Here is a 144,179-nt window from a genome sequence, read left to right as displayed (position 1 = left end):
CTGTTCATTAGAAGTACGTCATTAGCCCGCAGTCAAGGGACAACATAAAGGAATGGATAACTGAAAGTTGAATAATTGCTAACTTCCTAAAGTTGGATTGCTAAAATTGGATTATTGAGAGCCATTTAAAAAGCTGTCTGCCATATAGCCTCACAACAATTTTAAAAAATGAAGTGTAGCTTGTCTTCACACACACCTCGATCCTGAAACTTGCCATCCCATCAAAATCGGTTTCTCTCCCATTACCTTTACTCCTTTAGTTTCATTGTAAGATAAGCTCTCCTTTTAAGCTCTCCTTTTATGGTAGCTCATAATGGCTCCATGTTTTCATTTCACCAGTCTGACAACACAAGGGAAACACTGTTTCCTTCCTATTAGTTCTATCAAAAGTCCTAGGTTTACAATCATTGATCCAGTTGTGGTTGCATGGTGATTCTTAATCAATCATATAACTGGTATTGGCTATTTTGGGTCATATGACCCATGTGGCCATACTTCTAAGGTAGGGGTGGACATCCTGTCTGAATAGGATAGACTGAGAGTGGTGAAGGGATATTGCCTCAAAAAACATAGATGTGCTCTTCCCAAAGAAGAGGCAAAGGATTCTGACATAAAACAACACATGAGTCAGACTGTCCTACTTTAACAGAGAGTAGATTTAAATGGAACATGAAAGGCATAGTGGCATTTGAGTTCTGGTGCTTTAATTATAGTTCAGAGACTCTGGATGTGCCAGCATTGCCACAGAGGAACAATTCAGACACCATCATGCCCTCTGTGTGTTGTTAGACCCTGCTAAGTGCTTTGTGTCTGTGGCCTCATGCAATAATTGTAGCAACCTTAGCATTGTTTCATTTTTATACAGAAGAAAATATGTTTTGACACTTGATTTTGAATCAAAGCCATAATGGCTCTAAAAATCATGCTCACATCATACCATAATATACCTGCCAGAATTTACAAGTATTTTTATCCTGTTGTATTTTACCCTCATAGGAATTAGAAACTTGTTTTATTTGTATCTTTTTTACAAAATATAATTTAGTATCTTGCATAGTTTATAGTCTAGTATCTTGCATATTTCATAGCTTATAATGCCTCAAATCCTTTTAGGTTATGAGGCACTGAAGTATATGTATAAATTTTTTTATGTCTTTATTAATTTTGAGAGACAGGGACAAAGAGTGAGCAGGAGACACAGAGAGAGAGAGAGGAGACACAGAATCTGAAGCAGGATCCAGGCTCCAAGCTGTCAGCACAGAGCGTGATGCAGGGCTCAAAACCATAGACTGTGAGATTATGACCTGAGCTGAAGTCGGAAACTCAACCAACTGAGCCACCCAGGCACCCCTAAAGTATATGTATATACTAAGTTTTAAAAAACTGGACAGTATCCTAGGTGGCTCAGTTGATTAAGCACCTGACTCTTGATTTCATTTCACGGTTTGTGAGTTCAAGCCCCACATTGGGCTTGCACTGGCAGTGTGGAGCCTGCTTGGGATTCTCTGTTTCCCCCTCTCCTGCCACTCCCATGCATTCTTGTGCTCTCTCTCTTTCTCTAAATAAATAAGTAAATAAACTTTAGGAAAACTGGAATAAAAATGGAAAAATAGAGTCAAGAAAATGAAGAAACAAAACTTTAAAACAATTAAATTTGATCTTGGGACGTCTTGGTGGCTCAGTTGGTTTAGTGTCTGACTTTGGCTCAGGTCATGATCTCATGGTTTGTGGGTTCCAGCCCTGCATCGGGCTCTGTGCTGACAGCTCAGTGCCTGGAGCCTGCTTCAATTTCTGTGTTGCCCTCTCTCTCTGTGCCTCCCCCACTCATGCTCTGTTTCTCTCTCTCAATAATAAATAAACATAAAAAACAAAAAAATTGTTTTTAATTTGATCTTACTGACTAATTGCTTTTATTTTTCTCTCTTTCCAGTTACCTTCACACTTTTTGGTGTAGCCCATTGATACGGTAAATAAGGGAGAAATCTGGTGAAGGAGAAAACATGCTTACATTTGATAACACAAAATGAGTTCCAGATAAATGACTAATTGTAGTACAGAAAATACAATTCCATATGACAATTATTTTTATCTCCTCGAACCTTAGTTTTCTTATCCATAAAGCAGAGATAATAAAACCAGAAGGACTGTGAAAAGAATAATGTATATAAAGCAAATATTGGAAAAATTTGTTAGAATCAGTCCCCAATAAGTTTTTCCTGCCATTATCAAAGGAAATTAAACTATTGTCTAATACAGACTCACAAAGTGACCAATTTACTTGAAGGAAGAATTTAAAGATATAGTCTAACTTTATACATATTTTATAAGGACAAACTATTATATGTAGGGAAGGAATCAAAAGAATAAGACTTGAGTTTTGTAAAAGCAACATGATTTCCTGGATGCCAAGAATCTTCCCTTGAAGCTCATGTCTTCCTGGACACTATAAATTCTTCTTATGACTGACTAGAGCAACACCTGGGAAGACAGTAATTTTCAAAATATTTTATCTGATCCTTCTGTTTTATTAAGTTTTTATTATTTTTTTGGTGTCTCCTGATGGACTATTACTCATTTCTTAGAAATTTCCGAATTTGCCCATCATGTTGAGTGGTCATTGAAGATTTTGCAATTTTGCAATTTTCCACCTATAGTGGAAGTTTGTTAATATTCTCTGCTCAAGGACATTCTGCATCTTTCAGATCTTGAAAGGAGGCCAAGCCAGTCTCTCATATGAAAGGTGAAGACACTGGCTACCTACCAGCTTCCCATGGATCTGAGGCATGAGCATGTGGGACTATTAAGCCAAATTTGAAGAAAGAGAGGCAGCTGTCTATATGAAGATTGGGGAAAAAATGTTCCAGGAAATGGGAAGAGCTTTTCCAAAGGCCCCAGGTAGAGGTGCTTATAAGTGTTGTTGAGGAACAGGAAGGAGGTCAGAGTGGCTGGGGCACTGTGCACAAGGAACTGAGTAGCAAGCTTACAGATGTATGTCATACACATTATCCCAAGAACTACTTAAAAGATAAAGAAATTGGGATCAAGAAAGGTTGTGACTTGTCCAAGATTGCACAGTTAAACCAGAACTCAGTAGCTCCTCTTCTGATCTCAAGTCTTGCGTTTTCATCACGATGCCATTTTGCATTTATCTCTATATTGCCATAACATTTTCCTAATACTTTGTTGTGTATTTTTTATCAAAGCTACCAGACGTCAAGAATCACACCTTCTCATGTTGCACTGAAAGCAGTACAAAGTTCAACTAGATGTTTCTAAATACCTCTGGTAAATCATTCTAACAATAGAGTCTTCTTTCCACTTTATTGTAGAAGACAATTATTGGCTGAATTTCTTAGTTTAGCAGGAATATTTTAGAGTAGATTTACCTGATTATTTAGCAGTTTGGCAAATGTATTTTATACTTGCATTATATTATTTATTCCTAAAGCCATTTAAGAATTTTACATGTAACATAAAATTTCACTTATATTAAAATATCCAACTAAGGAAACAAGGGTTAAAATTGTATTCAGTAGTTGAAATCATTCATAGCATACTGTCATACAAATACACCCACATATGTGCATGTATACACACACACACACACACACACACACACGTATACATGTATAACCCATAAATAAATGAGTGTTCAAACCAAAAATATGTTTAAAATCCCTAATGAAGAATTAAATGGGTCTTTATTGATAGTGTAGTATTATAATAGACAGGTGATTTAATTTGTGTTATTTTAAAAAATGTAATTATTAAATATTCATGACATACTATACTTTATGAGACTGAAATACTCATACCAAAATCATATGGTGAAGATAAAATGCAGACAAAGAGTCTGGGTTCCCACAGCCACCGACCCCCAAATGACCTGCTAATAAATGCCAGATCCTCATCTTGTAAAACTCCTACAGGAGAATAATAAAGGATGCACATTTGGCCCAACATTTATTTTTATAAGACAAGCACCTTTAGTTTTCTTTCAAAAGATTCATTTTCCTGTTTTATAGAATTCTGTGGTCCTTTATGAAAATGTGTATCTCATATCACATAGCTACAGCCACAAATTTGGGCAGGTACACATGGAAGTTCAAACATTCAGCCTAGCCAATCTAGATGATTTAAATTAAAGTTGATATTTATGCTTATGTTTCCCTAGTTCCTACTACATTTACCAGCTTATTATGTAATCCTTAATTTTTCTTGTACCATGGCTCAGGTTGTGAAATTTTAGGGAATAAATGTATATAGATTTAAAGCAGAAATACAATGAATATAATTAGTCTTGTGATTAGTAAGTGCTGTTGGCCAGAAATTTCCAAAATTTTTATCTAGGGAAACTACAGAACAGGTGAGTAAACCCACAGTAGTAAAGACGATAATGAGGTTGTAACTAATGCAAATATAAACTAAAACACATGTATGCCAAGTGGTATCTACAAAAGTCTAAGTGTTTGCCACACTCATAGCTTTCCCTTAAGAAAAGCAACTCCTGGAAACTCTGTGGTTAAAAGGTGTTATGGCTCATACCATGTAAGTCTACTCCGTCTTGTCTTTGGTTATTAGAGCAAGAGTTTGTCCAGGAGCCAAAGGCCTAGCCCACTTAGAGATATTTAATCTTCTCTAAGAACATGTGATAAGAAAATCTTGCCTCATAGATTAGATGTTCCATATCTGGTAACAGCAAATCCAGTCAATTACATCCTATTGGGGGGAAATGACTGCTAATTACATTTTAAAAGTCAAATAATTAGCATTCTCACATTTCCCCAGTTTTCAGATTCTCCATGTGGTTTGCTGTGAATCTTAGTTTTGAAGCTTTAGGACACAAATGTGTATGGGCAATGAGAGGTTCCCCAAGCTACTTTGTTTCTAATATAATCTTACCATGAGGTCATCATAGCTACTCAGTAAGAGTCTCTTCCTTATAGAAGAGAAAGCCTAGTTCTTGATGGCAAAAGTAATGGATAGATTAGGGGATGGGAAGGTAGAGAGAAAAAGGGAGTAGGATGAGGGGCGAGGGGAGAGGGAAAGAGGAAGAGAGGGAGGATGAAAAGCAGTTACAAAAGCAAAAATACTTCCCAGGTGATTTTACCGAAAAAACAAAAACTCCAAAACCCATGAAGAAAACTAACCTAAAGAAGAGAGCCAATATCAAGATTAACAATTGGAGGATGAATTCACAGCAGAGAAAAATTTTTAAAAATTGTGGCTCAGTCAGTTAAGCGTCTGACTTCCATTCAGGTCATGATCTCACGGTCTGTGAGATCAAGCCTTGTGTTGGGCTCTATGCTAACAGCTTAGAGCCTGAATCCTGTTTCAGATTCCATGTCTTCCTCTCTCTCTGCCCCTCTCCTGCTCACAGTCTGTCTCTGTCTCTCTCAAAAATAAACAGTAAAAAAAAATTTTTTTTAATCAGAATTACAGAACTTTGAAATTAAGTATAATTGGGACTCTAAGAAATAATAGAAGGAAAAACATCAAATAGGCAGAAGTAATGAAAGGAAAGTTTAAAAAATTACATATAGGATAAACTGTAAAATGAAGCTGGTTTTATATACCTTGTGCTGGAAGGTTTAATGAATGGCAAAGTAAGGAGTGTGGGTACTGCTAATGGAGAGGCTACATTTAAATATGAGCTCTGCATTTTCAGCTGTTTAAGTTTTTGCAAATGACTATCCTATATGTCCTGGTTTCTTCATCTATAAAACGAAAATATAAATATTTTCTTTAAAAATTTTATTTTATTTTATATATAGAGAGGAAGAGTGCTAGCAGAGGAGAGGGGCAAAGAAAGGGAGAGAGAGAATCTGACAGACTCCACACTTGACATGAGGAAATACAGATGTGTTCTATCCCAAAAAATTATCACAAAGTTATTAAGTAAGTTAATTGTTTTCAAGTACTTAGAGTAGTTCCTGGCTCATTATAATAATTACTCAGTAAATGTAAGCTATTATTATATCTTTTCTAAACATTTGAAATTGTACAGAGTAAAGTAGTTTTTAGAAATATATGGATATGGAGGAGTGCCTGGGTGGCTCAATGGGTTGAGCGTCTGACTTCAGCTCAGGTGGTGATCTCAATCCGTGGGTTCAAGCCCTGCATTGGGCTCTATGCTGACAGCTCAGAGCCTGGAGCCTGCTTTGGATTCTGCGTCTCCCTCTCTCTTTGACCCTCCCCTGATCACACTGTCTCTCCCTCTGTCTCTGTCTCTGTCTCTCTCTCTCAGAAATAAACATTAAGGAAATAAAAAAAAAAAGAATAGACATGTGATCTAAATATACATATACATATATATAAGCTAATTAAATGATATTTAAAATTAAAACCTCAAGTGTTGGATTATATAACAATATGCTACTATATGCTATTTAAACTAGAAAACTCAAACTACATTACACACCTGTCTCAAATATAAAATAATGTACGGGCACCTGGGTGGCTCAGTCAGTTAAGCATCTGACTTGATTTTGGCTCACGTCATGATCTCACAGTTTATGAGATGGAGCCCAGTGCCGGAGCCCAGCTCCAGCAGGTCCAGGGTTCCCCTGAAGGATGGACGGTATTGGTGAGAGAGAGTGAGAGAGCCTCAAGTTTCTTTCTGATCACCAGGCATCTCTGGCAGGCGTCTCTACCATTCTGGCAGGCATCTCTGCCCTGTCTGGTTCTCAAGCTTTATTTATGGCAAAAGATACAAGGACCAGAAAGAGCAGTAAATGATTTCTCATGGATAAGTTTTACAATTTTCCAAGACATGAGTTCTGCAGAAGTTACAATTCTAGTAGTAATGACTGTCATAAAAAACTTAGCTATAGGCACTTATGGTGTCATAGGTATTTTTACAAAACCTCAGGTCTAGCCTTAAGGAAGAAACCTTTAACCAAGAGGCAAACAGCATTGTTTAGTAAAGGTCAGTTTTTTATGAGTAAGCGTCATTAGGCTATTTATAACTCTAAGAGAAAGTTCCCAGAAAAACAGGTTCTCAGGAGACATAATGCCTGCTTTCACAGTCCCAAAGATGATTGGTTCATTTTATTGCCGTAGTGACTTTTACAAAGGCGTTCAGGCCCAGAAGGTAGTCAGTCACCAGTTAATTGCTTAGGGGAAAATTATATGTTGCATTAGGGTGTATTTAGTTTACTCATCTTTTCCCTGACCAGGTGCAATCATGCCTCAGGGACAGGGTAGGGGGACAGGCCACTCGTGACACTAATCAGCAAAGCACTCTGAGGTTTGGTGCCCAAGCAGAAATGAAAGTTTCAAGAGGGTAGATTTTGGGAGCTGTGTGGGGGCAAGAGACCGTGCAAACTTGCCGTATCCTCACCAGGAATTTTTACTCTACCGGTGAGTTCCAATAGCTCCCAACAGCCCAGCGTCAACAGTTTGTGAGGTGGAGCTTCATGTCAGGCTCTGTGCTCACAGAGCCTGCTTGGGATTCTTTCTCTCCCTTTCTCACTGCCATTCTCTGCATGCATGCTCTCACAAAATAAGTAAATAAACATTTAAAAATAAATAAATAAATAAAATAAAAATAATGTAGAAGATAGAACAGGCTAATTTATAAAAATACAGTTGTTACAAAAGACATTAACAGTCTTCTCTTACCCTTTTGTAGGTGATGGTATAAATAATAAAGAGAAAGCTTATGTAACCATAAATAAGTTTTGATATACACTTATAACTATATAAATAAAAGAATAATATATATATTGTGCATATTATGTAGCTTACCCTCTTGTAAGCGAATTAAGATTATTTGGCATGTTTATAATGGCTGAACAGAGGCTTTAAAAAATCTTCAATTTGTCTACAAAATAGTATTTATTTAGTCAGTATCTTCTGTTCATAATGTGATACAAATAACCTTTATTAGCAAAAGCTTAAACGACCAAGAAAATAACGTTTTTGTCCATCTGAGCTTTTGCTAATTGATTTCTATTTAAAATCTCTATGAAACTTAAAATCACTTTTCTAAATAACTCTTGGATCAAAGAGAAGATCAAAACTGTGTTCATAGAATATTAAGGAAATATTAGCCATATCAAAAGACAGAAAAAAGGTGGAAAGCTAGCTAATTAATATTATGAGTATGGCAGAACCTTGTTACCAAACCTAAAAAACTGAAGACATCAAAGAAAAAAATTAAAGTAATTTTTCATATTAATGTAGACACAAAAATTCCAAATGGAATATGAGGAAACATTGGCATAATTATTTATCCAGGCCAAACAGGCTTTATTCCAAAAATTCAATTAATTTTTAGCTCTCTTGGGTGTTATAATTTTATCAACAGTATAAGCAAAACAAACCATATAAGAATTTTAATAGATTTCTCTTTAGTAGAGAGTTTAATTATAGTAATAGAATTTTAATAGACACATAACTTCTGTATACTTAGTTTCTTCGTATGTAAAATGTACCTAATAATAGTATGTACCTTAGAGGTTTGTTGTGGGATTAAATAAGTTAATTTAGGTAGAATGTTAATAGTGCTGGAGAGTGTCATATAAATATTAGCTACCTTTTTAAGACTTATCTCCCCTAATATTTAAAAAACTAGAGCTATATTCATCAATGTAATAAAGATTATCTTTTCATTGCTGAAAGCAACACAATAAGTAACTGCAAAATGGAGTAGTTATTGTCATTGAAACAAACAAAAGTGTGGCATACAAATCATTATTCCTTTTTGATATTTTGCATTATTTGGGCCAATATTATTTAAAATATAAATAAAAGATATAATGATAGGCTGAAGAAAACAAATTATTATTATGCAATTTTTATGTAATTTGCTTACATTTGCTGAACACTTTATAACTTAATAACTCATAGAATTCAATAAAATTGCAATATAGTAAATGAAGTTTTTCTAAATGAAAAATAGATGATAATATTTCATGTAAGATTCCTTTTTCATTAATATAAGTGTCATTAAAAAATGGAAGAAAATGTTATGCTTAGTAAGAAGGAGATTTATAAAATTTGTGGTGTCATTATACAATGAAATATTCTGTATATATTAAGATTAAGGTTTGGCAGAATTTTTAATTAGTTGGAAACGCTTCTGTAATAGTTGTATGATACAAGCAGTAATATGCTGCAAATTTGTGGTCTCCATCTAGTAATATGTTGATGCATAAGGAGGAATTATAAAATATTATTAAAGAATGTTCATCCAGTTTTGCTGGAATTCACTTTGCTTCTTGTTTCCTTATTTCTTTTGTATTTTCCAAATTTTCTGCATGATTATTGTATGTCTTCTCTAATTTGAAAAATACATTTAAAAATTGTAATAACTAACATCTAGGTGCAATTTTAAAAAGCTTCGTTGACTCTATTGTAAAACTCCAGCATTTTATATTATATTTAAGGAACAATTTACATATAATCTATACTTTGTGTTCTCAGACTTTAGGACTATGTATTGACATAAATTTTCATGATAGATTTGAATAATATATTTACATTTGAGATGTCATTCAAAGCTGTACCAGAAATTTCTGATTTGAGTAATGTTTAGGAACTATAGTAAACAGGTCTAAGAAATGGCACCCTCATTGTTGGTCCACTGCCAAGAATGAACAGATAGAAGACATTGGCATACTCTTAGAGGGAGGATACTTGCCTATCCTGCAGTCCATGGTAGCGTATGAGAAACTGGCAGTACTCAGAAGGGTTTACTTTGCCTAAGGGCCTTCATATTTGCTATCCCTGATGCATAAAATGCTTCAGCAAAATATTTACAGGACTCTACCTTCTCATCATCCAGCATCCATCCACATTCATCTTTCCTGCTCACTTTGCATAAGGGGCTTCATATTTGCTATCCTTGATGTAGAAGTATATGGTAAATGAAAGAATGAATGAATACATAAATTGGAGTAAACTTGAAACTTGAGATTGTGCCAGAGGTTTTAAATACTGTGTAAGAAATCTTCTTCTTCTTGCAATGATCTATAGCCACATTTTAAAATATATAAATGTTATACACGATGTTTTTATTTTATATTTTGGTTACCTGACCTATAGGAAGGTTGCAGAGAAGATAAAATTGGAGAGGGCTGGGTGTCAGAGTACTAACAGCTTCTACCACTGGCATGCTGTTCAAGAAGCCAACATAGGCAAGAGGAACGAAACATTTTGTTGTTGAAGTTCTTTTTTTAAAACTTTTTAACATTTATTTATTTTTGAGAGACAAAGAGAGACAGAGTGTGAACAGGGGAGGGGCAGAGAGAGAGGGAGACACAGAATCCGAAGCAGGCTCAGAGCTGACAGCCCTGTGCTGGGCTCAAACCCATAAACGGGAAGATCATGACCTGAGCAGAAGTCAGACACTTAACTGATGGAGCCACCCAGGCGCCCTTATTGTTGAAATTCTTTTAGACTTGACATACTATCCACGTGTATATATGAGTCATTGTTTTTTATATTTTGATTTTCCTTTTAACATGTGCAAATTCCATGATAAAATCATAAATTGGGGTGTTTGAATATGTAATTCTGTTATTCTTGTATCCATTTTCTTGTATTACAGCTTGGTAATTAATTTTGAAAGAAGTTGAAGTTGGCATAGTAAGTGTTCTCAGATCAAGTTAGCCATATGTCTACTATTTATAAAAACACATAGTTTGATAGATCTTCTTTGGCCGTATCATGCCATATGTGTGTGTGTGTGTGTGTGTGTGTGTGTGTGTTTGTATGTGTGTGTATGCCATATATATGTATGCTGTTGAGTCTTTAAAGGAGTGAAGATAAATTTAAAAAAATCTGGATGAGTTATTTATGTCACATATTCAATTATTTCTAACATATGATCCATAAAATATTTGGATTTCTTGTCTTATAGTTCATGATACAAATGATTAAACATGATTAAAGCAAGTAATTAAACTTGAATATTAATACTAGTATTTTTTGATCTTTTGGGGTTTTTCGATCAAAGAGCAGAAAGTAGTTTAATTTTTAATTTTGCATTTGCATAATCTGTTTTGTACACAATTTTACTATTAAGAAAAGTACTTATATGAGATTAAGATTTTTTTCCACTTTTAATTCTAGAAGTTACTTCTTTTAGTTAAGGAACAATCAAAGACAAGAAGTTATTTATGCTTTAGTGTTAATTAAATATTTATTATAATCAATCATTTTTATTTAGTGGTTTATAGTATGTGATATATTTGAAATTCCTGTTCAATAAGATAAAAGGATTTTTCTTGTGATCAAAATGTACTTTTGCAGGGTGCCTCGGTGGCTCAGTCAGGACTTCAGCTCAGGTAACGATCTCCCTTCGTGAGTTCAAGCCCCACCTCAGGCTCTCCACTGATAGCACAGAGCCTGCTTCAGATCCTCTCTCTCTCTTTCTCTGCCCCTCCCCTGCTCATGCTCTCTCTCTTTCTCAGAAACAAATGAATATTAATATATGTATATATATATTTTTTTGCATTTGCATTAACCTTTTCAATATATATTACAATCTTTGCATATGTGTATATTACAAAAATAGATAAATATAAGTAAATTAGATTTTACAATATATTGGAGAGTACATGTGCTATTCTAAAATATAAATATTCTTTTTTAAAGAAAATAAGACATTTGTTGCAGAGGAGGAAGGCTGCTTCAGTACATTCCTGATTCTTAAAACCTGTTGGAAGATGGAGCAAAACCAAGGGGAAAGGCCCCGTAGGGCTTATGAAGCCAGTTAGGCTTCATACAGATGTTTGCTGACAGTTGGAAGAATGAACATTTCTCATTCCCCTTTGACTGCATTAAAAAGCAATGGAAAAGCTTGTGGATTCAGGTTTCATGCTCTTTGCAACTGAATTCCTTTCCTTTTCATATTTTAAATTTGTAACATGTTCTATATAGTCCTTAAGTGAACATCCTGTTTTCAGGACTTCTAAAACTCCATTGCTTTGAACAGTGTGCCACATGGCAATACTACAAACATAAAGAGTCCAGCTGTTAGGATGGAAAATACCATATAAATCACTATAAAAGCATCTTGTCTTACTACTTTGGAGAGCTTGCTGAAGTATTTTAAAGGAAAGGGATACCAACTTTAAAAGCCTCCAAAAAGCACTGTCATGATTCTTTGGATTTTTGATTATAATCTCAGGCTGTTTTGTGAAGAGAAGGTTTACATAGCTGTTCCCTGAGTAAAGAAATTATTTTTTTTCCACTAAATTTCTCAAGAGAGCTCTTGTCCCTGACCTCCTCAATGTGGTTTGTGAAATTTGAAACTGTATCATAATTAATTCTATTTAAATGACAATCTTTTAAATAGAAAGTTCTTTGAAATAAAATTCTGGCTAATACCTCATCCTTACAAATAAAAATAAACCCCTGGGCAAGACTTCCAAACTGAAAATGTTTCTAGTGAATGAAGCATCCTCAATTAGGACAGTCTTAGAATTTGGAGCATCTTGGAAAAATTCTGAGACTGTATCTTTATGCCAAGGGTACTTTATGTTCTGGATGTTATACATTTTTAAGTTGAACAGATGTTTGACACACTGACAGAGGGAGTATGGTGAGAAAAGCAAAAAAACGTCTAAATGCTATGAGTGAGGGCTTGGATCTAGAGACACAGATTAGGTTGTTGAATCGTATTAAGTATTGAATTAATATTACTTCCTTCTCCTGTTTCCGTCCAAAATTCTAATATGTTATGCCCATTAAGGTGCTCCTATTCTCTCACTTCAGTTGCCTCTTCCCTTTTTAAAAAAATTCTTATTTATTTTAAGAGAGAGAGAGAGTAGGGAAGGGGCAGAGTGAGAGGGAGAGAGGATCCCAAGCAGGCTCTGCACTGTCAGTACAGAGCCCGGCACTGGATTCGATCTCATGAACCCTGAAACCACCACCTGAGCTGAAACCAAGAGCCCCATGCTCAACTGCCTCCTCACTTTTCGTGTGACCATGGGGTAACCAATCTAGGCAATCTCCAGGTAGGGGAAAAAAAAATCTCTGTTACTATGAAAAACAATTCAAAATAAGTCTTAATCGATCAGTTTGCCCTGATTTTTGTGGAGTCAGTTTTGCTTTCTTGACTTCCAAATAAGACTCTTAATCATTTTGTTTCCAAATGGGACTATTTCAAAGACTTTGGGTGAGCTTTCTCTTCATTGGAAGAATTGTTTTTGTTTTCTATATGATTGAGAGGCAGCACAGAATGGAGTTATTATGGATTACTCTACTGGATTCAACGGTTTGTGGCAAACTATTTAACTTCTGTAACTTTTCTCATCTGTAAAATGGTGGGGAGAATGCTAATAGCTTTCTCATAAAGTGTTTATAAAAATTAAATAAATAAATATTTTGTTAAGAATTTGTCACAGTGCCTGGCACACAATAAGTGTTTGGGCAGGATGGATAATACATAGACCAACCATACTGGGATTTATAATCAGTTGATTATCTTTGTGCTTAACAGCAGCTTAGAAGAGTTTAGAAATATAGAGTGTTAGAGATAGGAAAGCTATAGAGATTAATTACTCAACAGTTTTAAAGATGAAGAGTTGAAGTCTAACTTTAGAATATGACTTGCCCAAGGCCACTGAGAGAAGGGTCTGAAACAAGGTCCTCCGCCTCCATTTTCTAAGTTCCGTATCTGCTTGTCACATCCTATTCTTACTACATGTCTCCCCATTTTTATTTTTGGCAGTTTGTCGCTGGGTGAAACAGATGCTTGATAACTTAGCTGCTATTAAGATACTGGAGAGTTTCTTTTCTCAATGAACCTTTTAGGATATGCTATGTTGATTGAGTAAAATGGGGTGTATGGAGTAAAGTAGGAAGGAGATTGTTTGTGATGTTTCCATTATGTAGACACAACCACGATATATTTCAATAGCCATCTCTTAAGAGAATGGATTCATTGAACTTAATATGCAAGCAGAAAGGTCATCTACTTATTTAACTCATAAGAATGAAACCTAGAAGCAGGACCTGGATGCACATTTGTAACGTCATTTTGCAATGAAATGTAAAGACAGACCGTATGATGCCTTTTAGGGGATCACGTTAATGCTTACTATGCCTGGAGCTTCCTCGTTTGACAAAAAAGAATTTATATTTATCAAATGTTAAACACATGGCTTTAACGGTTCATATTAGGAACATTCCTGAGGGATTTGCACTAGTTGTGAGGTTGTATTCACTTCACTTTATTTCTTTCCTGTGGCTCTCCTATTTCCCTTTGGGATGTGTTTCATGTGTCTGTTATTGCTTTGAAGATTTTTCATTTCTATCTCATGCTTAACACCTGCCATTGACTCCTTGTATAACTTATGAGAAATGAATGGATGGCATTCTTTCCGTGGGTACCAGTCTTTATGAGGTAAAGGCATCGTGTTGATTTAGAACAAAAATCTAAATTTCACCCTTTTTGTACTAAATTGAGATTTTACTTTTTGGTGTTGATAAAGTTTTGTGAAACTTCATATTTTATTTTTTATCTCTGGTATTACTAGTTACATTGTAGAATAAAGCAAAATAATACGTATCTTGTGATTTTGTTTTCAGACAATATCTGCATGAGAACATCCCAAGAAATTCTTTTAGGAAATCATTGTATTTCCAGTTATCTTTAGATTTTTGACCTTTGTTATATGGTGATAAATACCTTGTAGCAGTTTGAACCTGAAAAGAGACTTAAATATTGCTATGTTATCAAAAATTCTATCCAGGGCAGTGTTCAGGACACATTCATGAATGTTTGATTATTAATTATACAGAGAGATCACCTATACTTTAAGTTTATATCTGTCAGTATGTAGGTGTATGTGGCCAGAACAGTATAATTTGAGTATAAATTGATCATCATTGAAATGAATAACAGAAAAATGTATTTGCGAATGTGCTTACAGTGTGAATCATTGGAAAACATTCAGTCTGTATTTATGTGGTTGTATCTGTTACTTTTCTGTTTTTATTAGATTTTAATGATTACATAGAAATCAGGTTTAAAGAAAAAAACATATTGTGGTTTGAGCATAACTTAAATTTAAAGGAATACTTCTTATTTTCTTAAATGAAATCTTTGGTTTGCCTTTCTGACAGAGCTATCTGTTGTTATAATTCTCTAACCTTTTCTCAGCTGGGACCAGTACCATATAATAGTACCATATAATCATGGGAATTATAGTTTCCCTTAAATTTAACCCTTCATAATTTAAGCCTTTTGAGTTTAGAAAGAAAGAAGAACACACATATCTTAATCTAATCAGAACTATGTTTTAATTATAAACAGATAACTTAATAAGTAAGTATAATGTTTTTCAGCGACTTGAGTAGAAATTGTGTCAAGTGGCAACCATATGGGTTTCAGCAGTGATGATTATTTTCAAAAAGTAATTTGAGGCCAGTATTTGAAGCCCTGTTTCTGCTTCTCCTTCAAAATGAATGTATAGCTACATACAATCATATTAAGAGCAAATTTAGGTTTGATTCTTTGGATAAAGACAATTTATATGACTCATTTTTTCCAAGATAGAATGACCACGATGAGATGTGTTAAGATGAGAAAGAAGTCTTGTGCTTTAACAATTTTCATGTATCTTAAGTATTATCTCCTGTCCACACAATGGACTGAAACTAGCCACAGTTCCTACATTCGCAATGACATGAAGGAAATTTTTAAAGTAATTTTTATCATGAGGTTAACATCATTTTAATCACATTTACATCTTCTCCTAGATAAATGGTGAGAGTGTAGGACTTAGACTTGACCAGCTTTCTCTAGTTTGCTTTGACAAATATATCTTGCTATAATATCTCTTTGTATCAGATTGACTTAATGATTTCCCACTGTTATCTAAATTTTGCTTACATCAGTAGAAATGTAAACCAATTTATTGATTCCTTTTCTTCTCTTTGGCCTTGGTCATCCTCTTTCTTTTTTCTCATATATATATATATATATATATATATATATATGTATATATATGCTATATAGTGTAAACATATATGGCATATAGTATATATTTAGTGTATATATCTCTCAGACTTATAACTATAGCCTGAATTTATTTCCTGAAATGTAGATTTAGATATCTAACTGCCTACTCAACACCTTCACTTGACTAATATGAATTTCAAAGACTATATGTCTAAAATTAAATACCTTATCTCCCCCCAACCCCACTCACACCCACCTCTACTAGAAGGCTGATACATTCTAGTTAATAGTAACTCCATTCTTCTAGAGTCAGACCTAAGGTCTTCAAATCATCCCTGACTTCTTTCTTACTCTTGCATTCCATATTCTATTTATCATTAAATTCTATTGACTCTACCTTAAAAACATTTTTTTTACTGTTTTTATTTATTTTAGAGAGAGAGAGACAGCATGAGCAGGGGAGGGTCAGAGAGAGAGGGAGACACAGGATCTGAAGACAGGCTCCAGGCTCTGAGATGGCTGTCAGTACAGAGCCTGATGTGGGGCTCGAACCCACAAACCATGTGATCATGACCTGAGCCAAAGTCGGATGCTTAACTGACTGAGCCACCCAGGTGCCCCTTAAATATATTCCTAATCCAACCAGTCTTACTACCTTCTCTGCTAATCTATTGACTCAAGGCTGTGTCATCTTGGCCCTGGTTATTGCAGGAACTTTCTAACACTGATTTCTCTGCTTTTGCCCTTGTTCCCTTTTCACTTTCCTTCACCCCAAACAGTTCAGCAACAATCATCGTATTGTCATCCTTTTGAAACATAGTCATGTCACGTCACTCTTCTGCATAGAATCCTTTGTTTGGTTTCCAGCTCTATTGGAAAATAACCAAGAGTTTTACAATGACCTACAAGGCCATAAATGATCTAGCTTCCCATTATCTTTGTGATTAATCTCTTACCTCACTCCATCCATGTTTTTACAAATGGCAGAATCTCATTCTTTTTTATGAGTAATATTTCACTGTATATATATATATATATATATATATATATATACACACACACACATACCATATCTCTATCCATTATCTATTAATAGATACTTAGGTTGCTTTAATATCTTGCTTATTGTAAATAAAGCTGCAATAGCACAGGTATCTTTTCAAATTAGTGTTTTTGTTTTCTTTGGGTAAATACCCAGGAGTGGAAATGCTGGATAATATGGTAATTCCATTTTTAATTTTTTGAGGCATCTCCATACTATTTTCAACATTGGCTGCACCAGTTTGCATCCCCACAGTGCATAAGAGTTCCTTTTTCTCCCCATCCTTTTTTGTTGTTGTTATTTCTTGTCCTTTTGATTTTAGTAATTCTGGCAGGTATAAGGTGATATTTCATAGAGGTTTTTATTTCATTTCCCTGATGATTAGTGATGTTGAGCATATTTTCATGTGTCAGCCATCTGTATGTCTTCTTTGGAAAATGTCTATTCAGGCCCTCTGCCTATTTTTAAATCAGATTGTTTTTCTAGTATTGAATTGTATAAGTTCTTTATATATTTTGGATATTAACCCCTCATTGAAAATACCATTTGCAAATATCTTCCCTCATTCAGTAAGTTGCTGATACTTTCCATCACTGTATAAAACTTTTTTATTTTAGTGCACTTATACTAGTTTAATTTTGCTTTTATTTCCCTTGTCTGAAGAGACATATCTAGAAAAATGTTACTATGGCCACTGTCGAAGAAATTACTGCCTATGTTTTCTTCTATAAGTTTTATGATTTTGATTTTACACTTTGGTCTTTAATCTATTTTATTTTTATGTGCGGTATAAGAAAATGACCCAGTTCCATTCTTTTCCATGCAGTTGTTCAGTTTTCCCAGCACCACTTGTTAAAAAGACTATACCTTTCCCCATTGTATATTCCTGCCTCCTTTGTCATAGATTAAGTGATCATATAATGGTGGGGTTTTTCCCCCCCAGGCTCTTTATTCTGTTCTATTGATAGATGTGTCTGTTTCTGTGCCTGTATCATATTGTTTTGATTACTACACTTTTGTAGTAGATCTTGAAATCAGGGATTGTGATACTTCCAGCTTTGTTCTTTTTTCAAGATTACTTGGCCATTGGAAGTCTTTTGTGGTTCCATACAAATTTTATTATTATTTACTCTGCTTCCATGAAAAATCTGTTGGCATTTTGATAGAGATTGCATTAAATCTATAGATTTCTTTGGGTAGTATGGACATTTTAACAATATTTTTTTCCTAATCCATGAGTGTGGAATACCTTACCATTTTTTTGTGTTATCTTCAATTTCTTCTATTAATGTTTTATAGTTTTGGGAGTACAGGTCTTTTACCTCCTTGGTTGCTACAACTTTTAGAAGTCAATATTATTGTCTCCACTTTGCTGCCAAGATACAGATAGGTTAACTTGTTTGAGGTCATAATTTATATTACATGTGTATGTTCATGCATATATATGTTTAAAAAATAACTTTAAGATTAATAATACCATTTAAAATATAAACATGACACTTGCACGCTAAGTGACAAAACTAGATATTGAGAACTCAAGTGTTGGCTGACCTTTACTCATTCATATAATATGGCTATGAATGAGTCAAGCCACTGAACTTAGGATTCTTTCTGATGTATCATTGTATTAGTCCTTAGTACTAATTTTTAAGAGTAGAATATTGTATAATTTCAATAGCCAAGATGATATTGGCTTATAGATACATTTCCACTTCTCATCTATATATCCATAGGATGGTAAAGTGTGATTAATGGTAACAGGCTTTTTGTTTTCAGTCATTTTCCAACCACAGTCTTGGCCTTGTTTCTTCTATGCTTCATCCCCCAAATATATTTTTCCTAGTTAAAAATTTTGACTTGCACTTACAATATGAGACTATTTCTCAAAATTAATCAGAAAAATTTCTTAATCAGATGTCTTCTTTTCACCAAGGTTTTTCAATTCTATATTTGGGTAAGTTTTTATTAAAAGTATTTTGGGATTTTGACATGGGACCCAATCGGAGGCTGACCCAGTCTGGTTTTTAAGTCTGAGCTGGTGGACTCTGACTAGTTTTAGAGACAGTGGGAGGAAAAAGTGATGCTGGAAGTGTGGACTCTCCTGACCAAGAAGCTGAGGAGCCAGGATCCCAGAGGCCTCCCAGCACCTCCAGGGGCAACGGGAGAGCAGTGAGCTCAGGGGCTCAGAAGGGCTACTTCAAAGGACAAATCAAAGCACACCTGGTGGAGGATCCAAAACATCACTATGAGTAGGAAGATAAAGCAACCAGAGTCACAACAGAGAGCAAGTAACACATTCCAAAAAACACCTTCAGAAGGGCCGGGCCCTGGGCTGTGGTGACCCCTCTTTCATATGGTAGTGTTCGCAGATGCAGGATACATAACAAGCTTTTAAAACACATAAGGGACAAAAACTAGCCAAAATGATGAAACAGGAAAATTCTCCTCAAAAGAAATTCCAGAAAGAAATGACAGCTAAAGAATTCACGGAAAGAGATATGAACAATATAACGGAACAAGAATTTAGAATAATAGTCATAAGCTTCATCACTGGGCTTGCAAAAAGCATAGAAGACAGCAGAGAATCTATTGCTACAGAGATCAAGGAACTAAAAATAGTTATGATCAATTTGAAAATGCTGTAAATGAGGTACAAAATAAACTAGAGGTGGTGACACCAAGGATTGAAGAAGCAGAGGGGAGAACAAGTAAAATAGAAGACACAATTATGGAAAAAGATGAAACTGAAAAAAAAAAGAGATAAAAAAATTCTGCACCATGAGGGGAGAATTAGAGAACTAAGTGATTCAATGAAATGTAAAATATTCATATCATAGGAGTTCTAAAAAGCATTTTCAGAGAAATTTGATATATATTCATTTGTCATTATATATGACAGCACAAATGTGATCTGAGAACTTATGTGTGCCAAGAGTTAGCTAAGAAAGGCAAAATCCTCATTCTCAAAATTTTGCTCTGGTGGGAGATATCGGACATTAGATAATGAATTTTCAGTTGGTGTTAAGACTAGGAAGAAAATCAAGAGAAGATGATAGGACAGTGACTGGATGGCTTACGGCATTGGCACTTAGCTGTGCAAGATCTAATCATATTTAAGATCAGAAAACCTAAAGATAAATTGAGAATCAAAGGCAAGAGTCAGATACATTAGTCCTCCCCACACCACAATATAAAGAAGCTGTGTTAACTTTTAGTTTGAATATATTAAGCGAGGAAATAACATGAGTTAAATCATATTTTGAATCTATTACGGCCTCAGTGGGGATAATGGTAAGCGGGGCCAGTGGAAAGAATGTGTGTGCTCCATGGGCCCGCTGAGCTGACCTGTAGCGCATACACACTAGTAAGTCCCTTTACCTGCAGCCACCCCTTCCTGTGAAAGAATAGAACATTTTTTAGAAATCTTTGACACATATACCATGTTAATTACATTTTACAAATATAAAAACTTATTAAAACTTATTTTTGCCAACTTAGATTTAGAAATACTTGGATTTTGGGGTGCCTGGGTGGCTTAGTCAGTTGAGCATTCAACTCTTGATTTCAGCTCAGGTCATAATCCAGGGTCACAAGAGCATTCAACTCTTGATTTCAGCTCAGGTCATAATCCAGGGTCATAATCCAGGTCACAAGAGCCCCATCTTGAGCTCTGTGCAGAGTATGGAGCCTGCTTAAGATTCTCTCTCTCTCTCTCTCTCTCTCTCTGTCTCTCTCTAAATCTCTCTCTGTCTTCCCTCTGCCCCTCTCTCCTGCTCACATGCTCTCTCTCTCTTCCTCTAAAAGAAAAAAGAAAAGGAAAAAGAAGTATTTGGATTTTGACAAATATTTGTTAGATTCATACTGAAATGACACTTTATTCAATACATCTAGTGTTACATGACATAATAGCAAACTATTTTTCAGGGGCATTTTGATATGGGAAATGGTTGAGCCACTTTAATGTAACATGAGATTGAATTGTTACATTGTTCTAATAATAGTATACAGTGGTACCATGGGACAAGGCAATTTCCTGCCATCATATGCAGCATTGTACTGGTGGAATATGAGATCATGTCATGAAATTCAGGAGTTGATTTACAAGACCTTCTGGTCAATTTTGCCTGATGTCATATAGTAGACTTACCTAAAGGACTGTATAGCAAATGAGGTCTGATTTCTCTAATCTCAATTTGTTTCTATTTACTTTAATTAAAATAGAGTAAGAAAAGATTTTTGTCTAATCTGAAAGTGGCCTTCCACTTTACTTGATTTTGTTTTCTTTTAAGAAATCTGTTTTCCTTTAGGGATATTATTACTGACATAACTCTTTAGTTTTATGAAAATGTTTCAGTAACTTTGTGTTTTTTTCCATATCCTTTATTCATAGTAGTCACAGTAAGGAATAAAATAGCCATAGTTTTAAGGTCCAGTAGGAATATATTTACTAATAGGAAAAAGTTGAAAAGGACAGCATGCAGAAATATTTATAAAGTAGTCCCAAGTGATATTGATAGAAATTATTTTTGATATCTTATGTTTCAAAATATGCTATATAAACAGAAAAAAATGATGCTATTGGAATATTTTTACATGCATCACAGATTATCATTTTGGCCTGTTTTGTTCATTACAATGGAAAATAGAGTATTTGTACCACAGAAAGCCAGTCTTCATAATTAAATGACATCTATTTATTTTTTTATACCCATGTTCAAGGGGTAGAAAATTTATTCTGTAAACTTAATTTTTTTAAATTGGTTATGTGAAGGTATCATGTTTTTTTCCTCAACTTATATGTCTGGCTCAGTCAGAAAATGAAAAAAAAGTGTATCTGTATTTAAGTTTCATTCTGCAGAACACTAAGATTCGGTGCAATGACTGGGTATTGTCTAAAGAAGACAGCAGACTTTTTGCGATTGACGTCTGCACCTGGAACTTAGTACAAGGAAGCCTCATGCTGTCCTAGGTCACACACATACAGGCAAGGCCAGGACAGCTGCTGATCTCCTTTCTCACTCTCCTGCCTGGTGACTAACAGGCCTCACTTGCAGTTTTCAACACAAGCAGAAATGATGCCCCTGGAAGCCTGTGTAAAGTCTGTGCATTGGTCCCTTTTGGAAAAATGGCTCATGACTGCCACTGCAGTGTGACTCTGGAACGGCAGCTTTTCACTTACTGATTGGATCTACAGGGCACCACTAGTATTCCCCAATATTTCCCTGTGTACTACAACCATGACAGAGGAACCGGGGTGCCTGAGCCTAGACAACAGGGCTCCCAAATCGTGAGCTTGACAATGGTAATAACACATTGGAATGGAGAGACTCCAGGGAATATTTAGAGCAAATCTTACACATGACAGATGCCACTTGATAAATGTGGTTTAAAAAGAACATACTTAAATTCCATGTGCACGTACAGCTGTTAAACTATTTCTCTGCATTAGACAGGTTGTAAAAGCGATACATTTATATAGAATTTGAGAAAACACAAGACTTCAGAAAAAATAAAAACAAGCCACAATATCAACATTTAGGAAAATTAATTACATGGTACATTTATGACCAGTAGACTCCATAAATGTATGTCTATGAAGAAAATATGTACAGTTTCAAATATAAAATTATACTTATTTATATAATTAAGAAATAACAAAATGGGCAATATTCTAAAAGCTGCACAAATATTTATCCTCATAAAAACCCTGCAAGATGAGGAATAATACCATGTCCAATAAACAAATCAACCTTAATGCCCACCAACAGATAAATGGATAAATAAATTTGATTATATTCATACCATGGAATTTAATTCAGCCATAAAAAGGAATGAAGTACTGTTGTATATTACAACATGGATGGTTGGACGGACCTTTTTTTTAAGTTTATTTATTTTGAAAGAGAGACTGAGAGTGGGGTAAGGGCAGAGAGAGAGAGAGTGAAAGAGAGAGAGAGAAAGAATACCAAGTAGGCTCTATAGTGTCAACAGAGAGCTAGCTCAATGTAGAGCTTAATCTCACAAACTGTGAGATCATAATCTGAGCTGAAATCAAGAGTCGGGAGCTTAACCAGCTGAACTACCCAGGCACCCAAACATGGATGAACTTTAAAATACGATGCTGGGGCACCTGGGTGGCTCAGTCGGTTAAGCGTCCTGCTTCAGTTCAGGTCATGATCTCACAGTTAGTGGGTTCGAGCCCTGCGTTGGGCCCTGTGCTGACAGTTAGTTCAGAGCTTGGAGCCTGCTTCAGATTCTGTGTCTCCCTCTTTCTCTCTGACCTTACTTTGCTCACACTCTCTCTCTCTGTCTCTCAAAATTAAATAGAAAACAAAAAAATTAAAAAATAAAATAAAATAAAATAAAATACTATAAGTAAAACAAGCCAGGCAAAAAAAAGGTCACATATTAGATTCTTTTTATATGAAATGTCTATAATAAACAAAATGAGAAAGAAAGCAGGTACATTATTGCTACAAGTTGAGGGTAGGGGTGAAAGGGGAATGATAACTTGATGGATATCAAGTATTTCTCTAGGGTAATGAAAATGTTTTCAAACTAGAAAGAAGTGATGTTTGCAGAGCACTGTGGATGAACTAAATGCCACTGAATTGAATAACATGGTTAATTTATGTAATATGAATATCACCTAATAAATAATTAATTAAAAAATAAAGAAAGAAAGAATGAATGAAAAGAAAACTGAAGCACAGGGAGATTAAATAATTTGCCTAAAGTCACAAGGCTAGTAAGTTGTAGATCTAGGATTTAAGCTCAGGCAATCTATGTCCATACACTATGTGTTTAATCAGCTTCTGAAAATAGAATTGTGTTTCTTGCTTTTAACTTGATGTTATTAAAAGCAGTCTTCCTTAACATTGAGAAAATATTCTTAAAATTTTCATTTTTAAAATAGAAAATAAATGTAACTGGCAAACACATCTGCATTTAAAACCTGAGTCCTAATATGTAACTACTTTTTACTCACTGTGTTTCTCTCCCTAAAGATCTGGCATGATGATGCCAGGGAAGAGGCAGCCCTTCCTGGACTTGTAACTTCTTACTTTGAGGGAGGAAGACAGGGACAGAGGGAACAATACCTGGCTTCCCCTACGGTTCCTTTCTCTGACAGAAGAGCCCTCCTTGTTAAGAGGGTACAATTAAGCCAGGATCTCTTACATATCAGGTAAGAAGAGTTTGGGGCATGTTGTAGGTGTCTGGTTGACTGTACAAAACTTGGGTTGTTCAAATCAACTATGGCTTTTCTTACCAGAAGAATGGGTGTATCAAGCAATTAGAGAATTCACTTTCCAACCACTATTGTTGACACCATGGTCTTGGCAGTAGGGGTGGGGTTGAGAGGAGAAGGTATAGGAGACCCTATGATGAAGGATTATTTCTTCAGATTCAAAAGTTCTCCAAATTATTTACAGCTAAAATGAGTGATGTGGAAATATCATTAGCTGATGAAAGTGATTTCTTATTTTTTATAAACATTTACCATACTGAAAAAAATTTGTTATCCTGTTAGAAGAAATGGGAACAATGCATAATTGCTTATAATGTGATTTTTTAAATGGGGGATAAAGGCAGGAAAAAATGTAAATATTACAGTTTCCCAAGAGCATATAACAAATGTTAGTCATAATTGTTATTTGCAAGGTAACATTAGGATTGGTTTTCACCACCTTATGCTGCTGCTTTTGTAACTTTTAAGATTTCTGTAAATGAAGTCATATTGTTTGTTCAATAGAAGGACAGCCCAAAAATTAATTACAAAAGAATAAGACCGATTCTCCATTTTGCTAGGTTTTCAAAATTTGGAAAAAAATCCACTGGTTCATTTATAAATACATATTCAGTGTGTGTAAGGTATTGTGTTAGGCTGTAAGTTTTCAATGATGGGAAAAATGGATATGGCCCAGTACTGTACAAACTCACTACTTGGAAAACAAATAGGACACAGATATTTCCTATTTCTCCCTCATATCTTCTCTTACTTAGTGACTCTTCTTCATCTTTCTTTTCATTCTCCTTCTCCTCACCTTCTTCATTTTTTTTTTTCCTTTTTGAGGGACCACCCTTGTCCTCTGCCTCAGGGAGGAATGGGATATAATGAGGTTGAAAGAGAGACAGGGGCCAGCCTATACATACTGTATCCTTTCTAGGATCAAAGAAAGGACATAAGGATAATGGGAGAAGTATTAAAGCTTTTAAATAGATAAAATTTATATTCTGCACAGATAATTGCAATTCTAGGGGAATAATGGATTAGAGGAGGAATAAGTTTGGAGATAAGGAGACAGAGAAGAAACAATTGCTGTGGTCCAGGAATGGATGGGAGGACACACGAGTGACAACAGAGAAGCCGAGAATAGGACAGTTCACTAGAAGTTTTCATGGTTTGGAGTAAGATGGGTTAAGTCTTCCATGACTCTTGACCTTAGAAACAGTACCCTCGTGACATAAAGTCACCCTGAGAAAGAACTGGAACAAAGATTTGGACTTTTTCTGATCCTCATTTTTTCTGACTAGAGATAAAGTTTGTTTCTTATGACATCTTATTGATAGTATAACAATAATGTTATTGTTACTATATTATTGGCCAAATATATTATTTTGCCTTGCTTTTTCTAATACTGCTAAGTCTTGCAATCAATAGGTAAGATACTTATAGACACATACTATTCTTTTCCTTATAATAATATTCCTAAAAGTTAAATAATTGCCAAATTTTTTCTTCTGCTATTGAACTGCAGATATATTAAACATTTCCTGCTCCTTTTTATAACCAGTGAGAATTCCAGCACTTAAATTTTAAAAAATGAGATATTTAAATAATTTCCACCTATATATAAATATATTTGGTATTATCCATGCCTATAATGGACTTGAATTGGTGGAATTCTCAGTGGAAATAGAAGAAAACACTACTTTATACCAGTTAATTCTTTGTGTATTCAGCCATTTTATTTAATTAGAAATATTTTGACAAAACCATGTAATTGACAAGAAATTCTTTTCACATGGATTTCACCCAAGGCTTGACTTTATTTTCTGCCTTGATTACTATGGTCCTGCAGAAGACACAACATCATAGTTCTAAGGTCAGTAATCTATTTTTGTTGAACTCCATAAATTTAATATAAAAGTTTTAAAGTAACAAAGAATTAAAAGAATATGTTTAGTTTTCCTTATTATTAAATAATGAAATATATACTTTTGTCTGCAGAGCTCTCACTTTTTTCTTATTAGTTTCCTTTTAGCTCTGCCCCCCACCCCCACCCCCATCCCATACTACAATAATCTTTGTCTGGTTTTCCCCCCATCAACTCTGGACTGTTTGACACTTGACATTCAACATTTCCCCCTTCCTGCCAGCAGAGGCAGACTTTGGAGATATTTGATTTTTCTACTTGAATTGAGCTGAGCTTTAGAAAAGCTAAAAGGAAATATGTCTTTTTTTTTCACGATATCTCAAAATGCTGAAAAAATGAAATGGGCACATGTCAGCCCAAAGACAGAAAGCAGATGGGAAGCCACTTCATGTGCAGTAGCATGTTTAGAAGACAGCTGCTAATGACAAGTGGAAATTAAAAACAACAACAAAAAAGGGGGAAAAAACCCTTCAAAGCAAATGAAAACAAAACAAAACAAAAAACCAACCAGACAGTTCTTCAAAACAAGAGAGGAAACTGGAAAAAGAATATTTGGGAAGGAAAAAGCGTGTGAATCTAAAAAGAAGCTACAAACCCAACTCCTAGAAGTTAAGAATATAGCAAAGGAGGAGATGGAGTGAGATGAAAATTAATACAGGCATAAGGAACAGCAAGTGCAAAGAGCTAAAGAGAGAAAGTATACTGTGATACAGAAATTGAGGAAGCAAGTGGACCAAGAAAGGGCAGAGAGGAGGCTGGTGCCAGATCATGTACAGAAGAATTTCTTTGGTGCTGTAAAAGCAACTTCATTTAAACATAACCACCCCCACCACCAAAAAAAGAAGAGGGGGGAAAAAAAAAGTAAAGAAAATAATAAGGGAAAAACCTAAGACACACTCCCTAGGGGGAAAAAAACCCAGCATGTAATTTCTGTCCTTGACGGACTTAATCATCCATTTCCTACATAAAAGGTAGCTACTTTTTTGCATGGACCTCAAGTATACTGTAGTATAGAGGTGGAATTTAAGGAAAGGTATTAAGCAGGCTGTGTTTTAGCTTATGGGCAAGCAATAAATTGTATCATGTATCTTGAATGTATCATAGATAAACTGCTATATAACAATTGCACTTCAGATAGCTGTGAAATTAGGTGATTAACTAGTTGGTACCTAACCTTCTAATTTCTGTATAAGTCTAATTACATGAAATAGAAGTGGGGGTTTTGATTTTTTACTTTGCTTTTCTGTTTGGAGTGTCATTGTAACTACTGTATTGTAAATGACGGAAAATAATTGCATATGTTAAAAAAATAAATTGTGTTACATTAAAAAATAAAAATAAATAAACTAAAAAAAACTATGATACGTAAAAAAAAGAAGAATTTCTTTACCTATTCATTTAAAAATATATTTCTGGGTGGCACAGTCGGTTAAGTGTCAGACTTCAGCTCAGGTCATGATCTTGCAGTTAGTGAGTTTGAGCCCCATGTCAGGCTCTATGTGGACAGTTCAAAGCCTGGAGCCTGCTTCAGATTCTGTGTTTCCCTCTCTTTCTCCCCCTCCCCCACTCATGCTCTGTCTCCCTCTCTCTCTTTCTCTCTCTCTCGATTTCTTTCTCTCTCTCAAAAATAAATAAATATTAAAACAAAATTTAAAAAATATATTTCTAATTCATAGTGGATGAACACAGGGTCCTACCGTCTAAAACTCACATGTGCATTGAACCACATACAAGTCACCATTTCTGGCAACATGAACTGGTCTGTACCTTTGCAAAAAAACAAGTTCACTGATCATGTATATAGATGTCACAGCACTGTCAAAAGAGTATAAACATTTCTAAATACTTACTCTTATGTCACAAACTGACATAATACTTTGCACTTATATCACAAACCAGCAGATTTTAAGTCACGCTGATGTAAGGAATTTTGATTTTATTATAGGCCCAATGGGAAGTGACAGAAGATTTTTCAAAAGCTAAATAAGACAAGAAGATTTGCATTTTGAATCACAAACCACAGGCTATAAAGAAAACATTGGACAGGGTAAGGGCAGAAATAGGGAGTATAGGAGACTATTGAAATAATGAGGTATAAATGTTAGGCAGTAACTATGAAGATGGATAGATGGGTTCAAGATACATTTTGGTGTTGGTACCAACAGCATTAATAGGTTAGATGTGAAAACTGAGGTTGAAGAAAGAGTTAAGAATGACAGGGATTCTCTCTGGTGCAACTGGGTGGACATCACACATGGCAATGGAGAAGACAGGAGGAATGGTTTGGAACTGACATGGAAATGGTAGAATCAAGTTTGGCTTAACATAAACTAGTTGCAAGAGAGTCAAATGGATGTAGTCTCAAATGTGTAGTCTCCTCTCCAGTTAGAGGAAAACAAGATGTTTTACTGATCCTAGGACTCTTAGCAATCATCATAGCAATGCTTTTGATGAACTAATGAAGTGGTCTGATAGTAATACTGCTAAACAGTAACTAGGCCTCTGTGCAATCAGCTGTTACCTGTGGGAAGATGACTGGCCTGTAAGCACAGAGCATTCCTAATATTTATATGCCATCTCACAAACATCCTGTTACTCTTTTTATGAATCAGGTTCATTTAGGTTTTAGTTTAGAAAAAATGGATTTGTAGTTGGAGTTGTTAGAAGTATAGATTTACACTTGAATTTAAATGGTAGAAATGAAAAAATAGTCTTGTAAAATACTGCAGCTTATAGGAAAAAGTGCCAAAAGGGAGAAATAGAGACAAGTCAGCAACTTCCTTAGATTTCCAGAGAATAACCTTTGAATTTGTACTAATTAGCTTCAAAGGTCCTGGAAAATTTGACTCCAGCCATTGCCCTGTTGAACTTTGCTAAGCACGAATAGCAATTTAAATCTCTGGTTGGCTGGTGAGGACATGGCAAGCCATTTGAAGAATTTCTCATTTACTAAGAAGTTTCCGTATGGTACAGATGACATTGTTTCTCAATACCTCCAACAAACTCCCTGTTATACTTTAACAATATTTTAAAATATTATCCTTGATATTACCAAAATAAGACCCATGGTGCCGTGTCATTTGGTATATTTCAGGGTGAATTCTTGCTTCTGTAAGGGCTTTACTTTATGAGTTTGTTTGCATTCTGGTAACATGCAAAGTTCATCTTATAAATCTGTCTCTAGCATTATCTTTTCAATCAGACCAGAGGTATAAGCATATTTCTCCAACCTTAAGCTTCAGTGGAAATGAGCACATAATACAAATGGTATATCTAATGCCAAAGACAGTAGAAATAATGCCAAGCAACGGTCATCGATTTTTTTTACTTTTTAGCTCATTTTACTGCAAGAAAAGAAATTTACCTCATTCTCTCTAGTTTCTATTTCCTGCAGAGGTTCTTAGTACATAAAACAAAGATTAGTTGTTTTATTACGAAAAGACCATTGAAATATATCATTTACTCTGCTGCCTATGGATTTTTTCCAGAATGTTCAGTAGCAGAAACACATATCCTTGAGGATTACATTTAGTCATGGTTGAAGAACTGAAATATTACAAATTCTTAATTTTGAAGATTAAGGGTTGATAAAAGGCCAACTACTACTTCGACTTCAAAGATGATAACAGCCGGTATTAATGGCTGCTAAATACATTAGGCATACCCCTTATCCCAAGTGAGCCCTATCTGCCTGGTGGGAGCTTTCTCAGGGGTATTGCCATGAACAATGTTTTGGGTTCTTTATTCTGATTTATCCCAGGGAACACAGTTATAATGATGAGATTTTGATCAGGGCCTGAGCTAGTAGCCTCACTAGCTACTAAGTTCTAATGCCCATGGGTAATCCACTTAACAATCGAGATAGTATTTTTTACTCTTATCCAGTGGAACAAATTCCCTCAATGTATATCGTAGATTCTTTATGACTTTGAAAAACCTTGTATACTAAATATAAATATTTCTCTCTGGGCAAGATTAGATTTGGCTGAACTGTTATCTATAACCATCCAGGGTCTGTACAGCTATTATCCCTAATGCACCAAGTGGTAATAACTCAGTCAGCTCTGTGCTTTCTAAACCAATCCTCAAACCCACTCCATCAATGTGTGTGTGTGACTAGTGTGAGTTCCTAGCGCTTGCTAAAATCCCATGTTTTTCAATGCATGTAGGTCCCAAAGCAGTAGGTACTGTTTGTTAAATCTGCAGAAAGATTTTAAGTATTGGTTATCAATACTCCACAGTTGTTATTGCTAAGGAATGAGATTTTTTTATTGTCAGGCTAGTTCTCCTGAAGATCTCAACTGGCACATTTTGAAGGCGTTGCTGTAGATTTCAGTGCTCTGGGGATTTTTTTTTTTCTCTCTCTCTAATCAACATAACAGTCTACAACCCATCACACCTTCGGAACTCCACCTAATATTTACGATGTGAAAGCGGGCTTTTTCTTTTAAAATAACCCCAGTGGCTTTTTTGATTCTATGATTAACCTGGTCAGTAAATCTCACAGAAATTAGGATAAGCTCTTACCCCTGAAATTTTATTCCTACTTCTTTATCTTCTTCGTAGTAGTAGTTAAGCACATGCAAGGAGCTAAGCAGGTAAATTATTGAATCTTCACTATGTTAAAGGAATTAAAAAGATTTTTAAAAGACAGACGTCTGGGCTTTGTGAGATGGAATAATCCATTTTACTTGTGGAGAGTGGAAGGAGGTGTTTGACTTGGACCTCAAAGAATTGTGCCAGATGCAGAAGATGGAGAAAGACTCGGCCAGAGGTGTAGAGGCCTCTTTTCCGCCAACGGCTTGAGCAATAGAATGCAGAAAGGGCCCATCAGGCAGCCCACCTCAAAATATCCACAGGCCGTACCTAACCAATAGGCTGCTTACAATTAGGCAGTTACCAAACCAGGGAAAATCCCACACTTCGCCATACTTCTCGCCTGCCCCCTTTTAAAAGGTCCCCCACCTACCGCTTCCCTGCAGGCAGCCTCTCCTCTGCTGTCCTGCCCGGAGCAACCTTGTGGCGTATTTCGCACCCACTGCCTCATGGCAGATGGTCTCTGCTCTGCTGTCCTGCCTCCTGGTCCCTTGTGGTCTATTCAGTAAACTTCTGTCTCCTGTGTTCTGCCTCAGGTGAATTCGGTCATCTCTGGGGCCACTGGCTTCCACCAGATCACGAGCCCACTTTCATGGGGGCCCCCATCAGATCGGGAGAGACACCACATTTAGACACCACAAAAGGGCAATCAATTTGAAAAGACACAGAGGCAGGAGAAAGTATGGCCTTTTACCTTCATGTTATACAAAGTTCTCTTTCAGTGTGATTTTAATCTTAGGGCAAAAAAATATTCAGAACTCCCTATGAGGTACATGGGTTCAGTGATAAATGTGAAGGATACCATTTTTGTTCTAAAAAAACTAAAGAGGCATGATGAGATTGGATTTTATGCCTGAATCATAACTTATTCTGAAGAGCATTTGTATGCCAGAAAAGACATAGAATCAATATTTCTGAAGTAAGGATAGATTTTTGGGGAGGATGAAAGGTCACAACTTCTATTAATGCATACATTTAAAAAAATCAAAGTAGTCCTGTTAGTCCAGAAGAAACATTCACTCAACAGTTTTCCCAAATATTATTTTTTATAACCATAATAAGGTAGATCAATAATAAATATCCATTCCCTGAAAAATATAATTGGAGCATGGTCTGGACACCACATTGGTAACATGTTTGAGACGTCCTTTTCTGTCAATATGACAAGTAAAGGAATAACAAAATAATATCAACTGTTTCATTCTTTTTAATATGAACTGGGTAGCTGAAGTGGTTGGTGTGTGGAGAACAATATGGCTATAAGAAAGTAATTTTATTATTCATCCTAATTTCTACACCAATAAGGGAATTGTCATTGCATTGTTGTTATAATTACAGCCTTTTGGAAAAGGCAAGGTATTGAAAAGAAGTGTAGTGTGGTGAATAAATGCCTGCAAAGGAGCCAAAAGACTGGTCTTGTACCCTGGTGATTATTCTGGAGATTTATGTTTAGAAGAGGTACTTTATAATTGTAACATCAACCCAGTAGTTTCTAGTAGGTTCAAATTTTCGGCGAGGTTAATTACTCAACAAAAATTGTTCTTTTCCTGTTTACAAGCTTGTATCTTCATTTGTGTCCACAGCCCTTTTTTATTTCTTCCATGTTGTTAAAACTGATTTTCTTTAACATTCTCCTATGACACAGATCAACAAGGGAATCAGTTCTATTAAAGGAGATCTTTAGAATGAAATCAGCTGTGGAATGTTTTACAAATGTGGTTCAATAAACTCCATATAATTTCAAAAGAAAATGATGCATACAAGAGCATCTTGGGAATTAGCATAAAAACACTGCTTCACTTAGACTCATGCAAGAAGGACCTTTGGGAGAATAGGACTACTTTTAAATAGCCTGATTGGAAAAAAAAAATCTCTTACTGGGGTTCTAAAGAACACAATTTGCATATTAATAGAAGATTAAAGTGCCCATCAAGTATTCTGAAGCAGTTACTTTCTCTTGTCTATTTTGTTCTTCACATAAACATCTTTCATAATAAAAAGAAACTTGTGCCTTTGCTGCTATTTCAATGAGTCTCCAAGGTTTCCTATTACAATAGGACAGATTTTTTAAATGTCTAAAACCTTTGAATAAAGCTCTTTAGATTTTTATTTATTAACACAATGAAAGGGTTACTTTTAGGAAAAAAATAAAACACTGTAGAAGAAAGGACATATCAGAAAATGTTTTTTAAGGAAAACTCCCTCCTCAAAAAAAAAAAATAAAAGAAAGAGCACAGAACTAATAAATGAATAAATAAAAACTCAAAAACTCTTCTAGTAAATAATATATGTTTCAAAAATGAATTTTAGACATAGCTCCACCAAAAAGGGGACAAAAAAGTAAAACAAGACATTTATGTATGGAAAAAAGTCCTGCAGCAATTCTAAGGGAGTTCCATTGTGACCAAAATACAATCCTTGCTACATATTTCCCACACTACTTCCTAATAATGTGGGGATATTCTTGTAATGAAATGTAGGTGTTCTTCCTCATTATACTCCATAAAATTAAAAATTCAGAAATATATTTGAAATAGAAAATGATCAAAATCAACATAAAATTCATAATATAAGAGAATTGATGCATGTGCCAAATTTTAGGCAGGAAACAAACAGAATTTATTTATTTAACAACCAATGTGGGAAGTGAAAATCATATCACCCGCTCCCAACCCCCCAGCCATTTTTGTTTCTTTTGGTTTTATAGCTGCCGTCAAGTTGAAAGACCCGAGAGGAGAGTGCCTTTCTAGTGCTTTATCTAGAGTTTGACAAGGAGCAGTCATACTCAGTCACATGGAACACAGATATTTTTTTCATTGATTTTAATATAAACGACTGCTATTTTTCAGATATAGTCTCTAAGCTGAACAATTTATTTTTTAAAGAATAGCATCTTTCTGTCTCTTCAATTAAGAATGTGTGGGATAAAAGTGAATCATATGTGGATTAGCTTTTCACACTCTCTCAGGGTCTTAAATGTGAAATAACCATTTCCATTATGATTAGGCTGGTATTCCCTCTCTACGAATGTATTATATGCACCCTCGGCTTGAAAATGATACTTTTAACAATGGACTTTTGTATGCCTTTTTGGTCTAGCTTTTCTGCTTTTAGTTCCTAGGCCTCTCTAACCCCAATGACAAAGGAGCGCAGAGAAGTGTGGGGACGACAGTGAAGACAGCTTTGGAAAACTCATCTCACATGACGGGCTCTTTTCTCTTGCTCTAAAGATGCTAGCAAATCTCTCTTGCACACAGTCAGAGCCAGAGCATTCTCTGGCCCCTGCCCCAGCAACTTGCTGCCACCTCACATGGTCTGGGGATATTATGAGCAGTAACTCCAGGTTTAGGCTTAACTTCAATATTCCCCAATATAATTTTTGGTTTTTTTTGTTCCTTTGCTCTTGCTTGTCTAATTTTAGTCCGTGGACTTTCCTATCCTACCTGAAATGTCTTACTGCTTCCTCTGGATTTGTGATGTTTCTCTCACCCAATCACTTTTTTTTTTTTTCCACCCAATCACTTTTTGATGCAAGATGTTTCCAACCATGTGGCCTTAAGAAAAAAATATAAAATCAGAATTAAGACATCCAGAGAAAGAAGTTTCCTGCAGAGACATGTGTTCCTGTCTCTTTCTTTCTCACCATGAGTTGTGTGGGGAGACTGATATTGTAGATGCAATATCTGTATTTTTAAGGGAAGCCTTTTAATAACAAGGGTTCTGAAGACTTTTGGGAACCATTGTTGGGAAGAGGATCTGGCCAGTAAGTGTTAGATGGGCAGGAAACACAACGACACACCAAACGTGACCCCTACTCTTTCATGGTTACTCAGTGGCAGTTTTTATTTATTTTAATATAGTTATAAATATTATTTTGATAAAAATTCCCCACTATTTCTTTAAGAAATAAGAGTAGATAAATTACAAAATGAAATGTCAGGAAATAGTAACTTGAAAGGGGTCCAAAGGCACAAAATTTTAGTTATAAATTAAATACGCCATAGGGAAATAATGTACAGCATGGTGACTATAGTTAATAATAACTGTACTGCATATTTGAAAGTTGCTAAGAAAGGAAACTTAAAAGTTCTCATCACAAGAAAAAAATTTTGTGACTATGTAATGTAACAGATGTTAACTAGATTTCAGGTGGTGATCATTTTGTAATGTACACAAATATGGAATCATGTTGGACACCTGAAACAAACGTAATGTTATATGGCAATTACAACTCAATTCAAAAAGAAAATAGTAGTACCTCTATTTGTTGAGGACACTTTTATTTAAAATTTGTCTTAATGTTTATTTGTTTTTGAGAGAGAGAGGGGCAGAGTATGAGCAGGGGAGGGGCAGAGAGAGAGGGAGACACAGAACTTAAAGTGGGCTCCAGGCTCTGCACTGTCAGCCCAGAGCCCAATGTAGGGCTTGAACTCATTAACTGTGAGATCATGACTGAGCCGAAGTCAGACACTTAAATGGTTGAGCTACCCAGGCTCACCTAGGACACTTGTTTTAAAAAGAAAACCGTGTTCGATATAATTATTTTGGAAAACATCTCAAATGACCTCCAATCACCAAGGTCATTGGATTTGGTTTGCATCTTATTTGGATTTAACTCATGTTAACCACTGCCATTGACTCAAAATTCTCATTCTTTACCTTTCAAGATGTTATTTTGTCCTATGTTCTTCCTTTCTGATTGCTTTTTATTTCTTTTTACTCTGATATCTATTACTAAGAGGACAATGATTACTGCTAATATTGGCTCCTGTTTATTGAGCACTTCCCACCACTGTGAAGATACTCTACAACCTTATGAGGAAAGTATTATATTACTTGAAAAATGACAAAACTGTATTATTGACAATGTGAATAACTTAACAAAGGCCATACGGGTGGTGAGTGACACGTTAGCACTCAGGTCTGTATGACTTTGCAAGTTCACCTTCTTAACCAGCATGCCACAATAAGGTGTCTGCCACTTCAGCGGCAGCCGGCCTGGTAATTAATGGGGTTCTCTGAGGGTCTCGTCTAGCCTTTCTTATTTTCTTAGGCTACATTTTCCCTAGGTAATTTCATGTGTTCAGTGATTTTAACTCTTTCCCAAATATTGCTGGCTTCCATATCTACATTTTTACCAGAATTATCATATGCACTCTGTGCCAGTTTTCTTGCCCACTGGACACATCCATCCAGATGTTCCCAAAACGTAAAAAAACTCTCCAGGAGTTTAAAATCCTGTCTTTAAAATTCACTACTCTTTCTGAATCTCTCAATTAGAAGAGTAGCAATCATGTTTATTTAAGTTGATTCCTTCATTTTCCCCTTCCATTCCCTTGAGTCCAATAGATTACCAAATCCTATAAATGCTTCTTACTCTTTCCTATTATATATTATCTAGCTCTCCCACCCACATTCGCTTTTCTGACTCTGGTTCTCTTTATTGCAAGACTGGTCTTCTTAATAGTTTTTTGTTTGTAAGTGTATTCCACACCCGCCATGAGGTTCGAACTTACCACCCCAAGATCAAGAGTTGCATGCTCTAAAGACTGAGCCAGCCAGGTAGCTTTTCTTAATAGTTTTAGTGCTATGTATGATGCAATGTATAATATTGTAGAAAATCTGGAAAATGAAAAAATCAAAGAGAAAAAATTTGAAATTATTTATAACCTTGTTATACAAAGAAAATTACTATGCATATTCGGTTCTTCTAGCACTTACTGTTGTTGCACATTAAAAATATAGGTTCCTACTTTATATACTAGTATATAATCTTCTTTTACTTAATGTCATTAAGTTTTCCTCAAAATATTTTTCTTCTGTATGATAACTAATGTCTGTTTGAGATTTCAATATAAGGTTGTTACATAATTTTTTTAATGTTTTTATTTATTTTTGATACAGAGAGAGACAGAGCATGAGAGGGGGAGGGGCAGAGAGAGAAGGAGACACAGAACCGGAAGCAGGCTCCAGGCTCTGAGCTAGCTGTCAGCACAGAGCCTGACGCAGGGCTCGAACCCAGGAATGTGAGATCTGACCTGGGCCGAAGTGGGAGGCTTAACCGACTGAGCCACCCAGGTGCCCCAGTTGTTACATAATTTGATTAGTCTTCTATTGTCAGATAGAGAAAATGTTGATGCATGTTTTTTACTGTCTTTTTAGGATATATCTGCTAAGTGATTAGCATGTTTATGCTTTTTAAAAAATATATTCTTCAAATGTTCTTATTTTAATGTTTATTTACTTTGAGAGAGACAGACAGAAAGAGCATGAGCGTGAGTTGGGGAGAGGTAGGGAGATGTGAAGAGAGAGAATCCCTAGCAGGCTCTACACTATCAGTACAGAACCTGATGTTGGGCTTGATCTCACCAACCGTGAGATCTTGACCTGAGCCAAAATCGAGAGTCAGACACTTAACTGACTGAACCACCTAGGATCCCCAAATAAAATATATTCTTATAATAAAAGCAATAGACTTTGATTCTGGATAAATCCGAGAATACATATTAGTAAAAAAAATACAATTTTTTTAATGTTTATTTATTTTGAGTGAGAGTATGTGTGAGAGAGTGGGGGAAGGGTAGAGAGAGAGGGAGACAGAGAATCTCAAGCAGGCTCTGCACTGTCAGCACAGAGTGTGATGTGGGGCTTGAACTCAGTGAGATTATAACCTCACCCAAGCATCCCAAGAATACAATTCTTATTATCACATTGTCCAAGAAAAACAATTTATGTTTGGCACAACTAATTTTATAAATTTTTTATCTGTATATATCACAAATGACATCGTTCTGTATATATTGTTTTTAAAATTCTTTTTTAATTCTCTATATAACTTCATGCAAGAAATATTAGTTTATAGGATGATTTGTAATGACTAAAGAGCATATAATTATGTAGCCTTTCTCTAATAAATTACCTAGTGCTGAACATTAAGGATGTTTGCAAATTCAAATTGCTGTAATAACATTGTTAATACCCAGATCTTTGCAGATATATTTGTGCTAATTCTCTTTATTATTTCTTTAACATAATTTCTGTACTTGGAGTCACTGAGTCAAAAGATTAAAATATTTTTAAGACTTTTGATAAATATTTTCAATTTTACCTCCAAAATACTTTGAATAATTTATCTCAGCAGTATGAGGGAGTATTTTTCTGCTCTGTAACAAAACTGACTTATTTTCTTTCAAATTTTCCTTTTTTAACCAAATGCATTTAAAAAAAATTTCCAGGGGCAGCTGGGTGGCTCAGTTGATTAAGTGTTCAACTTTAGCTCAGGTCATGATCTCACAGTTCATGGGTTCAAGCCCCATGTTGGGCTCTGTGCTGACAGCTCAGAGCCTGGCCTGCCTCAGATTCTGTGTCTCCTCTCTCTGCTCCTCCCCCACTCACACTCTCTCTTTCAAAAATAAATAAATATCAAGAAATTATAAAAACAATTTTGTAATTTAAAATTTGAATTTATTTCTTACTAATTCAGTCAAACATTTTCCACATGGAAATTAGCTAACAGTACTTTTTCTTTTGTTCTAATGGGTTGTATTTATCCTTTAAAAGTTGTGTTTGAAAGTGCTTTTTAAAAATGAAATGAGTGCTATTTAAAATACATATTACATATAATTTTTTCGTGTTTATCTTTCAGGACATGCTACCTCAAAATATGATATATTGGTATGTTGGATATTATAAGCTTAAGGAGTTTGAGAAAATGGCAGAAGCAGGAAGGATGTTCTGACCTTTCCTCATCTCTCTCCCTTGAAACAGGTATTAAACCTCCAAGTGAGAGATGCCTCCTTTTTCCTTGTCTTGGAAGATAAGAGATACCTAGAAGAACCCTAACCAACAGCCTTGCTGTTTCCCTCATATTCCTTAAGCTGTCATGTTTCTATATGACTGCCTATTCTTCATCAAAACTAGCCTAAAATACTCAGGGATAACTGTGTCTTTGGTCTTCATTTTCTTACAAAAAGTCATATGTCATGTAAAACTTATACAGAGTAAATGTGTTTGCCTTTTTGTTAATCTTTCTTTGTCATTTTATCTACCCAGTCATGACCCTTAGAGGGTAGAGAAAACTTTTCCCACCATATAGTCTCAAGTTTCTTAATTTTCTAGATGTCTTTGATAATGTAGATTAATTACAAATATTATCAGTTAAATCAATCTATTTTCAGTTTGCTTTTTCCTTTGTTTATCCATAATGTCTATTTCCTCCAAACCAAATAAATAAATGTTCACATTTCCCCTTTTTACTTTTTACCTTTATGGTTTAAAATGTATAAAATATTCATAAAAGTGTTATAAGAATGCAAAAAATAGTGAAGACCTTGATGTTATACCCTATTTACAAGCTAACAAGTTATCCCATCCTAGTTTCATGGATGTTGGCAGATCTCTGGGTCAGAGATGAAGAACAAGGTATTGCTCAAAGCAACAGTAGTCAGGGTAGCAGCATTGTTTTTGTGCCAGGCAGGTGACCTTTGATGTCCCTAGGGTAACACAGAGGGAGATGATACCTATCTATGCTATTGGTTGTATTGCAGGAAAAGAAATCTGAGTGTAGGGAATATGAGTCTTTTATGATGGGTAGTAAGTGAGCTTGACCCTCACTGTGAATGGAGACATATCTTCCCTGGCAGTAAGCAAAGCTGCCCTCCATAGGGGAGATTCTACTTATAGTCCAAGGCTATTTGTTATACAAACATCTTTGAAAGGATTGTTTGGAACAAAGGTCAGCCAATAACTTGCTTGAAAGATTAGCTGACATATGAGTGACCAAAGGAAGATTGTCTCCGTTTGAAAGAAAATGTGTTAATAATCAACAGCTACATAATGGGTTATAATGAAAAACAAAATCTGTTCTACCACTTTTGTCTCCAGATCCTCATCTTCGAACAGAACCACTGTGGTCATTTCTGTTAACTTTAGTTTTTCTCATAGTTACTTCCATATTGCTGAATAGTATCATTACGTGGTGTATTGTCAGTAACAAACTGACAAATCCTAATTGATTAAAAAATCAATTTTTCCTGTCTAATATTTTCATGCCTTTTGTTTCTTTTCATTGTCTTATTGCAATAACTATGACCTCTACTACAATGTTAAGCAGATGTGGCCTGAATGCATACTTTGTTCTGTCCTCAAATGAAGGATGGAAATATTCAAGATATAAACTTGAATATGAAGCTAACTGCAGCTAATTGGTGTCAAGGTTGTCAAATGTTTTTTCTGCATCTGTAGAGATGATAGTGTGATTGCTTTCCTTTATTATTATTATTATTTTAAAGTGTATTTCTTTATTTTGAAAGAGAGAGGGAGAGCACACATGAGCAGGGGAGGAGCAGAGAGAGAGAGGAAGAGTGAGAAATCCCAGCAGGCTCCATGCTGTCAGTGCGAGCCGGACATGGGGCTTTATCCCACAGACTGTGAGATCCTGACCTGAGCCAAAATCAAGAGTCGGATGCTTAACCAACTGAGGCACCCAGAAACCCCTTTATCATTTTTTAAAATAATGGTGAATTACATTGATTTTCAAATGTTGAACCAATGTTCATTCGAGGGGCAAATCTCACTGTCTTATTATATTATCATTTATCTATTTCTGGATTGATTTTCTAAACCATTGCTGAGCATTTAACTTTCTTGTAATATATACATTAGCTGTTGATATCAGGACTAGAACATGTTGAGAATTATTTATTTTTATAGTTCTTTGATTATTCTTAATAAATTTTTGATAGACATTATCAATAAAATTATTTGGGCTTGAAGTTTTCTTTTAGGAAAGTTTTTTAAATTATTAATTGAATTTCTTTAATTAGTACAAGGATATTCATACTTTTTAATTTTTTTTGATGTCAGTTTGGTAAATTGTTTCTAGCAGAACATAATCTATTTCATCTAAGTTTCTAATTTAATTTGCATGAAACTATAACATCTCATTATTATTCATTCATTTTAGTACTGGCAATTTGGGTTTTTTTCTGTTCTTTTCCTCTTGTTTATGTTTAGCTATATCATGTGGCTTGTTTTTCTCTCTTCATGTGCATGCGAGCTTATTTTCAGAATATTTTCCACCTTTGTTAGTTTTGTCAGATTTAGCAAATGCTGAACCAAATGCCCAGTTAAAGTAGAAGTATGTCACAAATAAATTTGTCTTTTATCTTGGTTTTCTGTTTTAACATGCAATATTTAGAATATATTTACCCATTGTTTATTTAAAATCCACATATAAGTAGGCATGCTGTATTTTTTCTGGTGAACATGTAGAGCTTTCTGGTGAGGCTAGTGTGTAAGGGTGGCCTTACAGAGAAATTTTTTTATTGGATACTGATGGAGATTTATGGGATTTAAAATTCCCAATCAAGTTTTTATCTTAATTTCTTATGTTGGGTCTCCTGGGCCGTGTAAATCCCACAGTCACATTTGGCTTTTCTTTGGGTTATATTTCTTAGAGGTTTTGTTTGTTTTACTTTCCACATATGGCTTTGCCAACTTCCTGAACATTTTCCCTAAGTTGCTCAATACAGTACTATGCTCTGTATATGGTATTTATTTATTTAAAAAATTTTGTTAATGTTTTATTTATTTTTGATACAGAGAGAGACAGAGCATGAGAGGGGGAGGGGCAGAGAGAGAGAGAAGGAGACACAGAACCGGAAGCAGGCTCCAGGCTCTGAGCTAGCTGTGAGCACAGAACCTGACGCGGGGCTCGAACCCAGGAATGTGAGATCTGACCTGAGCCGAAGTGGGAGGCTTAACCGATTGAGCCACCCAGGTGCTCCTATATATGGTATTTAATCACAGCAGCTTGATACACGCTTCTGCAGTCTATTTCTCCTGTCCCTTGATTGGGTGTTGGAGCTCCAGATACCAGTGCTCAGCCTATAGTCTGTGTGGATAGTCTGTGTGGAGACTCACTTAGACTCCTGTGGCATCATCACATAATACATCTTCTACCTTATTTCTCTTTTCATTTTTGACTCCTGGGTATTTACCTTTACTTCTTTCAAAGGTTTCTTTTCTATTAAGCATTTCTTTTCTATAATCTTTTAAATGTTTATTTATTTTTGAGAGAATGAGAGATCAGGGGAGGGGCAGTGAGAGAATGAGACACAGGATCTAAAGCAGGATCCCGGCTCTGAGCTGTCAGCACAGAGTCTGATCTGGGGCTTGAAATCAAGGACTGTGAGATCATGACCTGAGCCAAAGTTGGACCCTTAACCAACTAAGCCACCCACGCGCCTCTTCTATTAAGCTTTTCTATTTATTTAGTAGAGGAAAAACCACATCAATGTCAGACTACTATATGTTCTGGTATTTTTTTTTCTAAGCTTTGGTTTTATCATTATTATTAGATATAATAAAAGTACTTTCCTTATAAAGTTGTGAATATTAACAGGATAATTCATACAGGGGAGTCATACAATATATTGCCTGGCACAAACAATGTTAACTGATATATTAATAGGATTTCTCTTACACTCTTAAATTTCCTTCTATTCAATTCAATTTTATCTTTCAATACCTTTTGCAATTTTTAATTCTGCTTGTCATCATTAGTTTTCTTATCCTATTACCACATTTCATTCAGTTTTGTTCAAAAAATTCCTTTGCCCTTCAGCTAGTTGTTGTTGGGAGCTATCTGAACTTACTAGTAGAGTGAAAATTTCTGGTGAGGGTACGGCAAGTTTGCATGGTCTCTTGCCCCCTGATAGCTCCCAAAATCTACCCTCTTGAAACTTTCATTTCTGCTTGGGCACCAAACCTCAGAGTGCTTTGCTGATTAAGTGTCAGGAGCGGCCTGTCCCCCTGCCCTGTCCCTGAGCGTGATTGCACCTGGTCAGGGAGAACATGAGTAAACTAGATACACCCTAATGCAACATATAATTTTTCCCTAAGCAATTAACTGATAACTGACTACCTTCTGGGCCTGTACGCCTTTGTAAAAGTCACTACTGCTATTAAAATGTATCAATCATCTTTGGGATTGTGAGAGTAGGCATTATGTCTCCTGAGAACCTGTTTTTCTGGGAACTTTCTTTTAGAGTTATAAACAGTCTAATGACCCTTGCTCATATAAAACTGACCTTTACCAAACAATGCTCTTTGCCTCTTGGTTAAAGGTCTCTTCCTTAAGGCTAGCCCTGAGGTTTTGTAAAATTACCGATGACACCATGAGTGCCTGTAGCTAAGTTTTTTATGACAATCATTACTACTAGAATTGTAACTTCTGCAGAACTCATGTCCTGGAAAATTGTAAAACTTATCCATGAGAAATCATTTACTGCTCTTTCTGGTCCTTGTGCCTTTTGCCATAAATCAAGCTTGAGAACCAGACAGGGCAGAGATGCCTGCCAGAAGAGTGGAGATGCCTGCCAGAAGGGCAAAGACACCTACCAGAGATGCCTGGTGACCAGAAAGAAACTTGAGGCTCTCTCACTCTTTCTCACCCACACTGTCCATCCTTTAGGGGAACCCTGGACCTGCTGGAGCTGGACTCCAGCAAGCTGTCTTTTTATATTTTATAGTTTGTCTTTGTTCCAGAGAGCAAATACTTTCTTGAATTCAAAAGAGCATGAGCAGATGCTATCTGAATTTTTCTTCCTTAGTAAATATATTCTAAAAGGGGATTCTCTTTCTTTTTACTGCTATACTTTCTCCTTTTTTCTCTATGATTCTTATTCGTTATAAAATTTTCACTCATCTGTGGGTGGATATAATCTCTCTTTATTTATTCTTGTTTTTGGAAGAGTGCATCCATGGCTGGTAAATGCACCAAAAGAGAATGTCTGGATTCTTTTAGGATCACTGTAGTGTCCCCCAGAACCTTGTTAGAATGACCTCAGATATTCATCGAACTGTTCACCAGTTCTACGACTTAGCAACATCTGGAGAGAATATGGGTTCCCTCAGAAGAATACATTTGCCTCTCTGTTTGAGCTTCTTTCCTAATCATTGAAGGCCTGTAGCTGTATATTCATAGTCAGTTTTCTGTGGGCTTGATTTTCTTTCTAGGCTTCTGTTTTTTGCAACACCAATAAAAAGCTCCACTATGTAGTTGCCTCTACCTATCTGCTTAGGAAAACTTGGCTGCACTGCTTTCCCCTTCAAAAAATGGGAGACATTGTGTGTTCAAAGTTAACAAAGAGAATTTATTAGACTTCCATGAAGAGTAGACCACACAACTAGGCATTAAGTAAAGAAAATACATGTTTTTCTATGTGTTATATGCTTTCATTTCATTAATGTGTTAAGACAAGTTGATTGATGTAAATGTTAACATATGCCACATTTTTTATAGTGTCTACCAACTTGTCTCATCCTATTTGCTTTGACTTTTTATCTATCTAGCTCATAAAACGAAAAGTATCCACAGAACAGGAAAAAAAGGGCTGACAGCATGTTAATCACAATGCTATGACTTCCTACTATCTCACGTCAATTCCCATGTGGGAGTCTTCAGTCTTTAATTTCCCAAGTAACAGTTTAGATAGATAAATACTGTGCTCTTCTTTCGGCACCTTCTTATATATTTCTTGATTTAAATTAAATTTTTCTCCTCTCTGTCACTTTTTCTAGACATATGTTAAATCATTCCATTAAAGGAAACTAATGCCATTATTTAAACATTTTAAAATTACGTTTAAATCAATCCAATATCTGAATTGCATCAATTTTATCTCACTACTTTGATCATGCCAAATAATACTGTTAATGATAGAGCTAGGGAACTAGAGATATAGAAAGGTTTCACTTCTAAAACTGACACATTTTCTTCACTGAAATTTATTTTTAAGATATCTTGATGTCAATTTAACAACTAAAACTATGTAGAATTTTGAAATATACAGAATATCACAAAGAATAAATTTCCATCCATAATTCTAAAACCATAGGTTGTCATCTTCATATAGCAATTTCACCTATTTCCCCATGAACAGGGACAAATTTATATTTTAGCAGAATATTAGAGAATCATATAACATTTTAACATAACTTGGTTATTACACTATAATAAGATACTACCAATATTTTCTATGTCATCGAGTATTTCTTTTTTGATATTATTTTAAATGGAGGCATGGTATTTCATTTAACTAATTCCATATTGAGGATATTTTAGGCTCTCTCCATATTTCCCCCCCCATTTTAATGAAACTGTCATGGACATTGTTTTCTAGACACAGATGTTATTCTTTCTTAGGGTAAATTTCTCAGGATGGAATTGCTGGATCAACGATGTACACATATAAGACTTTTTGTATACACTGTTTCATTTCCCTACTGGAAGGGTACATTGGCCTCTATTCCTACCAGCAGCCTAGTGCTAATTTTTAAAAGTACACTGTGATCTTCTCAATGTAGACAATGATGCTAAAGAATTTAGAGCTGCTCTTTGGTAAATTCACAAAGAAATATCTGAGTTGGATAAGAAGAAATTCCTGTTTCCAACCATATTTTCATTCCTAGTAAGAATGGAGAGCATTGATATAGGGAAGTCATAATATATTGCCTGGCACAAACAATGTAACTGATAGGGTAACTTAATAGGGTTTCTCTTACCCTCTTAAGTTTTCTTCTATTCAATTTTCTCTTTCAATACCTTTTGCAATTTTTAATTCTGCTTGGCATCATTAGTTTTCTTATTCTATTACCACATTTCATTCAGTTTTGTTCAAAAAATTCCTTTGCCCTTCAGCTAGTTGTCTTTTTATATTTTATAGTTTGTCTTTGTTTCATAGAGCAAATATTTTCTTGAATTTAAAAAAGCATGAACAAATGCTATTTTATTTCATTTTTCCTGCTTTGAGTACCTCACAGCACTTGTGTTTGGGAGATATACAGAATCATATGTTATTGCCCCTTCCCTTATAAGCTAAATTAGCCAAATAAATATATACATGCAATATGCTAGACAAAAATGTACCTCAATAATATTTGATTAAAGTCTAATTTCTTTTCTTTTTAATAATGTTTTAAAATGTTTATTTTTTGAGAGAGACAGAGACAGAGAGTGAGCAGGGGAGGGGCAGGGAGAGAGGGAGACATAGAATCCAAAGCAGACGTCAGTCTCTGAGCTCTCAGCACAGAGCTTGACATGGGGCTTACGCCCATGAACTGTGAGATCATGACCTGAACCCAAATCGGATGCTTGAGCCACCCAGGCGCTCCAAAGTCTAATTTATTTTCTAACATTAACATTATATGAATTCTATCAAAGCAAAAGATTCTTGTGGCACCGAGTGAGTTGACAAATATAAAGGGGCTGTGCTGTGGGATTTTAATGGGATCTTGAGGGCTGAATCGATTTGAATAGGCTTGACGGAAGCGAGCTTAGTATAAGCAAATCTTTAAAAATGAGAAATAAGAAAGACATATTCAGGAAATGTAGGAAAAGAAAGAAAAACACTAACAAATACAGATTTCCTAATATGTGTTAATATCTACTCCAAGGATTTTACTCAAAAAGAACCATATTAGTATTATTATTCTCATTTTACTAGATCTCAGGGAGGTTTAATTACTTTCTTGCCCAAGCATATCTGCTAATGACACACAAAGGGTTATCTATTCAAATAAAAGTTTAACCTTAACTTTTGCTCAGTTGGTATGTGATTAGATGTGTGGCTTTAGTAACAGATTTCTTTTTCAGAGCCATCTGGGTTGAGTTTTTCTGTTCATGGGAGAGTTTAGTAATTCCAGTATCGTGATACTTAAATAAGAGGTCACATCAGTTAAAGTACAAAATATTATAGGAGATACGTCATATCCATTACATAAATGTAACATACCAGCTATGGCCTGGGGGATTTTTGGGTTTCTTGGAGCAGTTCATGCTTCTTGTGTCACAGATAAATAGTCATCCTGAGTCTGGCATCCAGACATCTAAATAGTGCCAAGGGTAGGAAATCAGAAATTAGTGCTGTAGTGCTAAGGTGACATGTCTCTGTAGAACTGGGAGATAACAATGAGGTCTTTTCTTTGTACCATATTTGTAATTTCAAGAAAACTAGAAGGTTGTCTCTTAATATGACCATTGGCAAAGTAAGCATTCACCGTTCTACGTGTGTGATATAATTATGCCTCACATCAGGAGGAAGAAATGCAGTGGAGGGACAGTCAGCAGTTGGCTTGACTTCAGGCAGCAGAGCAAGTCTAGATTAGTTGTCTTCATTGCAATAAGAGCCAGGACGTTTTTTCACAGTTAAAGTGTCAAGTGCAGGGTGGATGACCTGGCTATTAATCAGAACCAAGTCCATGTGTATGGAAACAAGTTAGGTTACAAATGATGCCAGAATCACAAAACTATTTCTAGTATAGACCAGGATGTTCAAACCCCAGTATATTTATGGTTATGCCATACTCCTAACCACCAGGCTTTCTGTGAATAGACCAGCCTGACTTTTACAGACTGTCTGAGAATTAAGGGAGATGATGTTGGCATGTTAAGCCAAGACCAAATTATGGAGACCTTAACAATTGAAACTGTCAAGCCAAGAACTTGAAATTTTGCAGAACCCTCTCTTAGGTTTAATTTCACACTGCACTATTTCCAACTTGCTTGATCATAAAGAATCATATAGAGTGCTTTTTAAATGGATTCCTTGGCTCCTTTCTGCAAATTCTGATTCAGACGGTCTGGGGACGACCCTGGAGTCTGAATCATTAATGTGAACTCTGTTATTCCTTGGAGAGTATGTTTGAACAATCTGCTAAGTGTCTCTCTTGCTAGTGAGAATATGTTCCCTCTTCTATTCAGATAAGGACACATTTATTGAACACTTCCTGTGAGGAAGGTGCTATGGGAGATTCAGAGAGGAATAAAGTTAAATCCCCAATTTAAGGAAGTTTCCTTTGGTAATTGAAAGATACTTCTAGCATCTCTCTGAACTACTTGTAATTATACAGCCATCTTATTAAGGGACCTCATTTTGATTTGGTTTTTCTGGTTTTACAAAAGAAATACATTTAAAAGAACTGATTACTATGCACTTGGCTAAAAAAAGATTTAGGGTGTTTCTTTTCTTGGTTTTGTGTGTTTTCTATATTTAATATGGAATTACATTGTATGGAAAATAAATTACTTTTATTAAATACATAATCATAATATTTATGCTTCTATGTTAGTTTTGGATTTGAGATATGTAATTCTCTGAATTATTAAAGAAAGGCTTAATTTCATCCAGAAAGGGAAAGTTTCCATTGTTTATCTGTTCAACCAAGCTACTGGATGTTTAAAACCTTAGTTTGGGAGGCACTGTAGCAAGTCAGAAATATTTGAGTTTTAAAATCAAAATGTTGGCACCTGAGCTCTTAACTCTTGATTACATAGAAAACATAGAATTTGAACCCCTGTGTTTTCATGTTAGCCCAACCCTATAAACACATACAGCCTCGGGTTTCCACAGAGAGTATTCTCTGCAGGCATTCCCACCAAACTAAAGAGTTCCCAAATGCAAAGAAGTCACCATTAAGATTGTGTCCACACATGCAAAGTTAGATTAAAACTTGTGGTAATTATATGAATATTCCAAGCCCCAAATAGATTTGCTTGAAATATTCAGATAATTGAGGCAATAAACATAGATTCTAGTAATTAGAAGGGACTCACAAATCCTCTAATCTGCCTCATTTCATAGAGGAAAAGCTGACAGCTACTTTTTTAAATTATAAGCCAAAAATATGCCTTTGCCTGAATTTATAGCCACCTTATATAAAACTTCTTTTAAACTTGAATTATCTAGATAGTTTTCTCACTTTTTACTTCATTTTGCTTAAGGTCTTGGCCCTAATTCCCACTTTAACATCTGACATCAACAGCTTCTCTTGGGTATCTGCAGCCTGAATTGAGAACACTGATTTTCTATCTTGAGCAACGCTGAAGCTTAGATTAGGCATGACTGAGTGCACTGGGTCATGTGATCCAGATCCCTGGGTGTTAACATCCTACCTTTGAAACTTGTTATGTTCTCAGCATTCACCTTCACTCTCCTGATTTGAGCACCTTCCAGTTTATTCTTCACTATTGGCTTTTCTGTTCAATTTAGTTCAGTCTAATCTTCTGATTTTTTTTTTCTTTCTAAAGGACAATAACTAATGCTCTAATTTAGAGGACTCAAGTACCATTTTTGCCCATTCTTCATCAGCGATTGCACTATTCAAGTACTTTGCTTTTTTTAGATGAATGCCCTAATTTGTTCCTGTTATACAGATGGGAAAAATCTTAGTTCTATATTAAAAGGTCTCATCACCAGCCTCAGACACCTTGAAATATGGAATAGAAAGAAAGCAGCATTGAATGAATAAATGGCCTCTGACTTCAGGAATGAAAATCCACAAAATAGATGTTCGAAATTAATGTTTCTGAGTAGATGATCAAAGAGAACCTAAACCATATTTGTGTATCAAAAGATGGCTAAACTTGAAATTGCAATGTGTTAAAGGAGTATTAAAGGATATGAAAGAGTATTTGAAAGACAAAAGATGTTGATAACTTAATGTAGTCAAGGTTTAAGAAACACTTTGTAAACAGAAAACCAAAGAAGTTTGGAAGTACACAAGTTGTATTCTAAATGATTAAAATCTATTTTCTTGGCATCAAATTTAGCACGAGAATGAAATAAACTTTTGTTTAGCATTAGAATATAATGTGAAAATTTGACCATGTTTGGCTAAGAATAAATTCAAATGTATTTCACCTGATAACTTAGGCTAGGTTTGTTTCATTAAATATACATAGGAAGTAAGAAAATTTAGAGCTTTTCTCAGTAATTTTCAGTCTTAGAGGCAGATCATTCAGTTATAATGAAGAATCAATTATATTTTATACTAGAAGAGGAAAAGAAAATTTACTACTCTTTTTTGTTTGTTTGACATATTTAGAAGATGTAAGCTATTTAAATCATATGCCTCATATTTGGTAGAGATTTTTTTTTCCTTTTTTTAAAATTGAGATATTCTTACCAAAAAAAATGTATAGAACTTAAGTGTATAATACAATAAGTTTTGCAAATACAGACATTGATGTAAGCCACATCTCTATCAAGGTACAGAATATTTTCATCACCCAAGAAAATTCTTATCTTGTCTTACTTTACTAGTCAATCCGCCTCTCCAGCTTAAAGAGGCAATCACTGTTTTGATTTTTATCACCATAGTTTAGTTAGCTCTTCTGTTTTTTATATAAATAAAATCTTATGGTAATGCTCTTTGTATCTGGTTTCATTTATGTGGTTGTGAGTACCAAGTTGCATATTTTTATTGCTGAGTAGCAGTCCTGTGAATACACCACAATTTGTGGATAGTCATTTCAGAAAACAAAACAAACTTGGGATTTTATGAATAAAGTTTCTATGATTATTTATATCTGTCTTGTTGCTTATGAATATTAGGTTTCTTTCTTTGGAGTAAGTTGCTGAGAGTGAAATTACTGAGCCATAGGGTAGATGCGTGTTTAACTTTATAAGAAACTTCGACATAGTTTTCCAACAGGGTCATACCATTTTTTACTGTCTACCAACATTAAAGAGTTCCATTCCTCTTCATTCTTGTCAAATCTCGTGTTGTAAGCGGTTTAATAGCTATTCTAGTGAGTATATAGGGGCATCTGACTATGGTTTAAATTTGCATTTCCCTGATGTCTGGCTTTTTTCATCTTTAATTATTATTAAGTTGTTGAAATTCTATATATATTCTGGATAAGAGTCCTTCTCCAAATACATGTTTTGAAAATCATTTTCCTAACCCGTGACTTGCCATTTATTTTGATGGGAAGTTTTAAATTTTGGTACAGCCCATTTAGCAATTTTATTGTTAGGATTTTCTGTATTTTCTGTAAAAAAACATATAGCCTAGGTCCTAAAGTTATTTTCTTTTGCTTCCTTCCCAGAAGTATGAGAGTTTTAGCTTAGTGTTAGTCTCATTTTACCATTTTCCCAGCACTAATTTGTTTAAAAGCTTCCTTTCCTCACTAAATTGCTTTGACACATTTGGCAAAGATCAAGTAATATCAAAAGTGTAGGTCTATCCCTGGAGTTTGTGTTTGGTTCCTTTTATTTGTTTGTCTATCTTTAGCCTAATGCCACACTGATTTGATATCTATAGCTTTGTTTTTGTAAGCATTGAAATTACATTGTGTAAATCCTCCAATTTGTTCTTTTCTTTTTTAAGATTTTTTTTTTCACTCTCCAGATTCTTTACATTTTCATATGCTTTAGAAACAGCTTGTCAATCATGCAAAAACATCTCCTGGGATACTGACTGAGACGGTAATGTATCTATAGAACAACTGGGGAGAAGTGCCGTCTTAACAATACTCAGTCTCTCAATTCATGGCATAGCTCTTCATTTATTTGATCTTTATTTTTGTCATCGTTGATTTATAAATTTAGTATTGAAGTCTTGCACAACTTTCATTGGATTTATTCCTTCCTGTGTATATGTGTAAATTTGCTGTTAGTTATTACAACCAATGTTTTTTATTTTCCAGTTGTTTGCTACTAAAAATAGAATTAATTTTTTTTCATGTTTATTTATTTCTGACAGAGAGACAGAACGTGAGCAGGGGTGGGTCTGAGAGAGAGGGAGACACAGAATCTGAAGCAGGCTCCAAACTCTGAGCTGTCAGTACAGAGCCCAACACAGGGCTCGAACTCATGAACTGTGAGATCATGACCTGAGTCAGACGCCTAACCAACTGAGTCACCCAGGTGCCCCATAGAATTGATTTTTAAAATATTGACATATTGACGATCTTTTTAAATTTTTTGGTTCTAGCATTTTTTTAAAGAAATGACTTAGAATTTTTGGGGGCACCTGTGTGGCTCAGGTGGTTAAGCATTCAACTCTTGATTTTGGATCAGATCATGATCTCACAGGTTTGTGGATTCGAGCACTGGGCTCGCCCCTGGCAGTGCAGAACCTGCTTGGGATTCTGTCTGTTTCCCTCTCTCTTTGCCCTTCCCCCACTTGTGCTTTTCTATCTCTCCTCAAAAAAATATTACTTAGAATTTTTTATGTCAACAACCTTATTGTCTCTGAGCAAAGAGAATCTTACTTCTTTCTTTTCAAATGTTATGCTTTATAATTGGTCTTTTTTGCATTGTGAGCTCTTTCTAGTAGATTATTACATAGAAGTAGTGTATATGAATATTTTTGCCTTTTCTCTATCTTATGAAGAATATAAGGAATATTTCACCATTAAGTGTGGTGCCAAATGGAGATTTTCACTGATACCTTTCATCTGACCGAGGAGGTTTCCTTCTGTTTCTGGCTTGCTGAGACTTTTAGTCTCATTAACTGTTGCTGTAGTGTTGTATAGTGGTAAGTTATTTTTCTGTACTGGTTGAGATGAGCATTTTTCCCCTTTATTCTGTTAAGGCAACAAATTATTTTAATTGATGGATTTTTTTTATATTGAACTTCGTACTTCTGGAATTAACCCCACTTTGTTGGGTGATGTTTTCCTTTTTATATTCTGCTGAATTTTTGTTTTTCTCATGTTACATCAAGATTTTTTGTGTCTATGTTCATTTTTGTGTAAGTGCATGTCATTTTAAGGCACCAGGATTCTGATTTTGTGAAGCATTTATTCATCTTCTATATTTTGAAATAATTAATGTCTTAGTATTATTTCTTCATTAAATGATTGATAGAATTCACCTGTCAAAGCTTTATGCCCTGGAATTTTCCCTGTAGAAATGCTTTAATTATAAAGATATCTTAAAATTTTTTTTTTACATTTTATTTAGTTTTGAGAGACAGAGAGAGAGCATGAACAGGGGGAGGGGCAGAGAGAGAAAGAGACACAGAATCCGAAGCAGGCTCCAGGTTCTGAGCTAGCGGTCACCACAGAGCCTGACGCGGGGCTTGAACCCACGAACCGTGAGATGATGATCTGAGCCGAAGTCAGATGCTTAACTGACTGAGTCACCCAGGCGCCCCAAAGATATTTTTTAATACAAATGTAGGAATATATAGATTTTCTTTTTTTATGTCAGTTTAGATAATTTGTGTCTTTCAAAGAATATGTCCACTTCCTCTTATCTCTCAAATTTGTTGGCATAAATTTGTTCAAAAATACCTTATTATCTGTTTAATATCTCTATTATTATATTGATAGTTCCTTTATCATTTCTATTATTGATAATTCATGTTTTCTTTTAGTGTCAGTTTAGGCGTATTATCAGTTCTATTAATCAATTCTAAAACAAACTTATTTTTACATATTCTGTCTGCACATCTTCTATTATTTTTATTTCTGCTGTTTTAATTATTTGCTTCATTTCTATTTTTATTTTACCTTTATTACTTTCCTTTTATATTACATTTTTATCTTACTTCATTTTTTCTACTTACTTTGAGTTGCTTTTCCTTTCATATCTTTTTAAGGTAGAAACTTTGATTTAAAGTCTTTATTCTTTTGTAATACATTTTCTATATTTTCCCAAGTTCTGCTGTTTTGCATGCATCTGACAGGTTTTCTTATTCTTTTATTTTTAAATTACTATTTATTTTGAAACATCTTTCAATTTACTTTGGAATTTTTTTCTCTGATCCATAAATTAGTTAGCAGGTTAAAAAAATATCCAAACATTTGAAATTTTCAGATATGTTTTTGTTCTTAATTTCTATTTTAATTCCATTGAGTCAGAGAAAATGCTCAGTAAAAGTGCACTAAAAAGAGTCAATTACTATCAACCCAGATGCTTTTTTTGGAGGAAGAGGAATGGACATGTGTTTTATATAACAACAACAAAAAAATAAAGATTGAAAAGAAAAAAGAGAGTTGATGCATGAAATTGAAGGACTTAGTTTATTTAGTATGAAAATATTTATTAACTTGTATAAGTCATGATAGAGGAACCAAGAATAAGTATGATTTCTGTTAGGTATCTTTTCCATTGAAATTCTACATTTGACATTTGATTTCTACCTGATCCAGGAGATCAGTTACATTTGTGTATCTTCATTGAAGCTACTGATATTTCCGAGTTCCCTAACCACTTGCTCATATCAGGGCTTTCAAGTAAACAGTCTCCATAGAGTACAGGGCGAAGATTTTGGCCTAAGTTGTATATACAGTTATTAATAAGCACAGCCATCTTTTGTTCACCAGAGAAAAACCCTGATTGGTTAGAAGTGGTTAAGTATCACAAATTATTTCATCTTTAATATTTAATCAAGACTTATTGATATCCCAAAGCAGAGGACGCATTTACGTGATAAACTATATGGAATAGTTCAGCTTAGTCCAGTGGAAAACTCTAAGAGATATTCAGGGCTGTTTTTAAGTAAAGTGCCCCTTCCTTTCTCTAAAGTAAGCTTTAACTCCCAAGTCATCAAGTCTTGTTCGATATACCGAGTGGTTGTTTTGTAAGATCAAAAAAAGTCTTTCACATTGCTCCTTGAAATAGCTTAAAAATATATAAAAAGATTTCAAAAGTCATATTGTTGGGATCATTGATCACATTCAACACATAATATGAAATGTGTGTTTACATCTACTAAGGTTCAACAGTTATTTTCCAGGTTTTATGATGAGTCGCTTATATTTTAGAAAATTGTTAAGGCAAATCATAATGAATTTTTTAACAAAAGGAAGCAGAACACTTCATTCTATTCTTACGAATGATCCCTAGACTGTTTCCTTCTTTTCTTTTTCAAATGTTTTATTTATTTTTGAGAGAAAGACAGTGTGAGCAGGGGAGGGGCAGAGAGAGAGGGAGACACAGAATCTGAAGACAGGCTCCAGGCTCTGAGCTAGCTGTCACCACAGAGCCTGATGCGGGGCTCGAACCCAGGAACTGTGAGATCATGACCTGAGCCGAAGTCAGACACTTAACTGACTGAGCCACCCAGGTGCCCTGACTGTTTCCTTCTTAAAAGAACTTAGAAAAGTCAGAATTATTCTGCTTAGTTTTTTTTCCTGCAATGTTTAACAAATGCTCTTATTAAACTTTTCTTGCCCAAAAGGAAAGAAAATTCTAATATCTTTCTACAACTTCCACATATGAAAAAGAGCTCACTTAAACAGCAGTAATTGACTTAAAATTAAAATCTCTTAATAATACATATATTTAGAACCACTGTAGATCCACTTTGCTTTAGATTTAATTTTATCAAAGAAAATGTTTTCCTATTTGCAAGGTTTTAAGTTCAGAAATAATCTTAAACATAACATATTGAGTATTCTTTTTTCAAAAAGAAAATTTCTAAAGGACCATAAATTCAAATGTTGTTAGACATAATGTAACTCTGTACAAACTTTATAAAACAAATTTGAGAAAGCCCATACTTTATTTATTTATTTATTTTTAATGTTTTATTTATTTTTGATACAGAGAGAGACAGAGCATGAGAGGGGGAGGGGCAGAGAGAGAAGGAGACACAGAACAGGAATCAGGCTCCAGGCTCTGAGCTAGCTGTCAGCACCGAGCCTGACGCGGGGCTCGAACCCACGAACGTGAGATCTGACCTGAGCCGAAGCCGGAGGCTTAACCGACTGAGCCACCCAGGCGCCCCGAGAAAGCCCATACTTTAAATTTTGACCGAATTGTCAAAATCATATGATCAAATTTCCTCTGTTGTAGGGCCATGCAGGTTTGCCTGGAAAAGCCTATCTAGGAGGGACTTCGGTGCATATACTTTCAAATCTGATGAACTTTGCTCATTTGTGTTCTCATCTGTAAGAACATGAACTTGTACATAGTATACAGTTATATGAGTATAATCATACTACTACACAGTTATATAATCATTAAAATAGATTTTAGAGATTGTGCTCTCTTTTCACTGCTATTTCTCAGGGCGTCTGACATAATAGGCATGCAGTAAGTAGTTGTGGAATGAATATGTGAAATATCTGTCTTCTCTGTTAATATTTAGAACTTAATTGTGAAATAGTAGTTGGCATATTATTGTTATTACTGCTATTTTGTTAGTGTTGTTTAATCTAGCTTTCACAGCCATCCTGTGCCCTGCAGAAATTTATGGTTCAACCTGGGAGATGAGGCTTTAAAGGGCAGAAAAAGATACAGAAGGGGCTCAGCATGTTCTATCTGGTGCTGGATCCATGCATGACTACGAGCAAATAATTTAACATGTTTGATTCTCTGTTTCTTTACTTTATAATGAAAAATCTGGATGTCTTTGGTCATTTCTATACCTAAAATTTTATGGGTCTATGTTCTGGACCCAATTTTTTATGTGTCTATAAATAATTCTCTGGGATTCCTGGTGTTGACCTCTATAGAACCTACCAACTTTGAGACTTATGATGAATAAAAGTGGAGGTGGACATTGACCATGATCATGCAAACGGATTCCTTTTTAGTTGATCTTAAAATTGGTTCCCTTAGCACTATCTGGTGCAGGTGGGTGTGCATGATAGAACTAATGACATACATTGTCATGCCCGGATTGAACAGCATACCGCTGTCAAGTCTGAAAGTCAGAGAATGTATGTCAGGCCTGCATGTGTTTGCTGAATAACCACTATCCTGGTTGGTGCTGACAGCAGCCCACCCTCTTGGAAGGAACACAGTTGCGCTGCCTGTGAAGTGTGGCAGAGAAACCAGAGCATTTGCCAGAGATCAATGACAAGGAGCAGCGGCTGTGGAATGATTCTTTACGATGGTTTGATGAAAGTGAAGATTTCAATTGGATGAGGTGGTATTCAGCTTTTAGGCACATTCTTTGCTAGTATTATTTCAGAGCTTTATTAAATAACTTAATTAGGGCCACGAGCAATCATGTCATTGTAATAAAAATGCATACCAAAATGCTGATTTCAATTTTGCTGTGTCCTATATTGAGAATTGCTACTAATTTGTCCTTCCCCTTTGTTTTGCAAATTTCCTAGGAATTCCAATTAAAAAAATATTTCTGAGACCCAATATTTTGGGGGATTTTTTCCCACTGGGCTAATTATTTTGCATGAATTAACTCACTGACTTTTCATAACTGAGGAAGTTTAGAAGAAGTAACTTATCCAAAGTCTCACAGAGAAGAACACTGAATTCCTAGCCAAGTTGAATCCCGAACTTGAGTTGTTAATCGTAACTAAGCTGCATATCTCACTGCAGCTTTTTTGATGTAGTATCTGTGTTTGACATGTCTGAGTGTACGTGTGATTATAGCAGTGGCACACGGTGTGACATTCTGGGACCCATGATTGTAGTGCAGCTGTAGTTTTAAAGTGCCAGCGATAGTGCAGCACTTTTCAGTCTGCACTCTGAGTCTCTCTGCTTTGCTGCCCAAGGCTTTCTCTAAGGAGAAGAGGCTGATTAACCGACACACAGGTCTAACTCAGAAGAATGGGGAAGATAACGCCCCTGGAAGCAGCCCTCAACGGGTGTAGAAGTCAGTTGGTTAAGGCTAGCCTCCCAGCTTCTGGTAGAACAATTCTTCTTTTTTTTTTTTTAATTTTTTTAATGTTTTATTTTTTATTTTTGATACAGAGAGAGACAGAGCATGAGAGGGGAAGGGGCAGAGAGAGAAGGAGACATACAACCGGAAGCAGGCTCCAGGCTCTGAGCTAGCTGTCAGCACAGAGCCCGATGCGGGGCTTGAACCCACGAACGTGAGATCTGACCTGAGCCGAAGCCGGAGGCTTAACCGACTGAGCCACCCAGGCGCCCCTGGTAGAACAATTCTAAAACATGCTAGTCCCAGTGTCTTTGAAGGTCCCCATTGGGATTGAATCCTGTAAGTGTTCACATTGCTAACCAGCCCATTAAAGGCACCCTTAAGTGGCTTTTCTCCTTCCCCTGCCTCTCTCTGCACGTCCTCACTTTTCTTTCCTGGGAATTTCTCCCAAATAAGTGATTTGCATCCCTTGCCCTTGTCTCAAGCTGTGCTTTGAGAGGAACACAGACTAAGACAGAGGTTACTATGTTTTATGAGTGCCTGATTGTTAACCCTGGTAGTATATATTCTAAGTTACAATCACTCTCTACTGTTTCCACTTATTTACAAAGACCAATTGGGTTTTTTTTTAATCCAAATGTCACTTTCCTATTTCCAACACCCCCTTCACAGCCCAGGCCTTTATCATTTTGTTTCTGAGGTAATGTGTAGGGCTTCTAGCTGGCATACCTACCCCTATCATCTAAGCGGTCTTGGATACTGATACAAGTCCAAATTCCTCTGCCCGAGTTAAAATGTATTTTCTTCACAAGATTCTCCAACCCTGATAAGTTCTATTGATAATCCATGTCTCTGAATTCTTATAACACCAATAATCTTGCTATAGAATTTAACACATTTATTACTTATATTAGTCTCATATTTTTAGGTGTTATCATGGTCCACTACACCACAGCTTCCTTGATGCCATAAACTGAGCCATGAGGTTATTTTGCATTTTCCGTAATCTAGCACAGTCATAGCCACAAAAGTACTGGTCCAGAAATACTTTCCAACTGAATGATAATTCACTCCTGAAGACTTCCTAAAGGTGGAAATATCGATCTAATTTTGCAGATATATTTTCTGTAAAAGGCAAAATTAGGAAGGTATTTTGATTTGCTCTGATTCTCAAAGCAAACAACAAATAAAACCAGTTCTTTTAACTTGCAGTTCTAGAAAATGATTGTTACTCTTCTAAGTGGCAAAAGTCAGCTTCAAAAGAATGTAAGATTTGCATGTGCTTTTAAATCTAGAGCATTGTTAAATATCTGACCTCAAGGCAATGATAGAAAAGAAAATGAAAGCTTCTTATCGACCCCCTGAGGACTTTTACATCTTGCAGCAAATTATTTTTAGCCAGGATGTCACTATTGTTTTGTCTCATTTTAAGGACATCTCTCAGTAAGTCTGTGGAAACCTATGTTGATTAATATAAGAGGTTCTGGAGAGGGAATGATTTCACATTTTTAAACTACTTCCCCAATATTCCAAAAGATACATTTTCTTGTGGTTTAATATTTTTTCCCCTAAATTTAAGCTGTTAGGGGTTTCTTTCTTTCTAGAAGCATGTAAAATGCACTTGTTTTAAACCAGATAATAATACTAAAGTGTGGAAAATTTAGTATTTAAGATACTAATTTGCAATATTCAAGGGGATGTGTGTGTGTGTGTGTGTGTGTGTGTGTGTGTGTGTGTGTGTTTTCGGAAGGTAGATAGGAACATACTTCCATAAAGTATGCAAAACTTTAAACCAAAGATTTAATTCTCTTGGAATTATGTCCAGGTGTTTTTCCAGGCTGAATTCTTATAATTACTTAAGTATACTCCCTAGCAAAGGACCTAATAGAAGCATCTAAATCTTACTGTACAACCTCAGGAACAAAGACATTCTCTTAAAAACTTGATTGCTTTTCTATGGAAGCAGTTAGCTTTGATTTATGTCACTGCTGAAGGGAGCTTCGCTGAGGCTTTGAGTAATCCAATAAGGATCATATAATATACTCCCCTTTACATCTCGTAGAGTTGCTGTGTATGGAGCTCTTTGTTTATGATTCAGGAAATGGGCTAAAAGCTTCCTAGGTTCATCTCTGTTCACAAAATTTGTTCTTGGGGAAGTAATGGCCTTTTGCATTTTAATAAGCAGTAAATCTCAAGTATTACAATGTTCCAGGAACAAGCTATCTTTGGCAGTCTGGGCCTTTCCCTGCTTTGGGAGCTCACTCTTATTCAGCAGTTTGGATATGAAGATATTTCTTATCTCATCACTATGTTTTATTTGAAGACACTGCACCGAAGGATACCACCCACGTTTCTTTCTGAAAATAGTCTGAGACTCCTTCACAATGCCTAAGAGGGATATGAAAAATTAAGAGAAGTTTTATGAATGGACAGAAGTTTTACTGAAGTTATGTAATTTTTACGAAAAAGGCAATTGCACAATATTTGACTTCCTTTCCTTTAGAAATGTTATTTATATATTTGTAGTTCATCTAATATTTAATGTAATGCTTTAAGTCCTGGGGATGAAACAAAAAGGAATATGATAAAACCCTGGCTTACCTCTGCTCAAGAAAATCTTCATATGAATCAACTGCATGGAGTCTAACCAGAGTGGACCCTTTTTGTGTTTTCTGACATGGTGCCCTTTTAAGTAGGTTCTTTGGAGAATTTATTTCTTTTAATAAATTATCTCCAAAAGCACGACTGTGTTCTTCAAAAATTTTCTAATGTTTATTTATTTTTGAGAGAGAGAGAGTGTGAGCAGGGGGAGGGTAGAGAGGGAGACACAGAATCCAAAACAAGCTCCAGGCTCTGAGCTGTCAGCACAGAGCCCGGCTTGGGGGTGGAACCCACAAACCTAGAGATCATGACCTGAGGCAAAGTCAGCCGCTTAGCCAACTGAGCCGTCCAAGCGCCCTCAACTATGTTCTTCAAACCTATGTTTTCTCAAATGTCTTCTGTTTGAACAATAAGACATCAAACAAGGGTATGGCTTCCACACTTAAAAACTTTTTTTTTTCTGGTAGTGAAAGTTTATAGTTTGGTGACAAATAACAAACTCAAATGATTAGTTTTACTACTAAAAGTAGCATAGGAAGCAGACATAATTATGGCCATTTTTTATCACACTTTTTGTTTGCTGAGCCTCTTACATTATTCTTTAGAGTAAATCTTGAAATTTTAAGAGAAAGAAAATCAAAGTAACTTTTCAATTCAGCAAAATAATAAAAAATACAATCACGAAGAAGGAAAATGGCATTTTGGTATGCTCCATAGCAAACAAAATGCTAGCCTAATTTGTCAAGTAGACTTTTTATAGGACTTTAAAAATCATGCACTACATACATACTTATTTACATTTTGCATATTTTATGGCAAAAGGTGTACTATAGTGTTTAATAAGGCAGATCTTACTTATAAAATCCACACTTAGAAACTTCTAATGGGAGTTTTCATCAGATAGAGTTGTTTTTACCTGGCTCTTTGTCCTTATCCATATGACTTGACATGCCTATAGCAAAATGATGTGAGAGTCTTGATTGTTTTAATTTGATCTGATCAATTGCTTAACAATCAATTAGGTTGTGGTTAAATTGATACCCTTATTCAGATGCGTCCCTAAATTTCAATTTAATAGCTAGCTCATTTCTTTACAGCAAAATTTTCTCTAATATTCTGCATTTAATTTTTTTTAAATTTTACTTTATGAATAACTAGGCAGCTTAAGACCATGCAATATGATGATAATTTAAAGCATAGGTAAAAAAACTCAAAGAAGATATTCACAGAATAAGAAAGGTACCTGAACAGGTATTTTCTAGTCAAATTGGAAAGGACTGAATATTTCTCCTGAGTTCAATATCTGTATAAGAACATAGAATTTAGACCTGTAAGAAATCTTTTAACTCTAGTCTGAATACCTTCTTTTATGGCTATGATAGAGGCTCTTAGATGAAAAATGATATGTCCAAGATAGACGCAGAGCTAGAAAGTGGGCATTGGACTTTAAATTTAGTTCAAAATGAATGTACTGAATTCAATATTGTGTACATTAAGTGCTTACATTTGATTTCTATGACAAGTTTTCTTCTAAATATTAGTATACTAAAATCAATGTGTACTGTGAATAGTAACGTATTTTCTCCTCTACCTCCTTTCTTTCCTCAAGTACAATAAAACCTTGGTTTGTGAGCATAATTCATTCTGGAAACATGCTTGTCATCCAAAGCACTTGTATATCAAAGTGAATTCCCATAAGAAATAATGGAAACCCAGATAATTTGTTCTACAGCCCAAAGAAATTCATATAAAAATGATTATAGTTCTGTAATATGAAACAAAATAATAAAGAAAATATAAAATATAAATAAAAATAAACAAATTAACCTGTAGTTACCCTTGAAAATCTTTGTGGCTGATATGAGAGAGACAAGAGGGAGGGGAGTTGTTATGTAGGACGACTTCCATGATCACTAATAGAATCACTGCTATCTATTGTCTACAGAGAGTCTTTTTCAGCATGGGGGCCATTGTATATGCTCGCACAGATGTTGACTACAATACAGTATTTATAAGCTTTTGTCCTATAATGCATTTAATGTAACTGGCAATAAGGCAGGAGAGAAAAGGGTCTATATCTGTAGGCAGCCTAACCTAGAATGAAGCAAAGCATTCCTAAGCTTACTCTTGTATGGAAAAGCAAAGAACTATCCCATAGGTGCTTTGAAGTGATAAAAAAACACTAGTGCCAGTTGTGGGCACCTTCCAATGTTCTGAAAAATCACCGATTTCTGCCAAATACTGTGGCCTGAGACCAAGCATCTGAACATGGGAGATGATCACCCACAATCCTGCAGCGAGAGAGAGACTGAGAGAGAGAAAAACCACTGACTCAGTTGTGTCATGTGACATTCGGCATCATATACTACTCGTATTGCAAGATATCACCTGTTTATAGGGTTAAAATTTGTTAGAAATGTTTGCTTATCTTGTGGAACACTTGAAGAACAAGTTGGTCACAATCCAAGGTTTTAGTGTATTTACTGAATGCCTATTACTTGCCAGACTCTAGTCTAGATATAAGTGATACAGTCAGACAGATGAAGTCTCAGTGCCAGAAAGCTTACATGCTCATGAGAGAGGAAACAAACGAACAAGAAATGATCAAGAGAAATATGACATAGCCATAAATGCAATCGGAGAAAGTTTAATTGGGTCTTATAAAGGAAGTATCTGGGTGGCGACTATAGACTGAGTGGTCTGGCAAAAAGGGTTTCTTAGTCAGCTTAGCCTCTATAACAAATGGTATAACAAATTACCATGTGGCTTAAAAACACACACATTTATTTCTCGCAATTCTAGATGTTGGGATATCCAAGATCAAGGTACCGGCATATTAGGTATATAATGAGATTCCTCTTTCTGGTTCAGAGATATCTCCTTCCTTTTGTATTCTCCCGTGGTCGAGAAAGAGATCATTTCTCTGGTGTCTCTTTTTATATGGGCACTAATCCCTTTATGAAGGGGCTCTATGCTCCTGACTTAATTACCAAAGGCCAAAAGCCTCACCTTCAAATGCCAGCACACTAGGAATTAGGGCTTTGACATATGAATGTTGAGAGGATACAAATATTTAGTTCACAGGAGTGACATTTACAGTGAGATATAAATGAAATGGAACTATGTACACAGATTGTGTTGGAGCAACTCATGGAGAAAGAAGGGCATGGACAAAGAATTTGTAGTGAGAATAAACCAGGCATATTCAAGAAATGGGGAAAGGAAAACTACTTTGTCTGTTGTTACACTGTGCAATAGAACTGTCTGCCATTTTTACAATCTCTATGCTGTCCAATATGGTAGCCATTAGTCACATGTGTCTGTTAAACATTTGGAATGTAACTTGAGTAAATGTGGAACTGAGCTTTAAAGTTTATTTAAGTTTAATGGTTTTAAATTGAAGCTGAAATAGCCACGTGTAACTAGAGGCTACCATACTGGACAGCACAGGGCTAGAGTAGGCAGTGTGGTGAATCTGAAGGAGAGAGCACCATCAGGCTAGGGAGAGACTAGATTATATAGGTCTTTGTAGAACAAACAGAGAAACTTGGTTGTTTTTCAAGGTGAATTTGGAAATTATTGGGATCTTTTAAGAAGGCAATGGCATGATGTGATTTTTCTTTTTTTTCTTAAAAGTACCATTTCAGCCTCTGGGTAGAGAATGGAACATAAGCAGCAAGAGTGGGTGTGGGGCAGCCATCAGTAGCCCCTGTAATAATCCCAGAGAGAGATGATGGTGACGGGATTAGAATTGGACCTTATTAGGAATATCTTTTTAAATGTGGAATTTTAATACTTGATAGACTAGATGAAGGGGAGAGAAAGGTAACAAAAAAGAATCAAAGAAAATGTCTATATTTTTATTTGAGCAGCTACACAGTTAGTGCTGCCATTTACTAAGTGGGGGCAATTAGGAGAAGAGCAAATCTGAAAGGATAATTAAGTTTTATTTATTTTTGAATTTATGTCTTTTTGGCCATATAAAGAATAAGATGCTTCACACATCTAAGTAGAGATGTTGTATAGAAAGTTGAATATACTATTATCCTAGTCTGGAGTTCTATTGAGGGAATAGGACTAGAGATACAGGGGATCATCATATATGGAACAGTGTATATAAACCATACATACATATGCACTCATAAAATCTGAAAACAAACAAACAGAAAAGTAGTGGAACTTCTCTTTCTGTACAGGTAGATTACTTCAGCCTAGCTGCTAAAGCAATTATTATTTGCAAATCAAAATAGCATTAATTATTAAAATAAATATCTTGACCACATGAATGAGGAAAATTCTCAGTAAGAAAGAGGGTGCTCTGTATACACTAAGAGATTTCTCAGAATTAGCAAAGAAATCTCTCCAAGATACTGTGGTAGCATCTGTTGTCTAGAGGCCGTGAGATTGACCTAGTATCTCATGTTTTTTGCCTTTGTCCCCTACCTTTCAATGTTTCAACCCACTTTCTGCATGTAGTATGTCTGTATGGCACTTAAAATAAAAAGGTTTTCTAGAGATGTTCCAATGGCTCTATGTAGATGATGGCCAGTGAGAGTGTCCAGGGGACTCTGAAAGTAGCCATAATTCTCTCTTTCTCAATCTCTCTCTCTTAAAGCTTATTTACTTATTTTGAGAGTGGGGGCAGAGAGAGAGGATCTCAAGCAGACTTTTCACTGTTAATGCAGAGCTGACGCAGGGCCCAAACTCACAAACTGTGAGATCATGACCTGATCCAAAATCCAGAGTCAAGTGCTCAACCAACTGAACCACCCATGTGCTGCAGCCACCATTATCTTACGGAGACCATTGCTGTGGCATCTTGCTAGTCCCATCCTTCTCAAGATGTAATCTTTTTTTAGGAGAGAAATGGACCAAGCTCTTATATTCTCTACATTAGTCAGTGTTACTAGTCATAATTTGCTAAATACTAGAAACAATTCAGGCACCAACATAAGGCATTAGTGAGACTGAACTTTACTAAACATTTGAAGATGGGTAAAGGAAAGCTACATTTTAGCACTGCATTGCAAATTAGCTTTCCATGTTCTTGCAAAGACTCATAGGCCTTCTCATGGCCATTAGTCCTATGGACTCCTGTGTTGGCGCTACATCGTCTGCTGAATTTCTGTGGGTTTGAGCATGATGCATGTGTGTCAAGGAGATTACTAGAAAGAAATGGACTGGGGCGCCAGGTGGCTCAGTTGCTTAAACATCTGACTTTTGCTTAAACATGATCTCACAGTGTGTGGGCCTGAGCCTGTGTGTGGCTCTGTGCTGACAGTGTGGAGCACGCTTGAAATTCTCTCTCTCCCTCTCTCTATTCCTCCCCAACTTGTGTTCACACACACTCTCTCAAAACAAATAAATAAACTTAAAAAAAAAATAAAAAGAAGGAAATGGACTATAAGAGGAAGAAGAAAGGGAGAAAGTTAGAAAATGAAGGAATATCTGTTTGGGACCTGTTGGAAGGCTTAGGGAGCATTCACATAGAACATTCATTCCAAAATTTCTGGTAGTGAGGTACTCTTTTGCTGGTAAAATGAATAAGAACACATACCACTCTCACATAGATTCTCTTTGGCTTTGGAGCAACTAGCTAAACTTTCAAATAAAGAACTGCTTAATCGTTATGATGGATCAGGTCTAAGAATCTAGGAAAAGCACTATTCACACATTTTCATGCTCATCCTTGCTATTAGCAGTGGTAAAGTTGTGGCTAACTAAATGATGATATATGGCAGGAAAAACAAAACAGCATCCTCTGAATTTCCCTCAGTTAGCATTAGCTAGAACACTCTTTAGTATGGCAACAGAATCAGATACCATTAACATGGGCTATACTTTCAAATTTAACCACTTCCTTTCTCTGCTATCACTCCAGTTCTGGCATTGCCTTCCTCTCTCTCCTTTCCTAGGTTCCTCTCAGGCTCTCTTTCTCTTCCTTTTTCCCTCCCACCCTCTGTGTCAGTCTCTCTCTCTCTCTCTCTCTCTCTCTCTCTCTCTCTCTCTCTCTCAATCTCCTTCTCCCTTTTTCTCTGTCTCATTATGCCTACCATAGCACCAAGTGGGTAATCAATAAAAGATTGCTGAATGAATGCATAAATCATTTTATTTTTTACAAAAGGCTATCATTATTCAGAAGGAGATTGCATTACATCTCAGAAGATAGATGCAGGTGTAGGCACTTCACTGGTATAGTGTTTCTCAAACTTTAGTGAGCACAGAATCCCCTAGAGGGATTGTTGAAACTCGTCCTCTGAGTATCTGATACACTAGGTCAGGACGCAGACTTCCCTGGAAATGCTATGTATCACCCAAAGATGATGTTTGGAGAAGCACTGCACTAGGAAAACTCATTCCCACTTCAGCCTTAATACATATTCAGTTATGATGCACTGTGTCTACAATCCAGAATCTGTGATGTATTTAAGATAGGAATGACTCTAAATCCTTCCTGTAAATGTGTTGGGTATTCTACAACTTTTGTTATCCAGTGTTTTCCTCAAGAATTTCTTGAGTTTTAAGATTATGCAAATATTCTGAAGAAAAATATGTCTAGGAATTATAAAATTTCTTTGTAATGTTGCTCATAATGTGGACTCTTGTATTATTAGGGTGATATCTGTAAGGCAAAACAAACTAAACAGTAATCAATTCTATTCCAGCTGAGGAATGATTTTAAAGCCAGAAATGCCATATCCTTTGGATCTGGCTTTTTCTTTGGGGTGAAATCTATGTAACTTTTTTATTTAGAATATTTAGTGCATGGAGATTAATTTAAATGTAGAAACACTTAATATCTTTGTGGCCCTTTATCTAAAAGAAAAATATAAAAGATTAGATGGGCCAGACACTATTTCTGAATTGAAGCTTTTCCTTTAAGCGGTTTTAAATTATACTTAGTTTATTAGTGGCAGGAGAATCTAACTAGCTACCTAAGACCAAAGGCAAATGAAATAGTGGGGTATTAACCTGTATTCATACCAAAATATTTTACAATCATTAGTAGCTAAGGAAATTCCCAGCTGACATTTATCGGAGGAATGGCGAAGCTTCACGTGAGCTGGCCATTGCCTCACCTAGGCACAGTATTACAACGTGCATTTGCTTTTGAATGGGAAACTACTCTTTTTTCAATGGGTCTCAAACTTCAAGATCATCAGTCCCTGGAAGACTTGTGGAAGCAGAGATTTATGAGTCCCATCTAGATGAGGCTCCAAAGTTGGATTTCTTAAATGTAGCAGGTGGTGGTGGTGCCAACGTCGGGAAAACTGAGATCCTTGTTGTAGGTGTTGTGTGGGTAATTGTAAGGGGTCTGGAAAATCCAAGAAGATCCCATTTATCCTACTTGTCTATGGCTAAGGAGAGAATGAAGGTAATTTTCTGGAAAAACCTGGAAGATTGTTATTCCAAGCAGCTGTTTTATTCTTCCAGAAGCAAACCTAAGAAAGAATTTCTCATATCCTTGTGTCTGTCAAGTATATGTCTGACTTCTTGAAGTTGTGCTTTGGTCAGTATGCATACCTAGGACCTTCCATATAAAGGAGTCTGTTCTCTTTGTATTGTAGCAAAAGGGTAATTGCTCAAATCTCATTAAATTAATTGCTTATAAAATTTCAAGGTATTTCCTCTTGTTATATAAACTTACAGTTTTGTTTTTACGTGTGAGAAAGTATATGTTGACATAGTCAAATCATAAACAGAATTTGGGACTGGGAGATTTATTGTGACAAGGAGAAAATTTCAGTACATTTTCGGTCCCTCGTTCATTGGTAAATGGTCTTAAGACTAGGGGCGCCTGGGTGGCTCAGTCGGTTAAGCCTCTGACTTCAGCTCAGGTCAGAACTCACATTTGTGGGTTCGAGCCCCGCGTCAGGCTCTGTGCTGACAGCTAGCTCAGAGCCTGGAGCCTGCTTCGGGTTCTGCGTCTCCTTCTCTTTCTGCCCCTCCCCCTCTCATGCTCTGTCTCTTCTGTATCAAAAATAAATAAAAACATTAAAAAAAAAAAGACTAAAAAGTTAGTTGACTGAAGTGTATTGAGATGAGTGTAAACTTATCTTAGGACAAAGGCCAAATGGAAAAGCTTATTACAGTTATGAAACAAAGAAGAAAATTAAGAAAACAACATTGAAATTTTCAATGCTTAATTGGTGTCAAAAGCTTTCTAAACTTCAAGTCTGCCTACAGTTTCACTTTGTTGTGATACTCAGCAAGTTAAGTGCCACTTTAATTACTTTCATTATTAGTGGCCTAGATCTCAGGCACTCCTTTCCTAAGTAAAATGTTCCTTGTGGGTGTCTTAAAATTCTCTCGGGCTAATTCTTCTCCTTGACATTATTGAGTGTAAAAAGCATTTAGTGAAATTTTGAGGGTAAATGGGTGTCATTTTTCCTCCCAGCCAGTGGATGGACAGGTAGCTGTCTCCGTACAAGAGAGGACAGAAGAAAATGTGAGTTGGGAGATTGTCCAAAGGACATGTCGATCACCTTCAGGCTTTACCCTCTTAGAGCTTGTGCTGGCTCAGGCATATTCATGAACAACCCATGATTTTTCTTAGTTTATTACAGTACTGCTTTTTAAAGTTACATTTTTGTTACTTTCAGATATCCATATGTCTGCAATAAGATATATTTATATATTTTTTTCTGGAGATAGATAAATAGGTAGATAGACAGATAGATATAGAAAATATGTATCTTTCCTTTTCCTGGATGCCTAAGTATACTCTTGTTCCTTGGAAAGCATAGTGATTGTGATTTGCTGGATTCCTATAGGATTTTTTGTTTTGTTTTCTTTTCTGCAGTTTGGAATCTTTATAAGTACTGATATAGTTGCAGTTTTTACAGAATCTGCAAGTTTATTCCCTGAGGTTAAAAAGTATATTTGGTGGCTGGTTAGTTAAGGAGAGTAAGACAAGGTTGGAACTCTTGTTCCAAAGAAAAGACAGGGTCTTAGGAAATCATGTTTTAGCTTATCTTTCGCTCATTAAAGAAGCATCTGTAATGCTATGCATATATCATTTTTGGTGCCCTACATATGTGAGGTATATGATCAGGTTTATTAATTTCATATAGAAAAATAAACCTTAGTGAAATTATTTCTAGATAAGTCCAACTGAAAAATTACTTATAGATCATTGTGTTTCTAAGATACTGGGCAACTCAGATTTTTTTTTATCTTAACTTAAAAATTTTATTTATTATTATTACTTTTTTATAGGTTTTCATTCAGTCCCACAAAGTCATTAGGCAAAAGAATGTGTTATTTTGACAGCTGAAAAAAAGAGACCTGTAGAGAGCCTGTCTAGACAAAAGACACAGGATTTCTTTGTGCTCTAAGGAAAATGTCTGTCTGTGCTCCGGTTAATCTTTATCAAGGTATATGGTACTGTGGTGACTGAAAGTCATATTGACTAGCTTTGTCTGGGCCAGAGATTTTCCTGAAATTTCCAGAAAGTTGCTCTTCCTCTTCTTTTTCTGTTAACTAACAGCATCGTTTCAAAATATATTTCCATAATTTTTTCCATTACTACCTTATGAAGATTAAGTCAAAGATGTAACTATCTGCCCCTGAAGCTGGTTTGAACCCAAGACATACTTGAGCTTTATGCTACTTATTTCTATTTTCTTCTTTTTTTTTTTAATTTGCAAAACATCCAAGGTAAACTTTTCAAAAATAGTAGCATTGTCAGTCAGAGAAAACGAGTTGAATGTGACAGATCCCTCTTCTATCTCTAAACAAACACACAAAGTTTGGGTGTCAGTCATTAGCCTTATGAAATGCCTGAGGTTAACAGCACAGTGATTTTTGTAAACAAGAGAAAAAAAGATTCTTACTCTTAGCTAGAGGGAGCTGCTTTAAACCTAGCCCGAGAACTTACCCAAGAACCTACCTGGTTAGACTATAGAGAATGCAGTTTAAAAGTAAAGTTTTCTTCTTTCCTGGAAAAAAAAAAAAAAGAAAAAGAAAAACTACTTGTAGAAATTCAGCTAATAAGCTGTTGTAAAGCAATCAGTCGGCTAAACAAGAGCCTCACAATTTTGCTTTTTTTGTTTTTTTGTTTTTGTTTTTTTAGCTAGGATAAGAAAGTAAGTTGTAGAGATATTATAAAAATTTAAATGAATCATATGATTTGTATTGAAATAAAGTGTGGACATTCCTACTTTGTCTGTATATATAATTTTGTCTTATCAGATCATCTTGGATTCTTTTTTTTTTTCAGTGAGTGTAATGATAGGTTGTTCACTGCCATAAAACTGTTGTTTTCAGACTATTTGCCAGTCTAGAACAATCTCTGTTTGGATCCATGGGAGCAATAATAGGAAATTCAAAGAAGACAGATCTTTTGTCTCCAGGGTAATAGCAGGTGCCAGGGCTCAACATATGTTTCAGTGGGAAGTACGCGTAGCTTGTCTATGAAATTGTGAAATTTGCTGCCCGTTCCTCTCGTGTATGGTGACATTCCCTTCATAGAATATCAGTGATCGTTTCTTCACTTTTTTGATTGATTGATTGATTGATGACTCTGAACTGGTTATCATCACACAAAGGAGAGAACAGCTTGTCTTAAGTGCTACTGAAAACTTATTTCTCTTTTAACACTCCTTTGAAAACAGTATGAAGATGAGCACTTGCAAATGACAAATGCTAGCCATGTGGTCATCTGGGATCACTTGTCTTGCTTTTGGGGATCCTCAGCTCACTTTACTTGTTTGCCAGATTTATGGAAATACCTTCCTGAGTACCTCCAGGTTGGATTAGTTTTCATTGTTAAAACTCATTGAGTTGACTTTTTAGAGCAACTTTTGAAAAAATCTGGAAAATTAGAAGTTTTGAAAGGCCATATAATTTAAGTAATGTTATTTTTATAGGCTTACTATTATTGTTATTATTATTTTGACACATATATCTGGAACATCCCAATTGACTGAATTTGGAATGGAAAGCCATCATATCATGGGGAATTTAAGAGTTGAGAATTTTCAACAAGTGGGAAGTAATGATTGAAAAGCAGGAAAAACGAATGAGGTGATGGCAGTGCTAACTGTGACTCTGTACAGAGCAAAGACAAAACCAAACTCTTAGAAGGCCATTGCATTAAAAACGGTAAAAAGGGGGACCTAAGTGGCTCAGCTGGTTAGGCATCCTACTCTTGGTTTTGGCTCAGGACATGATCTCATGGTTAAGTGAGTTTGAGCCCTGCATGGGGCTCCGTGCTGGTGGTGTGGAGCCTGCTTGGGATTCTCTCTCCCCCTCTTTCTTGCCCTCTCTCTTTGTGCCCCTTCCCCCACTCATGTTCTTTCTGTCTCTCTCAAAAATAAATAAACTATAAAAACCCCAGACTTCTTTGGCACAAGATAATTATTAAAATTAGTATATTATATATGAAATAGCATGCTTATTGTACCTTGTTTGTTCACACAAATAATCAGAGCTGTGCTTATTAAAGTTCATGTGTGTGTGTGTGTGTGTGTGTGTAGGACAAAGTGCTCTGAGAACGACCTGCTGAATACCAAATACTAAAGTTTTGCAGCCCAGATCAAAGGAACACAGGCAGATGGTGTAGATGGTGTTCTAACCATTTGGAGTCCTCCTCGCCCCCCCCCCCCAACCCTTTTCTCCTTTTGGTTATGTTTAAATGAATCTATTTACTCACCAGCCATCTACACTAGTGTATAATCACCCCTGAGGCAGTCACTGATCTATTTCACCTGTATGTGCCCTAGTGCCACACAGGTACATACTACCATGCCTTGTCCACAGAAAATGTGAAATAATTATGCAATGAATTAAAGTCATTGTGCCTAATCTATTTATAGAGAACAGAAGTAAGCGATGACAATTCATCAAAGCCAAGAAGCTAGTGAAGAGTTTGATCTTATTCACTTATTTATATTTGATTAATAAATACTTCAAAACACATGTGGTCATCATATGTAGAAACATCTAAATTTGAACTTCAAATTTTAACTTTAACTTCAATCAGGATGAAGCATATTCCTGACAATTCTTCTGCAGCTGTAGAACAGAGAATGTCATGTCATTTATTTTTATAAGGCATAAAAATCTAACTTGTGACCTAAGATTTTCATTATTGCAGTGAAGGAAATTGCTGAAGAGAGTGTAGCCAAGGCCTTCCTAGTAGGCAATAGCTTTTCCCCCTCTTCTATATCTTATGCCACTTACTTTATTATTACTCACATTATACCCATGTATGAATGTACATTTTTTTCAGTAGGCTCCACTCCCAGTGTGAAGTCCAACTCAGGGCTTGAACTCATGACCCTGAGATACAAGACCTGAGCTGAGATCAAGAGTCGGACACTTAACAGACTAAGCCACCCAAACGCCCTTTTTATACATTTTTGATGTCAGGTTTTTGTGATACTTTAGTGCATTACTGGGTTATTAACTCTATCAGGGGATGCAACATAAATTATGCATCATTGTATTTTATGCAGCATGTATTGGAATGCTTCGCATATAGCAGTATCTTGCATATTCATGGACTAAAGGCATATTATCCATTGAAAGATCTGTTCATTAGAAGCAGCACTGGAGAGAAGTTAAGAGTATGGACTCTAGAATTAGATCACTGCCTGGTTGGAATCCTGGTTTCATCATCTTTTATGCTTACAACTTTGAGTCAACCACAAAACCTCTTCTAAGCCTCATGAACTTATAAGGAGTAAAGGGCACAGTGGAGGTAAGTATCAGAACAGTGCCTGGCTTGTAGTTCTCCCTGCATGTTAGTTTTTGTTCTGCATTTCCTACTATAAATCTTGTCTTCTGGCTAAACGAGTTACACTGATGAAATTTTATGAAACCCTGGGATTTTAACTTCCTTCTAGATTTCCATAATAACAATATGAAACTTTGGATACCTTTTATCTTCATGTCAATATTTCAGTAGAACAGGTGCTATTATTTATGTGTTCTCTTTTTTTAAAAGTTTAGTTATTTAGGGGCGCCTGGGTGGCTCAGTCAGTTAGGTGGCCGACTTCAGCTCAGGTCATGATCTCACGGTTTGTGGGTTCGAGCCCCGCGTTGGGCTCAGTGCTGACAGCTAGCTCAGAGCCTGGAGCCTGCTTTGGATTCTGTGTCTCCCCCTTTCTCTTGACCCTCCCTTGCTTACGCCGTCTCTCTCTGTCTCTCAAAAATAAATAAAAAACATAAAAAAATTTTTTTTTAAGTTTATTTATTTATTTATTTATAGAACATGAGAACACAAGGAGGAGAGGGGCAAAGAGACAGGAAGACAAAGAATCGCAAACAGGCTCTGTTATGTCACACAGAGCCTGATGTGGGGCTCTTGAACCTGAGATCATGACCTGAGTCAAAACCAAGAGTCAAACGCTTGACCGACTGAGCCACTCAGGCGCCCTGATGTATATGTTCTTTTGATTCTTCTCTACTTTATGTTACTTTTCATTTGGTGTGGGGTGGAATTTGAGAAGAACTAAATTTTTGTTTATTATTTAGATATTCTCATAGTATTTTAATGTCACTGTTTTTAATTTTAAAAGTGTTAAAATCTTGTCTATAGTGCAAATTGCAAATACTAGAGAAATTTCACTGGTATCAGTGCTATAGCTATGGAATAGAGTATGCCCATGTGAAGCTATGTCAATCATTTCCTTTTTATGTAGGTCTTGAAGAAGGTGTGCACTTAAGGAATAATGACAAACAGAATGTCTGTGGCTGTTCCATGTGTGCTGGCCAGCAGTCTGGTCCTCCCAAGCTGAGCTCTCTGTTCAGCTCTGTCAGAGGATCTGCCTCACATTAATGACCCTACCAGTCTTCTCTTTATCACTTAGCTTGTGTAACTTCTCACTTAGCTACTGAGTCCACATCGGTGAGAAATTCTCAGTGACTAAGCCTCTGAGAAGGAAGAGAATGTGAGATGATATGGCTTGAGGGGCCTTGGCAATGTCTACCAACCCCACTTTTAGGAGACCTGTGGGTTTCTGACCCCCAGTGAATGCAGTGAAACAGTGTCCTAAATGTGACCAACCAGATTTGTTTTTCCTCTTTCGAGGCAGGAGAAGAGAGATGGGAAAAGAAGAAAGACATCTCTGATTAAGAAGTGAAAAGGCAAATTTTTCTTCCTGGTAGAGGCTGAAACATGTGTTCTCTTGAAGAGATCAGTCCTGGCTTTAGATGTGAAATTGTTTAACACGTGGAGGTTTGCGTCATAATGCCAAAACAAGTGCATGCACTTTATAGAAATTGTAAAGAATTGAACTCTTTACTTTTTGATATCTAAATACTCTTAATATTGTCCTTACTCATTTGTACATTTATTTTCTTTGCTGTTAACTTGTATAGTACTGAAGTCCCCTGTCAACAGAAAATATCTTTATAATCTTAGATTATTAAAAATAGTTTTCTATATTTTAAAACACATCTTGCATGTTTCTAAAGTGAGGATTTTTATGTATCTGTACAAACTCTGATAAAGAAACCATTTCTCAAATTTTGGTCATTGCCTTCCTGGTTCAACAGTTTATTTTTAAATTATGTTTATTTTAAGGCACTAGAGAAAATTTATTTCATTGTGCCCCTGAATTCTTTCATTTGTATCTATGGAATCCCTAGCTTTATAGTAGTTGATAATTAGAGAAAATTTTAATATTAACTAAGTAGAGGTAGTTCTAATAAATATTATTTCTTGTTCTTAGTGTAAAAATATGGATTTTATGATTCTGTATATACATTTTAATATATGAATATAACAACTAGTGATTATTAATTCTCAGGTAAGAAATTTGTGATATCTTGGACTTTTTATGTAGCATAATGGAGAGATAGTGATTTTGTTGGTGGTAACAGCAAAAAAAAAAAAGGGTTCAAGAGGGAAGATGATTGGTGAAGGAAAAAAATATTTATTTTACTAACTGCCAGGTGCCAAATTGATCAAATTTTGCATGTTATCTTATTTAACTCTCACACTAACCCTGTATAATTGACATACATTATAGGGAAAAAATATGGCTTATACAGGGGATGAATAGTTTGTTCAAGAGCATTCATTGAATAAGGCAGTACAAAATGATTTTAACTCAAGGTTCTCAGCTTCAAAGATAGATATGGATATAGATATAGAGATAGAGATAATTTTCTCCATGCTTAAAGATGTAACACTAATGTGACTTAGACAGTGGGACTTTTCTTCCTTTGAGATGGGAATCTTTCTACTATCATGTAAAGAAACTTGGACTGGCCAACTGGAAGATGAGACCATGGGGAAGGAAAGGCCTCAGGTGTTCTAACCAAGCTATCACAACTGTTCCAGCTGAGGTCCCAAATATGACAGTGAGATCATTCTGTGCTATTTAAGTTAGACCAAAAGACCAGCCTAGCCAATCTGAAAAGGTATGGGAAATACCGGGAAAGAATTATTCATTATTGCTTAAGGTAATTAAGCTTTAGGATGATTTGTTATGCAGTAGAAACTGACTGATACTCATGAAGTAGTTTTTGAAACAAAAAGCGTGAGATAAGTCACAAAGAATGTTTTAGAATTCTTAATTGGAGAAAATTGGAACAATGTGATACAGCAACCTAAACAGTACATAGTATGTGTCTTGTACTGTGCTAATTTATTTTTTAACAGACATGATCACTTTTAGTTCTTACCACTATCTCATGGGGTGGAAGTTATTTATCTCTATTTTACACATGACTAAACCAAAATTCAGAATAGTTAAGTAACTTATCCAAGGTCTTGACACTTTATGAGTAGCATTTCCAGGGTTTGAAATCTCACGGGGCTGTTTGAAAGTCTTCTATTTAGCTTTCAAGTAGCCTTAAGACAGAAGTCAGGGAAGAGTGAGAGAAGTGATACGAAGAGAGGAAGTTCACAGGCAGATTTGCTTGGCTAAAGCGGCCCACTCAAATTATGAGAACCTGTCACTTTCTGATAGGGCAGCCTTACCTCTTTGTTAAAAATGATGGATTGGTAGGAAATATGCTGTAGTAAAGTTCAAGAAGATTATAGGATTAGGTTAGAAAGGGGAAGAAAGTTAAATGGAGAAGGAAAGTAAATGAGAGAAGAACATTGAAAAAAAATCCATGTGACAATTCTTGGCTGGGTCTAGTAGCCAGCCTACGAAGTAAAGAGGCATGTGAAATATGTTTGTGGCAGTCTGAACCTAGGGTTTAAGAGAGGAGAGAGCTATGGTTGGCAGATAATTTAGAAAATGAAGAATCTCGGCCTTGGTCTTATAGCAGTCTCTTCATCAGCCTGGATACCTTTTCTTGGACCATTTATATTCTCCCTGTGCCTGATAGACTTACACTAATTTTGACTAGCTTATTATGAGCAGATGTTCATGTCATATATTAGCTATGATGAATTCACTTTTTCCCTCCTTCTCTTCTATTTTAGATGAATTGAAAACAGTATTGACAAGGTTTAACATAAGTTTATAGCATACAAACTGCTACAATTTTGCAGAAGGTATTATTTGAATTATGCAATTAGGAGGCATCAGTGGTATAAGTATCTCAAATCAAACCTTGCTCACAGGAGAGAATAAACCCATCAGGAGTAACATCTTTGAATCATGAGTATTTTAATGTGAGTGTAATGGCAGAGACCTTCTCCACTGAACAAAGTATGTGTAGATCTTCTCTTAACCAAAGAGTAATATGGCATAAACAAATTAAAAGCGGTGTCACATGACTTCACAGTCAAGTAACTGGAATATAATTAGTTTGATTTCATGTGGAAAGCAAATTCATTATTGCCAAGACAGTGATTCAGTGCTCTACGCTAAATGAACTAGATGTAAATGTTTAACAGTCAATTTGCACTGTGTGTTTCTGTTAAAAAAATTAAACTATAGTTATAAGGAAACTCTTTAAGATTTCAAAATTGAATGGGAAATATTGATATGAGACCAAATAAATAGAAGTGTTCTGTAGTTATAGCAGGAATTAGCTGAATACTTACTCCATGGAAAGTAATCCCGTCTCTGGAGTAGATTTATGTCTGTCATCCCTGGTTCACAATCTTCCTTGCTACATTTAAGATACTAATGATTTGGATACCATGTGGAATAACTTAATGAACTACACATGTTTAATGGAAACACTTTCATTACCAGTCTTAATCTATTTCAGAATCTCTTATAGAAACTCTCTACTATCAAACCATTTTCCATGAAAATATATTGAAAAATCCAATAAAACTCCAGATATTTATTTTGCCTTCACAGAACATAACTAAAATTTATTAACATTTTGTGACTCTCTACATTGTATTTTTTAAGTAGACTTCATGCCCAATGCAGAACCCAACAAAGGGCTTGAATTCAAGACCCTGAGACCAAGACATGAGCTGAGATCAAGAGTTTGATACTTAACCAATGGAGCCACCCAGGTCCCAGGTGCCCAACTCTTTACATTTTTATTGTGCTTCCATCTGTGTGGTTCATTTGCTCCTCATTATATTGGCATGGCGTAGGTAGGGCAGATGAAATTACACCCATTTCACATATGAGATGACTGATAATCAGAGACATAAAGTCCCATATTTATGGTCACTCTGCCACCAAGAAATGAAAAGAGGAATAGAAGACAAATTCTCTAATTTTGCAAGAAAATCTCTTTATACTATTTGTATACTATTTGTTCTCTGTAGAACTAAATATGTTTTCTACTCAGTTAAGTGAAAGTTACCTAAAGCATTTATGGAAGAGATATCTGAAAGCCTTTCTGAGACTGACAATGACTAAGAGTAGTTTAAAGCAAGAAGTTTATATATTTCCAAAAATGTAGCCAAACCTATAGTTTTAATTCTAAGCATATACTGCAGCATCTTTGGAAAACAATTCCTATGTAAGTTTGATTCTCTTTTTCAAAAATCATAGCTTCTAGGAATTTGGGGGTTTGTTTACTCAGGGTAAAGCCAAATGTATAGCTGTATCTACAAGATAGGACTGTTAATCTTGTGAGAAAAGCCTTTCTAGATTTCACTGCTAGACCATCACATTCCCATAAGTTAGATATTATAGAGAAGACAAACAAAACATAATCTATGATTAACTATAACTTTGAACAGGGAAAGAAGCCATATTTCATGTCAAGTAATTTAGGTGATTTGAATTTGAGGACATAATAAAATAAAAACAACAAATACTGGTGCAGTGTGACTAGCAGGCACGATGTATTAATCTTTTCAGATTTTTCCAAGGCCTCATTGATGTGATTCCCACTGACCTTAAGAGAAGTTCCATGTAGAAGTAAAAATTCTATAAACATTGACAGTGAACAATAATAACACTATAGTTCTGTCAGCTGAATAAAATACACTTTTTGTGTTTGACTTAAGCCCAGAAAAACGTATTCTGAAGAAAACACTAACTGAAATTGTTCTGTGATAGTGTTCCTTTATTTGGTCACTAACTAACTAACTAACTAACTAACTAACTAACTAACTATATATAGTTTGAATAAAAAGTCTAGGAGAGTATTTCAGACAATTACATAGAAGTAGGTATATTTTTGAGAATTCCCCCAGCATTTATAAAAATTCACACAATCTAGATATAATGTGACTTAACTATAAGATATTAACATTCATTTTTCTTTTGTGTTCTATAATAAATTATATGGAGTTTAATTTAAATCTAGAAAAAAATTTCAAAATACAAATTACTGGGTCACAACCCAGACATGCTGAATTAGAATTTCCAGAGGTGACATTGGGAGATTTTTCTTTTAAAGATTTGCTGTGAAAAAAGAATTGGGATTCTCATAATTAGCTTGTTTTGGGGGTTCATTGAAGCTAATTTACTGGTAATTTTCTATTCTTGCTCTGGGCTCCCTATTTTTCTCTCCTACACTTTTCAGAAATTACCATCTTAATACCCCATTTTCACTGATAATTCTTGATCCTCTAGGTTCCCTTATGTTTTGCTAAGAGCCTCCAGGTTCTTAAGTTTTCTTTAAATATCCACCTCCTGCTTGACCATTCTCACTTTCATTCTGTCTCTTTCTCATCTCATTTTCATTAGCAACATTGAGTTTTCCAAGTGGCCTTATAAGAACCAGTCAGACTTCCTACATTGTACTCATACTACTAGAGACAAAAAAAATAGCAATGCCCAAGGTCAAATTTTTAGAAACTATTCCTAAGTGAATAGAAATATGTATAATGATTCATTTACTCACCCATGTGTCCCACAAATATTTCTGAGCTTATATGCTATATCTTGGTGTTGTGCTACATTCTGAGGATTTACTGATGAACTTAATTCCTGCTCTCAGGAGAATGCTATTCTAATGTGAAAGACAACAATAATTAATTAAGCAAACAAATAATTTGAGATAGTGATGAGTGCTTTGAAAACATATGTAGAATGTAAGATGTTTATCTCAGCACAATTAAAATGGCTAATAATTTTTAAAAGCTGGGCTAAAATTAAATCAATCTGAGGAATACCACTTAGTCATTTATAATATGCTATTTTCAGGACTTCACCACCAAATGTAGGTAATACTTATGATGTAATTATTTAGTGAAAAACATAGGATAAAGGTGTATCATTATGTCTCTGTAAAGCATGTAGAGAAGAAATCAACATTGGAAGAAAATCCATTTTTGAGATGATATCATTTTTATGATTACAATGTTACTTTGTATTTATTTATTAAAATGCATGAAATGTGAAAAAATAGATGTTATTTGATGTCCTGTTAAGCAAAGAGTTCTATTACCTGGCTTACGTCTTCACTACTTCACGATTTCTTTCTCTTTCTTTCTCTCTTTCTTTCTGTCTGTCTGTCTGTCTTTCCTCTTCATTTTTCTTAATGGTAAAATTGAGGCTTTAGAGTACATTTTGAATCATCAAAGAAAATATGATCTTTACATCCCTAATTTCCGTGCTAAGTATATTTTATTGTGGTTTAATTTTTCATAATCAGCGGTATATCTGGTTGAATATTTGATCAACCAGAACACGTCATATTCTGATACCCTAGATAAGAGTTATTTATAGCAAAACAAATAAATTAAACCTCAACTCCAAACTGCTCCTTGCTACTTTTCAATTTCTTAGAAGATGTTGGTTACCAAATTAGAATCCTGCAAAGTTATCCTGAGAGCATAGAAATTTGTTTCTTAATTTCACTTCTGAGTTATTGAGTACCTCCTCTTTCTCTGAGTTTCTGGATATTGGGGGTTGGGAATTGTTAAATATATATTTTGTGTGTGTGTGACTGATGCCAGTCATTCAATACATACAAAATTCATTTTAAAAAAGCATTAAAAAAACAAAAAGGGCACCTGGGTGGCTCAGGTCATGATCTCCCAGTTCATGAGTTCAAGCCCCATGTTGGGTTCTGTGCTGGCAGCTCAGAGCCTGGAGCCTGCTTTGGGTTCTGTGTCTCCCTCTTTCTCTGCCTCTCCCCCACGCATGCTCTGTTTCTCTTTCTCAAAAATAAATAAATATTAAAAATATTCAAAACAAAAGGTATTTGTGCAAGACCATCACGTCAATGATTATAAGCTGCATTGTTAAATTAAATATAGGTACAATGTGGAAGAAATAATGATATTAAATATGGATAATGAAATTTTTAGTTACATCTCTATTAAAAAATTAAAATGTTAACTATGTCTCAGGATCAAAGGTATATGGTACATCTCCTGGAGATGGTTTAAACATTTACCTTCAGGTGACTCAACTATAATAAAATTCCAGCACAGATCCTGGACTGATACTGGCAGGCAGCTAAGACAAAGAGCAGGTTGTTAAATGGGGATGTATTTGATTAGGATGCAGATTTTTTCATCAATGTGATGAAATGAAAGAAAAAAATAGTAAACTCTTCTCAATAAGAAATGATTATAATTTAGAGTAAAAATGTCCTTTATGAACTGATGATTATTGTTATGTAGACTTTCTGTATTTGCTTTAATGTGCTTGGCAAAGTAAAATATTAAAAATTTTATGGTAGCCTCCCAAATATTTTTGCAAAGTTCTTGAATTTGTGGAATTCAATTAGTGTAAGTGCTCTAATGGGAATAAAGGTAGACTTATTGTCAAAAGGACTGGAACTGATTTTGGTCTGTCAATAGCTCTGTGTTCTTGAACATGTCTGAGTCTCCATTCCTTCATTTATAAAATAGCTTCAGTCCAAAGTGCACAAGCAATAACTGCATCAGTGACATAGTATTTGTCTCTTAACCTATGTTCATGTTCTGCAACTGGCACTGTTTAGGTGATTGTGTTTGGTCAGCTATATTGTTTAATTCCAGTTAATTAGTTACTCTGGGCTAACTTCCCTTGAAACCTCAAAGTTCCATTTGTATCCTGATAGAATCCTCAGGACACTTTCATAATCCTTTTGTAACAATCGTATACCATATGATACTATCTTATCATTTCCTTATGTCATCTGAACCTCTCTAAACAATCCTTATTCGAGAATTAAAAACATTTCCTGAGCACATGATCCTTGAACTTTTTCTCTCCTCCTAGCGTGTATACATGGAGGCTTTTTCATAAGAGATATCAGCCACCCTAACTGTCTGGGAAGATACACTTTGACTTGGGAATAGGGTTTATGCTATCCAGTTTAGATTGATTTCATATGGTATCTCATGTTGTTCAGTGTTGTAATGATTTACTTTGTTTGGAAATTGATGCTATCTGTCCTTCAAATCTTTGAGTGACACATCAACTTGGGATCTTTGAATGCCAATGAGAATGGATTACAGAGTAAAACTAAAGTACAGAAACCATAAGTTTTGAAGCTTGCAAATAATAATTAGGTCATTAAGAATCCAGAACCCTGAGGAAACATGGAGAGAAACAACGCTTCAAAACTGAAGAAGGAGCAGTAATTACCTCTATATATTAAGTATCACACGGTTCTCACTCTAGGAAATGTTAGAATGGAAGATAAAAAATGGTGAGTTGAATATTATTTTTATTAGAATAAATTTGCAGGTGGAATGCCAATTTATTTTTGAATATGCAATCTTGCCAAATCTAAATCTCTCATATATAGTACTTTTAAATTTGATCTCTTGGCTTGTCAAGCATTTTCATACTACTCTTCTAAAATAAGATATCTACCTAATAATGGAAGCATTTATCTCAAAATACAGCATTTAAATTACTAGTTTGAATGACTGCTAAAATTAATCTAACCTCAAGTTTATATGCCTTTAGAATTTTTTTTTTATTTTGACAACATGGTTTCATAAGCTATGATTAGTTCAGGGATTTTGTTGGTGTAATGTACAAGATAAGCAGGTTGAAAAGTTTTTTTGACTTATCAAAGCCACATTTTGAGAAGTAAGGAAATGCAGCTTTCTTGACTGGCATCTCCATTATTATTTGCACAATTTTTAGAGCTATTTGACAATTTCCCACTTGTTTTTAAAATAAAAGATCTATATGAAGAACAATCCCAGACCTTTAAGGCATTTTTAGAATGCCTTAGAACAAACACCATATAAGGCCAGAGGGGAAAAATTGACACCTTTTGGATTTTTAGGCCATATCATAATTCTACTATTCCAGATCTACTGAAATTTTGGCTCTAAGGGACATTTTGACATCATTCTTACTCTCTTTGAATGAACATTTAAATATTTATGCAATTTTTCAGTCTAGAAGACGAACTGTAAGACTTCCCTGAATGAGAGGTTAAGCAAAGGTTATGATGTTACAAATTAGAACTAAATAGGACACTGAAACTGAGAAACTGGAATCCTGTTAGTTAGACTAATAATGAATCAAGTCAATGAGACAAAGGGTCCCTCAAGGTGAGGTTTGCTAGAGTCTGAATATAAATGGCCATATTATTATTAATGCATCCATTCATGAAAATACTGTAATACTAGTTTATGCCATAGAGAAGACAAAGTATGAGGTAGTGTGAAGGTACAGATAAAGGAGAAGTATTCTTCTTAATTTAAAGAAAGCTTAATAAAGAAGCAAATTAAGTTTGCCAGATTTGTAATATATTGCCTCATACTTTTTCCATACTGAAAAAGAGTTTTGCATTTTTTTTTAACTTCCAACAGGGCCTTCTTATTGGTTCATTTTAAAACACAGCATTAAAACAAGCTTAATAATTTCTAGGATCCATTTAAAGCATTCAATCATTAACATTCTCTTTCATAAACCGTTTTTTACCCTCCTGGTCCTTTTCTGCTTATATACTTTGAGGGATTGAAATAATGTAAGAATTACAATGATATTTTTGTCCTTCTACCCAAAGTTTTTATCCCTGCTTCTAAGTATAAGTGAAAACAGATTTTTTTCTAACCTATAATTTTGAAGACACTTCAGAATTATACACAATAAAACGTGAACATTTCACAAATTTAAATCTGTCTCAATCATTTTGCTTCATCTCTATATTTGAAAGATTATTTCTGTGTAATTAGTTTTTGTAGAAATGACATCCTCTGATCAAAGAATTTGGGAGTTAAAGGTCTACTAAGCTTGGAGCTGAAGGAAAGAGCTGGCAGTTGAAAAGACCAACTTCACCTTAAGTGTATTGAGTGAAATGATTTTATATGAGGCTGAAAATAAAAACAAACCTGCTTTGCCCCCAAATTTGGTTATCTCTCTCTGCAAGGCTATAAGGAGTCATACTGTGCTGAGAATGATATTGTTGCAGTAACATTTAATGTTGTTTATTGAAACTTGAAGTTTAAAAATTGAATTAGATTCACATTGTTCTGCTTTAGCAAACTTTATCTGGAAGGTGATGCCAATAAAATATCTACAAATACTCATTTATGTTTTCTGATGTTTTAGTAGATAAGCCTGGACACACACTAATTTTAATATAGTACATGTCAACTTGTCTGTCTCACTCTTTCCAAAACAGAAGAATTTAGACATATTTAGGCCCAAGGAGAAGGTACATATGAACGAACATTGTAGCTGAGTTAAGCATTATAAATAACCATCTATTTATTTTGTACTATTTTTGAACCTGGTTCTGTATCAAGTTATGGGAATATAACATGTGCTAAGCAGATAAAGTTTCTGCCTTCATGCAACATACTGTCTAATATTATTGGAAACTTTATTAGTAATAAATAATTTGTTCTGAAGTCAGTCAAAAATGCTACAAAATCTTCTATAATCAAGGACCTTATTAATTTTGCCTCTCCAATGTCCTGCTCAAAGTCCTCATATTTTGAAAGACTTTGCTATAAGTCAGACTCTACATGTAAAGAAATAACATTTCCCATTTGACAACTTGCAAAATATAGATGCTGGTAACCATCAAATTTCCAATCACATTATCATAACGATTTTCATATAGTGAATTAAAATTGACGAAGCATTTTCTTGAGTAAATGTGCTTTAAGCACTCTGGAATCTTTCATAAATTCTGGGGAATCCCAGATTGAACACTATGCAATAACAAAGTGTACGTTCTTAGGCTCTTTCTTGCATTGGCTCTAGGCTTTATTAGTCAATGTGCTCAAAACTGTCAGAACCTTATGGTTTCTCAATCCCTTCACTCATTGGTCTCCCCGTGCTAGTTTTTGATTCAAACACCCTACATGTAATTCAAGGGCATAATCCAATCTCAAAGAATATTTACTGGCTCACTTTTTTCATAACCCCACTTCAGAATGTGATCCACTTGACAATCCCTAACCCTCTGAAAACCCCTCTTCATTTGAATCTTATAGAATCATTTTCTTCTATTTTTTTCTCCTCTTTCTTGTTTTTTAATTGATCCATTTTTTTAAACGTTTATTTTTAGAGAGAGAGACAGAGCACAAGCAAGGGTAGGGCAGAGAGAGAGGGAGGCACAGAACCTGAAGCAGGCTATAGGTTCTGAGCTTTCAGCACAGGGCTCCAACTCACTAGCCTTGAGATCATGACCTGAGCTGAAGTCAGAGGCTTAACCAATTGAGCCACCCTTTATCCGGTCTTCTTATCCATAAACGATTTGTCCCCCAAAAGACTCACCTTTGATCTACTACTATTCACAACTTGCATATTCTTATTAGTAACTTTCATTTGCACTTATAAAATCAAATGTAATTTACAATTTCAGAGAACTCTGATATCTACATTTGTCTTCCTCCTGGTTCCAGATCCATATCTTCCATTGTTTGTTGGATATGTTCATCTGGATATTTTGTAGGTGTTTATATCTCCTGCATTTAACCTCCCTATGACCCCGAAACATATCCAAACACATACATAGACAATCAAAATGTTTCTCTTCTTTACTCTAAATCTTTCCTATGGGAATTAGTATTAAATTGTATTGATCTGAACTCTTGCTGACTTCCCAGACAAGTTCATCACAAAATCCAGTCTGAGCTATCTTTTGTATCTTCCATTTCTTCTATTTCCTCTAATTTAGTTAATCTCAATCCATCCTATAGTTCACAAACATATCGTGAACTCTGTATTAGTTTTCTAGGGCTGACATAACAGTGTTCTACAAACTGTTGGCTTAAATAACAGAAACCTATTGTCTCACAATACTGGAGGTTGGAAATCTGAAATCAAGGAATTAGAAAAGGTGCTTTTTCTAGGAGCTATGAGGACCTTTCTCCTTGTGTTTCTCTTCACATCATTTCCTGTGTGTCTGTTGCTGTATTGAAATATCTTCTTTCTATAAGGACAATATTCATATTGGATTAAAAAGTTAGATTGTCATTAGGCTCACCCTAATGACTTTATTTTAGCTTTATCACCTCTGTAAAGACTCTTTCTCCAAATCAGGTCATATTCTGAGGTTTGAGAGTTAGAACTCCATGTACTTTTTGGGATGATATCGTTTAACACATGACAAACTCCTACTATGTGCCAGGCATTGTTCTAAACACCGAGAACACCATGCAGAGGGAGAGGTCTCTATCTCATGGACCTTAAAATATAAGGTTGGGAAACAAATGAAAATTGACCTTATAAGTGGACAAAATAATCTAAGCTAGTGCTAAGTACTGTGGTTAAAATAAACCAGAGTTATGTTTTTTGGGGGGGAATTTTCCTATTTCCCTTTGTCATCCTCTACTCTACCTATTGATTCCACAACATTGCCTTTATAGTTCAGTATCAGCAATTAGAACCCTACATTATAAATTATCTGTGTATACATCTATCTCTAAAACCAGGGAGCTCTGCAAGGGCTCATATCTCCATCCCCACCACATGCATAAGCCCGGCACATGGTGGGTTTTCATTAAATATTTGTTCAATGAGTTCATTTTCTAGTCTCTACTTTGCCCCATGCAGAAAATTCAAATAGGAATGAAAATCATGAAAGTAATGCTCTCTAAGGAGTAATACTTTTCTGGCTTGTCTACTGTATATAAAAGAATGGTTAATAAGGAGGAGTTCATCTTATACAGATAGCTACTGAAAACACAACTTAAAGGATTCAAAAGTTCAGGGCTTTTGATGATAAGAGAAGCATTAAATAGCATGGTTGAACTCACATTCTAGAATAAAAACAACATAGTAATGCTAATCATATGTGGAGTTAATATACTCTTAAGCTCTGATAGAATTGTCTGTTTTTCTCATTAGGGATTGGTGGAAAATCTTTAGCCACATTTGGCTTAGTCAAACATTGTCTTTCCTATGGTCTAGCTCTTAGTTTTCTTCTTGGGTAACTCAGTACTGGTGATCATCTTCAATACGTCATATACAATTTGACCCTGCTGTATTAATTGTAAAACATTCTCAGAATTTGCTTGTATATTTGCTACAAGTTCATTCTTGTGCATACTTTATATCAATGGTATTTCCAAGTAGTCCTGTTTCTTTCTAGTAAGAACAGTTTTTTGAACAGAATTGGCTTTGGTGCCTTTTTGCTCTGTCCTAACATGACTTCTTAATGATGGGTGGGACATAATTAACCTGGCAGAAAAAGTAACTAAAGGAATTTCCACATAAGGATCAAGCTGAAAGGGACAACCCCATTGGGTAGAACTATGAACTCCATGGTAATGTCTGCAACTGCTAGAAGTCACAGAACCTCTGTGTAAGTGTTACCTGGCCTCTCACAGGTGACATCTGGTTTTTCTCCACACAAGATTACTGAATGATAGAGGAGAAAATACTTGCCAAAGTGAAAAGTGGCATGTAAAGGTCTATGGCATTACAATTATGATGACTTGTTGAGGACCAAATGGCTAATATGTAAAGAATGAGTTTGAAGACAGGACTCAAATTGAATTTCTGCCCCAAGAGACTGTCTCTTTGCACCATGTTTGTGCATTTTAAGAGCAGATGGAAGGGACATAATTTTTTTTCTTCTTCAAGTCGTGAGCCTTACACCCTCTGGCAACCTTGTTTCTGAATATTTTTTTGATGCACAATCAGGAGAAGGAATAGCTTGACACCTGAGCAGAGATGTGCATGGCAGTTGGGGCACTAAGCTGGGTAAGAGAAGTTGATATAATGGACAGCTTGGAGAGAGGAGAATTGTGAGAAAGCAGAAGAAAAGTTGTATAAAAACCCTGGAGGTTTGGGGTATGATTTGGATGGAGACGGCTGTGGTTTACAAAGGAAATGGGTCTTGGAAAAAGAGATTTGACAAAGTGTTTTGGAAAACTAAACATTTGATCCCCCTTAACACTCTTTTAAGACCTGAAATAAATTTTGAATTTCCTTTTTAATTATTTGACAGCTGGATCTTGCTTCCTAGAATTCTACTTCATGCATTGACTGGATGATGCAAGGGGTCACATTTCAGGGCTCAGTTAACAATATAAAGGTAAGTTAAGAAGAAGTCCAGACAGAGGATCTGGATAGAATTTAGCATTTGAATTTTTCAGTTTCAAATTTGCCTTCATTATTGAGTTTGAAGAGTTGGTAGCCAAAATTTTGGATAATGACTGAAGTAAAAGAGCAAATATTGATATTAGGTTTTAAGAGTAACTGGTACTCTCATGCTCCTTTTAACCAGAGGTACTAAGTGAAGAAACTGAGATGTAAATCTGGGGCTTTGGGAGAAACATTTCTGCTTCTAGGCCATTGGGACATAATTTAATAAACTGCTTCTCCAGCACTCTGACTGGAGCTGCCAAATTTCTATGAATTTAGGATTAGAGTCAGAAAAGGAGTTCAATCTATTTCAATTATTAGCTGAAACGGTGTGTCTGGCTGAGTTCTTATGAAGAATGAATTCATTAACAGTGAATGCCACCTATAAAAATCAGCCTTCTTTTACTATCCATGTCTGCATGACCAATATCTGGTGGGGAGAAGTCCTCCAATCTGGCTTTTGATCTAAAGATCAATCACTGGCTGTGATTTTTAAGTCGCAGTGCCTCTCCTGAGCTGGAAATATGGATGTGTGGATTATGTGTGTGTCTACATAATGCAAACTGAAGAGTGCTGAAGAGTCTTTCAATTTTCCATCACTTCCCTCTCAGACTTTTGGACGACTCCAAATTCCCACCATCTTTCCCTCTCCGTTGAGAGCCAAATTTGGCCACTGAGAAATGTAATTAAATATTGTTGGAGCAGTGACATATTTTGGCATTTTCATTAGGGTTGCTTCAATTTGAATGTTGACCAAATTGGCTGGCATAAACCCAGGGCCCTCAGGAAATGAGGAGGGAACAATGTCTGAGAAAGAGGGGATGAGCAGAAGGGTTAGAAGAACATGAAGGAGAGGGAAGGAAAGTCATGGAGTGAATGGTGTGGGGAGTTATTCAGGAGGCCATAGCAAAACAAGAAGCTCCTTCAACGTCTGATGTAATCAATCTTCTCCTGAACAAGTGTGAGAAAAATAATCCAGCTATTTTTTTCTTATAAATTCATTATATGGGAATTTTCTTTATTACATTACTGCAAGAAGTTTAAGCCTAAACTTTTCTGTTGATGATAATTAGGTTATTGCGAGAACACAACAAACACAAACAAACAAAATTCTTGGATCTCATATCTAGTACATTTAGAGGTTAATTTTAAAAAATTCATTCCAGTAATTCTTTACATTTGCAAAATGTATCTGAAACTAGATTCTGATGTTTGGGTAGGATGAGTGGTAAAACAAAATGTTTACTATCTGCTTTATTCATATGGAGTTCATTTTATTCATACAGAAATGCAATGTTAAGCTCCTGTATTCTTATTGAAAATAGCATCTTAGAATGCATGGGAAGAAGGCCCTAAGCATTTTATTTAATTTGATCTGAAATCCATATGCTGTCATTTAGAGAGATCAAGTACAAGAACCTGGTGGGTATAAAATGTGCTCTGCATGGTCCTATTTAGAAAGATGCCTCAAATGTGAGTTTTCACAAGTTCCACAAAACACATTTTCACACCAAATTTGATACAGACATGTATTACAAAGTATCCCCATTGCCATTTGAATATAAAATGGAAAAGTTTCCCTTGAGTTTGCAAAAGTGTTTTCAAGTAAGGTAGGGAAAGTACAAGCTGTATTAACATCTGCCACTTGAATCTGCATTGTGGCATTTAAACTTTCAAAGAGATTATAGCAAAGAGTATATCTTTCCTTGATGTAAGTCCAGAGGAACGTTACATATACAAAAGAGAGTCTCTAATGGGTTCTCTCATTAACTTCCAAATTAAAAATGACTTCCACTGCATGCAGAGTGCTGTTATCTCTGGCAAACGGGATTGGGAAGGAGCAGGAGGACTGGCCAGGTCCTGTGTCAATGCATGCAATTGTTTAGGTTGTAGAGTTATCAAGGGAGCCAAATCTTTGAGACTATCACTCAGTCACATTGTATGCATGTGTCACTCAGTCACATTGTATGCATGCTTTAACCTACAGGCAAGTGTGCAGGCTGTCTTGGTGACTCTGGGCTTCTTGGTTGAGGGCTGGAGTGTTGGACGAGAGCCTAGGTTGGCACACATGTTCAAACACACATTCAAGAGAGCACACAGAACATGTCTTCACTGACATAGAGAGGGTGGTATGGATAGTCCTTGTCCAAACCATTATCTGGCAAGTTAATGTGCTGTTAAGTCTGTGTGAGAAAGCACTAACATATATGTTTGGTTTGTATCTTGAGAAAAGAATAGCTACTTAAAAATATTTTTTTCATGTTTATTTATTTTTGAGAGAGAGAGAGAGAGAGAGAGAGAGAGAGAGAGAGAGCGAGCGCGGGGAAGGGTCAGAGAGAGACACACACACACAGAATGTGAAGCAGGCTCCAGGCTCTGGGCTATCAGCATGAGCCCGGAGGCAGGGCTTGAACCCATGAACTGTGAGATAATGACCTGAACTGAAGTTGACTGCTTAACTGCCTGAGCCATCCAGGCTCCTCAAGGAATAGCACAAAGTCACCTTACAGGATCATGACAGTCCTGGGTGAATGCCAGGATGTGTCACTCTTTCTTCACTGCTGCATTGCTTCTTTTATTTTTTAAAAAGTAGTTTAATTTTGTATTTTTTATATTTAAAAGACAAAAACATTATATAAGTAAAAAACAAAGTTGATTCTCTAAGAGGTACATCATAACGCCTAATACTGCCACATATTCAGAGCATCTTTCTGGAGATCCTGAAATGAATCTTCTTAGTGTGCTAAAATAGAAGTCTGTTTTGTGCGGAAATGACTTTGAACAAGGTACATATGAATTTTGGTTTAATGCAGCTTGTGTGTGTAAGCAAGACTGTGATGTGGGGTTCTAAAAGATGTGGACATAACTACAGTGCCTCATTGATACCAGACTTAAGTCATTCAGAGTTGAGCACACATAAGGATGCAAAGCATGTGATTGTGTCATGCATGGGCAGGTGTCTGTGAAATCACAAAGCTCTCCAAGGCATACGGGAAGAGAGGTACATCTGTTGCAATGTCTAAGGTTTCTCCAATTACATCTTGGTTAAATAGTCAGTCATTCAGCAAGTATTAATTTAGCATTCACCGGATATCAAGGGAAGAAGAACTCACTGGCCCTGATCCAAATTTTTTCTTGGGCTTACACTCTGTGTGTTTCCCAGCATTGTCACTAACAGCACTTCCCTCAAGATGGCCAGATGAACATACTGTCCAGCCAGCCAGCTGCTACCTTCTCTTGCAAGTCATCTCTTGTTCAGTGGTAGGCTCAAGTCACAGGAATGAGAAACAGAGGAATCTGTATTCAGCATGGTCTTAAACGGATTCTCATGATATTTTCATGCGGCAACAATTAGGCTTCTCATTCTATTGTAAACGTGCTTGCTCTGGGAATTCAAGTTTGCAAAACTCTGCATAGTTTAGGCTGGTCTTTATTATCTGATGTAAAAGTTTGTGGTTTTAACTATATCATAGAAAGACATGTGTATATCATAATTATTATAGAAACAACAGAAAAAAATGAAAGAATCAGATATGCCACTTCTTTTTTTAAAGTTAATTTACTTATTTTGAGAGCAGGGCAGGTGGTGGGTGGGGGAAATCCCAAGCAGGCTCTGTGTTGTTCGTGTAGAGCCCAACTTGGGTCTCCAACCATGAATTCTGAGATCATGACCTGAAGTGAAACCTAAAGTTGGACACTCTTGACTCACATATACCATTAAAAAAAAGTTTATTTATTTATTTTGAGAGAGACAGAGACAGTGAGAGCGGAGGAATGACAGAGAGAAAGGGAGATAGAGAATCCCAAGCAGGCTCTGCACTGTCAGCACACAGCCCCATGCAGGGCTTGAATTCACTAAACTGTGAGATCACGACCTGAGCTGAAACCAAGATTCAGGCACTTAACTGACTGAACCACCCAGGTGCCCCAAGATATGCCATTTTTAATAGAGAATTTCACTCATGCAAATCTATATGAGATGTATTTTTTAAAACAGGTATAAAATGCATGCTTACCTATAATCTGTTTTTATACTTAAAATATAAGGTCAATATAATCCTGAAAGAGCACTTTGCCTCCATTTCAACCTTTAATCTGCACTTTCTAGTTGATTAAATTCTTTCCACCTTATCTCCTAACTCTGGCAAAAGACCCAGTGGGCAAAGCATCTCAGGATAAGAACTGAAACTACCCCTCAAGCAATAAGCAAAACCCCAAATGATTGACCCCAAGAGAATGACGGATCCACCCTTACACCTGCATACATACCAATGGACCTTTGTCTTGCATTTTCCTTAAGTGAACCTAGAAATACTTTCAGCACTTTGGAGACTGTCCTTGAGTCATTCATCTGTTTTCCCAGGGTTGAACTCACAGACATAAATTCCTTTCCAGTTTCACCACCACTGGTCTCTCTGCACCTGGATTTTGTCAGTGTCTAGTGGCTGAACCTAATCTGTTTGGGACTCTTGGAGCCAGGTGATCTTGTAAGCCTGCACCCCAGTTATAATACTGATAAATATAACATCTGCATCATCTTATCACTTGTATAATATGACATCTATGTTTGTCTTTTGAAGTCTTTAAAGCTTCCATTTCTCTACCACTGAAGTTTACTCTTTAGATTAACAGGAATCAGTTGTACTTAGCTATTGGCAATCTATAATCTCAGCTCCTATATTAATACGAAGTGCCAAATTGCACTTGTCAGATTGTTCATGAGGCTAACCTCTTCTGTGAACCTCTGAGATGAAATGCTCTAGAATTCTACTCGGTATGCTGGAAAGACTCCACACAATTTTTATATTAAAATTTTGTATGTGCATTTTTTTAAAGTACTGCCACCCAGGGCTACCTCTTCTTTCTGAACTTCACAAGCTCAGTAGTGTAAGGAACAAGGGGCTCTGTCTACTATCCGTGGGGGTGTGTCCTGTGCCCACAGTCCCCAGCGTGGTGAAGGCTCCTCTCACGTGTGGGGAGATGCCAATTCTGGAGCCCTGTGGTCCTTTCAGAGCACTTGCCTCTGTGAAATTGGTGTACAGCAGGTTCAGATCGCCCTGGGCTCACTATTTCCTTTAAATCAGTAGCTGGCATAGCTCTAAATAGCCATTCTTTTGCTTTTTCATAAGGCACATTTATGTTAAATGGGAATGTAATTTAACTTTTCAGAAGCAGTAACAGCAGTCTATTCCCAAGGCACTTTGTCCTAGAGGGTTGAGTAGAAAGAGAGAACACTTTTTCTTTGATCCTGTGGAGCTGTTCACATTATGGAATTTACCTTTGCTTGTACTAGGATTGCCAAAACCTTACGTAAATAGGCAAGTTTCCTGAACCCAACCTCTGAATCTTCAGATAAACGACTACTCTATGTCTTACTTCTGTTAGAAAATAATCAGTCATTCCAGAGGAGTATTATGGGACTCAGAGTCCACCAGCTGACTTTCTCTTGGGTCTGGAGGTTTCTGGCCTCAGAAGACTCGGCCGTAATTATCTTCTGGCCAGACTACTTGGTGTCAGATATATAAGTATCTCTCAATATACTGAATGCTAAGCATATAATTAAGACCATCTACTTTTAATGTGTTAGACATTATACTGGGTACCTTGCATATGTGATCTAATTTAACCCCACAATCTGCCATGGATTCACCTCACACCTAGAAAAAAAATCCAAAATTCATAGCAGAGCCTAGAAAGCCCTATATGATCTGGCCCCTGCCTATCTCAATGGCCTAAATTCTTACTATTCTCCCCTTTGCTCTCTCTAATAGTTAATTTGTTCTAAATGCTTGCTTTAGTTTAGGCAATGCTTCAGGTGTTCTATATCCTAACAATAACCTACAAAGTAAGTTCTATTCTTAGTTTTGTGTTACAGATAAGGAAGTTGAGGCATAGAAAGTCCTCTAGCCAGTAAATTGTGTGGCCGGGATTCAAACCTAGGCAGATGGGCTCCAAAGAATGAATTCTTAATCACAGAACTATGTAACATTATGTTACTTCTAGGTAGCATTACTAAAAGATGACAAAAGCTGGGGGATCTCCAGGGCTCCCAGGCTTGAAATGGTGGATGTCTGTGGAACCCTACAGATCCCTTTGAGGGTAGCTGGTTGGCACAGAAGTGACTGCCCTTGCCGTGGCTAAATGAATGCTGACTTTGGCAAAGTAAGGGAAGATATGGCTTTAAATCTTTCCTTCCTCCATGACCATTCTTCCATTCACAGTCCATTTCACATTTCAACACTTAGACGAATGGCCCCTTGAATAACATGTTTCATGATATGGGAGATTTCTCCTCTTACCATCCCCCAAATACCTAGCCATAAATGAATATAATCATGTATTCATTATTTACTTATTATTCGGGCTGCTCAGGGCAGGATTTATGCAATATAGTAAGCATATTACCATAGCATTTAGCAACATTTAGCGCATTAATAAGGCAGGGTTAATAAAGGAAAATAAGAAAGATAAGAAAAAAGAATAGGAAATATAATTTAAAAATTCTTTCAAAGAAAAGTTAATTTCAAATGGAACATTAAATGAGTTGTCTTTGTGAAGAAACTTAAATCTTTTTGACTATCAATACACTTATTCTTGTCATGTGTGCACGCATATGTGTGTGTGTGTGTGTGTGTGTGTGTGTGTGTGTGTGTACGTACATATGAGATACTACGACTTTTTAAGTGGTTAGGCCTCCAAAGCTTTAATCCCTCTCTCCTCCTGGGGGATTATGCCTCAATTAGAGAGGTTCAGGGAATGCAAAAGATCATCTGCAATCACTGGTAAAGAAGTGGCACCTAGAAGTGGTAGTCGTGTCCCTGATGAAAAAAAGATTTTGTCAATAAATGTATCTGTTTTGTGATGTAACAAGGGATGGAAGTGTTGATATTACACAAAACCCTCCAAAATAGGAAACTATTACAGTGAAACATATGACTTATAACTTGTTCATCATCTTCTCAAATATCCTACTTAGGTTAACATTAAACTTTGATTAAATAATATAACAGGAGTGTCTAAATTTAAATGAGTTTAAGATAGAGGTTAGAACAAATGTGTGAAGTTCAAGACACCTAGAAGTTCTTTTCATGAAAGAAAAGGATTTATTAAATTTGCCAAGAAAATCTATTTTATGTGGAGTGACAACATATGTGACAATAGAATTCATCTACCATTATTAGTAATGAGCTAGATTCAGAACTGTTGCTCAAGGTTTGGAGTAATATAATTTGGGGAGCTGAATAAACCAATATCCTTCTTTCAGTGACCTGTCTGAAAATCTCTCTGCTAGGTTCACATTGACTAGGGCTTTCTGGAGAACTTGCATATTTAACAATTTCACTATTTTGAGGTTTTTTAAAAATCTTACAAACTAGAGAAAGAGATCTAGCACTTGAAAAAAATAACCTTCAACCAGGTAAATCTTGTTCTGCGCTAAGTGTATTTGTACACATATTATTTTATTTTACCAAATTGGGATCAGAGTATATGTCCCACTTTGTTATTTACTGGTTGATTATCTTTCTATGTCACTAAATATATTTTCTATGTCATTTTAATGACTACCCAACATGCCATTGTATGTGTTTCATATTTATGGTAGCAAATATTATTGGACATTTAGTTGTTTTCCATAGCTTTCTTACTATAAACATGCTTAAATAAACATTTCTACAGGAAATCTTTATAGACTCCATGCTTATTTCCTAAAAGTGAATTTGCTGAATCCAAAGTTATATACAGTTTTGAAGACTTTGATCCTGACTTCTAAATAGCCCAATATAACAATTTAGCATATTCTTTGATTACCAGGTATACTTTTTTATCTTTTTCTATTTTGGGAAAAATGGTATAAAATCATAGGCCAGAATTAAAGTTAAAGGGAGTGTAAAGAAATCAGTCTTTTTAATGTCATTGGCCTACTTCTTACAAGCTGTAATATTCAAACTTGTTACCGTTCATCAAGTATTCACTATGTACCAAGCACTATGCTAAGTACTTTTCATATATTTTTCCACTTCAGCATTATCTCAACTCTCTGAAACATAATTATTCCTTTGAACAGCTGCAATATTGAGGTGCACACAGGTTAACTGACTTACTCAATGTCACACAGCATTGCTTAGCCAGGATTTGAACTCAGTTATATTTGGCTGGAAGGTATATGCTCCTAACCAATATACAGATTATTCTCTTGGCTATTGTAGAGGGACTTGGGCAGTATAGACAGATTATAATACTGGTAGTCAGTTAGATTTGTGAATGTAAAAAGGGGCAAATGAGATATTGGGATCTGTGCTACAAAAAAACATAGTTTCATCTAGGACAACGTAAGAGCTAATCTTCAAAAACTGAAATGGGGTGCCTGAGTGGCTCAGTCAGCTGAGTGTCCAACTTCAGCTCGGGTCATGATCTCACTCTTTGTGAGGTCAAGCCGCACATTGGGCTTGCTGCTGTCAGCACAGAGCCTGCTTTGGATAATCTGTTCTGCTCTCTCTCTGCCCATCCTCCACTTGCGCTTTCTCTCACTCTCTCTTTCAAAAATAAAAACATTAAAAAACTGAATTAATAATCCACTAATTGGATTGCTCACTACTGACCATTATCCCTATGCTGAATGTGAAAGTTTTAAAATCAATGAGCAAATAACAGACTATATACTGATGCAGTGTTCACATTTCATTGATTTCATTGTAAATGGAATATTTTGGAGGCCAAGAAGAGATACTTAAGCTTGTATCTCTGTTCTGCAACTCTTTTCCTAGGTGATGATTAGGATATGTCGCTTAACAAAAGGAGTGTTGGTTCCAGCTGGTGTGTTAGGATTACTGGCAATGGAAATGAATTCTTATCACAGTTAGAGTCATTATTAAGGTTGCTGATAAGTGACATTTCATGTAACTTGCTAATAAGTATATGAGATTGGGAATTCCACTATGGTTTCCCTAGGTTAGAGTTTCTTTCTCCTCCATCTTTGCCCACTCTCTGTCTCCACTTTCACCTCTTTCCTTTAATTATATATTAGATTCTTTGGCAAATGGCTTATGCTGCTTATTATAAATGACAAAACTTGAATTTAAGTACAGTAAAATAAATATCCAGCTGTAAGCACACACCTTTCTGAAAATCACTTAGATCAAGCAGAACCTTGGCATGTAACAAATATTTTACCCAAAGAACATGTCTTGTCTCCTTATCTACTGCTACTTGATAGGCTTTAAAAATATAAACCAGACACAGAAAATGAAAAATTGCGTGTCTTAAAATGCTTTTGGACACACCACTCTCAGAAGATAATTTGTGTTCATTTAGTTTTAAACTTGTTAAATTGTAGCTTGAAGTGGACTATTAGTTTTGAGCATCTGCCAGTCATCAAGTGCTTTAGTGGCCAATGTTTCACAAGTCTTTGAAACCTGCCTTTGAGTTCACTAATCATTTGATATCATTTGGCGGCAGTAACCTTAGAAAGAAAAATATTTGTAAATATGAAAGAGTTTAATATGCACACTTTATCGCAGTGACTAAAGTTGAATGTGGAGAAATTATGCTATAGGCAAATTGATCTCTCCATGTGTTCTTTGTCCTCTGGTGTTTTCATAAGTGACAAATAAGCTCATTTGGATTCATTCGTTAAAACTGAACTTATATATATTGCATTCAGTTGAAAGGCTGCATGCTTTGCAACTACCTTAACATTTCCAACCAATATTTTCCTCTTGCAGTGACTATGGGTCTATGTTCTCTTATATGCAATATCACCTTTTTCAGGATAAGTTGAATCCATTTACCCATATGGAGAAAGTTGGGAATGTGCTTGGGGACTCCAATATTCTACATGGCTCTAGCAATAGGAGATGAGCATATTAGCTCGAGTCCAGCAGCCTCAGTTGCCCAAAAATGCATGGGAGCTTTTCTGGGGTCAGCCTTATGGACTGGGTCTCAAAGATAGTAAAATTTGTAAGAGTAGTCAGGTCTTTGTTTCTCTTGTTCTCTTAATATTTACAGTTAAGCACTGTGCTTACCATTCAATATACATTTGTGAATGAACTGTAATTTCTATAAACTCATATAATTATTATGTCATGTTTTTTATTTTTCTGATTCATTATACATGCCCTAGTGGCAGGAAGTCCAATTATCTTCATTTAAATGGCTTGCCCTGCACTTCTGATTTGTTCAAGAACTTCAGGAGCATACTTAACTGGGAGTGGATGGGTAAAATTTTGCCTGTAAAAACCAGTATGGTAAGAACAAGAACAACTACAAAGACCACTTTTTATTTACACATAACTGTAGAACAGGACAGTGGCTTCCCTCTGCCGCTGCTCAGGGCACAGTGGTGCCTCACTCTGTTGCCAGAATTAGAGTTCCTTTTATTTCCTATTTCTAAATTCAGCTATTTGTCCCTTAAGCAAAACCACTACAACAGTGTGTCTAGGTCTATAAGAATTCCATCACCAGCCACACAAATAAGCTATTAGGTTGCTTGAAGAGCCCAGGTTTCCAGACCCAACTTCCAATTTTCTCTGAGTAGGTTTTGCTTTTTATATGTTTGGGGACTTTTTCTGCCAGAGAACTCCTACCATGTCACTCCTGTCCACATCTTGGTCTTCATCAATTCTGTCACTGAGATCTGTCCCTCTTCTCCCTGAAGGCTCTTTTTGGGCTGCATTTGCAAACTGCCTATGTGCCATCTGTTTCTGCCTTGCATATCATATATGTTCCAAGGAGACTTACCTTTTTTTACAGTAAAAAGTCTGATATTTTTAGAATTAATAAGGAGTGCATTCAATAAGAAGTCTATTTAATTTCTCCTTCCCCAGTTGCCCTGTTAAAGAATGAATTGGACATTTAAGCAGGACCTTCTGGGAAGTTGTGTCTCTTTATAAAGTTGTACAAAAAATTTCAGAATACAACAGTGCATATACATTATAAAGAGACATATTTGGGAAGTGCTCCATTTTCTCACACCAAATCTCATCCTTTCTTTAAGGTCTGTATCCAGTCACCTCCTTTGTGTCCCTGTGATGCTCATAACATCATCTTCCCTTAGTTATCATATCATAGAGTACTTAACCTCAAGTACTCTATGCCTCTTCAATTGGCCCTGAGCATGAGCAGTCTCACTTTTATCAGAAGAGAACATAGCTGTCCTCTTTTGAGTATTTCCTATGTCTACAAATGATATTTTAAGAACCTGAGAGCAGGGTCTTCTTCTTGCTGCTTTTCTGCTTGTGTTCTTTTTACTACTTTTTATACTCAGGATGTACCGAATATGTGTTTGTTAATAGTGACTTTGCTGGCACTGTTTGTGCATTTAGTCTGGAAGAGAGACTTCCTGAGCTGTGGTGCTTAAAAGCCTGCAGGAGGATTCATAGATAGCTTCTCCAGGATTGATAGGGGCTTGGGAAAACCTCTTCCTCATCTGCAAACCATCTCTTCCTCTCAAAGATGCAGATGAGACCCTTTAGCTTTGTTTATTTTGTAGTCTGAAAAGCACTTATACATGGCTGAAACTTATGGGTAGTGGGTGATTGCAATGAGTATTCTTAAATATGGTCTGTTGATTAAGAGCATTAGCATCATCTGGGAGCTTATCAGGAGAGGAAACGTGTGGACCCCAACACCAGATCTGTTCAATCAGCCTCTGAATTTTAGCAAAGATCCTACATGCTTTCCGTGTACTCCAAAGTTGGAGACACAGCAATCTAAACATTCTGCACATTTTGGCCTCTTAGACATAGTTATTGGTCCTCCTTTATGCCTGATATTTGGAGATTGATTTATAAGTATTCTATCTTCAAGAAAAGTGCTTTCTACATGTCTTTCATACACAGCATGTTCATTTTTCTAAGGATTCATCAGGATAAAAGGAGAAAAATGAAATGCAATATAGCTCAAATAATATTAAAGAAAATTATTGCTGCTTGTACTGTGTTTCATTCTAAAATTTAATATGTTACTCAAAAGGTCAAATAATATATCTAATACATTCCCTAAGGTTCTGAGGAATGATAATGAAACTGTCCAGAAACCAATTCGAATACACTGTGCTGCCATTTAATCAAAGTAACTTAGATAAGGTAACACTTTGTGTAATGAGTAGGCAAAACATTTCATATTAAAAATTCATTATCTGCTCAAATTAGCCAAATGTCTTCATTCATGCTTTTTAGCATCAATTTAACTTTTTTATTACTATGACAATTTCTTCCAGAAAGGTAAAGTTGGGGTTTCTTATCATCTTACGGGTAACTGATGTTGATATTTTTGCCCAAAGAATCTTCCTTATGGTATGGCTCACAAAGAAGTAACATTATTCAATCAGATTCAGAAAAACTTCCCCTAATACATTTATTATAGATTAATAATTATAATAGGAATTTGAACTTATAATTCATATAATAAAATTAATCATGAAATATCATCATCATCTCAAGTAATATTTAAACTTCTTACTACAGTACAAGTTAAATCTATGACACCTGCTGTCTGGAAGATTGTACTTAAGTAAACAATTTTTGTGGATATATAAATTGAAAGACTGTGTCTCTTAAAATACTGCTACCTTCTCTTCCTGAAAAAAGAATACTATTTGGAGTGGATTGATTTGGGTCAGATGTGTAGGTCAAAAATGATGTTTAAAAGTAGATGTCATTCCTTAAAGATTTTACTTTATTTTCAGTAAATGAAGCTGAAAATCAACTTTCCAAAACAACTGTTTGGTTATCATCTGATGTAGATTTACTAGTGTGAAATTTGGATAAATTCTTACTCTTGGTGGCCAGATAATTTCATAGCTATTGATGTATCATTATCTAATTTCCCAATGAAGTGGCAGATTATGAATATGAATTTTATGAGGTTGCCTAATTAACAGTTTGGAGAAATTTGTGGTAGTGAATCCTAACACTGCAATAATCTGATCATTTAAAAATTCATTTATTCATTCAATAATGTGTTCATACCAAATACAAGGCACTGCTATAATTATAAACTCTTGGGTCAAATTGTAATACCTACTTTTTTTGAAGGCATTTATTAATCATAACCTCACACTGCTCTCCAGATGCTATTTAAAGAAATTCTCCTACCATCAGAATATGGGGGACCCTAATTCTTAGTATCATCAACAGTTTGGGTTTGAAAGCTAAAACACTCTGTCTGATTCATTGTTTATATTACAGTTAAATATTTTTATATTATCTTTGCTACTAAAATTCCACTTTTGTGTAGTATCTGTTCTTTTCCTTTGCCATTATTTGAGTAATGCTGTACATTACTATAATAATTATTTTCATTTGATATCATTGCTTTCTCTAATTTGTAATTTTTTATAATTTACTTTTATTTTAATTTGTTGTAATAGTAATAATAGAATTTTTTAACATTCAGATGTTATAATGTATACAATAAAATATATATTAATTTATTCCACCAATGTTTTAGTTTCTTGTGTTTTCACCCTGTAATAAAGAGAGAACTCTGCAGGTTGAGTATTCGTATCAGAGAGGATCTGAATACTGTTTGCTCAGTCAAATTCCTTTTTTTCTATCTTTAACTGAAAGTCAGACAAATATACTCAGCTTTAAGTATGAATTGCTAGATGGCATTTTTCCCATTGCAACTGCAGAATTGAGGAAGCACATTCTTGACCCTTCAGCATGACTCTCAACCCTCTGGGTTGTGTGAAAATCATCCTCTGCCTGGAAATTGAGAATTATTTGGAAGATCCTCCTGAGTGAACACAGTGCTGCATCTTTCTTATCTATACTCCTTTAATATTATATGTGAGGGTTTTAGTCCCTGAACAAGTGTGTAAAGGAGGTAGACAAGTCTTATTTTTTTACCAGGTAAAAAAAAAAGTGTCTATGTTGTTGATGGACGTTGGTTATTTTTATGGTTTATTCAGACCCTGGGATTCTGAGACAATTGGGACAGCATTAAAAAGTCCTATACTTTCGTTAAGGCTGGCAGATATTTAGCAAATCTTTTAATAAATAATATTCACTCTGATAACGTTATGCTTTGTGAAGGAGAAATAGAAGATATTATGAGAGTATTGAATAGTGGGATTGAGTCTGAGCTTTAACTCCCATGATTGCTTAACATATTAGATTTGATCTCTACTAATAAGCAATACAGCTTTATGAACATGTAGGAAGTATACATAGACATCTTTATTTAGCATAATTATTATAATGAGTCAGATATATGGAAGCTTTGTTAGAATTGAGATTTAAATATGTTTGATTCCAATTAATTATCCCTAATCTTTCTTTATCATCTATGCAAAGTACTATGCTCCCAAAATATCCCTAATGATTTGTTTTAATGAAAGCAATAGTAGAAAAGGAAAGCAATCAGAGCCTTCTAACACTGATGTTGAGAAGACAATGTAGAATCTTAAAAACTATTGACACAACTCACCTGAATCAATAACTTCAATAATATATGAAGAAGAAGGTCATAGTGAAATTTTAGTTGGTATTTATCTGTTTTTGTCTTTCTATTTTTATTAATACATTGATAGTATTTTAAGCATTAAATTTTTGTGAATCATTGCTTTCCCTTTTTTATACACTAAGGTGAAGGTATTAAATTTATTTATTTCCTGTCCCCATACATGACCAATATTAACTCTGTAGTGTTTTGGGAAACAAACTGCCCTCTTAATTGAACACGAGTATAAAATGTTACAATAATTTTCCTGTTATCATAAAGATATTGTTTTCACTAGCCCCTAGCTCTATGCTTCAACAAAAATAGTAAAAATTCAGTAAATATTATTAATAAGTAACTAAACATCTTTTCATTTTTCCCATTCCAATTTAAAAGATAAACCAATAAATATAGACTAATGTAAATGCAATAGGCACTTAATGTTTTGATTATAGGAAAAAATTGGTGCAATACTTTAAAAGTGTTATTTGCTAAATTGATTCAAATTTAGAGTACATGTGAAAATAGTCATATGGATTCAAAACTATCTCCAAGACCATAAATAACGCATAAGAATAAAGTGGCAATTGAAGCAAAAGTGTGGGAGGTGTTGGGGGGGGGTGCAACAAAATGTGGTGTTAGGGCTGATCATTTTTAACATTTATCATTTATTGATGATTCAGAAAGCATCTGAGCATAGCACATTGAAGAACTTTACAGCTTGTGCTAAACTGGGAGGTGTTGCAAGCAACAGAAACTAAGAAATATAATTGACCTTTTAAAGACATCACAAATATGAAAAATTTTTATTATTATTGCTATAAAGTATATAAGCTGAAAATAATTTAAGAAATACAGTGGTATACAAATATGCTAAAAAGTGATCAATGAATTGTGAGACAGATGGTGTTTGATATTTCTAAGATGAAGACTCAGTGTTTTTCATTGTGACTCACCGTCTGTCTTCCTTGCCTTCTACAAAGTATGGATGTTCAGCTCAGACTGCCCTATTATGATCTATTTGACTACATTTTCCTAACAACCCAGGAAAGAGGATTACATGTTAAAAATATTTGTTATTAAGCATCTACAGCACACATACAACTCTGGAGTTGACTGCATATTTGACTTAGAACTTCACTACTAGTTATGCAGTCTGAGCTAGGTTTCTTAATGTCTCTGTGCCTCAGTTTCCTCATATGAACAACGTCTACTGTTGTGAAGATATATGAAGTGACTGAAACATAGCAATACTATATGTATTAGCTACCAACATAGCTACTACTAATTTCATCATTACTTTGTGTGTACCTTACAGAGATTGAGCAAACAAGATTTGTCAAGAGTTCATGTCTAAGAGAAACGCTATTGACAGATACTGACTTTTCTGGCTTTGAAACCTCCTTAAGTGGGAGGTTCTCCTGGGCACCAAGCTTCTTCTGTGAGGTTTTAAATTATATGCACGTTGGCACCCTCTGGTTGAATTAAAATTCTTTTTAGGATTGTGATATTTTAAACATCTACTTCTTTTTTTCAATTAGGTAAAAACTATTATCGAAGTGGGTATTGGGTCATGCTATCAGGATAAGTGTCAGAAAGTTTATTTCAAACCTAGACCTGGCAAAGCATAATTTAATGTGTCATCAGGCAGGCAGGCAGGCAGATGCCCTGACACCATGGGTGTTAGATTGGGCAGAGAGGCAGTATTATTTTCCTGATGAACATGAAAAGGGAAAAATGAAAAAAAAAAAAAAAGAATGACTTGCTCTATTAAGTTGTCACTGACCATAATATAGCTAAGTGAAACTATGGAGTAAAATCAAAATTAAGTAATAAAGAATATATCTTTATATGGTATAGATACATTCTGTCAAATAACAGTAAGGAAAAAATGATAAAGATGAATCAAATCTCATATCCGTTATATAGAAAGCAATGCTCATTTTGTTATCATAAACAGAAGGAAAAGCTTCTACAGGTGACTAAAATAATGCCAGTGGAAGGAAAGGTAGTATTTCTTCTCCTGTGATACTAATGAGAAAAATTTCACTCATTTGATCATCGAGGATCCAACTGATACAAATAAACAAGTAGAGATGTACAGCTAAAGCCAATAAAAGAGATAGATGATAGATTTGTATCTAACTTTGTAAGCAATGAGGAATAAGGAACATGAAAATAGGCTAGGCCATCTACCTGACACTGATACTGTAGCAGAATCATTTAGCTGATGGTTGAAGGTAATACCAGAAATAAAACAAATGTGGCCTGATTATCAAGAACAGCTTCCTGACTATAAGAACTATTTGGTGCTGGAAATCTTAAGGGAATAGGGACAGATTTAAGACATGGACTAGTTAAAAGAGAAGAATCCTCCTCCTCGACCCAAACAGAACATAAATCAAGTAACAGCTGAAACTAAGATCCCAAATTCTCTTTCTTTCCCTCTTCCGTCCTCCTTCTCCCTCTTCTTTTTTCTCTCTTTTTCTCTTTCAACTCTGTCCAATCTCTCCATTTCTCTCTCTTTATAACCCCTTGGTGGGGGGGGGGATAAAGGAGTTGTAACAAACATTGACCATGGAGCTGGAAAAAATGGATGACCTTTCACATTTTGGGTTTACATTGATTATAATTTAACAAACAAGAGGAAAAAAGATACAAAAGGAGATTAAGTGCCTGGGCCTATCTGGTGTAGCAGAAATTTGAGTTTTCTTTCACTGTTTTTTGTTGTTGTTATTCTGCGGATGTTAACTCACCCTTCAAAAAATTTGAGAGATTGATACTCATGTAAGTTCTATAAAATCATTGGAATTATGATGAAAAATATTTCATATTTCATTCTAGCCTACTTTTCCTCAAAAATGCTTTAAGAATAGCATCCTCTTATGTAAACAAATATATATATATGTAATTTTAGTTCCAGTTATAACTGAACTAGTTATGTAATTATGTATAAATTAGTCTAGCTTGCTAGAGACTAGATTTTCCAGCCTTCTGGTTAGGTATAACCATATGGTTATCTTCTAGTCGTCCCTCTACTCTCCTCCTGCTAATTGGAATGATATCATGATGGTGAGAGCAGGTGCAACTATATTGCAAAGTGAGTTGGAAACCATATTTTGAAGGTGCTAGAGCAACAACACAGAAGGCAGCTGGTTCCTTGGCAAATTTGTGGAAGAGAACTGACATACACTATTTGTATCAGAGAGAATAAACTTTTACCTTGTTATTGTGTCATTTCATTCACATTAGTCAAAATGACATCCTAACAAACACACTTCTCTAAAATACAATAAAATAGGGCTTAGCTCCTGCTAACTCAACTTTGAGTCAGTTCAACTATCTGCATTCATGGCACAATAACATAATTCTTCATAATTATGGAGACTGGGCAAGAAGATTTCTGTGATACCCTACCCCAACTGAGGTTTTTTGGGGGCATTTGTACTATATGTCGATATCTTTACATGTTCCTGGGTCTCCTTTCCATTTCACTGAGGAGAACTTCAAGGTGTTATCACCCTGCTCAAGCCATTTACATAAATGTCACGTCCCCCAAGAGTAAGCATTGATTACGTCATGATAAACCCCTCCGTTGCCCACACCTGTTCTCAAACCTAGGTAAATCTGCAGGTATTCAACTTTTTTTTTTCTTGTAGATACTGAGGAAGAAGTGACTCCCTTTCTATAATCTTTTTTTTTCTTAAGTTTATTTATTTTGAGAGAGAGAGAGAGAGAGAGAGAGAGAGAGCCAGAGCATGAGTGGGGTAGAGGCAGAGACAGAGGAAGGCAGAATTGCATGCAGACTCTGTGCTGCCACAGCACAGAGCCCAATGGGCTCAAACTCATTAACTGTGAGATCATGACCTGAGCTGAAATCGACAGTTGGACACTTAACCGACTGAGCCGCCCAGACGCCCCTCCCTTTCTGTACTCCTGCTCACTCTGTTTCCTTCAGGACTTGACTTATTTATTGATTCTGTCATTAGCTTATATTTTCAATTTTTTCCTCTTATATGATTGCCTCAAATAGGCTGAAAAACATATGCTCAGGTCTTTCTCCACTTGTGAAAGTTCTTGTCTCTTATCTTCTCTACTTATTGGTATATTTCTCTTCTCGATACATCATTGTCTCTACATCATTGTCTCTAATTCACTCTTTAATCCCCTGGTATCTGGTTCCTGCTCTAATCTGTTTTCTAGCAAGGTCACCAATGATATGCTAAGCAACAAACATAATGACATCTATGTGTCATAAAACTTGAAAATCCCCATCATGAATTCACTTTTTTTTGATATCTAAAGCACCAAGTGCCTCTGTTTTTCCCTTCAAACTTTTCATATTTATCTCAAAATCTTTCATCTCCTCTCTCTCTGTGTACCCTTTGGATACTGATACTCTCTTGGTCCATGCCCCTGGCCATCTTTCTCTTCACTGCTCACCTGCTTCTCCTCGAATGCCATAAGTTCTCTTTTATTGACATCTATTATAATATATTTATACCTCCTTTTTATCTTCAGGCTTAATTTGGAAAATGTGTCAAATTGATTGACTGAACACCATTGGAGTTCCCTACTTGAGCCTCTATTTAGAGGCTGGAAAGCTAAAAATTATATTTCCCAAACATCTTTGCAAGCCTTGGTATTTGTTCTAGCTTCTGTGAAGCCAATGTGAGAGTCACAAGGTAGTTGTGATACAGAACTTGCGTGGGTCCTCTGTTAGGAAAGTTGCTGTGCCTTGATTTATCTTACAGAGACCCTGATATCTTGTCCCTCATTCTTGTGCCTGTCCAGAGTTAGGACAGAGGGGTCTATTCTGAAAGGATGAATTTTATCATATTTGGCATTGGTTCTGATTCTGGCAGATGTGCTTGCAACTTTCTGATTCTACTCTTGCTTAACAGAGGTAGTAACTCCACTGGTGGACCAGGTTTTTCGTGTCATTGAGGGAGGTGTTTCTGGAAAGATTATGCTATTGATTTTCCATGTCTACATTAGTTCTGTATGCATTCCATATCAGATAATAGATCTCTAATTGTCCTAACTAAAAAAAAAAAAAAAAAGAAAAACCAAAACGTTGTCTAGTTTAACTCCCAAAACCACATCTGCCACCGAACCTTCTCCTTTAAATTCTTTATACCTTAAATAGTACTAATTACCAGGTAACTCAGCTTGGTAGATCTGCAGGGAACCCTTTCAACAAACTGACAACTCAACACACTGCCATTCCCTAACAAACCTATGCCTGTCTCTGAACTTCCAAACCTTGTTAGTAATGCCATTGTCTACTTGGTAACCCAAGATCCAAACCTAGGGAACATAACTTTCTTACTTCCTACCTCTAACTTATCATTGTCTGGCAGAGACTATATCATTAAGCTCTCATTTCCAACCTACCCCACTTTCTGTCATTACCAAGATTTCATCTATTTTGGATTGGTTTATTGTCATAACTTTTCAAGTACCTTTTCCTCTATTCTTGATCTACTCCAATCTAGCTGCCTCAATGTGGATAATCTCTAAGATAAAAGTTTGAACAAGCTACTCTACTGCTTAAAAGCTTTCTTATTGTCTATAAAATAGCACACAACATCTCTAGTATGTTATACAATGCCCTTCTTGAGCTCGTCCATGACAGTCTCTCCAGTGTAATTCTTGACTGCACCTCATATTTCAAATCCTATCTATTCTAAACTGCTCATAGTTCCTCAAACACACCAGGCTTGTCATGCCTCTGTATTTGTCTCCCTTAGCATTTTCTCTTTCCTAAGAGAAAGGTGGGCAGGGACACTTAAGGCTTTTGTTATATTTCACCAAATTAACCTCTTTGAAAAATAGTCATAGGATTGGCATTCTTTTTTGTTTGTTTGTTTTGCATGAAAAAAGTTATTCTTTTCACATGTAGATTCAAGAATCATACTATTTGTTTTAGAGATTTGGAAAATTGAAGTTACTTTCTCAGGGTGGTCCAACATGAAATGGCAGGTCTGGATCTTTCAGTTTTCTTCTGTAAACCCATTACTCCCTTTTTCATTGTCACTGAAATGCAAGTCTCTCAAAACAAGGGAAAAGGCGAGGGAACTAGAAGGTGATAGGAAGGTAGGGGCCTTTACCCTACTGAAATAAATACTTCCTATTTCTCATGTGGTAGCTTCCCTAAGAGCTTCTCCAAGTCGGATCATTTCTATCACTCAACTTTGGGGGGGGGTATTATGTGGGCTCTTGAAAAATCTTAATCATTACTTCTTTAAAAATATTCTTATAGGCTCTTCCTAATTACTACAAATTAGAAAACTATAGCTATTTGGAATGAAAGAATTACTGCTTGAAATATATTTTATCTTCAAATTGCCTTACAATACCAGTTGATATTTAAATTCAAGGACGGATAGACAGATGACTAGTATATTTTCTTTTGCAGAGATGGAGAAACTTGAGGGAAAAGTGAAATGATTTGGTCAAGGTTACAGAGGTGTGGTACACAGTAAAATTATCCTTCCTGAATACTTGCTATTTGCCTTGATTTTTTTTTTAAGTGAAATCAACAGCTTCACATCAGCTACTGATCAGGTACCAGATGGCAAAAACTTTCAGTCACTACCACCTAGGGCTATATTCAAACCAATGAAAGGGCTGTATCTCATTATCGGTCCCCTGAGCTCTTCATTCTCCCACATGGTACGTCCTTTTCAAGTAGAAAAGTGACATTATTTTTAAAACTGCCCTTGTTTCAAATAACCAAAAAAATTCTGATAATTTAAACAGGTTTGTCCTTTTAGTTTTTTTAAATTTTATTTTGCATGACATTATTAAGCTTGGACTGAATACCACTGCAACAGAAATTGATAAAATCAAACTAATCTATAGAATAACATCCCAGAATCTTGCTTCATGTCAAGAATTATAGGTGAATGAATAAAGATGCCAGATACAGCAAATAAAAACAAAAAAACACTTAGTTAAACTTCATGCAATATAAACTTCATACAAATGTTTATATTTTCAGTGCACTTATGGCCAAAATACTGAAAGAAACCTACTCGTACTAAAAAGTTATTCTTTGTTTATCTGAAATTCACTTAGCTAAATGTGCTGCATTTTATCTGGCAATCCTATTAACAAAGAATGAGTATTTCAAATTGTGTAACTAAAAACACAAGGACATGTAAGTTGTTCATAAAAGTGTGTGATGATGTCCACTAAAGCTACTTTATGCTCTGTGGGAGACAATCATGTCTTAAAACCATTATTATAAAACTGGAAGTTTACAAAGAATAAAAGGGATAAGAAGTGACTACTGCTTCAGCTGGTAAATGGAATTATATTTTGCTAGAATGAAAAAAAATGCAGCAAAATAAAAGATATTGTGGATTTTGAAAGTCCCTTTGAGAGAGACAGAAACTAAGAAATGGTTTAGCAATTGTCTTACATTTTTTCAAATAAAAAAACATGCTAGTCCTAGCAGGGAAACTACTGGGCAAGGTTGAGGTTCAGCAACGTTGTTCACTGAAGAATGAACTCAGAATTGTTGCATGTATTGCTCCATTATTCTCTCCGTCAGGTAAGTCTGCGGAGGTATCAGTGCAACTCTTGCCATGAATACGAGTCAATGGTGTCTATAATTAAAAGCTAGCACAGGGATAAAAAGGCAAATATGGAAACATTTGCCCAGTACAGATTTCATATTTAATTTTTTCCTTTTATCTCACTTCAAGAGCAATGAAAGAAATGTGTCATCTAATATTTTACCTTTCTAATATGCACGCATATGAACTCAAATCACACAGCCATGGTAACAAGGACATTAATAGTAAATATAAAAAGTACATTAGAATCCTCTTTGGGTGTATGTTCTTATCTTGATCCATAGAGATTTATACATCTAACATCTTTTAACACTGATGAATATAAATCTCAGGCACTGAGAAAAGAGCATAAATCCTTATAATTCAAGATGTAAGTATCCCTACCTCTAAGGGTTAGACTTATGAAAACCAACAAAAGCAATGAAATGGAAAGTTCAGGGAACTGACATTATTCTCTTACCCCATGATAATGAAATATAGATAGTAAAATGTTTTGAATTGTAAGCTATGCATTCTAATAATCATTGTAATGTGAATACTGACCTCATACATTATGCTCTAACCATTGTTCGTATTTTAACTCAGCTGTTGTTTGAAAAGTGAAGCTAGTTTACCATACTTTCCACTTTTTTCCCCCTGAAATGTGAAGTATCTTGAGTATGCTGCTGGCCATTTTGTCTTCTGAAAATTCAGGACATTTGAAAACCTTCAGTGAATACCTCCCCTCTCACCCCCAAAAACATAAATACCTTGTGACATGAAATGTCTTCATAAAACAAAAAGAGAGTGAAAAAATTACAGAGAAAAAATAGAGAGGAAAGAGATACTGTTCAGTGCCTTACGTGATGTTTTATTTTATGGACATCTATTTTTACTGACTTGAATTAGTGTCTTAAGCAAGTTGCAGCGTATTTTGTTTCATGATTTTAAAAATTAAAGTTATGTCTGTCAACTCACCTAATTTTAAATATTTCTATCAAAAAAGAGGTTATCTCACTCACAGAAAGCCGTATGCCTTTGGAATACATTGATCTTGTGGGTGGCAAGGACAGCAGGTGCCGAGAAGCCCTTGCTTTGTGTCAGAGAGCTGAAGAGAACCAAAGCTGAGTCCTCAGGGACATGCAGGAGAGACCAAGAAAACCGAGGATGGGAGGGATTTCATGAACATTTAAAAATGATGAAAAACTGTTATTGGGAAAATGTCATGTACTCACAGCTCACTCTACATGCTACTTCTAATCTTATTTGTACAAGTACAGGCAAAATCTACTAACAACAGAGATTGTCTCTTTTCCTTTGTTACAACTCAGTATTGATTGCTGTGCAGGAAAGCTGACATGAATCCCAGAATGGGTTTAATTACAAGTATACACAAAAAAGTAATTGGCAGAATAAGCAAGGAGTTAGTTAGCAGGTTTCTTCTTACAGAACCACAATATTGAACTGGAGCAGCAGTGGTGATCAACAAAGAGGAAATAAAAAATAAATATGTATTAGGGTCCTCAGTCCAATTTAAATTTCATTTCTCCTTTTCTCCTTTAGCTGATTTCCACAAATGCACTTCAATGTCATGTCTATTATCTCTGTACACAAGTCACCAATGACTCAATAAATGCCCAACTGGAAAATTAATGTAGAATGAGATGTAGAAGAACGGGAGTGGGTGGTATGAGGAGTCTGACTCCCAAAACTTACCCAAGTGTAATGTGATATGAAACACAATTCTAGATGCCAATATTTTTGCATTTTGGCAGCCTTCAAACAGGCTGAAAAGTTAGCCTAGTGTTACCTTCTCTGCTGATTTTATAGAGCAAATAGAATAAATTTCAGAAACAAGAATTTGAAACTTCATTTTACAATATATTTCTTTCCTCTTCAGCTGATTATGTTTACACTATCTCACTTTGTTCTAGGGACACAAATTGGTTTCTTGAATCATGCTGTTATTAATATGATTTTTGAAAGAAATGATTGAATTTAACACAGAAGTCAGTTGAGAAAACAGTCAAAATGAAAATGATAATTCTTGGTGTGAAAACCTCAAAATGGGAAATAGAACACAATGGTGTTCTTTGCCTTTGCTGACTTCAAAATCTCTAAGATACACTGGACTTATTGATGTTACAATATAACAGAAATAGGGCTTGCCAGGGCATTGCTCGTCCTGTGAATGGTGCATTAGAAACTGTGCTAGGTGGCCAAGAAGTACTTCGTGAGGATTTATTTCGTTTGAGTCTATTCTAAGCTCAGTGTTTTCATCCCATTATAGAATTATTTTCTATGATAAAGCAATGTACTATTTATTGGCTATAAAGTTAATAATAAACTTCCATCTATTGATTACTGAGGTTCCCGCCTCCTTCTGTCTTGGTCCTTTGGAGCTTTAAGTGAAAAGCCTTTTCCTATGAGTTTAACCAGTCTAAGCCTATTTTGGAGTAAACAAATGTGATTATAATCTTTATTTTATAAAACTAATGTAATTTCATTAACACTTTTTCAAGATGAAGAATAGTTTGTTAACCAACAACTACCATCCCTAATTTCTATGCTGGAAGCCTGTTGGGTTATTTAGTAGTGACTGGCAAATGATAGAAATACCAGAGTATTTCTTTGAAATTTTACTTGTGTTGACATAATTATATAAGAGACAGTAAAAAATAAAATGTTCTAGACATTTCTGTATTATGTATTTTTTCTTTTAAAGATTTCTATAAAGAACTACAAAAATGATAGAATAATTATTTGGTAAAAAGATAATATATCATTTATTTTTTAATTCAAAACATCATTTTTGTTGCTGCAAATGAGGGTGATTGGAAGACTTTGATTAAAAGAACTATAAAAGCAAGATTGTTGCGATTTAACACGCACTGACATAAAAGGAACTGAATTACATCTACCTGTGTGATTCAAATCAGTGAGATGGAAGTCTTTTGTCTGCATATTCATAGATGGAAAGTGAATATAACTTCTTAAAATAGGATTTTTTAAAAAATGGTTTTGGATAAAGCATGTGAAGGAGAGCGGGGGAAGGAGCAGAGAGAGATGTGAACAGAGGCAGAGGACCCAGAGTGGACTCTGTGCTGACAACAGAGGGCCCCGTGCAGGAAGAATCGAATGCTTTACCCGCTGAGCCATTATCATTTAACTGTAGAGAGAGAGGGTGCAAGAGTGCATCGTAGAGAGGGCAGAGGGAGGGAGGGAGAGAGGAAAGGAGGGAGGGAAGGCGGGAAGGAGGGAAGGAGGGGGAGAGAGGGGGAGAGAGAGAGAGAGAGAGAGAGAGAGAGGGAGAGAGAGAGAGAATCTCAAGCAGATTCCACAGAGCCTGGAAGAAGTGAGGCTCGAGCCCTACCACCCTGGAATCCTGACCTGAGCCAAAATCGAGTTGGATGCTCAACCAACTGAGCCACCCAGGTGCCCCAAGAACATTTATTTCATATGATCTTCATGAACATAGAAAATGTAGGTGGTATTATATGCCTAATGAGCTTGGACTTAAACTGTGAGCAACCTAAAAGATTTTAAAGGTAGGCAAGGCATTTTTAGAAACTGAGATTATTGCATTCAAATCTTATATTTAAGAGGATGCTTTTGCAATAGTTCAGTATTTGCATTCTTTCTAAGGTGTAAGGACTGAAAAATACAAGGGTAATTTTTTTTCTTGGATGTGCTACATTTTACTAGAGGGAAAAGTCCCCATGATTTATAGAAATGTTACCAAATTTTTTGAAAAAGATGAATTTTATTGCTCTGAAAACACCAAAAGATAATGGTTAGACTGTGTTCTTTCTGTGAAAATAGTCTATGTAAGTTTCAAGTACACGTTTACCATTTGATTGAGCTACTTTCAGTTTTAGAGTTTTATCCTTAACAAATGGTGACTTTTGAAACGTTTAGGTAAACAATGACATAAATCATACTGGAATGGATATGAATACAATCTAATACCTATCCCCAATTTTGCATCCTAGGAATTTACTAGTAAGGAAAGTCAGGATGCAATTGGGATTTCTCCAATTCCCAAACAACTATCATTGACCACACTGCCCAGATCAGGTTAGAGGCTCTTGTGAGATTTGAATGTGTATATATCAAGTTGGATTTTAAAGGGAGTAGAAAATGTTGTTGCCTAAAGGGACCCCACAAAGAATCCTTCATGGGTGAAGAACATATGTATGATATAAATAATATTCTCCTGAAGTAGTGGAAAATTCTCTAAAGGAACCTCCAGAAGACATGGTACCAGCCCTTCTTTTAACAATAACCAGAAGCTGAGTTAAGACACTGACTGTAACTTTTCTCTTTCTCAGTATGTTATTCTGTACAAATAAAGAAGTCGGATCACATAATTTGTGATATACTTCTAGCAGTTACGATCATACTAGGAATTACAATGACTTCTAATAATTGTTTGGGCTGTGGACTAGTGACTTAATTTGACCTACAAGTACCCTGTCCCCTCTACCTGAAGAAAAGTGTTTACACAACTGAAATCTTCAATAGGAAACATTTTAATGGTTCCGTCCTGAGTCATTATTTTTTGCAAGGCACATGTTTCAAAGGGTTTCTGAGATGTACCTTCTCAAGCGCCTGATACAGAATCACATCTTGGCCGTGCAGCAGAATATGATGTAATTTACTGCAACAGCTAAATGTGTTACCTATTTATAGGTGGACAGTGAATATAACACAGACACACAGACACACAGACATGCTCATACACGTCCACTCCTTTTTTTTTTAGTTTCTGGAGTAGGTGAAATGGTTAATCTTTTCAATGTACACACAAATCTTTTAGCATACTTTATATTTTATCTGGGTAACATGTGCTGAGTTCTTAATGCATGAGAGAAGGATTGAGCTCAGTTCGCATCTTTTTTTCTTATCAGTCTTAGTAAAGGAGAGGGTCTTTTGTGGAAAGGAAAATGAATGAGCTGTTTTGGATTTACTTCATGCAATGAAGTCCAAATGATCTATTTATTTTCTCTTAGTACGTACAGTTGCTTTTTAGGACACTTAAAATTTGGCAAATGTTCTACTGTCACTTTCTCTTTGATACATCTCTACTACTTTGCTTCCATTTTTATAGTTAGGGATGTACTTTTTAAGAGAGCGCTGTAAAAGTTGTTAATTTTGTGTTACCTTGACAAGCTTCAAAATTGGGAAGCTAGAACAGCTACTTAAAACTAGCAGAAAAAGTTAACTACGTAAAGGTGAGATTGCTATATGAAATATAATAATTGACAATGACTGGGATTCTCAAATACAACCCTTCTAACTGAACAGGTATTTTGGCTTTATTTTTCATTCTAGGCAATCTGATCATTTCTATGTCAGCTACAGCAGTTTTATTTTGCTACGTCTCTAATGTAATGAAGAGACAGATTACTTCATCCAGTTAACAAAGTTTGGGGGACATTTAAGCATTAGTATGTGATGTGTTGTTCTGGGGACAATAATAAATATTAACTACATATTTGAAAGTGATATCTCCATTAGCACAATGCATTTATTTAGCACAGTGTGTCACTTCAGGTCAAGAAAAACTAGCTACATGGGTCTTCCATGAGTACTTTGAGGATATTCTGGCACTGGAATAAGGAGACTTATTGAGGTATACAAAAAAGGGGGGCTTTCTGATGGCATTCACAGATAACTTGATTTTCTTGAAAGGAGCAGTTATTTAAAAACTGATAGTAGAAATAAAAACCACTCTGAATTTTTAAAGTGTATCAAAAGCATTTAAAATATGTAAAAACAGTAAATGCACAATTGGAAAGCAATAATGCTACTGTCATTGTTTAAGATTGATAATAAAGAACATATAGGTAGTTTTCAGAGCCTTTGGGAGCTGAAAGGGCAGGTGTAAGAAAGACTGTTACAGCTCTTTTTGTTTTTAAAGTTTATTCTCCTACGTACACCACTTATATATGATTACTGAGTATATGAAATGAATGTGCCTAAAATGAATGGAAGGTGTTTGTCCTGGAGTAACTTCAGAATCAAACTAACTCAATACATAAAGCAAAAAAACATCATATTTTGAAACATGACAGAAAAAATTACTACATTGTGATAGTGGTAATTTGGCCAACATTTTTATCTTTAAAAGGCTTTTCATCTATTTTTTTATCCAGTAAGGAAATGCTGCCATTTGAGCAGACTGGATAGAGAAAATTATTGGTGAATGCATCTGGAATTATCGATTTTGCTTAGGAAGAGTGAAAGTCGTTAAAAGGAGGCTGAATCAGGGAGACTAAGCTGAATTATCTCTCTTGGTGGTTCTTAACTTTTCTTCCCTAAACATCTCCCCTCTCCTTGCAGAATCTCCAAGATCACAGGTATGCACTGAATTCAAGAATGGTGCTGAAAAGACATTTATAATATTGTGTGATAATGAGGCAAGGAAAACATAACACAGGCATATTTATCAATCCCATAGTATGCACTTGCATGGATGTGGGAGAAAGGATTGGAACTTGAAGTTGGTGCCAGATCACAGAAGGCTGTGAGCGCATGTTGGCGAGGTTGGCTTCATTCTTTAGCTAGCAGTGAGGGTAAAAATAACAGAACCTCAAGGCTCCTCTCCTACACTTTTGCTTCCATTTTAGGGGGTTGTTTCCATATCCTTCTTTAATAGGTTGTACAATTATTTTTAGGCTTTTGTTCTCTTTTCTTTTTGTTCCCTCCTCTTGTGTTTTTCTTGTGTTTTGAAGCCAGTTCACATCTGTCAATTCCTGGACATAGCTCCGGGATGCCTGATTAGTGAATTTAGCAAATTTTTTCCAATTTTCTTTATTGGTATTTACTAACTTGATAAAATTTCAATCCTGACAATCCATAGAAAACGCAAGCTCCTGGTTCAGAGCAAGAACTTTCCTCTTAAGTGATCAGATGATATGAGACAGCTAGCTTATGCATCTGCAAAAAACGTTTAGGAAGCCTTAAGAGTGAGAAGACATTCTAATCATTACTGGGGAAAAGCAAGGATATTTCATTTGGAAAGGAGCTTAAGTAGAAAGATATGTGGAGCTAAAATAAAGCTGGGCAATAAACCATGCTTTAAACATGTCAGGCATCATATAAATGCTAAACACAGTTTCTAATACTAAGAAATGCAGATGCCATTAATGATTTGTCAAATAGTCATTGCAAGGTTTAGAGACCAGCCTGGGACTCTCTCACCTTACACAGGTCTCTAGGGATTCTGTCAAATACTTTTTAAGGGAACAAGTATTTAACTCTGAACTTGACTTTGCCTGCTGGCTAATTCAGGCTCAATGGACAGTTTTTATGTTTGATTTTGGTGTGTGTAAAACTCTGTAAAGTAGCCGGATAAAATTTTACATTGTCTGGTAGGTAACGAGTCTGGGCTGGATCAAATCTTGTCAGGTTCAGATTAGAGTTGACCTTATCTTTAGGGTCACATTTTCCAATACTCACACCACTTTACAAGCTTCAGTGTGCATGAAATTATAAAACGTGGAGCATGAGAAAATATCTCCCAAGTTGTTTTTGTGGCAAAAGAGCCCAGAGAAATAAAGTGATTTTCAGCCCTTTGAGTTTTATTACTTTCTGAAGAAAGAAAATTTGGTTAGGGTCAGTTTTCAAGTTTAACAGTTCATCAGCTCATAATTGCACTCATTATTACTGTAGCCAGCTTTATATTGGAGTTTGATTAATAACGATATGCACTTCAGTAACGCTTTCCATTAAGTGGCACTAATTACACTGTAACTGCTGTTCAACAACCAAGCAAGTGTAACTACAATGTCATTTTTATGGAGCCAGATTTGCTCAGAAGGGTACTTTGATAATGCTAATGTGGGAGTGAAGTAACTGAAAGTGTGGGGACAGAGTTACTATTACTTTAAATCCTATAGATAGGAAACCATGGCTTTATGGTAGGAGAAGCTTTTGATATGAACCTAGCAAAGGTGTTTGGAGTGTTATGAACAAGATGATCTGCATGGAACTACTTTGGGTCACTATAAAGAAGCCCAGTTACTGATATAAGAGCATAGGAATTGATGGGAACACTGGGTTTTAATCTTCAGTCCACCAATTCATCTCTCTGATCCTAAACAAAGTAGTTAACATTCTTGAAATTACTGCATATGTATAAAGATGCCTACTCCTACATTTGTGACATTAAGATTAAATGTCAAACACTGTCTGTAAAGATGCCTAGTTTAGTGCCTGGTCTATAGCAAAGGCTGTTCAAATCTTTCATAAAGGCAAGTTGTCCTCATGGTTTTCATCATTGAACAGTAGGGAATAGATTCTTGCCCTCTCACTAAGACTTCTACTTGAATTAAAATTAAATAAATAAAAATTCCTTAAAAATATGCACATACTAGGGAGGAAAAAGCATTCGAATCTAATAGAAAATAATGCAAATTAGTCATCATTGAATTACAAAACTGAAAAAAAAACTGTAGGAAGAAGGGGGAGAGTCTTAATTTGATTCACAAGATATTATGTAGAAAGCGGATATTCCATATTTAGTAGGGCGCAGGTCAAAAATTTCAGCTGGTCTTAGGAGTGAATAAACATTAGAAATAAGAGGGGCACCTGGGTGACTCACTCAGTAGAGCGTCCAGATTCAGCTCAGGTCATGATCTCATAGTTCAGATTTGTGGGTTCGAGCCCCACATCAGGCTCTGTGCTGACAGCTAGCTCAGAGCCTGGAGCCTGTCTTCAGATTCTGTATCTCCCTCTCTCTCTGACCCTCTCCTGCTCACACTCTCTCTTTCTCTCTCTCTCAAAAACAAATAAAACATTAAGAAATTTTTAAAAAGAAATAATAGAGCAACTTGGAGTGGAAAAATTGTAGAAGAAACTGAATACATATTATTTAAGAGTGGTTAAATTTGTCTTTACTATTTCTGGTTCTTCTCCTGATCATTGGCTTTTGTTTTTGCTGAAGAAAAAAAATTAGAATAAATTATTTCACTTTTCAGAGTGGGAGATAAGACTTCTTGTGCAGAAAAACCACAGAGAATGGGCAGTGTTCCAGTGTCTGTAGCAGTATGGTTTGCAGATAATGTATTTAATAGTGAGTGGTGACAGACCGACTGAATTAGAATTCTTGTAAGGAATCGCAAATATTTGGTGAACATAAGGTCAGATGATTAAACAAAGATCAAAATATCTTTATATTCTAATGTGTCTATGATTATTTCCTTCATTTGAGCACTTCTGTTTTTTATTTATGAAAATTACTTTATACAGTTAGAAGGTATGAACTTTGAGTTATAAGTTAAATAAGCACTAGGGATGTAATGTACAAACGCATGACAAGAGCTAACACTGCTGTGTGACACATAAGAAAGTTGTCAATAATTCTTATCAAAGGAGAGTTTTTTATTTTTTCTTTTCTTTTTACTGCATCTAAATATATGATGTATTTTAGCTGAACTTATTGTGATAATCATTTCATAATACATGTGAATCAAGCCATCATGTTGTATGTCTTAAATGTATACAGTGATGTATATCAAGTACTTACCAATGAAACTAGAAAAAAATCAAAAAGGAATAAGGAAATAATTTTTAAAATTACCGTTAAAAATTAGCTCATGTATCTAGGGCTTGATGTGAAGAGAGATGTACAAGAAACATGGAGAGAAATTGTTTAGGTATAATTATATCTTTGTAGTTCCAGGTAATTAGAATGCTAGATGAATGAAAAGAAAGAAAGAAAAGAAAAATGAAATCTGAAATGATATTTTTCTCTTAAACAATGTGCCCTTTCATCACAGTTTCTAACTGACTTATTGCTAGCACCCAACTACATCATGCAATAATTCGGCAACAAGGCTTTATGACACACACATTTGAGAGACTAGGATCTATTGAGTTAATGCGAAGAGGCAAGGAGACTTGGGTGTAATGAAAAACCTCAAAGCTGGTAAGCTTACTGACTCTTTCTCCATGTTGGCATCACTGATTAATAGCTGGTGAGCATCAGTAATTAAATATCTGGCTCTGGTTTTCTGAGTTGTAATAAACTCTCAACTTTTGCTTAAACTTGTTGAAAGAGTTTCATATTTCCCTTCAAAGAAGAGTTTTGTGAACTTCCATTTATCTAAAAATACAGAACTATGAGGAAATTATAGGTTCCCATACGTTGATTCTTGACGGGAAACAGTCATAGCAACAATGGGCAAAACCACCAACTGAACAAGAAGGCAAAACACCCAATATCTGGGATTCAAGAAGACTCAAAACCATCCCCTGCCAAAGATGTTTTTGAACCACTGATATTCACATGGAATATTTAATCACTATTATGTTTTCAGTTATCTGTAAATATATTAAAAGATGATATTGTACAGCATTGTGACTGCTTAAAAATACTGAGGTGAGTACCCATTTATATAGGTATATATTAATTCACAGAGTTATGTGAATTATATATACTATAAATGTCACCTTTTCAGCTTTTGACGTTTGTTTCCAAATAATTTATTAACAGAAATTGTAAAGAAAATTTTAAAATAATAAACTTCTTCACTGATGTTAACTAACTTAAAAATAGGTTTATGTAAATCTATTTAAAATACTTAATTCATCATAAAAATATTACTTGTTATTGGAAAAACTGATGCCTGAAGAATTTCTATTGAGAATGACTTGGCAGTAAACCCAATATAAAATAATGAATGGCACAAAACACAAAGAATAGAGACTTATCAATTCGGAGTATAGAATAAAGTAATTAGATGATGGTAACTTTGTCCACAGGTAATAATCAGCCTAAAGTATGTCCTGTACAATCTAAAATAATAAATATTTAATTATAGTTAGGATTCTATGAAAACCATACATGTTTGGTATAGGATAACTATATAAGGTCATTTGATGTTGAAAACACAGCCTTTTCCTTGTGTAGAGATTTATTTGTTGCTAAAGGTATTCAGATTTTGTTAAACACAGTATGTGAGCTACCAGTTTCAGATTTTGGTACATCTGATAGCATGACACAATAAAATATTATTTTAGGTGCCTGTAAACACAAGTCATCAAAAATTTCTAAGAATAAAGAGTTGTTTGTTACTCTCCAACTCTGAAAAAAAAAACCAATATAAAAACATGGTTATGTGTCATTAATAACCATATGAAAACTAAATGGCAAATTTCCTCCCCAGTCTTAAGACTGAAACTTTTATGGGGTCAGTTGTTAGCCTCAACCAGCATGACATTTTGGTGGCAGAACCAAGGAACATGTAGAAAGGATTTATTTTATATCAACTTGACAATGTCATGGCTTAAGAACTTCCCAGAGCCATAAAAATGTTTTTAGGTTGACCCTGAATTATTTGCATGTCCAGGTTAAGTTATCTCTATTGAATAATACCATTTACAGTCTAATATTGTTTTACTTGCTTAAAATTTCCTGTAACTAGTAACTAGGAATCCATAAACCTAATCATTTGAAATTTTATTGTAAAATCCATGTGCATTTTAAATGTATTGTATGTAACAGTGAAGATTTTGCTAATTCTCCAGATTGAAGTTAGGACTCTAACAAAATTCTGTTCATCTTGACACTTGCTCACTTTCACTTCTCCATCTTTCTCACATCATTTTTTATAGCTCTTGGTGCAGAATTCTACTGGGAGTTTGTCATAAAGCTTCTCTTTAATTCTCAATATGTTCCCATAGGGTGTAGTCTAAAAGTCTAGAAGACAATTTAAACATTTAAAAATATTATCTAAAAATAAAGTTGAAAAAGTTTCCCAGGCCCTTACCTCATTTGTAACTGGCAGTCTACTTTTTCAACTGTTTTTCCATATACACATCATTTATTCCTTGCTGGAAATGCAGTTGATCCTTTAACAACCTAGGTTTGAACAGTGTGGATCCACTTCTACTTGAATTTTTTAGAGTACAGTACTGCAAATGTATTTTCTCTTCCTTAAGACTTTCTTAATATCATTTTCTTTTCTCTAGCTCACTTTATTGTAAGAAAACAGTGTATAATACATCTAACATAAAAATATGCATTAATTGACTGCTTATGTTATCAGTAAGGCTTCTCTTCAATAGGAGGCTATCAGTAATTAAATTTGCAGGGAGTCAAAAGTGCAGATTTTCTCCTGCATTGGGGGTCAGCATCCCTAACTCCTACATTGTTCAGCTGTCAACTGCATTTATTTGTCAAAAAAAATGTAGACAATATTTTACTATTCAGTCTAATACAAATCCAACTACCAAACACAATATACTTTTTAACATGTATTATATGTTGAAAATTATTCTATACTCATGTATAGTATTTATGCCATTAATTTTTATGTAGGCAAAAATCAATAATTATCTTTCTTTATAGACAAGTACTATAAATTAGAATTAATCGGGACCTGCATCTATGTCGTTAGCGTTGTTTGAAACATGGAGGATTAATTAAGGTCTTTCAGAGAAAGAGATTTACGATACACACATATGCAGGCATGAACATACACACACAAACACACAGTCACATATACACCTTTGACTATATTCTGACTGAATACCTGTGTATCTATGTATTTTTGGGTGTTTCTGCAGTTAAAAAGGACACTACTTTATTTTTTTCTGTCTATGCAAACAGGATAAGATCTATAGAGAAATATAAATGTCTCATGCCTTCTAATAGTTTAAAATAGTCACACTTTTCCATTTACTAGTGAAGATAGCAGTTCTCTGCCTTTCCGTAAGATGTGTGTGAGTTAAAACTCTGTGGCTCAATCCAATGGAAGACAGGAGGCCTGTGGAGTGGCATATAGGATACAGGACCAGATTAATACATTTTCTCTCTTCTTCTGAATATAGACTGAACTGAGAAGTAGTTGTTTACATGGCTTCTTAAAAGAGGGTATAAGTGAAATCAACCAATCAATTGATACAATGTGGTGGCCAGCTAACTAATACATCATTTTAGTGATACTTCCTTTTTTCTGTCTCGCTTCTCATTTCCTCTCAGTCCCTCTCCCTGAAATTGAACTCTAGTGAAAGTTCAAGGTTCAGGCTCTGCTTTCTTGGGAAATCAGATTAAAACTGGGATCAGAAACAACCATCGAAGACAAAACTCATGCATCTTTAAGAATTCATTTGCTGATATGCAGGGTGATATGTCAATGGTATATACTGGCTTCACAATTACTAAAGATTTGAACTACAGTTAAATAGGATAAAGTTCAGATAGAAGGTAAGGTGCTACTTTTTACAATGGCAGTTGCTCTTTAATGTTATGGAGTAAAGATAATTATAAGAATTGTGGAGAATTAAAAGAATTGGCTTTTGTTAACAGCACTGGAATCTTTTGCAGAAGAAACTAATAGACTAAAGAAAATCAAATGCCCACTGAAGTCTAGGGACCTCTTTAGCAGCTTTTAAGAAACTCACTTGTCCTATAATCAGAAATCAGACTGCACTGAATACATACCTGAAACACCTCTCCCATATCAAATCAGGTCTCTAACAGAAAAATATAGGGACTCTAAGACTTGTCATGAGGTCATTTGACTGGGGAAGCTGAGATGAATGAATTCCTAGATTCCCTTAAATTTCTAGGACGGTGGAAGCAACCTCTTTCCTCTTCTTTGCAGCAGCAGACTCCTTTCCCATGGAAACATGTAATAGCCACATCTAAGGGAGTTGCCCTACAAGCTGATGCTTGTTCCCCTCAGGATTAGTGCCCACTGCTCCTCATCGTCTTCAGGCCAATAACCAGAGTAGATCTCTTCGCACAGCCATGCTGAGAAATGCAGCCGTTGCTGTTCAAGCCTATTTGCTTGAGGAGTTTTAGCAACTGGCTATACCAGCAGGTACAGAAGGAACAGGGAACATGTCAGAATAGAAATGAGAATGTTCACCTGAAGGATACAGACAATAAAGCTGGAGAGTGGAGAATTTAATGACACTGGGGAATGATGCACAATTTGGGATTAAACATTCTGACAAGGATCTACTCCTAACAATCTGCAGATTGAATTCCTTAAATATACCCTTTGACTATGTCTTATAATATAGTATGTTTTGCTTTCAAAATCTAAAGCAGCCCACTAATCACTGTGTCTCTTTCTTAGTAGCAGAAGATGCAAAGTGAAACAGTTGTCTTTTGTTTTAGAGGACATAACCCAGTATGCCACCAGATACTAGACCCTAAGACCTTCTTTCATATGGGAGGCACTGGACCTACTGGAGGTTTATATCCCTCTCACTGACATAGAAGTGTTTTATTAGGGTGAACAGAGGGATTTCCACTCCTTACCAGATCTAATTTGTTTGATGTCATAAATACAGTAGACTACCTGATGTTCTGTAGAATGTAAAGATGATCTTGTCTCTATGACCATATTTCTATAAAAAAACCAGAAAAGATAAAATAACTCTGGGGCAATACATTGAATCTGAACTGCTACAATTGCTATGTGAATGTGAATTGCCTTTTCCTTCCCTCTTGTTTGGGTTAAAGAAGAAAGCATTTGCCACCCGATCAATAGCCTTATACCAAAATAGAGAGGCTGTGGATTTGCTCCAGTAAGGACCCATTTAGCATGACAGCTGTGACTGGCAGTACTATCCGGTGAAGTTTGCATTAGTCTACTGTCACTTGCCACATTCCATCTGTCTTTTTTTTAAGAGCCAGATGATGGAAAATATCATCCCTGAATCCAATGAAGTTTTGATAGTGGCACTAATCTCTGCAATACTATTCCTCCTGAGATGCTCTATTGCTTCCTATTTACTATTTTGGCCAAGGGAAAGTGGGTCTACTAGGTAATTTCAGAAGCTCTCACTTGGTCTTTCCTCCATAATGATGATACTTACTCTGCCAATCAGACAGGCAATGTGAAGTTCTGGAGATACAATATACATTTATGCTAATTATATACTCAAGGGACCAGGTAATTAGTTACAGGATTGAACAACAATGAATAATTACTGGCACCCTTATAACTATCCACAGCGTGGAATTACTATAAGTAGACTTGGGTCCAAACATTTATGACCCCATCTCCATAATATAATCTTCTATCTAATTAGAAGAATTTGATGGAATTTGGTCCCCTAGTATTGGCATCATCTCAAACCCTGTATCTCATTGTCCTCAAACTTTTGGCTATACTCACCTCCCTTGCGCATCTAGCAACTGTGCAGATAACCATAGCTGGGGGAGGATTAGTGAAATCTTTATTGTTTATTTATAGGAGAGCTGTCCTTGAATAGTTGACCAGGATGTACCCAGTGCATCTGTGGAAGGTATGCGTTTAGAAAGAAGCATCTGCATTGAATCCATACAAACAGAATGAAAGGTATAAAAAATGGATACGGAACAGGTTGTGATGGTTAATTTTATATGTCAACTTGACTGGGACGCAGGATGCCCTAACATTTAGTCGAACATTATTCTGGGTGTGTCTGTGACAGTATTTCTGGATGAAATTAAACCGAGTAAAGCAGATTACTCTCTCTGATGTGGGTAGGTCCTATCCAATCAGCCAAAGACCTGAATCGATCAAAAGGGCTGACACCCTCTTGAGTAAGAGGAACTCGACTCCTGCCTAACTACCTTGATCTGGGTCTTTGGTTTCTTTCCTGCCTTTGGACTCACATGGAAACACCGACTAAAACACCATCATCCTCTTAGTTGCTCAAGACAAATATTGCATGTTGCCATCCTTGGTCCCCTTTCCCACATTCCCATATCTAGTTTTTCAGCAAGACTGGTTGATTCTATCTCCAAGAAAATCCTTAATTCATCTATTTCTATTTTCAAATCTTTTTAGTTCAAACTACCTTCAATCTCTGAGCTGAATTTCCACAGGAGTCTTCTACCTAGTTGCCCCTACTTCTATTCTTCTGTAATCAATCCATTCTCCATTCAGCAGGATGGTGTTCTTTTAAAAATATTAATCATTACATGTTCTTCCCCTCTGTAAAATTCATTGGGCTTTTCCATCATGTGGAAAGTGCATTTCAAATGCCTTAGCCTGGCTTTCCAAACTCTCATGGTTGGCCAGTGCATGCCCTGTCCCTATTTCTCTCCACTATGATACTTGCTCAGCACTCTTCAGCCACACTGCTCTTCTGTCTGTTCCTTGACCATGCCAAACTTACTCTCACCATAAGGCCCTCTACTTTCTTCTTCCTTACTCTTGCATGACTTCTAATCATGCAAATATCAGCTTAAACGTCCCCTCCTTAAGGCAGACTTTCTTGACTACTCAATATAAAATAGCTATGCAGGCACCTGTTATGAATCTTTACTGAATCTTTATGGAGAAAGTATCGAAATGCTAATTAAGGCTTGACTGAAGAAGGATGTGGCCAGAGGTGTGACAGATAAATTCTAGGGCAGGACTGTTCAGTGGAGTACAGACTAAAAAAAGTAAAAACCAAACCAATAACAACTCAACAGAAGTTACTTTTTTGAAAAAAAAAATTGTCTCCAGAGACCTTTGGACAACCATTTAGAAAAGAAAAGACATGCAGTAATTATGCAAGCCTCAGGGAGAGGCAGCAAATATTATATGTAGATTTTAAGTATTGCTAATAGAAGAAACATTTTTGACATGCATTGCAATGTTCAGAGACAGTCTTTGGGCTCAAGAAAGACTTGGAGTTTTGGACCTATTTAATAACTTTATTACTTGACAGGCTTTACTGTCTAAATACTGCATTGGACAGAAAGACAAATTAGTATACAAAGGATGTTATAGGCATCTTTATCAATAAATGATATTTAAGCTGATTTTAAGTTTTTCTTAAATATTGGTTGAGCTATTTTACACAACTCAAACTAATATTAGCTACATGGCCTAACTCCATTACAATGCAGTGTAACTGTAACGGTAGTCAATTATTTATGAATCAGTGGAAACATCTGGAAGCTTGACCTCCTTTTGATATTAAAAGGACTTGGAGCATTTGCTGTATTTCAGTATTAGTGCCACTTCAGTTATTACATGCTCTGCCAATGTTTTATGTAACTGGACTGATTTCCTTCTGACTCATAAGGTCAGCTGGCTGTGAAGGGATTGAGTTTTCTAGGCACTACTGCCTGCATCCATCTCCTTATTGATACAGTACCCTGCTACCTAATACTCATACACAGTGGAAAATATGTCATTTTAGCATTATATAGCATACTGTGTAAGCATTAAAGAGGATAAACTAGTTTATTTTCCTGAACCAATCTTATCTTCATGCTTTTTAGCATTTCCAATCTTTTCCTTTTTTGATATATGCATGTCTCTGTATAAACATGCACACATGCACACACAATTAAATGTTTCTCATCCGTATGTAAAAAATACAATGGCTTTACCCACAGGTATAATTTATTTCAGCCAGTTAAGAAAGAACACATCTGTTTTACACCAAATATATTTCCAATGTACTTTGCATGAAACGTAAAGATGGAAAAAGTATATGTTCAAAGACTGATGACATATGCACCAAAAATAAATGCAAACATCTACATCTACACAGGTGAATTTGCAATTCCGTCTCTGGAAAGACAGAATATTCAACTAAGTGGATGTATCCTACTTAGTTGGATAATCCCAAACTGCAGGCAATCAGGGTATTTGTATTTTTCTGCTAACAGATTTTTGTTGTAATTCATTTTGCTTAGGCTTATTTTCATTCATAGAATACTTATTGTGACTAGTCTCTGTATCAGACACAATAGTAGACACTGGAAATAAAAATGATAAATAAGACATAGTCCGTGGTTCTAATGGGCTTCAGCCTTTTCACATGTTCTAAACACAGAGAAGCACAGCACTAGGATGAAATGTTTAGAAAACTTAAATTGGAGATAGGAGTAACAGTTCTGACATTAAAAACAAATAGAAACAAATAAGCAATCAAAACAAACTGCCAGTTTAATACCTAATCTGATTAATTCCCAAAGCTCCTATATTTTCTTATCAGGGTGAGGGCATGGAAAATTGAGAACTCTGGAGGATACAGAATATTTTGTTCCCTGAAATTATAAAAAAGGACACATATCTAATGCCTGTCTTAACCCCTTATCTATTCCTGGCAGCTTCTTGGGCTCTTGTTGGTATGATTTCTGCCACATAATGCCACCACTGTGGCAACTGATGATTGGATCAGCAATTTGACTCTGAGACCAGTTTAGATGGAAGATTGCAAGGTAGCCTGGCCCTAGAGGCCTAACAAGCCCTAGAGGCCTAACAAGCCCTAGAGGCCCTAGAGGCCTAACAAGCAGGTTAAGTCTCTAAAGGTCCCTAGGCATCTTGCTCCTTAAACTGAAGGTGATTCACTGACCCAAAACACCATTTCTCTTGGAGGGTTTGAACTGGACGCATAAAAATACAGGCACCAGCTGGCAACACCAGAGTTGAGAGTCACACCAAAAGAAGGCATTATGCAGAAGTCATCAGCCAGTGGAATTCATGGAATTTGAAGACAGAAGGCAATAAAAATGCCGGAGGTGATAGAACAACAAGCAAGCAAGAGGGCCGAAATCGAGAAAAGGTTAGACTAGTGTTACTGGGTGGAGGCAGGCACACTGGCAGCAGAGACAGAAAACAGCTGAATCGTCTTAAGTGCAGAACTCCAGAGTAGTGAGCAGACGAGCTTCATGCATCCTCCGGCTGGCCAGGGGGGACACACTTCAATTAAGAAGTACGCATGAGCTGTGACTACCAGACTCTGTTTCTATAGAACTAAAAGCATCATAGACTCTCCCATAGTAGGTCCAAACAGATCTTTGAATAAATCATATGGGAAAATGGGTCCTCTAAATAGTTAAACTTTTCTCTATGATAAATTATATCTGTGAAACTTCTGTCTGTACAATTAATCTGGCCAGAACTTTGAAAAGTTGTCAGGACTCTTTAAATGCCCCTGTCTTTAGAAGAAAACACATTGAGTAACAAAGGGCCCATGTGGTCACGTGGTAATCATAACTCTGAATGTGGAATCATCTCATTCAACTCCTTTTCCTACAAGGGAAAGAAAGACTCCAAAGATCTCTAGGCATTTTGCTGTGTGAGTGCATATATTTCAGTGAAAACATCTATAAAGGAAATCCGTTCTCTTTCATGATAAAATCAATATTCTGTGAAAAAAAGAAACAGAAATAAACTTCTTGACTATGGAACAATGTTCCTTAAAGACAACATCAGGAAGGAAGAGATACACTAGGGTACGTTCTGTTGCAGCGTGTACAAGAGAAGCATGATGTTGAAAGGAGAGGCCTACTTCCTTTGTGAGACCCTCTGTCCACCATACAGCTTCTCTGGCACCTAACAGAGTTGGGCTATCCCGTATTTCTCACCTTCTCTCTTCAAATAAATGAATTGTCACAGTTTCACACCCAAGCCCAACTCTCATTATCTTTAATGGGAGAAAGGAGGCCCTGCATACTCCGAAGCAAGGAATAGAACACCTAAATAGCATCTACCTTTCTTGATGAGGTCTGGCTACAGGATTGCTAGAATCGTTTCTTCTTTTCTTTATATTCCTTGATTTCTCTCATTAAGCACCAATTAATTGGCAGGCATAGGTTTTCAATAAACGCTTAGACTCAAGAGAAATGGTGAAAACAAAGATTCAACACATTTTAGGTTATGGAGAAAGGAAACTAATGACAGTTTGCTTTGATTCTGTAAGTAATGTAGGAGGCAAAGTTAACCACACAGAGAAAGGTTGGGATAGAAATGGGTAATAAAACTGGGAATTGCTACTGTGAAAATATGGCAGGGAATCAACTAGAGATGAATAAGAAAATTGCAATAAGGGTCCAAGAGCTGATGGATAGCATGCCTTATTACCATGATTTGCACATTTTTTTCCCTTCAAGTCATGACCAAATGTCCTTTGGCAGAAGTCCATGTTTGAGGATGGGAAAATTTACATCTTTATTTTCAGTAACCTTGAACTGAAATTTACATTTCCTTCAGTTGTGAATATAGGCCACAAACCACATTAGTATTAGTAGTTCTTGTGACATTTTACCCAATTGAAATATTGGATATTTTAATATCATATTAGAGTTATAATATTTCAAATATCATCTATTATGCTCCAATGGCATAGCTTTTTATTAAAAGTTATTACAGAAGAACATATGTTACAATTTCATTTTTTAGAGAACTGTATTTCAATATAATTAGGTTCCTTTGTATTCTATTTTTTTAATTTAAAATATATTTAGAAAGATCCTATTGTGTTCATAGGCTTTATTAAGTTACCAAAGGGATTCATAGTATGTTAAAGGTTAAGAATGCCTATTCTTTGGTGTCTCAATATTTGTCATGCAAAATATGACACTTAAGACTAAGGGGGATGGGGTACAATGGAATGAAATGTTGTTACTGAAATGGGAAGAAAATATAAGCAATTACTTAGGCTCATCAGCTACTAGGAGATGCTGTTTTTTTATGTCAAAATTTTAAATATTATGACTTAAGTGATATTTTTCTTTTACATATGCCCAGGACTTTTGTTACAGACAATTAAACCTGTCTCGTTTATCCTCTCTAACCTTCAGTCAGAATCCGCACATAATGTTGCATTTATATTTTAATACTGTGTGACCAACAGCATGATTTAAGGCTGATGAAGGCTTTTCTGTATGGGTATTTTATTTGCTGAATATCCATGGATACCATTTACAAGTCCTGTGGTTGCTAGCATCAGGGATTTTTGTAGGTAAATATTGATTGTGGACCTTTGATTTTTTTTTTTTACCGATTGATAAATCAGGGCCTAAATAAGGTGACTGAAAAAGACTGACAATTTATCATCAAAACAAGGACTATAATGGATATGTGATCCTCTTTGCATTTGCCATGTCAATTTCTCTTCCCCATCAATTAAAAAAAATTTTTTTTGAATGTTTATTTATTTTGAGAGAGAGAGAGAGACAGAGTGAGAGTGGAGGAGGGGCAGAGAGAGAAGGAGACACAGAAACAGTCTCCAGGCTCTGAGCTGTCAGCACAAAGCCCAACTTTGGGGGTGGAATTCACAAGCCCTGAGATCATGACCTGAGCCGAAATCAGAAGCTCATTCAACAGAGCCACCTGGGTGCTCCTCCCCAACCAATTTTTTAGGAAAGCAACCAACCTTTTATTTTATTAAAACATCCTCCGCCTTTTAATTCCTATGATTCAATTGGAACTGGCCCCTTCCGCAGCTTCAGGAGCGGTGAGTGCATAACTGAGGTGAATCAGAGCATTCTGTTCTCTTTTCCATTGTGTTGTCATAGGGAGAGGCATAAATTATCGAAGCAAATAAGGCTCATTTTGAGAGACATTCGCTGGAAGTATTAAGAAAAAAATTGGTGTTGTCAAGAGCTTACATGAAGCCTGGAACTGCTGGCAGCCATCTTTCCACCACGATGGCAGAGCCCGCCAAAGAAAGGGAGTCACAGAGAACAGCATTCCTCAGACAGGCTAAGAGCCATTTTCCTTCTCGCGACCTAATTAGAGTATTGGATCTAGCTGTGCCTGAAGTCAGCATGTGGGTTTTCATTTCTGTGCTCCTAACCATGTGAATCTGAGTATATTAAGTCACTTGAAGGTTCAGTTACCTGGAACAAAATGAGTGTGGACTAACAGACACTTTTGCTAAACTCTAAATACTAATTAGTTTGGGAAGTTATTAATAACTATAAAATACTTATTAGTGATGCATAAATTAGTCCAAATAAGAATAGCAGCAAAGGAAAAGTATTTTGTAAGTCTTAAAAATCTTGCTTTAAATTAGACAATGACTAAGCTATGGAAAGAGAAAAAAAGCTGGATATTTCAGGTGATCAAGAAATTTTATGTGTTAATTAATTGAAGGCATTCTGCATTTATCCTCCAGATGCCATAATTTCTAAATTGGCATGCTTTCATCATTTATACACTTTGCAGTTGGAGAACCTAATCCATCTTCCTCCTGGATTTGTATTCCTATAGAAATGATGGCCTGTTCTAGGACAGCCCGTGTCGTTTGGCCTATTGTACTAAAGAATAAATGAGTAAGAGTCTTGATTACCTTACAAATAAATCTGGTTAACAGTTATATTAATTAAAATGCCTGGTTCTGCGGCTATTCTGAACTATTTATACGTGATTTAATTCATATCAGCAGCTAATTTGTATTTAATGCAAACTAATGGGTTTTATGTAAATGGAGCATGTGGCAGTCTATTTAAAAAACAAATTATCTCTAGTTTCATTTCAGTTATTTTAATTAAATTTAGAGTGTGTGTGGTGGGGGGTGTAGGGGAAAGGGATGTGTTATATATGAGGTGATGATTAAATCCAGTTTAATTCTGCAGAATAAGAAACAAGTAATTCTCTCAACAGTCACATTGGCCCTTTAATAAAGTTTAGAGAGGACAAGAGGGTTAGTATATGGAAAAACCTCTAAGATTCTGCATGGTATGTTTCTGAAGAGCGCTTGTAGAAATAAGTTTCTCAAAAGCTTTTTTTAATTTGGCTAATAGTTATTTTATGCCTTAAATGCCTGTAATATACATATATATTACATTATATATATATATTTTTTCCTTTCTTTGATTTGGAAATTTTGAACCCATTTTATAAACTGGTTAACTAATGTTTCTTTACTTGACTGCCAATAGCTTAAACCTATGGAATCCTATTTTAACTATAATAAAACATTGCCTTATCTATAGTTTATTCATTTCTAAATTATTTTTGGTCTTTTATTTTCTTTTCAAAGAGGATTTTTTTCTCTTTTTTCCCTAATTTTGATACATGTTGTATAGCTAAAAAGAATTTTGGCACATTCTTCATAGTTTCTGCTATTTATTCCAAGACTAGAACCATCCCTCAGCTTGTAAAATGTAGTTAATTTCAAAGTTGATGTACTTCCCATTCTTTTTCTTGCATTATGGTTACTTTTTTCTGTGTTTCTATTCCTAGCTTGCTAGATCATAAGATTTTTTTTAAAGAATAAGAACTATTTTTTTCATTTCCCCACAATTAATATGATTTTGTTATATTTAGTGGGCATTAAATCAATGTTGCTTGAATGATATCTCCAAAAAATTATTTAAACCACTAAATTACATCTTCTTAAATCTCCATTTGCAACAAAAAATAAAACATAACTCTCTTCCCTTTTATGCTATTGATTACAAGACAAAAACTAAACTCAACAATATGATCGATCTAGTTTTCCAAACCCAATTTCCAATATTATCTCAAAAATTCATGCACCATTACTTCTTAGAAGTGGTACTAGTGTTATGGTAACATAATGAAGGATCACTTATTGGTTTCTGGGAGTTGGGAAAGCCTCCACAGGAAGGCAATGATTGATCTCAGGCTTGAAGGAGTTTTCTAGGGAATCATGGGGAAGAATGGGTTTTCATGATGCAAAACAGCACATATATTCCTCACATAATATGGTATAGCATCAATCCCAAAGAACACATTATATACTTGAATGGAACTGTTTCCTTAAGAAAATATTTTAAATCATCATCTATCTTAAAAACTTTCTCCAGTTTTTTTACATTTGTAAAATCTCAGCCCTTCTTAAAAATACTCTGGATTCCCAACCCCCTTGAATATTTTAGTGTAACCTAAAAGTTTAATGTCAAACATTAAAAAAAGTTTTAGAAACAGTATCATTGGTACATATCCTCAATTCTAGAATATTGTCACAAGCTGGTACAGGAAAAGACAATCAATTTTTAAACATCATGCTTCCTTGTCACCAGAGACAGAAATGGCACATCCAAACAACTGTTTATGGATGTTAATCCTGGTCAGATTGATCAAATGACAGCTTCTGCGATTTCACTAGTTGTCTAGGGAGCGTTGACTTTCCTATATAGCAGATATAATGACTTCTGTTTTAATTCAACGGCCACCAATTTTGAGCCACATACAATAACTCAGCTCCTCCAGAGAAACTTTAACAGACATAATTAACCATATTTGAAATATAAGAACATTCACTCAGTCAGAATGATTGGAAATCCATTTTTTTACAATGAAGTTAGATTCCACAAGTTATTTAATTAATCGCATCATAATTCACTTCAGGAACATCATGACTATTCAGATGGCATAGTAAATGCTTTGTCGGGTACTGTAAGGTAACATATGTACCAAAACAGGGTAGTTTCCTTGACTCCTCAGAAGCAGACAGATAATGGAAAGCTCCTGTGGTATAGAGGAACTACCTCATCAAGTAAGCCCACTATACATGCAAATTTTAATTAATACAAAAGATACCAACCAAAAGGGAGGTAGTTCCTGGAAGAGGTGGAAGGAAGAGAAAACCCATTTCAGAGAGCTCATGGCTATATCCTTTCTTTAAAGCAAAAAGTAATTTACTAAGATAGCATTGTTTGTGCAGTTGCAAAATCCTTCTTCTATAGCCCTCCCTTTCAAGCCCTTCTCCCCTCTCAACTTAGCTACATTAGCCTTCCACATCGATTCAATTGGCAGGTGATTTATCAGGCCAGCATTTCATCTTCCTTACAAAGGCAAAACGTGCCCCATTCCTGGGTGCTACAAGGGGGAGCAGACGAATATTCCTTTGATGCTACAAGGACACCAGACTGATAAAATTTGCTCCTGCATTGAACTTGACATGGAGGTGGAGTGCTTTAACTTTTAAAAGTCTGTTCTGTAACTTTCAGAATAACTGATGACCCTCATTGATATTCACATTTCAAATGCAGATAAATCTTCTCTGTTATTTTTTTCTTCGATTAGAGGTCTAAAATTTTCCCCTTCTACACCTGCACACCCTGCTATCTCAAATTGACAAAATCTTCCTACTTGCTGAGTCACTCAGTCCATCCAGCTACTTATTCATCTATCTGTCTATATGCAATGGAATGGAAGAATATTGCTATTTAAACCAAAGTCACCTGCATTTGCTTCCACATACTAGAGAGTTGGATGATTTATAACAGAGAGAAGATTCTTTGTTTAGAAATGTACCGTAGTGTCTCCTTCCCCTACTTAAGTGAGGGAAATAAGAAGAAAATGCATAAGAAGGTGAGAAGCATCTGGAGTTCAAAGGCATTGCAGGAACTAAGAAAGGGGTATCAGCAGTGCCCCTTCACAGGTGAGTGACTTGTGCAGCTGCACAGGGCCCTGCATCCAGAAGGGCTCTACGCTTGGTTTAATGTTCCGCTGTCACTATCTTGAAATTCTTAATAGTTTTTTAACAAGAGAACTGCATTTTTATATTGATCTGTACTGAAGAGTCAAACTAACGTCATGACAGGCTTCAAATAAGCCTCAGAAACTAGAAGGCCCAAGTTTCTGTTTCCCCAGGCATGACTAAACTTACTGGAATTTGTAGCCCCACCTAAAGTTCCAGGAACTTTGAAGCAAGGGACTTGCTCAAACAAGTTAAGAATAACGACCCCCACCCATGATGATCTGGGTTAATGGAAACCTACTCCCCCTGCCTAGAGTTCGGGAAATTCCACCTTCCTGGGGGTCTATTTTTGGCTCAGGCTAGGTCAGACACCATCCTTAGCTGGGGCCAATCATGGTCCAGCAGGGGAGAACCTGATGTTCCCACGGTTTAGTGAGCCTGCTTAGTTTTAAGTTAGCCAATCACCCTGCACCTCACCAACCTCTGCCCATGCGCCGTCCTATCCTATTGTAATCCCTGCCCCTCACCCCAGCTTTCACGCCATCCTTCGCCCTACTGTAATAAAAACCCTGCCCCACTGATGATCGGGGCTCTCAGCACGGATCCACTGTGTTGGTGAGGTCTGAGAGACCTACCTTAAGCCCGAATAAATGCCCTTTGCTTTTGCATACGTGATTCGGACTCCCTGATGGTCTTGGTTTTTGGGGACCCTGCAATCTGGGCATAACAGGACCTGCAAATTATATAGCCAGTTTAGGATAGAAATACTCCATTTTCTTTAATTTAGCCCAAATTTTGAGTTAAATACAGTGAAGTATTGCCAATCAAATGTCTTAAGTCTATTTTCAGGTGTAATGTGGCAAATGCTATGTAAAGCCACTTAATAGCAGTAATGACTCTAGTATCCTATAGCTTGTTTTTCAGACATTAAGGATGGTTCATTTCATAGATTGGGATTAATTTATAGAATTAGCATGTATTTAATTAGACTGAGACTTCTACTTCTCCCCCCGCACCCCCTTTTATGAGTTTACCCTGTGTTTTTTTCTAGGAAACTGGTTTTCATAATGAAGGCTATTAGGACATTGTTTAACTTAATATAGACTACCTTAAACCTGAGTCTTATTTTTTAAATTTCTTTTTAAAAATCTGGATGTTTCCTTGAGGTCAGTCTGATGGGACTTGAGGAGGCAAGGCTGTAGTAACTTCATGGAAGGTAGCTGTTTTTACCCACCTCTCTGTTTTTTGGGCTGCAAAAGTCATTTGTTAAGTAAGTCAGTCTTTAAGGTCCCAAATGCCAGATACTCCCTTCACTGATGTCCCTTAAAGCTAGGCAATAATATTTATCAAATCCTAGCTAATGGGAGCTGAGGGAAAAGGCCTGTTGGAGGCTTCGAGGAGGGGCTTGTTTTGTTGATAGGAGAAACTTATCCACATTGCAAGTATGCTCTAAAATGCACAATGGGAAGTTGCCAAATATTATTTAAAATAATCAGAACGATTTATGCATACTATTTTTATTGCTATCCCTCACTCTAAATGGCTATTTGCCTAGAGATGGTGGCTAACAATACCTGTAGCCATATCTTTAATTATGTGTTATTATCCACACTAGACACCACTACTATTTTATTTTTCACCAATTGCTAAAGTTTTATTTTGCTACTGATTTTATTCTTGCTTTTAACTGATAGAGTGTATTTAATCAAAAAGTATATAGGCTCTTGACTCCTAGAATGAGGTCAAAAAACCTTGCTTCTCATACTAGGATTTCTGGCATCTGAGCCCAGTCTGCTTTTCAGTCATAATTTTCCTTTATTCTTCCTTCATGCTCCGTGTGCTTTTGCTGCTCTAAAGGAGCTGCTCACTCGTCTCCATGCCCAGCTCTACACACTTTCTCAAACCAATCTCAGCCAGGAGTCATTTCACCTTCCCTGAACTCTCATAATGAGAGTTGATACTTTATAGCCTTTTAAGTTCTTCGAGGGCAGAATTCATTATCCGATTCATTTTACATCCCCCATAATGCATAGGATGTGGATTCCAAGAAAATGTGTTAGTAGAAAGTAAGAAAGGAGAGAAGAAATAGCAACTGTCTGAACAAAGAAATAGTTTTTCACCTTTCCAGTCTGAAGGTTTGGGTTGATGGGGAGTCACCAAGCTATTCAAATTAATTCCTTTAATCATCTCATTTTGAAGGTATACTTCTTTTTATGCTATATTTCATGACTAGAGTAAGCTTAAAGTATAATCAGGTTTCTGTCTTTCTGTCATGTAGTGACAGGTGAAATATTACTTTATTCATAAGGCTATCCCCAGATGACAGAAACTACTGAACTACAGCAAACACAGAAACTTGAGAGGCAGCAGTGTGTGGGGCATGGACATTTTATGCCATCAGACCTAGGTGACAGTCTCGGCTTCATTGTTTACTATATGTGCATATGCAACTGTTCTCCAAACGCTTTCTGTTTTAATGTTCTCATCTTTAAAATGGCTATATGCATTCAAATAAGTGATACATGTAAGAAACTTAGCATGGTACCTGGACATAATAAATGTCCTATTTGCTATGAATGAGAAACTTTGTTTTCTTCTACTCACAACACTTCTGACACCAAATGTGTGGGCCCCCCCCCGCCAGAAACCAATTCTCCAACTCTCTTGACATCACCTAGGTAACCTATCATTTATTTATGACGTTAAGTATCTGGAGTTAGTGCAGACTTCACAGAGTAAGGGCTCAGTACCACATGACTGCCTTGCATTTCAGATACCAGTCATAAGTCAAGGGTTGTCAATTGTACTTCTGACCAGTAGGCTATAAATTGGGAGTTCCCTTAACCCTGTCCTTGGTTTTGATGATTTACTATAATGGCTCAAAGGCTTCAAAGGAATATTTATTTATGTTTAATGGCTTATCATAAAGAACATAATGGAGGATACAGATGAACAGTCGGAAGAAGAGGTACATAGGATGAGATGTGCAAGGGTCCTGAATGCCGGAGCTTCTGTCCTTATGAATTTGGGGTGCACCAGTATTGCAGCATATGGATATGTTCACCAACTTGGAAGATCTATGCCCACTGTAGCTTAGAAAATTTTTATGAAGGCTTCGTCATGTAAGCTTGATCAACCTCCAATTTCCAATGCTTCTCCTCTCCCAGAGGTGTGGGTGAAAGTTCCAAGCTTCTAATCATACTTTGCCTTTCTGATTACCAGTGCCCATCCAGGAGCCTAGCAAGAGTTACCTCATTAGAACAAAGGATGTTCCTAACCACCAGAAAAATCCAAACAATTTAGGAACTCTGTGTGAGACACTCCTATCACTTCCATCAGTCAGGAAATTGTAAGGGTTTTAGGAGCACTGTCAGGCACTGGGGACAGAGACCAAATACATATTTATTTTTTTATTAAAAATTTTTTTTCTGTTTTTTAATTTATTTTTGAGAGACAGAGCAAGCAGGGGAGGGTCAGAGAAAGTCAGAGATACAGAATCTGAAGCAGGCTCCAGGCTCTGAGCTAGCTGTCAGCACAGAGCCCAACGCAGGGCTCGAACCCATGAACCATGAGACCATGACCTGAGCCAAAGCCGAACGCTTAGTCGATTGAGCCACTCAGGTGCCCCCAAATGCATATTTCTTATCATGTCACAGCTACCTCTTATTATTAATCATTCTTCCCATTTCTGTGTCCTTAAGGACTAATTATGATAACATGTATGCATAATATACTTATTTTCCTAAATTCTAAAGTTAATTAATTAGCATTGGTACAATTATCTTATGCTTCATTCATCGCCTAATAATTTTATGCTTTGATTATTTTCTTAGACTTTCTAACATGAATCATTTCCTATAATCAAAGTTATTAATTTTACAGTTTAAGTCCCTTCCAACTTTCATTGAATTGGGCATTTAACATTCTGGGAGGTGGAAAAGAAAGTTTATATACTTGCAAATAAAAGAAGTTAAATTGAAAGGAGAACTATAAAAATAAGGAAATGGTATCAAATAAATAATACCAGAAATTCTTCATATCTGAAAGATACTGATTCTCAGATCAACTTTCCATTGGGGGTCTAATAAAATGAAGAAAACAAAAAACAAACTCATACCAATGTATACATATTATTGTATAATTGTAAAGAGGCATTTCTAAAAGATTCAAAATGTTGTGTGAGGGGGAAACTGGTCTAATACAAGTGATGGAATATCAAAATGTCATTCATTTATCTCTCAATGCTAATTTGTATCCTAGACATTCTTGAAATAATGTCTCTAATATTCTTAGAAACGATGGTTTTCATCCTGTAATACTAAAGTCAACTGTCAATCAGCTGTGGGATAAGAAAAAATATAATCTCAAAAATGTATGGACTTAATAATTTAGTCCTCATGCAATGCCTTAGAAAGGTTCTAGAGAATGTATCTAAGAAAAATAAATAATAAACCCACACTTGTTCAAAAATGTGCTATCTAAGAAAAAGGCTACTTAATACAGGAGAATGAGGAATTGAAATTCCAAAATGACAGCTGTGTTTCAGACACAGAGAGAAGTAATCCTTCATATTAGAGCAGGTGGTTAGAGGGCTGCATGGAAGAAGTTCAAGTTTTCTGAAGTATTTGGGTATTACGGAAAATTATTACTAGGCCTTTGACAGCTTTGATGGAACATTTGGACAAATATCAGCAATAGATACACAGAGCACAAAGAAAATCTTAAAAGGCAGTAATGTACTATAAGAAAAAAAGCCTGTATTGAGAAGAAAATATAAATCACTTGACATAGCAGTAAATAAACAGTCTTTACAAGACTGTAATTATATTAAATTGACTAATGATTCCACCAAACATTATAATATTACAATATTGTAATGCTGTGGGAGAAGAATCGGGGGTGGTGATGGTGGAATAAAGGAATTTAAACATCAACAAGAAGTCAATAGTTGCTGCCAAAGCCAAATAAAGACCTGCAAGTGTTAAATATCTTCTTTAGGAAAATGGTGATGAACACTAAAAGAAACAACAAACAGAGTTGAAAGCCCTTTGGTGAGAGAATCCTGGAATTGACTTTCCCTTTCCTCCCTCTTCTCTACTCCCCAGTCCCTAGTTACTTGCCTTCCTGAGACCATCAGAAAACTCCATATGTAAGATCTCTGACTTTGTTGAGGTCTTGCAGTGTCCTGTGCTCTATTGTGTTTGAGTCCCATGGGGACTTGGACTTTGTGGGTTGGGGACAAGGGATGAGCCCTGTGGGCAGCAGATTATAAGAAAAGCTTTTTCAAACCAACTGTGGACCCAAGGGGCAGTTGAATGTTGAGCTATATTAGTGTATGGGTATCCAGATAACTGGAAGAGAGTTGAGTCAGTGGACTGAGCCTCCCCTATGCATGAGGCTATAAAAGTGTAGAGAGATTGCCAAACAGATGATTCCTTATACATGTCTGTGGCTTTGAAACGGGATAAAGTGATGAATGACATTTTACTGTTCATACTAGACACCTATAGGAATACCACCATTTAGGATATTATAACAATGAGATATAAACCCAACTGAGCTGACATGGAAACGTAGCCACCGTCTGAGAGGTATAGCAAAGAAAGAACAATCAGGTTGAAACACACAGTTACAAGCCCAATGAAATAAAATGCCTGAGGAGATAAATGGATACCTGAATGAATACAGTAATTTGGGAAAAGCCAAGCACACCAAAAGTAAACTTTCTGGAACTTAGAAACATGATATATGACTTGAAAATATTAGTCTCAGTCAAGTCAGCATTTGATCATTGCTAAGATTCAAATTAATGATCTTGATAAGAGAACTCCAGAGTTTCTCACACAGAAACAAGTGACAAACACTACTTCTGCTTCTCAACATTGACTAGACTAATATCAGGGTCCCACTGAACTGCAAGGGATAGAAAGTATAGATCCTGTCAAGTGCCTGGAGAGAAGGGAGAAGATCCCATGCGTGAACAATGAGAGTGGCCAATGCACCTGTGGTCAGAGAAAAGATTCTAACTAGATGACCATGAACAAAACCTCCCAGAAGGAAATATTAGTGAAATAATAATAGTGACATAAGATATAGATGTACACAGCAATATAGAGATAGAAATACAATGATTAAGGATAGACTTCCTGGAAATATGTAACACAAATGCTCAGTAAGATTGTTTAAAACAGAAAATACATTCTGTGAGAGAAATCCTAATATAAACTACTTGTGAATGCTACCGCTTGAAGGTTGGCAGGAAGGAGACAAAAACATTTCAAAAGCTTCATTCATCATGAGGAGGAAAATAAAGGGGTGCCTGGGTGGCTCAGCCAGTTAAGTTTCCCATCCTTGATTTTGGCTCAAGGCATGACTTCATGGTTGTCAGATTGAGCCCTGTGTCAAGCTCCACACTAATAGTAGGGAACCTGATTGGGATTCTCTCTCCTCCACCCCATCTCTCTCCCTGCATCCATGTATACTCACTCTCTCTCTCAAAATAAATACATAAACTTTAAAAAATGGGGAAAAAAGAGAAGAAATCTGACTTTAAAGATTTTATTCTGTGGGAGCAAGAAATAAAGCAAAAGAAGATGGTAATTGAAACATGACTGTGAGAGAGGCAGTGAGTTTACATGAGAGAAAATTTGGTAATGTAAGAGTAATAAAATAACTAAAAATAGAGTTGTGTGTGTGTAGCAAAGTAATGAAACAAAACATTGCTATAGAAAGAGGAAAAAATTTAAACTAATTGGGAGAAACCTAGAATAGAAATCAATAAAATAGCCAGCAAAAAACAGGCCAAGAAGAAAATAAAATAAAATCTAAAATAATTAAAAGAGTAAGGTAAAATGGATAAAATCAAATATATTATTAATTACACTAAATGTGAATAGACTGAAACTATCTGTAAAAAAAAGCAGACATAGATTACAATTGAAAGCAAAATCCAGATACATGTGTTCGAAGGAAAATGCTTAAAATAATAATAATAATAAGAAGAAGAAGAAGAAGAAGAAGAAGAAGAAGAATTACCATCACCATCATCATCAATCATCATCATCATCATCATCAGGAAGAAGAGGAGGAGGTGAAGAAGGAAAAAGCAGAGAGATGGACAAAGAGGTACAAGGTATTTGAAAGCAAAAGAAATGTAAAAATGGTAAAGTTATTTTACAGTTGGAATTCACAATTAAAATCACTAAGGAAGATTTAGAGGGACAACATACACATTAAAACTCCTAAGAAGTAGTGGGATTTGTGCAAGAACTGCAGGGAACTTCAATAATGTAGACACAAGCTTTTAAGTACTATTTTATTTTTTCAAATTATAGTAATATATTTGATAAACCTAATTTTTTAAATTCCTTTTTTAAAATGTTTATTTTTGAGATAGCATGAGTGAGTAGTCAGGGGAGGGGCAGAGAGAGAGGGAGATCAGAGGACCTGAATGAACAGAGCCTTATATAGGGCTTGAACCCATGAACCATGAGATCATGACTTGAGCCAAAGTCAGATGCTTAACCAACTGAGCCACCTAGGTGCCCCTGAATTACCTAAATAATATTTTAAATCCATGTCTGTGAAATACACATGTCTCATAATGAAGGAGAAATATAGGAGGCTATTGCTTATGATAATGTATATTCTCTGGAATGTGAGTATTCAAATTTGTTTCCCTCTGAGTAGATTAACTTATTAATTTTTTCTTCATTCCCCTTTCTGCAAATAAATATATAGATTTCATAAAAATAATTAGTATTATGAACATTTCATAAAAATTTGGGTTAAGCTTACTTCAAATGAGAAAAAAAAGCTTAAAATAATTAGATTTATGACAAATTGATGAGTAATTGTATTTAGAAAGAATCTTACTTCAAGGGGAAAAATATTCCTTTGGTAAAAGAACATACAATTGCTTTTATTTTAAAGCTGCTGTTTATGTTTGGTTTAAATTTTTATTTCTGTGGGCAGTCTCTTAAAATCCGTGTAGACATTAATGAAATTCTGGAGCTGTTTCTAGTCAGTTTGTGCTATTTTGTCAATACTTCTTTTTAAGCAACTAACATTTCCCTGAAGTAAACCAAGTAGCTGCAAAATGGATGAATTGAGAGAAGACCTAGAACATTTTTTGGTCTTCTTGCCAGACCCACTTTAATTAAAAGCTTTAACAACATTCTTTTTAGGAGATATATGGATGAATTCATGGAAATCTAATTTGGTTCTTATTTCCCTTTATGACTTTCTTTTTCAAAATTCTTCTGTTTTACATAATCATTTTTTAAAATGTAATTTTATCAAATTCAAACTGATTTAATGAGGATGCTAATTGGAATTATGTTAAATGGGAGGAAATTACCATATTCATAACACTCATTATTCCTGTCAGGAACTTTCTGTATCTCTTATATAGTCAAACCTGTTTTATATTTCTTAGCAAAATTTGATACTTTTCTCTATACATTATTCACATATTTTTTATTTATTTAATTTATATTTTAAGTAATCTTAATTGTACTTTGTGAATTGTTATTGCAACTTTATTAGATTTATTTTAGATTTGTAATATTAGTTTTTCTGTCCATTATGTCCATAGACTTATTTTTTAAATCTAACTGTATTTTAGTATTTTATTTCTGGCTTTCTAGATAAACCACCAATCTTAAACATAATAACAATTTTGATCTTATAAAGTTTGCATCTGTTATTTCTATTTCTTGTCATATTGTGTTGGATAGAATGGGGTTAAACAGTAATTAGCATGACAGGCCTTCTTATATGAAACTTAAAATATTATTAGAAAAGCCTTTAATGTTTGTTCATTAATGGGTAGTTGTTTGCTCACTTAAGACACATATACTAGAGAAATTTTTTGGGAGCACTCATCTATTCCTATTTTACTAAGAATATTTCTTGGGATTATGGTCATGTTTCATCAAATATCTTTTGAATATCATTTGAGATGATCATATAGCTTTTCATCTAAATTCTATTTGTGTTAAAAATATACAGCAATATTTGTATAGGGAATATTTTGTTTAGGGAAAAACCTTATTTGGCTGTAGTAAACTAATTTTTAGTAAATTATTAAATTCAAATTTGGTGTTTTATCTGGCATTTTTACATATGATAATTGTGGGAGTTCTAATTTTGTCAGAAAACCCACTAGATTGGGATATAAAATATATTAGCATAAGTTCTTGGATATAACATCTCATAACTTTCAAAATTTTCTCCAATTGTTCTTTACCATTTCTTATTTTAATATGTTTTTTAAAATATTAAAATAGTTTTATTTATAGTGTATATATCACCTTCATTTATATTACTAATTAGTTGCTTATGTTAAGTTGTTTAAAAGATTTTGTAGTTTTATTTTCTTATTGTTCACTTATAGTTGTGTTATTAACTTGTTGATTTACTGTATTATGGTATAAAAATATAGCCACATATTTTTCTTTTTTTTTATTAAAATTTTTTTTAATGTTTTTTATTTGTTTTTTGAAGGACACAGAGAGATAGTACAAGCAGGGGAGGGTAACAGAGAGGGAGACACAGAATCCG

General features: G+C 35.5%; 3 long non-coding RNA genes across 3 annotated transcripts; 2 read left to right on the top strand and 1 right to left on the bottom strand.

Moving 5' to 3' along the window:
* Window positions 1-1,929: 1,929 nt before the first annotated feature.
* On the top strand, window positions 1,930-3,284 carry LOC115293611. The gene is made up of 3 exons (XR_003909522.1): window positions 1,930-1,966; window positions 2,703-2,895; window positions 3,204-3,284. It is a non-coding gene; the product is annotated as an uncharacterized LOC115293611 (long non-coding RNA).
* Window positions 3,285-36,278: 32,994 nt separating this feature from the next.
* On the bottom strand, window positions 36,279-130,672 carry LOC115294895. Its single transcript, XR_003910212.1, has 4 exons — window positions 130,596-130,672; window positions 123,760-123,848; window positions 46,513-46,606; window positions 36,279-36,337 (listed from the first exon to the last, which is right to left on the bottom strand). It is a non-coding gene; the product is annotated as an uncharacterized LOC115294895 (long non-coding RNA).
* A 117-nt stretch (window positions 130,673-130,789) lies between these two features.
* Window positions 130,790-131,540, top strand: LOC115293619. The gene is made up of 2 exons (XR_003909530.1): window positions 130,790-130,991; window positions 131,340-131,540. It is a non-coding gene; the product is annotated as an uncharacterized LOC115293619 (long non-coding RNA).
* The last annotated feature ends 12,639 nt before the right edge of the window (window positions 131,541-144,179 follow it).

The sequence above is a fragment of the Suricata suricatta genome, chromosome 6 (assembly GCF_006229205.1).
Source record: "Suricata suricatta isolate VVHF042 chromosome 6, meerkat_22Aug2017_6uvM2_HiC, whole genome shotgun sequence".
NCBI lineage: Eukaryota > Metazoa > Chordata > Mammalia > Carnivora > Herpestidae > Suricata > Suricata suricatta.
The sequence above is the reverse complement of the archived record's forward strand: the minus strand, read 5'-3'. Positions and strand labels throughout refer to the sequence as shown.